This window comes from Bactrocera tryoni, chromosome 3 (genome assembly GCF_016617805.1).
Source record: "Bactrocera tryoni isolate S06 chromosome 3, CSIRO_BtryS06_freeze2, whole genome shotgun sequence".
Lineage (NCBI taxonomy): Eukaryota > Metazoa > Arthropoda > Insecta > Diptera > Tephritidae > Bactrocera > Bactrocera tryoni.
Window position 1 is genome coordinate 39,312,696 of NC_052501.1, and position 133,868 is coordinate 39,446,563.

The following is a 133,868-nucleotide window of genomic DNA, read 5'->3' on the forward strand; positions in this document are numbered from 1 at the left end:
TAATCAACAAAAACATTTTAGAAAGAATAAACAATATAACAGAAATTAGCAACTCAATAAAAAAGTCTCTAGGAAGTAGTAACGAATTTCAAACCGCCCTAATACTTAAATATAAATTTAAAATTGACATAATCAAAGATGAGTTAGAAAATATTAAAAGAGCAATTCATTTAACTAAAGTGAACATTATTAACTCAGTTATTATTAACAATCAAGAAGCGCATAGAATAAATAAAATTTTTATCGAAGAGAATCTGCAATTTGGTTCGTTAGAAGAATCTCTGAATTTTGCAGATGTTCAAATTGCTGTAAAACAAAACTTACTAATTTATATGATAAAAATACCGAAAAACTGGTAAAGAAATTTGCAAATCTATTATAATTAAGCCTTTAAGTAAAAACGAAACTATTTTAAAGATAAATTTTGAAAAAATACTGAAATTTAATGAAGAATATTATGGTATAGAAAAAGATTGTAAAGTAATAAATGAAATGTAAATTATGCAAACAAAACCCAAATTGTTAATTTGGAAAACGAAAATTGTATAAAAAATTTAATAAGGAATAAACCATATAAGTGCACCGTAACAAATACGGAACATGTTAAAAATATTGTAGAAATAAATAATGGATTAATACTTTTAAGTAATTTCGAAGGAAATATTACTGCAAATAATAATACTAGAAAATTAAGAGGATCATATTTGATAAGAATCTTTAATGAAACTATAAGAATAAATAACATGAATTTTACAACTTTAGAACAACATAGCTTGAGACCCCTGCCTGCTTTAATCCAACATTCAAACTCAAATTCAGAGTTCGAGGAAGTTCTATCCTTAAAACTTATGAAAGAGCTTAATATAAAAAACATTAAAAAAAAATAAGTTCTCTGAATCTTTTAGTGAAATCCAGTTTATTCACTCATTTTGGGCTATTAGCCCTAGTACTTACCATAATTGCAATTTTCAGATGCAAAAAGAAGCGTAAAGCCTGAAATAATTATTAGCAAACCGGAATCATTTCAAATGCCAGTAATTAAAAGGACGCAGCATAGAAGACTTAACGACATCCCATTTTTTTAATTAATCAAGCGGGGACGCTTGATATTTCGGAGGGAGGAGTTAGCGGCAATACAATATTTTATGAACTTCTACATAAATTCCATTCCCACATTATATGCTAGAAACATACAAGCTGTTTGCATACTTTGGAGTCCGCATTACAACCAAAAGTGCAACTGCGCTAAACGCGCATCCGCTAAATTCTTAAGTGAGCGAAACACGCGCAACCATGTCTTCTCCCCCAAAACCAAATAGCTGCAGGTGAGCGCTACACGCGCAAACCCTTTTAGCTGCTTGGTCTTTGGTCACGTAGGCCGGCTCAAGCATAGGTTAGATTATAAACCTTAAAGTTAAGTGTAGTCAGTTTTTTAATAAAGCTCAACAGAAGCACATAGTGCTGCTTATAAAAACGCATTGTTTTATTTTTTATGTCATATGTTGGTTATTTTAAACATGGTCCTTGGCTTTTTGAATTTCATATTTTCGTTTGCATTTAAGAAACCCCGATCGCTTTCTCATTTGAGAAAGGAAAACAAGAAGTAATTAGAAGCGGTGATACATTTCTGTAGAAGAGAAAATACATGATAGCTTGGAAATAATTCTCAATAATCTTTCACTGCCAAAACAAACGTACGACTTCTAAAAATACGTTGTATTAGCCAATATATCGAATATCGCTTTTTCAAACTAGAGAACTTGATAAATGTATAAAGTTTCTAGACAAAATGGTTTGCAGTCATTTGCCTTTAATCAGGCCGAACCAATTTATACTCTAGACAAAATAAAGAAACCAAGCCTTGAATATACATATATGCATAATATTGTGGATATAACAAATTTGCAAGAGTAAATATTTGGTATGCCTTGCGGTTCTTAACTCGGGTGAGGTCGCGAGTTCTCTCATCGTAATATTGTCAAGTTTGATGGACATACCAGAACTCCCCTGTACGTCAACTCTAGATTTTGATCCAATTTAGGAGAAGCCAACTAGAATTTCTAAAATCAAACGTCAACTACTTGTATATATGTTTTAATCTTATATATATTTCCATTAATTGAAACTTCCTGAGTTGCATAATCTGTAATTGAAGGCCTTATTTACGATATTCGGATTTTCATGTACTGAAATATTGCACACGGATATGCAACGGCGAATGCTGAAAATCCAGGACAGTGAATGCGTTTCGCTTCACAAAAACAACGATTGCGAGTAGACAAACTGCAATACAACAACAATCAGCGCAACATGCGAGTAATTGTCAGCAGCACGTCCGCAAATAATTCAACGGTGACGTGTGCAAATCTCAGACAGAAAATTGCAGCGTTACCCATTACAGTGACACTCGGAAACAGAGCAATAATGACAACATCAAAGTCGACGCCAACAGCAACGAAACAAAACAACCGCATGGTGTATGCACCGGCGTGATGATGTGGCTTTTACGAAACGTGCCGATAATCAAGACATTCTATGAGTGCCTACTAGTGCGTAGAAACGCAATGCAGTTGAGTCTATTGGCAAGTTTTCTGTGTTTCCCGAACTACAATAGTCCATTGGTTACTCTTGCAAAGGATGATCTTGACATTAAAGCTGCATTATTTACTTTGCAAGGATCACTTTCGCTAGCTAAATGAATTCAAAAACATTTGTTTCTATTGTGTATTCTTCCTTTCCATCCGCACATGCTTTTTTGGATTATTCCCGATATCTCACCAATCCAGCTATACATTTTCAATAAATCTGGTCATTAATTATTTCTCACAATTTTAATGAGATAATTTTTTATAGAGTTACTTTGGAGCAAATTACCTATTATACCTGTATATATTGGGTAGTCGAAAAAGTATTTTCGTATTTTGTCAATAGATGTCGTTGCATACTACCAATCACATTGTGCCATACCATATAGTGTTGGAAAGCTGAGATTTTAAGTTTCATTTAAACAAAAAAACAAAACGCAATCCATCAATGAAATTTGTGAAGTTTACGGAGACGATGCTGTATCAGTTCGTGTAGCACAACAATGGTTCGCCCGCTACCGTTCTGCAAATTTCGAAATTTCAGTTTACACTGATGAAAGGAATAATGCCTGTAGCGAAAAAATGGCAAAAAGTGGTCGACCAAAATGATTATTTATTTATTATTATAAATATGAAAAAAATATTTAAGTTGAAATTTCTTTATAAATACGAATAGACTTTTTCGACTACCAGTGTTATATTTCAGCCGTGATTGGGATGGTGAAGGAATATGGAAGTTGGACTGGTCATTAATGTACTTATTTATGTGGAAAATGTTTCAAAATTGTCAATCATTTTTCAATTTTTCCAATACTTTTATAAGAAGCAGAATTTATAAATTTGATTAAAATTCAGACGCATGTCTTATGATAAAACATACGAAAAGAAGCTATCACTTGACCTCAAAGAATACATTTACAGAAATAATAAGCTTGTTAGTAGTAAATGGAATGCCAGAATGCACTCCTCGACGTTGGCTAGATCGCAGCAGTAAAAAGTAAAACATGCATTGGCAGTATAAAATGTTAAGTGGCAGTTGAAATTCGCCAGAGAGCACCGAAATTAGGTAACAGATGACTGGAAGCCTCGAATCAAAGCAAAATTCAAAGCAATCATCCAAAATCTTGAAGGCTTGCCGAACTAAATTTCTTATTGACCCAGTGGCCAGCCCAAAGTCCTGATCCCAATCGAATTGAGAATTTATGGTCAATCGTCAAATGAAGGTTAGGACAACATAGAATTTGGTCGAAAGTATGCCAAACCTTGTACAAAGTAGTTTGTGTAATTAGGGATAGTGTATTTGCTACTATCTAAAAGTTTCTGTAAGGTGCAAAATTGAGTACGTATGAGTTGTTTTGCTTTTACTTGTTTTTTTCTTAGAATGGGATATATTATTTTTTTATATAAGTCTACAACTTTGCTTTCGCCGATTTTTTTTGTAAATTTAAGGCTTTATTGTATAAAAACGGTTACAAAAATGTTATTCAAAATATTGGCCGTCGCTAGCTACTACTTTTGACCATCCTTCTGGCCGCATCCGCATTGCGTGACGACTGAACTCCTTATCTTTCGAGTCGATCCAAGTATCAATTCAAGTTTTGACTTCTTCATAAGAACTGAAGTGCTCGTTAGCTAGACCGTGTGCCATCGATCGGGACAAGTGGTAGTCAGATGGAGTAACGTCTGGAGAATACGGCGGGTGGGGTAAGATCTCCCATTTCAGCGTCTCCAAATATTTTTTGACCACCTTTGCGACGTGAGGCCGAACATTGTCATGCTGGAGAATGACTTTATCGTGTCTTTCCTCGTACTGTGGCGTTCGGTATCGATCTCCTGTGATGGTTTCACTTGGTTTTAGCAGGTCATAATGTATCACCCCTAGCTGGTCCCACCAAATGCAGACATGACCTTGGCGCCGTGAATGTTCGATTTTGCCGTCGACGTGGAGGCATATCCAGGCTTTCCCCATGACATTCTTCGCTTAGGCTTATCGTAGTGGACCCATTTTTCGTCGCCAGTTACAATGCGATGTAAAAATCCCTTTCGGTTGTGCCTTTGAAGCAGCTGTTCACATGTAAAGAAGCGCCGTTCGACATCTCTTGGTTTCAAGTCGTAAGGAACCCAGTTTCTGAATCATCCGCTTGGTTTTAAGGCGTTTTGATACGGCTTGCTGTGTCACTTGCAACGATTCGGCCAATTCCTATTGGGTTTGAAACGCATCTTGGTCGAGTAATGCTTCCAATTCAGCATCTTCGAAAATCTTCTCCCTTCCACCACCATGCCGGTCTTCGACTTCACAATCACCATTCTTAAAACGTTGAAACCATTCGCAACATGTACTTTTGCCTAGGACAGCCTCACCGTACATATCCGAAAGCATTCGATGAGCCTCAGCCGCACTTTTCTTGGAATTAAAAAAGAAAAGCCAAATGTCCCGCAAATGTCGAGAATTCGGCTCAAAAAGTGTCATTTTCGGTTGAGAATAAATTTTGAATGCAAACAGATCTCTACAAATATTTTTTTGGGTTAGTGTTGACACAAATGTTCAAGATCGATATAAAACGATTTAGTCGATTTAATCGACCAGTGCTTGACCCTAGAGACATCTATTGGAAAACGGCGGAAGCAAAGTTGTAGACCAATATGTTTGCGAGTATGTTTTTGGTTCCAAAGTCTGTAGCTAGTAGGGAGCGCAGTTTCTCTAATTGAAACTTATCAAAACCTACCTGCCCTCTACAATGCGTCAAGAAAGACTGTCAGGCTTTTCAACATTATCAATTGAAATTGAAGTGATACAAACTTTTAGGAGCAAAATAGTTGCATCTGATTTCAAATTAAAAGTTAAAAAAATTTGAATAACTTTATCTTTCATTATCCTATATTTTTTATGGTATTTTTTTAATAATTGTGGCCCCTATTACGGTTTTCAATACCACTGTACTTTGGTTAAAGGCGGTATTATATACGCTATCAAAACGGTTGAACTACTACCTAGCAATTATAGTTGACCATTACTGCGTTTATTTAGCAAAAAGATTAATAGAAATCGGAAAATAAGTAAACAAAAATATTTTATTTATAATCTAAAACTAATATAATCAATTATTTTGTACAAATACATAGAAAGTGAAAAATTTATTCCGTCTCTGGAGAAAAATCCCGTAGCTGGACGAGGCAAGCTACAGTTTGGAAACAGCAAATATAACATTAAGATACTGTTGGAAGTGATTCGAACATAAAAAGTCGATACAATCTACTACTTTTGGAGTAAAATTAAATTTTTGAAGCGCTTTTCTCCTCTTCAATCATCTGTGTTTTTTCCACTACCCAAAAAACGCATAAAATTTAAAACCTTCTTAACAAACATAGATCATACGTAGAGCCAGCCCAAACCCAACATTTTTGTTATCGTAATACAAAAATCAAAACCAATGTCCCTTTAACTAATTATCCAACTTTTCGTGAGCAATAACTGAATTGAATTTTTCTTATTTTACATTTCAATTTTTTTTCAGTTTAATTATCTGTCTGTCAAATCAACAATTTTTGCGTTGGTAATGGAAATTTGTAATGCCAAAAACGAGTTGAGTTATCTGAAGTTTACCTTTCAACTGAGTAGAGCTGAGCCATTCTATTGGTATATGTTAAGTCTTTGGAATATGAGTATAGTTTTATAATTTGCAAACCGAATGTACTTGAAGGTATTTTCTTCATACTGGCAATTTGGGAAAGTATGAAATATTCGGTTTCATAAGCTTTGCCCTTCCTTACTTGTTAAAAATAATACTTTTATATTTTTTGTGTTTCAGCACACGCTCTTCTTTCCATTCCAATAAAACTGAAACCTCATTTAACTATTAATAATGCAGAAAAACTGAAGTCAGCCACCTGGAGCTAATTCCATAATTGCGTTTCGTGCATTCCTAGCGATTGTCACCTGCATGCGATATTTTATCAATTTGCAACATGATTCCTCGGCGAAGGACAAAGAATGTGCCACATGCGCTGACAACTAAAATTGATTTCGCTCTAAGGACAGACATGGAAATTATGCTTCTTCGATATCGGTAACAAAGTAAATGGCAAATTAATGACATGAAAAACGAGCGCATAAGTAGCCGCCGGCAGGACAACGCAGATAGCACATAGAAAAACTGCCAGACGCAGCAGCAGGCAGCCAAACAAAAAGCAAAAAATAAAAAATAAAAATCGAAAAAATTTACAAAGTGAGTAAATGTGGCGAAAAATAGGCTGGCGAAAATTTGACAGCGCCGTAGAAAAACTTCATGAAAATATAAACAGTTTGCTTATGAGTTGCGAGAAATTAAATAAATTGACAAAAACTCGGAGAGCACATGGCGAGCTGACGCCTGGCTGAGGTCTCCGGCTTTGCTGTGCTTCAACGAAATTGCAAAAACAAAATTAAATTCGCAAAGCGCGTAGTCAAAGTGTTGTAGCAAAGTAGGGAATTTGCTTATTGTCGTTTTGTTGTAATAATAATTATCTTTTTCGGTATTTTCGGTTCTTTCTTTATTTCGCTTCGTTAATTTTTTATACCCTAAAGTGCAGAGCAATTGCGGCTGTCATGCTGCACTCATCACTACTGACCGATGGCAGCAGGCAAAAAATCAAAAAACAAAACAACAACAAGAACAACTACTCATTATGTGAACAGCTGCCAAGGAGCAGTCAACCACAATAAGCATCTAATGCACTCGCAGGGCTAAACAAGAAAATCTATATAGGCAAGTATATTTGTGTGTGTGTGGAGCAACTGCCAACAATAACAGTAGCAGCTGTTGCTGGCAGCATTGACCACGCCGTCGGCAGGTGCAAATGTTTATATCACCGTCACCGCCAGCGCACCGCGTAGCACACACTCACACACACACACAGAAAACCATCTACCTGATTTAATCTTATGCTGCCAGAGCGCAACGCTCCTTCGCCTTCAAGTCTCTCACTCACCCGCCAACCACAGGGCGCAAGTCAAATGATGTGCTGCCCGTTCGTGCGCGCATTCGCTGTCCGCAGGCCCTTACACCGCCGCGCACACACACACATACGCACACCGTAGAAATCACGCACTCACGCGATGCCTTTGCTTTTTTGATGTTTTGGCATTGATGTTATCATTCAAGGTTGCTGCTGCCGCTGCTTAGCGCAAGCACACACTCTCACACATGCAACACACATACACATTCACAAAATATGCATGCTTGCTCACTTGCGCTGTTTATTCACTCCACTGGATTTCTGCGCTTCTTTTTTATTTGCTTTCGGGCGCTCCTTGATTTCTCTTTCGTTTATTTTGCATTCGTCGAAAATTGTTTAAAATGGATTTAAGTGGTCGCGTGCATGGACCTGCGGCATGTGGCACATCTTTTGTAGTTGCTTTTCGTACGTTTTATGCTCTTATTTGAAGTAGGGTTTTTGCAGTCTGATTTTATAGGCCTGTCCCCGCGGCGTTTCGACTGCTTGGCAAATAAGTCATGCAAAAAATGAACACCTGAGTTTACCCACGGCTGAGTGGCAGCTGTTTTGGCAATACACTCACACACCAATCCATACCGACAAACACATATCTTAAATTGTACATACATATAAACGTATGTGCAATATTTCGGAAGTCGTACAGTTTTAAAATTCTGCGGAGTGGGGGAACTGGTTTGCTGGCAAGCTTAAGTACGCTCGCTGGCAATCCTGCGCCTTCTTGTGGAAATCCAAAAGCAGATTAGCGAGCACTACAGAAATCAATAATTGTATCTGATATGCCTTGAAATACATCACTATGCGCAAAAATCAGAAGATATCCACTGCACAAGGTTGCCTAATAAAAATGATTAAATGATTTAAACGACTGTCACCAAGCGTCAAATAACTGTCAAATTTCTTCACTTCCATGTAATTTGTATTTCCATTTTATTTTAACGCCTTCCTTTTGATGGTGGATGCTTGGAACTAAAATGGGAAAGAAGTTAATGCAAATAAGAAGCCTATGTGCAAATGCTTGCATTTTGAGGCTGATCCCAGCAACAGTTAAAGGGACGAGTAGTTTTCAATAAAGCAATACTATTTTCGGAGTTGATCTTTTTGATAGCTACTACTTCATTTATACTCAGTTTTGCTTGCCATTTGATGAGCAGACTTACTTCGGAGCAAAGTCTTCAAAAATGAAGCCGGCTATAAAGTTACAGTCAATGGGGAACGCCATAAAGTCACAATCAAAGACTTGTTCGTGTCTGAATTGGAAGATATTGATGTGGGCGACCTTTGGTTCTAACAAAGTGGCGCTCCATGTCAAGCAGCCTATGAAAGCATCAATTTCTGGAAGAAGAATTTTGGTGAGCGCATTATTGTGGATGCGAAAATTCGACGAATTATTGCTGACACATGGCTCCAATTATAAAAAAATGGTCGAAACTCTGCACAAATATATCAAAGAAACACTTTTACCGATTCCAGCCAATTCGCTCATTTTCCCCAAAGCAATGACACGATATACATATGTCTCAATCTCTATTATTTTCACGATAAACGGCCTTACCCCTCTCCTCTGCTTCCACCGGCGGGTACTGAATCGAAAACTTTCAAGGCTGGAGTGCTCGCTTCCATCCGGACAATATGACCTAGCCAGCGCAGCCGCCGTCTCTTGATTCACTGAACTGTGACCATGGCGCCGTATTTATCGTACAGCTCATCGTTCTATCGACTGCGGTATTCGCCATTGCCAATACGCAAAGACCATAACTCTTGCGCAAAACCTTTCTTTAGAACACTCCTAAGACCGACTCATCAGATGATGTCATTGACAATGCCTCTGCAACTTAATTGGCGTAGACACTGCTTACGCCATTATAGCCGAGTTAACAACAGCGCGCCAGTCCTTTCTTCTTTTCGCTACGTGGCGCCAATTGGATATTCCAAGCGAAGCCAGGTCCTTCTCCGCTTGGTCCTTCCAACGGAGTGGAGGTCTTCCTCCTCCTCTGCTTCCCCCGGCGGGTACTGCGTCGAATACTTTCAGAGCTGGAGTGTTTTCGTCCATTCGGACAACATGTCCTAGCCAGCGTAGCCGCTGTCTTTTAATTCGCTGAACTATGTCAATGTCGTCGTATATCTCGTACAGCTCGAATGCGGTATTCGCCGTGGCTAACGCGCAAAGGACCATAAATCTTTCGCAGAACTTTTCTATCGAAAACTCGCAACGTCGACTCATCCGTTGTTGACATCGTCCAAGACTCTGCACCATATAGCAGGACGGGAATTATGAGTGACTTATAGAGTTTGTTTTTTGTCTGTCGAGAGAGGACTTTGCTCCTCAATTGCCTACCCAGTCCGAAGTAACACCTGTTGGCAAGAGTTATTCTGCGTTGGATTTCCAGGCTGACATTGTTGGTGGTGTTTACGCTGGTTCCAAGATAGACGAAATTATCTACAACTTTAAAGTTATGACTGTCAACAGTGACGTGAGTGCCAAGTCGCGAGTGCGACGACTGTTTGTTTGATGACAGGAGATATCTCGTCTTGCCCTCGTTCACTGCCAGACCCATTTGTTTTGCTTCCTTGTCCAGCCTGGAGAAAGCAGAACTAACGGCGCTGGTGTTGAAGCCGATGATATCAATATCATCGGCATACGCCAGCAGCTGTACACTTTTATAGAAGATGGTACCTTCTCTATTTAGTTCTGCTGCTCGAACTATTTTCTCCAGAAGAAGGTTGAAGAAATCGCACGATAGGGAATCACCTTGTCTGAAACCTCGTTTGGTATCGAACGGCTCGGAGAGGTCCTTTCTGATTCTGACGGAGCTTTTCGTGTTGCTTAACGTCAGCTTACACAGCCGTATTAGTTTTGCGGGGATACCAAATTCAGATATCGCGGCATAAAGGCAGCGGTTGTTGATTTGCCAGGTCTAAAGCCACACTGATAAGGTCCAATCAGTTTGTTGACGGTGGGCTTTAATCTTTCACACAATACACTCGATAGAATCTTATATGCGATATTGAGGAGGCTAATCCCACGGTAGTTGGCGCAGATTGTGGGTTCACCTTTATTATGGATTGGGCATAGCACACTTAAATTCCAATCGTTGGGCATGCCTTCGTCCGAGCATATTTTACAAAGAATCTGATGCATGCTCCTTATCAGTTCTTCGCCGCCGTGTTTGAATAGCTCGGCCGGCAATCCATCGGCCCCTGCCGCTTTGTTGATCTTCTGGCGGGTAATTGCTATTCGAACTTCTTCATGGTCGGGCAATGGAACGCCTTCTCCTGGCGTTGTGCGTTCACTGCCATTCAGCAGGCTGGAGAAGTGATCCCTTCATAATTTAAGTGTGCTCTGGGCATCGGTGACTAGATCACCTTTGGGAGTTCTACAAGAGTATGCTCCGGTCTTTAAACCTTCTGTAAGCCGCCGCATTTTTTCGTAGAATTTTCGAGCATTACCCCTGTCGGCCAGCTTATCAAGCTCTTCGTATTCACGCATTTCGGACTCTTTCTTTTTCTGTCTGCAAATGCGTCTCGCTTCCCTCTTCAAATCTCGGTATCTATCCCATCCCGCACGTGTTGTGGTCGATCGTAACGTTGCGAGGTAGGCAGTCTGCTTTCTCTCCGCTGCGACACGGCACTCCTCGTCGTACCAGCTGTTCTTTTGGACTTTCCGAAAGCCAGTGGTTTCGGTTGCAGCTGTACGTAAGGAGTTTGAAATGCCGTCCCACAGTTCCCTCTTCCGAGTTGTTGACGAGTGCTCTTAGAGAGCAGGAGTGCAAGCCGAGTAGAAAATCGTTCTGGTGTCTGTAGTGATTGCAGCTTCCCGACGTCGAACCTTCCTTGTCTTTGTTGGCGTGCGTTTTTTGCACGGCGGGTGCGAATCTTGGCTGCAACAAGATAGTGGTCCGAGTCGATGTTAGGACCTCGGAGCGCACGCACATCTAAAACACTGGAGACTTGTCTTCCGTCTATCACAACATGATCGATCTTGTTGGTAGTTTTTCGGTCCGGAGACAGCTAGGTAGCTTGATGAATCTTCTTATGTTGGAATATAGTACTATAGATAACCATATTTCGGGCCCCGGCGAAGTCGATCAGCCTCAACCCATTTGGGGATGTTTCATCGTGGAGGCTGAATTTACCGACCGTAGTGCCAAAGATACCTTCTTTGCCAAGCACGATTTTGACATTGTGGCGGGGGCAGCTCTCATAAGTGCGCTCCAAGCGCTCATAGAAGGCATCTTTGGTCACATCGTCCTTCTCTTCCGTCGGGGAGTGGGCGAAAATAAGCGATATGTTGAAGAACCTCGCTATGATGCGGATTGTGGCTAGACGTTCATTCACCGGAGTGAATGATAGTACTCGGCGACGGAGTCTCTCTCCCACCACGAATCCTACACCAAACTTGCGCTCCTTTATATGGCCACTGTAGTAAATGTCACAAGGACCTACTCGTCTCTGTTCCTTGTCCCATCCATCGCATTTCTTGGACGGCGGTGATGTCAGCCTTTATTTTCACGAGGACATCATCCAACTGGGCAGCGGCACCTTCCCAATTAAGGGACCGGACATTCCATGCCCTAATATCGTAGTGGTTATTTCGTTTGCCATGGTCGTCATCAAAAGAGGGGTTTCTCATCCGAGGCTGTTGGTAGTTTTTCATTGTTATAGTTTTTTTACGTGGCGGGTCCCAAACCCAGCGCACAACCCTATGTAGGGGATGTTTCGCCTTCTGTGACAATTGTAAATACCAGATTTTTAAAGAGACGGTATAAGTTTGTTCTTACTGTTCACTTTAGAGGGAAATATACTAAATATAGTATTGGAGTAACGTCTTTTTCTCTCTCCGGGCTCTTACTTGAGTAACATTTATTACAAATAAAAAAAATATTAAATTTGTCACTCCGACTAGTAAATAAATGATCTAAAGTCTACTAGTACCAGTTCAACTAACCAACGTTCATATATGGAATGTATGTATGCATGCAGACACATGTGTGAGTAGAAGCAACAGCTGCTGCTATTTGCATAGAAAAAGCGAATCATTTCGTTGCGGATCGTTGGACAGCCTTTGAAGTGTCATTGTAGTGTCGCACAGTCATTTACACTGGACACCAACACACACACACATGCTCGAGCACGTACAAAAATGCAGTCACAACACGACTGAAAGTGTCAATATGTATGAGTGTGCAACTATTTTTAGAACACCACTTGACTGGGCAGCTGCAAAAGACTGAGCGAGATTGAAAGTAATGAAACATGTAATCAAAGCAGTTCCCTGTGGCAGGTGTCATTTCAGAAATAGCTCGCCAATATTTCTGCATTTGTAAACTAACTATATTGACGGCATATTTTGTCACATAGCAACGAAAATGCGATACAAGAAAAAAATGCGGTTATTAACATTTTTATTGCAATATTATTGAAAGACAATAAAAAGCGTTAAGGTCTGTTGAGCCGAGGCTATTATGCCCTTCAGAAACATAGAAAAATTCATAAAAGAACTTGATTTCGATCGTTTAGTTTGTATGGCATGTATGTATATGCTACAGAGGTCCGATCTGATAAATTTCTTCGTAGTGCATCATTGTCTTTGGTAGTAACCCATGCCAAATTTCGTTAAGATATCTCGTCTAATAAAATATTTTTCCATTGAAGGACTTCATCTTGAGCGTTCACTTTGTAGGGCAGCTATATGTTATGGTGGTCCAATATCGCTGGTTCCGACAAATGAGCAGCTATTTGAAGACGTGTGCAAAAATCCAGACTGACATCTCAAAGACAGAGGGATTAGCTCGCTTATATGCAGACAGATGGACATGGCTAAATCGACTCAGTTGGCCACGCTGCTCATTTCTATATCTTTTACAGGGTCTCCGAAGTCTCCTAATGTGTGTTACAGACTTTGTGACAACTTTAATATGCCCTGTTCAGGGTATAAATATCAATTTGAAAATGCATGCATAAAAAAACCGTTGAAATACTCCGCTTTTTCTCCCTAACTTTTACATATATAAGTATTTTTAAAATACTATGCATATATACACATATACACACACCTGTAAGTGAGTACAGTTGTGCAAAAGCGTGTGTGATAAAAATTGCTCAGCGAGAAAAAAGACTAAGCACCGTATGACATCACCATTGTTAGCGTTCCACGCCATTAACCCCAAAGTATGAACTGACCATAATGCGACCGCCAGAAAAAAACCACCATACGCCGCTACCAAACCAAAAAGCGAGGCAAAAGCCGAAACAAAAAACAGTCGACAGAAGGTTAATAAAAATAAATGAAAAGGGAGAAAAGTTTGCTAAAAACAAAAAACAGCAAAAAAGTTCAATTTAAGCCATGACAAACTCACTCGTTTCATTGGCAATAAAAACAATAACAAATGCTAACGAAAAATCAACAACAGTCAATTGACAATAAAATTTAAATATGCAAATCTCATAAAGTGAAACCGAGCAGTACGAAGCGTCGAAGCTCACTAATAAAATGCAGTTTGTTAACTGAAATTCACCCCAAGCTAGTGAGCGAATGACAACAAAGCAACAAACACGGGTGCGCGGGAGCGGCAGGCGACTCTTGGCATTTGCAGTTGTAAATGGAATTTTATGCGTGAAGTGTGTTTTATTTTAAACCAGTTTATTAAACGTATGTACTTGAAGCCAGTAAGACTAGCGAATAATGCACTAAGCTGGGGTTGAATAGTGTTGAATAACAATTATTTCAGGACTTTCTAGAATTCTAACACTTAAATCCCTCAAAAGACTTGCCGCTTTCAATAATTAGGTAAGACAGAATGGAGTGATTCCACACTCGATCTACTACTGAGGGGCAGAACTATCGAATGGTAAACTGATGGCTCGTAAACAGCGGAAGGCATTGGAAAAGGCATCGCGGGCCCACATACCAAAGTATCCATACCAATGGATATCGCTATACTCAGTGATAGTCAAGCCGCACTAAAATCGATCTCAGCTTGTGAAGTCAAAGCGCTTTTAGTGGAAGAGTGTATAGGAAGGCTAAACGGTCTATCAGTTTACAACCGTGTACACCTGATCTGGGCATTAAGGGGTAACGTCCGGTGTGTTTTACGTGGGCACCTGCTGACGACAGCCTTACTCCACGGCGCTCAAAAGCACAGCAGATCAAATCAATGCGTTGATCAGCGCCCTGAGAATGCTAAGCATTTTCAGTACCAATTGGCAGTGTGGAATGGACACACTAACCACCTTCGTAGGGTTCGAGGAGGGGAATAAAGGGGTAGCCGGAAATAAGCTGGTAGACGATCTAGTCCGCTCTGCGGCATCGTCTAGGATGATGAAGCCAGAACCGTGTATTGTAGTGGGGCGCCACACCATAAAGGAATTGCTCCGCACGGAGAAGAGAGTGGGGAGAGAGCGACACTGGCAGCAGACAGCCGGAATGCGCCACGCCAAGTTACTACTTGGAAGGTACAAAATTGTAAGGTTTAGAGATATGATCAACCTCCCCCAGTCAAATTCCTTCTCCTTACCGTGCGCTATACAGGGCACTGCATGCTCAGGAAGCACTTATCCAACATGGGCATATTATCTTGCACCAGGAAACTCCAGAACACCCGATTCTAGATTGCCCAGCAATTTGTAGAAGCAGACTCAATGCCCTCGGTTCCATTTACGTGACAGGGATCATATCACCTCAGTTTCGTTTAGCAAGCTCCTTTAGAGTGCTGGACCTTTATGACCATATGGGATATAGAAGAGGGCACAATACGCTATAGGTCACAGTGCAAAGACTCAATTAATTTCCATTTATCTATGTATCTTATCTTTATTGAATAGAGTACTTAAGGGGGGAGCCTGCTTTAGGGGCTTAAAAATCGATTTTTTTGAGAATTTTTTTTTGGGAGGAAAAAAGTAATTGATCAAAGCGAAATTTCTAAGATTTATAGTTATATATTTGAACATCATCCGATTTTTTGGATACGAAATCTTTGATATCCTACCTTTGGAAAGCGATTGCCCGATGCATCTCCCATGTGCATTCGTCCGACGGCGGGCAGGATGCAGATCGCAATTTCTATCGGAAATAAACCATTCAAAGAGATTCACGTTTGCTAATAACGTATATTCTAGTTAAGCTAAGAAAATTCCAAAATAAAGTGGTTTTTGTCCAAAAAAATTGACTTTATGTTGTTCAAAAATATGTTCAAACTTGGCTTTTCTCAGTTTTTTTTTAGTTTAAATTGAAAATATTTATTTTAATGCCAAATATAATAAATTCTGCCCCAATTCCATACGACGTTTAGTTTTTTTTCTATCCTGCCCGCCAAATAAGAAAAATCGTAAAAATGAAAACGCAAGGAATCGCGCGTAAAAGTTTTCGCTTTCTGCCCAAGCGTTCATATATCTGTTAGATACTCTGTCACTATTTCCCTTCTAGCTTCGCCAATACATATATCAAATTCCAATCTATAACTTTGGGGGCATATTCTTAGATAATTTTTAAAGAGACTTAAGCAAACGAAAAAAAAATTGATTTTTTGAAGCTTCCAAAGCAGGCTCCCCCTAAAGACAAGTTTTCCTTCAGTAGTTAGTATCAAACATAAATATGTGTATATTTAGTTTTAATGAGACAAGACAAAATTCTAAAAACTGGATACCACTACCTGATCCAACGAGTCGCAGTTACATTCGGAACTAATGAAGATCGTTTTATGAGAGATCTAATAACAATTAAGATTATGTACGACCTTTTATTGAAGTTCTTTGCTTGGAAAAATAAAAGTTCATGATAGTTCTGACATTAATTTGCACTACATACCGCTTTATTAAGAGGAAGCCATTAAGCTAACCAGACCTAACCCATCCGGTTGTTGATTCATGAGACATAAAATTTAGAATAAACTGGTTCTGATATTAAAAACAAAAGATGGTTGAAAATCAATTTCGTGTAATAATGAGGTTATCCGGGCTCTGCGTCAGCCAAGCCATAACCTAAACTATATAAAGGCCATAGAACTGAGGATCATGTGCCAAGTGAATCTCAAAACGAAGCTGTTACGAAATAAAACATCAAAACTTCTAAGAAATAGTTTTCGATGAATATAAAACATAACCTTTTGGACTCACATTCTTTATGCATTAACTTTACTGTCTGGTGTTGTTAGGTACATCGCTGCCGCCCTGGGTTGAATTAGCGCTTCATGTACTATTTTAGTTAATTATGGTAGGACCTTATATTCCGTTATGCTACTTATATCCTTTATGCTTTTTGTGGACAGTCATTCCTGGTTGGGTGCCTGATGGGTTTCAAGTATTCTGTTTCTGGCTTGCACGTCATTTGGGCATTGACAGGGCAAGACCCATTTTTAGCGCATATTCTCCATAAGGCCAATGCCCCGTTATAGTAGCTGTAATTCTGTAAATATTATTACTAGAACTACCATCCTCCAACATCTCTACCGGGAATATCACGATTTCTTCAATCAAATTAGCATACAAACTTTAAACTTCATATTTTTGTGTTTACTTAGAGCCTTATGTAAGTCTTAGAAGTTAATTTAGGTAGAGCCGCTCTATCAGTTCAAGAACTGTGCCTCTATGTCTCTTGCCTTATTCACTTATATATCGAAGAATATGTAGGCTAAGAAGGAAAGTTTTCTAGTGGTGTTGTTCGTTACGAAAAAAGACTTGATAAAGCAGGAAAGTATTTACAAACACACACATATACTCATATATACATTTGTACAATTTTTAAAGGAACATACATACACACGCCTAACTCTATGAATAAAATGCCGGCATTGTGCGCAAGGGTCACTGTTGCAATTTGCGTGCTCTTTGCCAAGTAATGGAGGAAATCACTTAAATGAACAATGACTATGTGTGCGTGTATTAACTCGCTTTCACACGCATACACACATACACTCTATTGTTGGATTTTTGCAAACTGCTGCTCACTATATCGTGTGTAGGTACGCCACTACAAGGCTACGTCAAAGCATACAGGGATTAACTAACTGCGCATACTGAGTTGAGGTGAATTAAATACATAAATATGCACGTATGTTTGTATGTAATAATGTGACTTACAAAACAATAGTGCTAAAGTGCAAAATTACTAGAGCAAGCAGGAGAAGGTCAGCGTAAATAACTTTGTTGAGTAGAAACTTATATATGAGGGGGAAAGTGTATGAATGTATGAAAGTGTGAAATGCTAATTAAAGTGGAACTTAAGTCAGTAACTTAATTACCTTAATTGGTGTGGAGCTGAGTTAAGTTTAAAGATACATTTATATAATGTAATTTCCAAGGAACACAAGTTCCATTACAGGACTGCGAGGGAATTTCAATATCAATGGCGTAACTAACAAATAACAAAGCTACGAGAACCGATGAACCGCCGGTGATACGCACTCTTAAAATTGGGGCAAGACGTTGACAGGGTGTGTGGCATCATCTGATGAGTAGCTTGAGATCTTTACGTGACTTCGGCAATTCGAAAAAGATCATAAATTACGTGCTGGAAATGTTCTAGTTCCTATCGGGTCAAGTGTGAATAAGTTCAAAGTAAGTGACAATTTTTGTTGGAACATTAAGCTTAAGAATTCGGAACAATGTTGGAGATCGCAGGTACGTCTGGTAAGTCGTTAAAGCCGGTCTTCTTTTCAGTTATTTTTTTATTTTATGTGACCCACACAGTAATCCAATGTCAACCATCAAATCTAACTTTTCATTCATTTTCGAACAATTCTCAAACCTAACCAAAGTTGTAAAAAGTGTTTTAGTAGCATAAGGATCTTTAAATTGTTTAAGCCAACATTTAACAAAACTGAGAAAATCTTTTGCTTTCGAGACTACGATATCAATATGAAGAATAAATTAAGCTTAGAGACCATAGTAATTCACAAATCAACAAAGATAAAAACTTGATATAGTAAATAGTCTTTTATTATATAAGGATAGGGTTCTTTCCTTTCATCAATTGAAGTATATGATTAAAAAAGTTTTACGTTGCCGGCATATAATAAAATATTTGAGAATTCTATGACAGAAGAGATACTAAAACAGAATCGGACCAAGATGACTACCTTGCAGTACACCGAAAGAGACATTATTTAATTGAATCTAAAAAAGTATCCCCAAAATTTCACTGCTTGTGTTTTCTTATAAGGATTAGGAAGATACCCATTGAATGAATCTTAGTTGGAAGCCTAGAAAATCAATTTTATGCACGAGAATCGAAAGATTTACTTTATCGAAAGCTTTGCTAAAGTCTAAGCAACATCTGTATGCTTTTGCTCCCTTAAACACAATGATACATGATTTTTAAATTCAAGTAAATTTGTTAGAGTAGATTGCCCTTTACGAAATCCATTCTGAGAAGAAGAATTTAACGGAGAAATCGAAAAAGTTATATGGTCTGCAACGATATCAATACTATACACTTATAATTTTCATTGTTTGACTTAAATCCACTATTATGCAAAGGGTTTAATAATGACTGTTTCCATATTGAAGGAAATATACCTTGTTTAAGAGGAGAATTATAAATCTCAGGCAAGTAAAATCAAGGCAAGTAGAGATAACTGTCACTATATTTCACGAAGCATGAAGTTATCTTATCTGGGCCGTGATTAAAAGATGATTTAACTTATTTCAATTAAGTAAGACGTCTTCTTTAGAAGTAATTGGAGCGTTAATTGAAGTATTCGGACAGAGCATGTGCTGATAGGAAACATTTTATGACAATTAGTAGAGTAGACCTAAAAATTCTGCAAACATATTCGATATACATACAATTTTTAACTTATTTAAACAAATTGTAAAACTTTTTTTGTTTAGATCCAAATACCGTCTACGGAGTGCAAAATATTTATAATCGTAACATTTTTTAAAAATCTCAGGGATCAGAAAAACCAGTACTGAAATTGTAAACTGTCCGATATCAAAATTGGGGTACACTTACTATATGATTATTATATTGAAATTTTTAAAATAATTTATATTTTTAGTGTGGATAATAGAACTTTGCTAAAAGCAGAGTCCATTGATCTGTAAAACCCCTACACATCATTTTTTTACGGAAACATTGTACTTTGTTCTTACATAGGATATGTCTGCACACTTTAAGTCAGCAATATTTGGATTGTTGCAGGAAATCAGTTATTAAATACAATGACAAACCCCTTATCTTTGATATAAGCCAAATTCTCTTCCATAAAATAAATTAATATTTTTTTTCTTGAAAATGTATAAAATAACATTCTCTATATCAACTAATAAGACCCATTAGGTATGTAGGTGGACAAATAAAAAGTTTTATGTAAATTAGTTGGTTAACGGAATTTTAACTTTTTTGTCACATGAAATCTCATGTTAATTTCAGTATGTACTAGGGCCACTAAATGATAACATGAGAATGAAAGAATAAAAAAATTATAAGCGTCAGGTTTTCTTTTTTCTTAACAAGTAAAAATATTGGAGAAATTGCTGCTTAATATAGAAAAAGACACATGTTTTATGGGAATATAACTAAAAACAGCTAGCATTCCTGCTCTCCATTTCCCTTGATAGAGCCACTTCACTAAGAAAATGTTCTGATGGGATCTGTCGCCTTATTCGCATACATATGTATTTTAAAGAACACATTACACTCCAATGTTTTATATGCCATCATGAGTTCATTATTGCAATTTTTCAAACTGTCGTTTTCAAGAAAATTTTGGACAACATTGACAGAACATATTCACGCAATTTTTCTCGATAATTCAATTTTTCTTCTAAAGTCTTATCCTTTATCACCTGTAAGTGTCTTCAGATACTTCGTGTTGTTTAATTAGAACAAGTTCAGAAGTAGAGTTTTAATTTTCTGGCCGATTTGGAAGCTTTGTCATAGACAGTGCGGCCCAATATAGAATAAATCTGTTTATCGAAGACAAGCTTGGATACTGAGACCCAGACAGAAATAACAATCACTCACATGGTATAACAATTGGTGTTTGCCTGGGTTCTTATTTAGCACAAACCTAATAATAGTCTCATACACTTTACACAAAATTTATATTGAGATTGAATAGTTAATACTCCACACACATGCTTTTTGTTATTTGGCGCCAATTCGAGTTATCAAGTGCAGCCAGGTCTTTTTCCAGCTGATTTCTCCAATGGAGTGGAGATCTTCCTCTTGCGCTGCTTCCATCGCCAGGTGAAAAAATTGATCAGATCGAGCCCCTGTAGCATATAGCTGCCATATAAACTTTCGATGTATCAAACAACGTAGCTAGAAGGAATCAGTAAAACGTTGGCCGGTTACGATTACAGATTTAGATATAAATATAGTTGTTATTAAGAAAAGCCACTGAGAGTCGCTTTGGTGTAGTCAAAGTGAACTTTCTTCTTGTTACCAAAAACTTAAAAAATTATTTTGCTGTTATAAAGGCGAAAGTTTGTCAGTGTGCATGTTTGTTACTTCTTCACGACTAAACGACTTAAGCGATTTTAATACGATTTGATATGTAGTCAGCTGATAATTTAGGCTAACATATAGACTACATTAAAAAAAAATATCTTATTCGCATGAGGAAATGTATGAAAATGAATTCGCGGATAATGTATGGAGAACTTTGTACATAAGTTTTCATTTAGAACGCGACAATGCCTAAATCATACGTCCGCTCTTCGAAAAATATTGAAGAGTACAGTAGGCATGTTTCGGTTTCAACATCATTATCTTTACTCTTAATATACAATTTATACAATTTATTTTTCCTAACAAACCACGGGTAACACCGCAGGGCAAAGTTTATAACTAATAACTCGCCTTAACAAAGAATTTCAATTTAATAGCTATCTTACTAGACACTTTATAGATATACAGTGTATACGAATATTGTCTGCTTATAAAACAGAAACCGAAAACTTATTACATTTTAATTTTATTTGCCATAAAAAAACCCAAAATTTTGACTAGCCAAGCGTACTCGCTTAAACACGAATAGTGCTAGCCACAGATGTCAGTGCTGTTCGACACTGGCTGCAATAAAGTGCAGAAATTTGAATATATGTATATATTCCGATATCATTCTGCTGGACATATGAACAAGGACTTGTGCAACCAACTGTTTTGTATGGCCACTGTTGTGCACCCCATTTGTGAAGTGACACAGCGTGGAACGCCGGTAACAGTTAGCACGCATATGCCAACTATCAAATATACAAACACAACAACAACAACAAAAGTGGTAGGCAACGCGATTAACACCGGCAATAGGACTGGCGAATTTGGCAGCGGCACAAAAAGCGAGGGTGCATGCGAAATGCGGCGCAGCAACAACAAAAACAGGCAACAACGTCGCAAACAACAAAACAAGCAATAACAATAAGCGAGTTCATAAGCAAAAGCAGCAGCAGCAGTTGGAGGTTGGCAGAGAAAAATGAATTGCGAGCCGGCAGACAAAAGGCTTTCCGTTTCCACCAACACTCGCACCAATCTGCTTGTAAGCGTGTACCTGCTATTAATAAAAGCAAGCAGAAATGTAACAGTCAAAGGGAGGATCCATAAAGTAGTACAACAAAAGACCGGCTGTCGTGCGGGGGAGAGGGGAAGCGGGGCGAGAAGCGCTCACAACTGGCGAAATTTGCGAATAAGTTAAAAAACAAAATAACCACACTATAGTGGTTCTACATACATATGTATGTATATATGTGTGTATATATGCATATGTATATGTAAATGTGCGAGAGTGTGGAATGAGCGGCATTACTACAGTTTATAAATATTGCTGGTAAGCGTTGCAAATTAACAAACAAACAAGTGGGTAACACTTGCTACCAACTGCTGCTTGTGGCTGCGTCAGTTGTTGCTATTATTTCAGTTGCAAGTTGTTTTTGTTTGTACATCATGTCTTCTGCGCTGCTCCTTTGCTAACGTGAAGCCTTTAGAATTTCGAACATCTGTCGTCTTTCGTGCGAATTTCTCTCTTCTCTTGCTGGTGCTACCGTGAGCGAGCGCTCTTAAATTAGTGTCGGCGCCTTTTGAGAGAGTAAACAATATGAAATTCGTGGCACAGTGTAGCAACGAATTGACGCAATCGAAAAACAGAAATCTTGACTTTGCTTTCGAAATCTATAAACTTAAAGGCTTTGTTGAGTAGTTGTAGCGTCTTAAAAAAGAACATATTTTTGGGCAAATTTTATTTAATTATTGCTTACACTCGGCTGGATATTTGACAAAATCAGTTTTTCGCGACATTGAGTCGTAATTAAAAACGTATGGATTAAATTTTGCTTCAAAATGTTGCTTAGTCTCGATGATTGTCTGCTCATTATCGTTGAATTTCTATCCGAAAAGAAAGATCGATTCGGAGCCCGATTATTCAGTTCTCATTGCTTTACGATACGGTGAATTGGCTTGATGGTGCAGCACTCTTCTTCTATAAATGATAACGTTTTCGCCTCTTCAAAATAAAATAATACTCAATTTTTATAGTTAATCGAAAAAATCTGAATAATGGATATGTTTATTGGTTGAACATTTGCCACTTAAGACATAAATCTAAATTATTATTCCTTCTTTCAAAATTTTAACAGTTGTCTTACCGAAAAATGACTGTGTACTTCAGCGTAGGGTAATTATTTTTACCGATTAGAGAACATCCGAACCTATTTCTCAAATCGATAGTTGCTTTTGAATTTGGATATATTTATACTAAGTATGTAATTGAAATTGTCTAAAATGAAATAAAGGGCTTTTCCCTGAACGTCTTCTTTCAATAATTGGAATTATCGCATTCGTGGCTAAGGTTGTTCTTCCATTTATGGGTTTCGCCTCGCTATAATCTGACAATTATTTAAGTCGGATGTCTCTTGAAATTCTGCTTTTCTATTTTAAAAATATGTGCGGCCAACGTTCTTAAAGGATTTTAACGAAAAAAAAACGAAAAGGCTATGAATACGATGCATATATTTTTGCGACGCTACATCCGCATCAAAAGTCGTTAGACGTGCTTATGTCGACTACAGACTTCAGCAATTAACACTGTAGTTCATTTAACCAAGGGGTATGACCCTACATTTGATTTTGAATAGTTAATCAAGTTATCTGCATAATAATTCGAGTAAAAATGTAAAAAAAAAACACACCAAAAGAATCTTGTACCAAGAAGTGGTAGTGTTAAAGAAATGTACTCATCTATTTTTTTCGCAGACCAAAATTAGATTTGTACATACATAGTTTAGAACACGGAAATAAGTTTTGAGATTGAGAAATTAAATTAAACTAAGTTTGATGGAGAGATGTAGAAGGGAATTAAGTTGATGCAAACGACGCACACATATGTATATTATTCCCTTTTGACAGTTGGGCCGGTCGCAACAAGGAATTCGGAGTGGAACATGCCACAATAAATGCGCGAAATTAATGAAAAAGTCTTACTATTTTTTACGCAAAATTTATTTATTATATATATATATATTTAGCATATACCATATACATACATATATGTGAAGTTTCTTCAATGCAACATTTTCCAAATATTAACATAATAAGTAACATCTTTGCGCTCAAGTGTAAAAAAAACATATTAACCGAAATAACACGTTCAGTCTCTTTACAAACATTTGACTAATTTGACTGCAAATATTACTTTCAAAGCCACTGTGTCACTAAGCACGCTTTGCCCGAATCACATTTTAGTACAAGGAGAGCAAAAGAGAAACCACTCAAGGTAATTTGAGCGTGAGCGAACAACCTGTTTGCAAACACGTTAGCGCTCTTCGACGCTCTTCCAATTGGCAGCAACAACAACGGCTTGGTGCTGGCGAATGTCGGCAATTGGACAGCAGCACCGCAGCCATAGGACAGATGTCAATGCGAAGGTATAAAAGGACGCACCGAAACGCGCGTTATTCAGTTTTAGTCCTGACAGCCCTTGCGGTAGAACGTGTAAAGGGAACTTGAGAATACCGACAAACGCGTAGATGAACAAATTGGATATAGAAAGCAAATAGTGTTGGCTTAGCTGAGCATGTGCGACGGTGTGGCCACAAGTGTACTTCTATTAAGGAAGGTGCAAAACCATACAATAACAATAACAAACGAATATTGAAGTACAATAAATTATGCAAAAGCAAAGTTGACAGCGAAAAGTGTGTTAAAGTAACGGAAAATCGAAAATACGAAAATACTGTGCAAGTGCAAACAAGGAAAATTGGAAATATTTATATGAATTATATATTTGTGAATTGTGGCAAAGCATACTTTTGTGCGCCCAGCCGTATATACCTACGCGTGAGAGTGTGTGTTTGAGTGATTAAAGTGTGAAGAGTGACCGACAATCGCACGCATTTAACGCCAGCGGCTTAGTGGGCTCTTGATTTATACCCCATTGCTGCTTTTATTGTGCTTTTAACGGTTTTAATGGGCGTTGCGTGCGACGGCTCCGAAGAAAACCCAAAATAGAGTTGCGAGAAAAACACAAAAAACAAAGAATCACCGCATTTACGGCGGCAAAGTTAAAAAGTAGTAGAAACTGCAAAGCGTAAGGCGTCGCAAGCGAACTTACAAACTTGCAATCATACAACAACAGTGACAACAACAGTGTCGAATATGTTGCTTTTAACTCGCGCGTCGCTTTTTCGGCGCTCCGGCGCTTTCGTGTCGTTAATTGGCATAATCCTTGTTGCATGCCTCATGCAACTGCCCAACAGCGCGGCAAGTGTAGTGCACAGCACGCAACAACAACAAAAGGCGCAACAACAGCATCTTGGCAACATGTTGCGTGATGCCGCCTATAATAAAAACACTCCCAACGACCAAGTGCTTAGCGATAATGACGTTGCAACTGTCGACGAACTAGATGCCGACAATTATGTCGGCGATGATTTTGCTAACGACTTCGCCGCTGCTTCGGAGCGCTACGCGGCCAGTGATGAGTCCTCCAGTGTTGAGCTGCTGCGCTTTGTCGACGAGCGCGACGATGCAACCCTGATACATGCAACGACAACCGGTGCTGCCAGCGCCACCACTACTACCACCCCTAGCTCCGCAACAACCACCACAACGGCGGTGCCACCGCATGAGCAGAGCGCCGAGGCACTGCCGCTCGCCGAGCAGGTGCAATTACTTTCCAAACAATTAAACGCGCTGATGACGCGCCGCCGTGAGGACTACGAGCTGCTCGAGCATAATTTGCGCAAATCACTGAGAATCGACGCGACTGCGAACGATGCGTTGTCAGCCAACGCTGTCGATATGGATATGCGCACCGAGCTGCAGGATTTGCGGTAAGTAGCGGCATTTAATCGATCGATCTGCACGCACACGAATTTCACAGGATTCCGTGAAATTTGCGCCCAGTCACTAATTGGCGTTCGTGCGCCTGCTAAATAGGTCACTCGGATATCTATAAATAAACACACACTTCACTGGCGCAGACACCGGTCTTGCCACAATTGCCTTGTTGCAGCAGTCGTGTTTCCTCAGCGTTTGATCTTAGCTGTTTCCATTCTTGCACTTGCTTTGCCTGACCGACTTTATTGTGTTCCGCGTTGCAGCCACCGTTGCTGCCATAATTATTGCGCCCGTGGCTATCTTTGCGCTTTCTTCCTGTCTCTTGCTTCGCTTGCGCATCGAAGTTTCGCCCATTTTGTCGTTGCTGCTGTTTGATGTGCAAATTAGTTATTGAAATGTTAATTAGCCAGTTGCAGCGCAGTGCCTAGACTTTCTCACCTTCCGCTTCGCCTATAATTTCTGCTACACCTAGACTCTTATAGTTGTGTGCTAATTAATATGCCACAGTGTGAATTGAAAATGCTGAATATATTAGTTGCGTGAATGCGTAATTTATGGATTTTCTCCCTTTCTGCAGGTGTACGGCTTTTGCTTTAAAGCGCTGAAATATTGGTTTAAGTGTAGGAAGAAATGTTAAAAAGGGAAAATATTTTAGTGTTTGAAGCTAGAAAGCTTTAAATTATTAATTTTTATATAAGATTAAATATTTTAAAGATTTCTGCTTGTGACTTCAAAGGTAATTTTTTTTTGTGTACTCAAGCCTTACTAGTTTTTCTAAACAAAGAAAAATTTATAGAACGCTGTATTTTATTTCCAAGTAGAGCCAAGTAGCCTTTTAAATTTAAAAATTTGTAAAATAGTAAGAAAGTATAATTAATCTAACATTATTCAGTGAAAATATTCATTTCTAAAAAAATCACCACCTTTTTTATTAATTTTAAGTTTCAAACTTTCCGATGTGTGAATTTTAAGAAAACCTTCTCCAACTTATACTTTGAAAACAAAGCTATAATACCGTTCACAAATATAAAATAATAATATGTATATAAAAATTTACAGGAAGTTTGATCGTTTAGTTTTTATGGCAACTGTAGGCAATAATGGTCTATGGTCCAATCTAAAAAATTTCTTCTGAGATAGCATCGTTACCTTGGACAATAATTAATGCACAATTTCATGAAGATATTTGGTCACATATAAGATTTTTCCATGCAACGACTTGAAGCCGGTCGTTCAGTTTGCATTGGGAACTTTATGCAATAGTGGTCCAAATTAAGAATAATTTCTTCGGATATTACACCGTTGCTTTGGTCTAAAATTCAAACCAAATTTCGTGAAGATATCTCGTCAAATAAAGTTCAGTTTATATAACAGTCATATGCTACAGCTGTCCGATATCGACGAAAGTGGCAATTGAGAACCTTTCTTTGGGATAAATGGTCGTGTATAACATTTCAGGTCGATATTTAAACAAATGAGGGACGAGTTCGCGTATATAAAGACAGACGGACGGATTGCTATATCCACTCAGTTTATCTCTCTGATCAGTCATATAATGGTTTGTCAAAAAAGTCTTGCGGTATTTTTATTGATTTTTTTTTTATTGAAATTGAAATGAATTTTTGATGACTCTTGCCCAGCTCTTGACCTATGCTACGGCTGCTACTATGCCGGTCTCTTTCGACCAATTCAGCGATTTTATCGCAATGTTCGACGACAGGCCTTCCGGAGCGCGGCGCAACTTCGACTACCTCTACACCAGAACGAAAACGTTGAAACCATCGTTTTGCGGTGAAAATGGAAACTGTATCGGGTCCATAAACTGCACAAATTTTATTGGCGGCTTGAGATGCATTTTTGTCTTTATCGTAGTAGTACTGTGAAATATGCCGTACTTTCTCTTTATTTTGCTCCATTTTTGCGACGCTATAACTCACGAACGACTTAAAAGAAACGGCAATTAATCAAACACGTGTTAGCTCGTGAAATGAGCTTTCCAAAAAGGTTTAGCATGACCCGATGCGACGAATAAAACTAGAACTACGCGCTTTCAGTGCCAACTAGCGAAATTTTTTGACATCCTATTATATACATTTTATAGCGTACCCATTTCCCTCGGTATATTACAAACTTCGACCCTGATCAGCGTTTAAAAAATAATGTGCTTCAAAGAAAATCGCATATCGTGTTGGAACTTTAAAAGCTTTACCTCCTGGATAGGATCAAGTATATTAAAACATATTTTATTGTAAAAGATTTAGCGCTAGATTATAGCACCTTTTGCTCAGTTAAAAATAATATACTTTGGTGAATTTTGTCTCATGTTTTTACCATCGAATATTTCGACCATTTGGGTAATTTGGTTTTCATAAACCAATCGTGAGGTTCTAGTTAGCCAATCAGCTCCTTTTCACTTAGTTGTTTTTTATAAATAGTCGTATTCGTATTATTAGTAACAAAATAAGCTAAGTTTGATTTGGTGTAATATTTTGGGCAAAAAATAGTAAATCTTTTTAATTTAAATTTCAAAACTGAAATTTTCTTGCTTGTTTTTTACATCTAGTGAAGCTTTTTGTTTAATTCGTCAAACTCTTTCCTTGGCAATACGATAAGTTAAGGTCTTATACTAATGCCCTAAAAGCTATTGAGAAATTAAATACCATAAAATTTCCTCTCTACGAAAGTGAAACTATTGGCCATGCTGTTATAAAATATAAACCGTTTGGTAAATAACAGCCTTGTGATATCAGACACCAAATAAGTGGAATTGTATTGCAAGCAAGGATTCGCAAGATTCCCAACTTTTTAAAACGCATCGTAAAGTCATGAAATCATAAATGTTTAAATTGTTTAAAAAAATTGTTGTTGGATTGCATACAAAATTTAATTTATGAGACTACATGAAACCGCCAATTATTTATAAAAAGTGCAAAATGACATGCATAAGCCCTGAACTAGGGGTAAGCATTCGCATCAGCAGAGATTCCTTGGAAAAACATTTTCAGATAATAGCTGCAACGCTTCAAAGAGGCTTGTCGTTTCCAGGATTTTTCAATTCAGACAATTTTTAGTATCAATTCAATCAAGTTTTATGAAATTGTGAATAAATATAAAAGGTTTAGTGAAGTCTGGTTACTAGTCATTTTTAATTAAAAATATTTTGTGTGAACTCACTATTAAACTATACTCCGTCATATATTTTTAATTTAGATAGTTGTGGAATAAGGCGATTAAATTATGCTGGAAATAAGTAGGAGTAAATATTGAATACATTGAGGGACTAACAATGGGATATACAACAATTTCCGTTATTTTTATTTCATTCTGGTTAATACAAATAAATAAAAAGTCAAAAGTAGATACATCAAAAGTCACTGTTGTGAATAATAAAACTGGAACTTGAAAAAGAAAAGTTCTCAACAAATTTTTACTAAAGTTTTAAAATGTTTACGATGCCAGCTAATAAAATGGCGGCGTAAGTGTGTTAGTGACTGAGCTATTTATGGTAGAACCAGCCAGCGGCAGGCATCGTAAAGCAAATGTTGCTTTTTACGTTTTTCCACTACTTTATTGAAGCATAAAACATGCAAATCAATCACGAATGAAAAAGAAGACACTCAAAATTCGCTCCATATTACACAAAGATGCAGGCGAATAGCAGGAACGGCAACTGCCGCTAATAAAAAACATATATCGGCAATGCACAGCGGCAGACAATCAAAATCCCATGTAAGGAAAAATAATAGGCGTAATAAAAAAGCAGTTAGTGGAAGGTAGTTGCCAAAATTCCCTCAAACCAGGCGGCAACACATCAAACTGTGCCTGCGATTCAATGTGACTACGGAAGAGAGGGATCGCATGCACACATATTTAGTGTGTGTGGGTGTGTACATGTGTATTTTTGGTGTACATATAGAAGAGTATTGCGATGATATTGTATTATTGTATGTTGTCACAGCAGCATGTGGTAAAACATCAACGAAGTATGTAACTACAAGCCACGCATTCACACACACCCACACATGTTCAGCTGAATGTTCGAAAATGTATACGAAATTAAACGCAGAGTTGTCAGGCATAAAAGACTACGAAGAACTTCACCAACACAATTGCAAGCATACTTGTGTATGTGTGTGCGTGGCAGGTGTGTGTAGCAAGGATGCCCGCAGGACACACCTACAAATGTACGTGCCGCTCAGCAAAGCAAAATATATCATAAGAGCAAACAACTACACTCGCATATATATATCTGGCTGTGTGCTGGCACAAAAACAGTTACGGTGTGGCACGGAAGCGTGTGTGAAATCAAAAACCCGGCAGGCAACAAGATAAGCAGCATAGTAAACGTGGCTGCAGCAGCCGAAGCAGCAGCAGATGTTATGCAATAACAATAGCGCCAATATGAATGCGAAATAAAGCAGATTGTAGCGGCACATACATGCACACAAATACATACACTAACCGAGCTACGAAGCAACGCTAACACTGGCATAAATAGTCGAATAGTCTTGTAGTTGTGGTCTCTTACAAAAACAACAAGTAAGAATTCAACATAACCTGTTTATAACCGTACGTTCATGCTCACCTCACATACCCATACACATACACATAACCACACACGTACATACAGACGTTCGAGAATCCCTGCCGCATATGGCACATGTGTATGTTGCCTTGATTCTGGGTAAACAAATCCACATTTCTGTTGTTGCGCAATTTGTTAACGCCTGCGGCTGAATTTCTGAATTTGTCTGCTGTTTGCCGCATTTTCGATGCTGCAACATCTTTAGCTCTCTTTATTTATTTATTGTCTGCTCATTATGTTTACTTTGCGTTGATGCTCGCACAGCAGTTGCCAAAACACCGAACCGGAAAGCAAAACAAAGACATAAAATATCAGTTAATATTTCATAAGTATGCCTTAAAATTACCGTTATGTTGCTGAATTAATGCATTGGCATTAATATCATTTTAATTCGACGTTGTTTTGTATATGTTTTGACAACTGTTTCCGGTGCATGAAGCTGTGTGTAAGCGGAAAGTGAGCAATAACTAGCTGGAAGATGTGTTTTAACGCTTATTTGTCTTTAAAAAATTCTCTTTATATTTCAATGAACTTGTTTAATCAGGAACACTTTAAAAAAAAATTTTTAGCAGAACTTTCATCATAAATAACTTCCCTTGCTTGATTACTGAGCCAAAGCTTTTAAATATCAGAAAATACTTAAAAAATGTTTGAGGCATCACTTGAGAGTTCCTAGCTTCTAACAACTACTTTTGGAGTCTTACTTATCTTGCACTCTTCCCTTAAGATGTGGAAGAAGCTTCTTTAGTGGATCTCATGTAGGAAAAGGCATCTTAAGGCCAAACATACTTCTTTTATGGGTTCGCTATCTTTAAGAATTCACCTTGCATTACCAAAAAATTCACAATTTTTTAATGAAAATTGTCACATAGTAATGACTCTTACCTTTAAAGCAGTGCCTTGCTTATTGGTTTTGGTATCATCTGTAGAAATAGAGATGAAACCAGAAAAACACTTTTCACAAAACGCCCATTGACTGCAGAGGAAAGGAAAAGATTGTAGGATTGTAATAGGCAAAGTGTTATATATAAAATATAGATATAAAGACAGATAGATAGATTCAAAAACTTTTGGGCAGTAGTGAAAACATATAGAAAGTAGATGAGACGGTCAGGCAGAAAGTGCAATTCAGACGACATTCTCTGTATTTAAAGAGACTATGTTGCTTTGTTAATAGGATTACAGGGGTCGCGGCTTATTTTCATAGGCTAATTTAATTGTATATCATCTCTAGAATATTGTCTTAAATTCTCAAGTTGATCCGAGTAATAGTTTCAAGACCGTAACGCTGCGTTGTATAGTTCACCTACATACATACATATATAATCACTTAAAAGTTCAAACTCGATTTTCTCAAAAATGTGCTTTACAAAATAATATTGAAAACACATTGTGACAAAAAAGTACGCGTAAAAATATTTAATTATTCATCAATATTTATTTTGTCGCCTTCGAAGTAATACCCATCAGATGTAATATATTTATGAAAACGAGATTCCCAGTTCACGAAACACTTTTCACAAGCACTTTTTGCGATGACCTTCAGTTCCACGGAGCAGCAGTTTCAGTTTGGGGAACAAGAAAAAATCGCACAGAGCCAAATCTGGTTAATACGCTGGTTGATCTATGGTATCCATTGCGGTTTTGATCACAATTGTAATTTTTTGAAGAAACATTCAGCTTTATCGGGACGAGTCGAGCAAGAACGCGTTTCATACCCTAAATTTACACAAAAATCATTCGAACGGACTCGCGAGAAAAGTCACGCTCTCTTGCGATCTCTCTAACACTTGCCTGATAATTTTCAAGCACCATATCCTTTACCTTTTTAATATTTTTATCAGTTGAATAGGTCGAAGGTCGTCCAGAACGAGGCATGTCTTCAATGATCTCTCGATCGTCTTTGAAAATACATATTGCTGAAATATCATTTACACGGGGAGTTTAATTGCAATTTTGGGTGTTTTTTCGAGAAAAGTCATTTAACAGCTTAAGAAATTAAGTCTAATGTAAAACAACAATTATTTTTCTTTATTGCAGTTAGTTTAGGGACATAAGTAGTCTCAAAAATTTAATGAGTTGACTGATAAATTCATAAAAAGTTAAAATTTCATCTATTATTTAATAAAAATAATAATATTTCCCAAGTGATTTTAACTTGCTGCTACAGTTGTATTTTTGGAAATGAATTTATAGACATTCCTTTGAAATTGATTTTCTAATTGTACATATACTTGTATAAAGATTCATAAAAAGTTAAAGCTTTACATACTTTTCATTATGTATCAAAAAGTGTTAGTTGCAAGTCTACATAATTTTTGAGAATGTATGCGTGTTATTTTTCATAATTACTTCCATCTCTGAAATTTTTATTTTCAGCCAAAGCAAAGTTGCATGCCAGTCATCAATTTATGCCCTGCTTTCCATGTTATTATATGTTAATGCCTTGTAAATATTTTATTATTTACCATTAGAAGTATAAATTTTTGAATTTTGCTTGATAAAATTGTAAAAGAAAATTACAAGCATATCTATTTAAGTTGTATGTTCTTTCATACTCGTAAATGCATATATAAGTATGTAAGTATATAAGTATTCAAACGCCGACCTGCCGCAATGCGAACTGGCTGTGCCTGCTTCAATCCTGATTTTTGAAGCAACAATTTTTGTATTCACCACCGAGCCAAGGTTTCGAAGCCCTGCAAGCATGTTAATGAATACCTGTGCGTATGTAAATGCAAGACTGCGTATGCATAGATGTGTATGTGTGTGATACGCTGCAGAACAAAAGTGGGAGTATGCGTTCATAAATGCGCAAACAAAAGCATATTTACTTAAATGTTGATATCGGATATGCACGCAACAGGGGGAGACTCTGTTCATGCGAATTTCTACGTCGATACAGAAAAATGTACAAATATGTACATATACATGTGTGTGTGTGTGTATGCATGTACGCGCATTTATAACGGTATGTGCTTAAGGTAGAAAGTTTGCAAGTTTAAATAGCGTCGTTATTCTCACTGAAATGCGAGACACATTGGTTAAACATACACACATATGCACATATGGAGGGAAGCATAGATATAATTGAGGTTTTGTGTCAAAGTAAGTTGTCTGCTTGAGCAAATGTTATCGGCTTAAATATGTACTATGCATACTTTTCATACCCAATATGGCGCTTAAGAGTTTATATTGATATATTTTTTATAATATATTTTAATAATATTTATTAAGTCTCAGAAAATAATTGAATATGAGAGCCTACAAGCATATATGTATTAATATGTTTTGAATGTTTCCAGTTCATGCCTGCTTTAAAGCAAAATGAATTATAAAATTGAAATATATATTAAAAGACAATTTTTCTCAGTTTAGTGTGTATTTTACAAGGACAGTACCATATGACCTCATAAATATAATAAATGGTCACACACACTGCCATACTCTGCTGTTATATACTGGCTATGCTAGATTTATAACCCACATTATGTGGGCATAAAAGCGATGTTGATATTCAATACTTTCTTTGAATGCTTATCGATTGCTAATTCTGCTCTAAAGTGCGCTACAATGACAATCGATTTTTGTCTATTTTTAGGCGCTTTGACGTATGTGTGTACTGAATAGGTGGTGCTAACTGAACATATTGATTTCAAATTCAGCTAAGTTGGTAATTTTATATTTTTACTAAGTGAATCCAAAAAAACGAATCTGGCAGTGATACGAAATTCATTAGCGATATCTTCGATTTTCTATTAAACATTATTTGAAGCATACCTGCAGGCGACAAATTTTAACAATTTGACAGGAAAATGTTAATCACTAAATAAATTAGGCATTTGAAAAACAATGAACCCAATAGAAATAAAAGAAACATTTATATGTGAAATTAGTTCACTTGAATTGAAAGTTCCATTTTTTGCGCTCATGGGAAAATAAGATCCGTATATAATTTTCTCGTTCAATTGTGCTAAAATAAATGTAAAAGAAACTACACATTTAACAGCAGGATAATGTGTGACGGCTTGTTTTAAATTTTCTATATCGTCACATAAATTGCAAAATAACTTTACATCACTTTACATAACTTTACACGCGGCGGAAAATCATTAAAACAGAAACCACACATATTGAAAAAAATTTGAGTTTTGGTTATAAAATGGTTATATAGTGGTTATATCGTATAGTAAGCGATAAAAAAACTCAAGTTCGATTTTTGATGATACGTTGGTTAGCATTTTAGGTGACAGTATAAAGCCTAAAGCAATATTCAAAATATTCTGAGTATTTTGCTTGCAAAACAGAATGAATAACAAGAAAAGGTGTTAACTTTGGCGCACCGAAGCAATAAAACTTTCAATGGTGCATTTATTACGATATATTATATATAAAAGGCATAAGAACATCTTTATATTGATTATGTTCAGTAAGTTTGTAGCGAAGCAATAATAGTTTGATCTAAAGATCTGAAGATATCGCGTCAAAAAAAATGTTTTCCATACAAGTACTTGATACCTTGTACGGCAGCTATATGTTATACTGCTCTAATATTGGAAGTTCCACAATATGAGCAGCTTCTTGAGCAAAAAAGGAGCAAAAAAAATTTCAGCGCGATATCTGAAAAACTGAGGAAAGATTTCGCATGTATACAGACAGACAAACATGGCTAAATCAACTAAGCTCATCATGCTGATCATTTACATTTATACTTTAGACGGTCTCTGACTTTGTTTATGGGTGGTACTAACTACGTGTTTGGGGTATACGTACACCTTGAGAAGAACGCGTTTAAAAATAAGCTGATGAAGTTAATTGAAGAGAGTTACATCTTAGAAGGCTGTAGTACAAAAATTATTTGAGATATTAATATATGTAATATTTTCGTATTTAATTTTTAAGGGTATAGCCAATGGAAATATGAAAAAGTCCAAATCGATGAAAAATCGAAAAAAATCGAAATCGATTAAATATCGAAAAGATCGAAATTGATTAAATGTCTAAAAAATCGAAATCGATTAAATATCGAAAAAACTCGACGTCGATGAAATATCGAAAAAATCGAAATCGATTAAATATCTAAAAAATCGAAATCGATTAAATATCGAAAAAACGCCACATCGATTATATATCGAAAAAATCGAAATCCATGAAATACCGATTTTTATTATTTACATCCTCGTGCTCGTAAATCACTCCAAATGAATATTTAGTCATATTCGAATACCAGTAAACGCTCATTATGATTCCAATTGCGTTATTCATGGTCTTAGGTTTTTCTGCTTCAGATAATCATATGTGAATGTATAATTTTTGCTAAAAAACTAACGGCAAATTTTAATTATTTATATCCAAGCGCAACCAAACGCTTTTCAATTCATTAATTTGACCGCAAAAAACGCCCCGACAACAATTATACGCATATTTAATCACTTATAAAAAAGCTTCAACTTCACGAAGATACAATTTTAATATTTCACCACAAATTATAACACACGCGTACACGCTTACGCATGAGCTGCTAAATAAGCGGATTTATTTGCCAAAAAATGAACTTTGTGCTCTTAAATGTAATTAGCATTTCACACGCAGCCGCAAACCGCACACAAACACTCACCGCCATACCGCTTTTAAGCCGCCATAAATACGAATGAAAGCTAAATAAGTGCGGGGAATTTTAAAAATAATTTATTTATCAATAAAATCGTATTTCAAACATTTTTTTCTGGTTTCAATTCGCATATACAGAAAGTAGATATATACAAATGTAGCATGCGATTAACAAATTTAGCGGCAACAATGCCAATTTTTACGCAAATCCGTTATACATAGATAATAAAATACAATTTCCGCACCGTGCCACAAGTTGCCACTAAAAAGCAAAATCTGCGAAAGGTTGCTGACACAACACATATGTGCAGGCACTCGCCGGCAAATCAAATCTGCTCGCGATAAATCAAACGTGCGATAAATTAAGGCAGAACCGAAAAAATTTCGAGCACGGCCGCGATCGCACAACTAAAAAACAGAACAACAAAAAAAATTAAAAAAAAAAATATTATACAAAAAAATTAAATTCACCAAAAAACTACAAAAAATCTCAAAAAAAAATTACACACTGCAACAAACCCACAACACTGCGCTGAGGATTACCTAACGCTAAGTGCCCGAGAGGAATAATAATCCATGGCACCGCACATATATCAATTCATTCATTTATTTGCACAGTGATGCGTTCAGCCATTCATTCTAATAAATACACGTGGGTTAGGCACACAGCAACCGGTTTATATATTTAAGTGTGTATTTTATGGGAAAATCCTCATGAAAAAATTCTACACGAGCTTTCACACCATCAATGGCCGAGTGGCAGGGCGGCGGGAGCAAAGTGCGCACGCTGAAGAGGAAAATTCACAGATTTTGTCGTTGGCGTATATACATATATTCAAATATAAATATCTATCTATAACTGGCAGCAGCAGTCGCATTCGCAGCTGCAAAAGTATTTATTTTCAATATTTTCCACAAATAGATTTTCATATACACATACACAAATAAATGTATTTATGTATCCATATGTGTGCGGTGAAATTTTTATTTTTATCTTATTCATTTCCTATTCATGGCGCATCGACTGTCCCATTTTTGTTTCCTCTTCACTTCCGCTACACTTGCAAACAATATTCATTTAAATATCCGCTATGTGATCTAACGGATGAAAGTGATATCCTCCACACATACACATACTTGCAGGCCAATACCAATGCGTGTATGCGGTATGAATGTATGCTTTGTGTGAGTGTGTGTACGTGCTTATCGTGTGAGTGCAGAGTGCACGTGAATGCGAGTACATTCATTCTCATCAACCCAAATATGCATTCGCACATAGCCTTATCTATATTCTCGCTCCAATAATACCATTGAAAAATTTTGCTTCATAAAAAAAATGTTGAAAGACTGTTATGGATTAAAAGCGAAAACTAAACTATTTGCGGCTTAAAAATTTGTAGCAAAAATATATCTATTCAGTTGAAATCAAATTTGGACATAACAGAGCGAAAAAAACGCAACATTTTTATTCACATAAAATTTTTGAAAAAAAAATAATGCAAATTGTATATAAATAGTATATTTTTATAGTTATCAACATTTTAATTAAAAATCGTGTGAAATTTAAAATTATGCTATAATTATTTCTTAAAATGCTTTCATAATTACCTTTTCAACATTTTATCTTTCAACTAAAATACGAATGTTAATATTCTGCTCTTTGTAGAGAAAGCGACATCTGCCATCTCGTTGAGTAATCAATGAATAAATTGGAGAAAAAAATCATATTTTTCTGTTAGTTTTATATAATTTGGTTTTCCGCAATTTAATTGTGTTTGAATCAACATTTACCAAAGCAAAATTAGTTCTTTCTGTAACATTTTCCAATTTTTTCGCATATTTTGGGATAAATTTCCATGAGTTTAGCGCGATTATTTCCCGTCAATAGTGGGCTTGCTAGCGTACACTTTGCTTCTCCGATAGCAACAGACCAAAAATGAGATATCGAAAGTGAAAATCTGTCCAGCGAGTGTTTGACCGTTCTCTGAGGTAAAATTGACAGTATTATTTATGTTAAATGTATTAGTTAGATTTTTGTATGAAAAGAATACTACAAAAATTTTAAATCATACTTAAAAGCACGCCGGAGTATGGATTTATTGTGGATTAGCTTTGAAATTCTAAATTTTAAAATCCCCAAATATACTAATTTTTGCATAATTGGGATTCAGCTACGCTTTCAAAAATAGCCCTGGCCGATTCAACAGCGGGGTAGGATCAGTTCTTTCACTTAGAGCTAATTTCTGTGCTAAATGAGAAAGGTATTATCGAATGGTACCTGTTAGCCATTATACCATTGAAAACTTTCAACGTTTTATTTCAATACATTTCTATAACTATTTGGAACAATTCTGAAAAATTTTGTGTAGTTGGATGGCAACCTTCGCAAAATATGAAGCTCAAGTTGGCAATCATCTTTTTAAGCGAAGAAGTCTTTCACGAAATTCGCCAGCAGTAAGTGCGGATATAAGTTCTTGAAACGGGTTTTGACAAGGCTAAAGAAAAGGGCTGATTCTCAGTAAAGTGACTTTAGTTGCTCGATATTCTTACATAAGTTGTCGACTTTGTGAGAAATATTCGAGGAAATATATCTTCATTTGTTCATTTTTTTTGCCTTACAGAACACGTCATATATGACGTTGTTAGTTAAAGTGTTTTCTAGTATCTTCTTCTCCTACAAGTTTCTTGGTATAGTAGCCATTGAAAGCGCTGCATAAAATATTATTTTATTTTAATACCCTTCTCAGAGTAAATAAAATTTACTATAAGGAAACGTCAGACATCTTATAAAATACCATATATGTACATATATAAATGATCAGGGCGACGAGCTGCGTTGATTTTTTTTTTTTTGTTTATAGTAGAGGGAAGCATCGAAAGCCGAAGTGCGGAACTTTAATCCGCTAAACCTAACCTACTCCCAACTCAGGACTCTCCCACGGAACCACCAGCTAGGTATTACTTCGTAGGAGGGACAAGACATTTAAGTCTCCTCTATTGCGCGGACTGACGGACGCCTAGTCTGTTAAAAAGATCTCAGTTTGGTCATTATGAACGCTGACGCTTCGCTGACAGCTTTCCATTTATCAGTCGACTGACACATGAGTGTCGTCAAGTTATCGACCGTAAAACTACCACCGAGTGTGGTTTTTACTGCTCCCTTGCACTTATAAAGCGCGGGCAATGAAATAATACATGTTCAGAGTCTTCTATATACTCTGTACACGTCGGACAGTTCGGACTAATGTCATTGTGGAATCTGAAAAGGTAGCTTCTAAAGCATCCATGTCCACTAAGTATTTGGGTCAGATAGAAATCTAAGTCCCCATGTCGTCTGTCTATCCACGAGTGGATGTCCGGTATAAGTCGATGAGTCCAGCGCCCTTTGGATGAGGAATTCCACCGCTCCTGCCACATTTTAGTACTCTTGTTTCTTTCCTCTGTCCTTACCGATACTGTTTTAGGCGTTGATAATTGATATAAACGCTCGAGTTCATCTCCCTGGATGTCAATGGGCGGCTTGCATTCCCCTATGGTGAGCTCTGTTTGTTCTCTATCTTCCTAGTGCTTATCAGTAAAACTTCTGTTTTTTCCTCCGCCAGTTTCAGACTCATAGAAGAGAACCATTGGCGTAGATTATTTAAGCACTCATTACATTTATTTCTCAGGTCGGCTAGTGGTTTGGCGCCTGCTACCACCATGAGGTCGTCCGCATAAGCTACTAGTTTCACGTCTGTTGGTTGCTGTCTCCTTAGCACCCCGTCATACATAAGGTTCCATAATAGTGGTCCTAACACTGAGCCTTGTGGTACTCTACTTGAGATAGAGTAGCTCTTGGTGCCTTCGTCCGTCTCAAAAATCAGCTTTCTGTTTTTAAAATAGCTCGTTATTATGTTTATGAGGTATTCAGGGGCCCGTATTTCATCCAGGGCTTTAATTATGTCTGCTCATTTTGCTGAGTTGAACGCATTTTTGACATCTAGGGTAATCAGCGCACAATACTTTTTTGTGCCACCTTTCCATCTTTTGCCACTTACTGCACATTTCGCAATATCGACGACTTCTCGTAGTGCGTCAATAGTGGATCTCTTTTTTATGAAGCCGTATTGTCTCACTGATAATCCACCGGCTTTTTGAATTGCTAGTTCCAAGCGGTTTCTTACAATGCTTTCGTACACTTTCCCAATCGTGTCGAGCATGCAAAGAGGTCGATATGATGAGGGTTCTTCTGGTGGCTTTTTTGGCTTTGGGAGTAGAACCAGGCACTGAATCTTCATGCTGCGTTGATTTAGCCAAGGCGATCTGCATATACATGAGCTAGTCCTTAAGTTTTTGGGTATCGATTTGATATTTTGCACACGGCTTTTTTCAGAAGGGTATTACAGCTCCGGTGCAATTTCTTATTGAGCAACTAAGCTAGTTTCTCCACTAAATCGAGTTAACTAATGTCCTCGCCTTCCATACCTTAAATAACATCCTACTTTCCACTGACCCAAGCACGTTTCAAAATTTCTATACTATTCAATACAATTCCCTACACTTACTTATTAATTTTGCTGTATTTTTTCGTATCATTCATTTCCTTCATTCATATTTCATTATATATATTTTTCACATTTTCCCACATTCATCAAATTTTCTCAGCTTTATTTTTAAATCTCTGACGCACCGAGGTAACTTCCTGAAAATACGCATAGCCAAGCAAATTTTTTTCGCCGTACTTTCATTACATAACCGCAGTGAAGAATATTCATTACACAGCGACAGCTCTGTGACCACATTAACGCCACCACCAGCAGCACACCACTACACACGTGTACGCATGTGTGGCTATTCGTTGCGCTGATGGACACGCACAAACAAGCCAACAAAAAACAATCCACACGTCAGTTTTTTGACGTTGCCGCTTTTGATAGAGAAAAGCGCTGAGTCATGAAATTTCGAGCAAAAATTTTGTCAGACTGCTGACGTAGGCACAAATACAGTGCGTGCGAATTCTATACATACAAATACATATGTATATGTGTGTGCGCAAAAATCGAATTTTTCGGTGCAGCGAGTATATGGTGCCATGTTTGGGGGTCAGATGAAAATGTGTTAGCTATAAATATATATAAAACGAATAAAATAAGAAATTTTAAGGAATCTTTATGGAAAATAATAATACAAAAATTAAAACTTAAGCAATTTTAGTGTATAAAAGAAACAAAAGACTAAGCTAAAATAAACATGATTAACATCACCAGACTAAATCAGCAATAATCAATATGCCTTTCAACCAAAAAAATTTCCCATCATTGGCTTACTTGCTTTTAATTACAACAAACACATATAAGCCAATAACTGTTTAGTTATATAAGCACGAAAATCAAACAGAAACTCAGTTATATAAACACATTTGTATGTACGGAACTTTTGTACCTAAAATCCAATATTTTTGCTGAAAAAGACAAACATCAACTGCTAAAACCACCTGCAGTTATTAACAGTTATAAAATCAACTTTCAACAAGCAACCAGTAAGCCAGCAAACAAAATAGCAATTGCAATGAAAACTACATGAAACCGCGAACAGCAACAATAAAAACAACAACTACTTGTATTTTGTAATATCGTGGCATTTGTGCAGAGGGTTTGCGTTCGCCGGTTGAAATGCCATTAAAAAGTTACTCATACGCATTGTAGTGCTCTATACGTTTGCCGTTAAATACAAGTGTAGCTGGGAATTTTCAAAGACATGTGCGTTACTGCAAAACACCTGCCATATAGCGAGCACAGTAATAGTAAAATAGTGAAAGCGATAAAAAAAGTTGAGTGTTGTGGTGGTCTTGCTTGCGGTCTCGGTGGTAATGCAACCACGATTTATGCCAATGACGCTACGAGAGGTGTGGTATTGGAGTGAAGATCGCATTATTAAACAGCGAATCTGCTGTTGGAACTATTAAGATTCTGTTTGCAATAATTTTAAATTAATTAACACCGCGTTGAATTTCTGACAGAAAAATAGCGTAAATTTGGAGAATTACTTTAATTCGATGAAGCTTGCAAGCAATCGTTAGCACTATTCACGCTTTTAATGATGTTAAATTAAAACATTATTTATTTTGTATTCTATTAAAGAATAGCTGTCGCTACTATTTATACTATACGCAGGTTATATTCTATTTTAGCTTAGTTTACATCTACAGGTCATTTGTAATGCAAGATGAAGGCTTATTATTAATACGAAGTTGAAGTCTGTGCTGTGCAGAACGTCAACGCGTTTTGCCTAGTAATAATCGAGACTTTATATCTAGTTCTGACACTGCATTCCGTCCCTTTATATTCTATTTTAAGTTCTTTACAAACCATACCTACTACGCCTACTAATGCTCGTACTGCTTTACATAGCCAATTATATTATTTATAGACACTTTACTGCTGAATAGCCGGTTGATTCACTGAAATGTCAATCAAAAGTCAGTCAATGTCAATTAGATTTAGAACAACAATTGTACACGCATATATTATTAACTCCCATATGTGCTACTTATAGTCGTTTAGCCTTCAAATCGTATGAGCGACCAAATTTAGAAGTGCAAATTTTGATTTAGCTCGATTTCCTCGCTTACAGAGTATTCATTTTTGTTTGTATTAAGAACCCAGTAGGAACAACTGATCGTTAGACGCATAAAATTCGAATGAGAATCGATTATATTTTGTTCTTTTTTAAAGGAACTGAAGTCGTACAAATATATCAAAAAAAATATTTTTAAGGCTTCTCTAGGCGTCTCCTATACACTATTTTATAAAAGGTACCAGCAGATGTTGTACTATGCTTTTATGCATTTTCAAATGTATCATTTTGATATACAAGTATATTAATTTTACATATAGAGCGCCCTCTTCATTCTCTTTTTATCATACTACATATTGTGCCACTAAATTTCACTCAAAATATCGATTAAAGTGTGTGGAAAGAATTGAGCGCCCCCATTCTTGGCATATTCAATTGTTGGCATCATTTCGAAAGGAAAATAATTGAAACTTGCATTATTCATGGCCGCCCATTTAGCATAAATAAGCTAGTTCCCTATATATGCGCTCAGTGTATATAGTATGTACATACATGTGTGCATGTCAGCAGGGTGAGCACACACACGGTCATTGCCAACGAGCGCTGCCAACAAATGTTATGCGAAATGTCAAAGCAATTTAAAATGTAAATGAAATTGACTTTAGAATCACGCGGCCAAGCACAGAGGGCAGAAAATAGATAAAGTTTGACGGAGAGAGAGTAAAAAAGAAATATTAGGTAATGACACTATTTTTCGCAATGCGTGAAATTCGTGGAAAGGAAATGAAGGCTAATGCACAGCTTAAATAATTGACAGTTTCAATGTACGAGTCCAGAAACACAAAAAGCAAAAAAAAAAAAAACAAACAGTATGAAATATTAAAAAAAACAAAAAAGGAAAAACCTTAACTTCGATTGCAAAGAAGCCATAAAGCATATGAAGGTATAAAAAGCTATGACAGCTATGTGCTATACTTGCTCGATCTGAACAATTTTTTGGAAATTTGCATCTTTGCCTTGAGCAACAATATGTGCCGAATGTCGTGATGATATGTCGTCGAATGCAAAACTTTTCCATACAAGGTCTGGTTTTCGAACGATCAGTTTATATGACAGCTATATGTCATACTGCTCCGATCTGAAAAATTTGTTCGGATATTATTTTCCTATCTTAGATAATAATCTGTGCCAAATTTCTTGAAGATATCTCATCAAACAACAGACTTTACCACACAATGGCATGCAATTGATCGGGATCGGTCAGTCGTATGACAGCTATATGTCATAGTGGCCAGACATTAGCCATTCCGACAAATGAATAGCTCCTTGAGAAAAAAAATGGCATGTGCCAAATTTCAAAACGAGATCTCAAAAATTTAGAGACAGACGAACAAAGAGGCGGATAAGCCTAAATCGACTCGGCTCATCACCCTCATTACTTATTTGAATATTTCAAGGGGCTGTTAAGTTTCTTTCTACTCGAATATACTCTGTTCTTATAAAAAGCCATACAAAAAAATTACTCGCGTATAACACTGAGTTTATATACTCCTTTTCAATTATTACAATTGTTGTTGTTGTGTTACGCAAGTTAAGTCAACATTGAAGTTACGAGAAAACCATCGGTATACCAAACAAATTCCTCTTTAAATACCAAACAAACTATGCTAATATTGCATAATTTCACAAATATATTATATATTTCCTCCACTTATATACTGCAAGTACATAAATTTATATAACAACTAAAGTATATTTGTTTAAATAAGCATTTGTGGCCACATGATACTGGTTAACGGTACTTAAGTGAAAGCCACTTTCCGTAATCACATTCACACACACTTAAACAGCTATGTGTGCCTGCACTGACACACTTTATTGCAGGCGAGCACTCTTCGCAAATCCACTTATTTGCGTGCACTTAGTTGGCGCCAGGTGTGCGCGAGTAATGAGGCGTCAAATGGCATTGTGATAGAATTGCCGCGCGCTGAAAATGAAGTGGAAAATTATATGCAAAGTGTCACTTATGGCAATCGATATACACTACTTTTTCAATATCAATAAATCGATTAATGTTTTCTGACCTTATAATAATTGCAATTCAGATTGTGAAGGTTCCAAGACTCGCAAGCAATTTAAGTGTGAGCAATATTTTTGAGAGTGATTTCGAGTAAGCATAGAAAACACATGACTCGCATGAACTGATGTTGATTTAGATCAGTAGAATAATTATGTCATATAATATATATAATAATATATAATATAATAAAAATTTGTGTTTGCTTTAGAGCATACTTTTCTAACTAAGCTCTATTAGAAGTCTAACCTTTCAGATAGTTTTCGAAACTTTGAACTTGATCTTAAATTTACAGAAACATTCTCAATTGAAAAATTGATTGTTCATAAACAAAAACAAATAAACACTATACCAGTGGTCGGCATGAGAGGATCTGTCACTGTGTTGGTGAGCACGAAAAAAAAGTAGCCCAGTGAGAAATTGGAATTAAAATTAAGTATCTAATCTAAATAATTAATAGTATAATGAAAATTAACAAAATGTCTTTTAAGGATATATTGCCCATTATCTTTAAAAAACTTGGAACATAAAAGGCATTGCATGGCACCAAAGGCATTTAGAATCGTAAAATATTTCTCGCAGGGCATATTTGGTTTTGCGGTATAGTTCTGCGTGATGTTAATTCGTTGCTGGCTCGACAACGACTGAACGATAGAGCGTAAGCGTACGTGTGAAGTTAGTTTGCACAATTGTGCTAAAAAATGCCGACCGCTGCACTATACCATGCCATATATTTATAAGGAGAGACCAGAGATATAAAGAGAGAAAGAGAAGAAGAGAATTTAAGCTAGAGGAGAGAGCTAGTTTGAAAATATAGCCTTCTTTAGTTAGGCCTGTCTAGAGCTTTCAAAACAGGGCTAATTTTTACAATTTTTACTGAGAGCGGGGCCTACGCCAATAAAGAGAATAAAGAGAAAAAATAAGATTTGTGTAATAGTATGTTATGGATGTCTTCGGGTATAAAAAATTGAATACATGCTAACAAGTTCTAACAAAATGGACTAGGTAAGACCATTCAAAGGGGTCTCTGCTTGCGACGATGCTGTTAGGGACTCGTGCCAACCTTTTTCGAATTACACATTCATTATACTATGTAATGCTTTAAAACCCTAAAGTGCACAGTACGTCTTAGGAAAAAAGTATTCTTACATTTTATAAATGATACGAAGTTTGTTCGAGACCTTCTAAAGATATGTATAAATGATGACCAGGACGAGTTGACTCTGTCAGTCTGTATATACGCGAACTAGTCCCTCAATTTTTCTGATATCGATCTGAAGTTTTGCATACGTCCTTTTCTCCTCAATATGCTGTTCATTCGCTGAAACCGCCGATGTGGGATCACTATAGCGTATAGCTGTCATACAAACTGAACGATCAAAATCCAGTCAGTGTATGGAAAACTCTTTTACTGGACAAGATATACTTACGATATTTGGCATGAATTGCATTATGAGTAATAATAAAAGAGTACAATCTTCAAAACAAAATTTTTCTGGTCGGACAACTATAGTACATAATTTCCATGTTTTAGAAGTTTTTTAATGGAGTCTTTTGTATATGTGAAGAATATATTAACTTCAGTGCAAACTTTTCTTGTTGCTTCAACATGTCGGAACAGTGAGGAGGTTTAGTATTATTAATGATTTTTTGAACTTATTTACTAACTTTCAGCTTGTTGTAAATTTGTAGAACTGCACACTTTATTTTGGTCTAATTTCACCGCACTATTAACAAAATACATACAAATTGGCTTTAATGCCCTTACCAATAAAAATTTAGTACGAATCATAAATATTGTAAATGGACACACACTTAAATTTCCCATTCTAACTTCATGATTAGAAATCTATTATTTTAATTGTTTAACCTTTGTGACGCACAAAAACCTATCACTTTCCAGCCCTTGCTAATTTTGCGACAATGAGAGGCACCTAAAAATCATGATTTATTTTCCATGCCAGTTTGTAAATTAAATCCAATTACTTACTCCACACCAGGAGAAATTGCACCTATAGACTGCTGACCACACCACACTGTGCCTAAGATCCATTACTTCTCGTCTCGACTGTAAGTCACCGCTCCACCAGCTCGCCTGTCTGGTTGGGACAAAATTGTCATAGTGTTTTACAAATTACTTATCTTAATCGAATTTTAATTGCTTTGCGGCGAGCTAAGGACAGTGACACTGTCCCATACAACAACAACAACAACTCTAGCAACCACTACGAAAGCAAATTAAGCAAAAGCAACATGCATTACAAACTGCCTCAGTGATTTTTATTTTATTTTCACTTTTTACTTTTTGATTTGATTTTGTTTTTGTTTCTATTGTAAGTTGAAATTTAATATTTGTGCGCTCAGCTGGCGGCGTGGCACAATGCGATTATAAAGACATTTTCGCAATGGCCAAAAATGCAAATACACCAAAAACGAAAATACTTAGGTATGAAGGTGAAACATAAATATAAATTGACACAAAAGAGCAGAAAGCTTAAAATTGCTTTACGCGGCGCCGCACAAACTTTAGGCAGGCGGATTTATGACAACAACAGCAACAATAACACCACCAGCAAATGTATACATAAATAACGAACTTAAGTCCAAGCTAAATTTAACAAACAATAACGGCGTTTGCCATAAAGCAAACGAAAAACGACCAAAACACGAAGTCGAGTAAGCAGAACGAGCAGGGCGACAGCTGAGTAGCCCGAAAAGCAATTATGAGTGGCCAAAGTCAAAGTAAACAAATCACGCACACACACACTAACACACACACATGGTTTACATAACTCTAGAGCTCGTGTGCTTGGGCAGAGGGCAAGGACACACCGAAGGCAACCAAGCAAGCGAGCAAGAAAAAGCTATAGAAAACACATTTCCGAACATTACAGCAAGATATGAAAAAGTAAAGTTTACCTCGAGTAAACAGTATGGAAATGACAGATTGAATACCACTCGGTTGAGAGTACAAACACGCGTTGGCGCAGCAGTTGGAGACACAATGGAATCAATGAGCGAATGCACAGTGTGTTGATTCTGTTAGGTAGTAGTATTTAGGAAAATGTGTACTCACACTGACCTCATTTCAATTAAGTAGATACTGTAATTTTATAAAAAATCTTTAGTTTATGATGTATAAATACTAATAACTTACTACAAAATACTAAATACTTTATAGTGTAAATAAAAAATATTTCAAGACTTCTGAGACTTTAAAAATAATTTTCCTTTGTTAAAATGTCTTTTATAGCGAAATTACCTACCAATGTAGGATGATGTGTCAGCTGATGCGACGTCGTTGTCACAGCGTTGAGCAGTACAGAGTCAGCTGCCTCCTTCATTTTTCATTACCATATTTATATCACATTATTAATTTACAAAATATATATTAGGGAATAAAATATCAATTAGTAATCTATTCAATCACACCCAAGGCGACTCAATATTTATATAGAACTAATGTGGAGGTTGTTATTTTCGCTTAATTACAAGTAATATACTTCTTCATAGACATATACAAGTCCTCAGTAACGGGGTTTTCAATAGAGACCCTATGTATAAAAGTCGATCGATAGGGTCAGCAAACGACGCCAAATTTTTACCCGCTCTTTTGATATTCCTCTGCTGTAAGGTTTGCCATTTCATCATGGAAAGATATACGATCCAACAACGAGTCGAAATTATTAAAATTTACAACCGAATTTCAGAGTCACTAGCCTCAACATTAAGAGCGCTGTGTCCAATTTAAGGTCATCATAATCGTCCTGTCAGAAAAACAATTGAACGTCTGGTGAAAAAATTTGAATCCACATTCACAGTGCAGAGTGTTCTCGAGTCAGTGGGACAAAGAAGTGCCCGTAGTTTCGAGAATATTGCTGCCGCTAGCGCATCAATTGAGGAATACTCAAATCAGTCTCTCACACGTCGTTCTCAAACGTTGGGCATATCTTTGAGATCGTTGCGGCGAATTTTACGAAAATATCTTGGCCTACATCCTTATATGATCAATGTGACGAAAGAACTGAAGCCGCTTGGCCACTAGAATCGTCATATGTTCGGGAAATGCGCTGAGCAACAACATGAAAATTATCCGAATTTTCATAGAAAAATTATTTTTAGCGATGAGACTCACTTCTGGCTGAATGGCTTCGCCAATAAGCAAAATATGCGTTATTGGTCAGGAAGCAATCACCACGTACGTATACTTCGTGAGTCGCCTTTGCATCCCGAAAAAAATAAAATAAAATCATTGGGCCGTATTTCTTTGGTTTCTACAAGCGCGCTCGTGGTGGCCATGCAAAAGAATTCGACTTCTAGAGATAATGGCGTTGAATGTACTTTCTCAGGAATAAAGAGTTTCATTTTTTATTTGAGAAACCCGTTACAATTTCATTGACTAAATGATAAGAAGACTTATTAATTTTGAGATTAATATTTAGCTAATTGAGGCAAGTTAAATATAGTTGGAATAAAGCGAATCAGTCCGGGCTTCAAGAGTCGCAAAAAGACCTGCGAAGCGCAAGTTAATGTCCATCTTTCAAATTCAGAATTTTTATGCAAATTGTAAATAAATATACGAAACATAAAATATGGTTTCAAATTGGTACAAAATACACTTACTATAATTTCTTGGAACTAACTGTAATTCTGAATTTTTTTTATTCATTTTTTTGCTCCACTTGCACCATAGCCAATAATCACTAATTTATTTCCAATGTATATTCAGTGTGACACAGGCTTTGCAAATTACCTGTGCTGCCACCCGCTTGTCGCTCTTCTTGTTTGTCAAGGCTTTGGCCACTTAGTTGTGCCGGATTTTGTTTTGCTGTTTTGTTATGCACATTTTTTCTTCGTACTGTTTGCCAGTGGACGCCACCAATTTGGTTGGGTGCAAATTCAAAGTAAACACTCAACTGTGTAAACAACAACGCCCTCCAACGAGTTCCAGATGAGTGTGTGGTGTGATCCAACTGATTGCAATTGTTGTTGTGGTTCTTATTGTTGCAATTGTTGGTTAGATATCGGGCTTGGCTGAGAGCGTGGCTGCTGGCAGAGGCATAGGCTGCTGCTGGGCTTTACACTCAATTTGATGATGGCCGGCTAAGGGCAAGTAATTTTTTTGCTGAGAACGGCACTTTTTCACACACTACAAACACACTTAGGCACCCTAGCTACAGCTTGTGTTGTCCGCATGGAACAATAAAAGCGCTGAGCCGACAAAATCGTTGTTTGTTTAAGCCAACCATATCAGTGTTTGTGAGCATGATTGGTTGTTTGTGCGCGTGTATGTGTTTGCACGTGTTTGATTTGCATAAAGACTCGACGATCTGCGAAATAGCAAAATAATATGATATTTTATTAAAAAAGATTAACGCAAACAAAGCAAAGCAAACGCCAAAGACAAACAGCACACTGCGGCAGTGGGCAGCAGTGAAAAATGCCATTATAAAGTGTAAACAGACGACTTTCAAATATCCCATTTACATTTTTTACGCTCTTCCATTACACTTTTCCACAGCAACATTTCCTTCGTGATTTCCTTTTGCAAAAAGCTAACTAACTTCTCTCCTTCCACTCTTGCCTTGCAGCCGCGAAGTCGCCGCCTTGCGTGATGGTCACCTCGGCGGCAACAAGGAGCGCCTCACCGTCGAGTGGCTACAGCAATCGATCGCCGAGATACGCAAACAACTCGTCGAACTGCAGGGGCTCGCCAGCGAAGCCAGCAAAAGCATTAGCCATCGCACGCAGAGCTACGAGGACATGGCGACGGTGCGCAACGACTTCACACAGCTGAAATTGGAGGTGGCCGCGCTGCGGGAGCGCCAGCAGCAGAGCGAGGTATTCGTGCAGGAGCTGCGCGAGGAAGCGCTACAGCAGGAGGAAGACTATAAGCGTTTGCTCTTGCGCGCCACGCCGTCGCCGACGGTCGTCAAGGGCACGCCAGCGAAGCCGGCATTGGTGTTGGAGGAGCAGCAAACGCAACAACAACTACAGCAAACAGTGCAGTCGAGCGAAGTCGATTCGGAGAATAACGAGGTGAGTGTGTTGCATGCAAATGATTTTTATAATGTGAAAAGTGCTTATATTTTATTTAAATAATATATTAACAGCCAAATTGCCATTTTGATGAGAATTAAGCTGGCTGCAAATAAGCTGACAAGTGTTTGCAATTCATTGTGAATAAGTAAAACTTTGCTGTCCAATCACATGTTTTTGTGGAAATTTTTTGATAAGGCAACACATTATTATTTTTTTATGGATTTTTTGTGTTCTCTGAGATTAAGAAATTCACAAGAATTCATGACAAAAAACTATATGAAGACAAGTTTCCATTCAAAAACTCTATTTCGATCAATCAGTTTGTATGACTTTAGGGAGAATTTGTATCTAATTTCGTTAAAACACTTAGTCAAATAAAAAAAAATTCCATATAAGGACATGAATTTGATCCTTCAGCTCGTAAGGCGTCTAGATGATATAGTGATCAAATCTAACAAAATTCTTGGAGTAGTTTAGCGTTTCTTAAAAAAAAAAATCGTGCCAAATTTCTTGAAGATATCTTGTCAAACAAAAAAGTTTTCCATACAAATACTTGATTTTCATCGACCACGTTTTACGACAGCTATATGCGGTAGTGCTCCGATATCCGTGGTTCCGAAAAATGAGCAGCTTTTTGGAGAGCAAAGAACGTGTGCAAAATTTAAGGTTGATATCTCAAAAACTACCACTATTATGTATGGATAGTAAAGAATTGCAAGGCAACCGTATGACTAAGTGCGGAGTATGCAGGACAACCAGCTACTGATCATAGACGACTGAGAGACTAGACCATATTTTTGGTATGTTAAAATAGTATTTCTATTATATTTTAATGTAGCGTACGAAGAAGAAATATTATTTGGTTTTGAAGAACACGAAGTACAGAAACCATGTGCAACTACAGTCGCCTCATATATAGTAATAGGGCTTTTTTAAAAAAAGTTCTCACTCAATTGAAATATGTAAATTTAGTTTAGTAAAACCAAGACTATTTTTATTTCCCTTCAAATATCCCCTACCTCACTTTATATGAACTTAATTCCGTCTACGCCAAATAGCTTCACTCGTAACATATAAGAGATACTGTACCCCTCATTTGGCTGACAATTTGCACGAAAACATATGTAAATAGTCGCATCCGACGTACACACACCTGCACACAACCTGACGTGCCCTAATCAATGTTCTAATCTATCACTATTTCCCTAATAACCATTAAGTGACACCCCCAAAGCGCCAGTCACGCAAATAGTTTACTAAATTGCATTCACGCGCTTATTGGCATGACTCGCCAAAAGCAAGCGGCGCTGCCCGACAGTGGATTAAATGTGAAAACTCAACAATCTGCCAATCAATTTAATGCCGCCAAGTGCTTTATGGGCCAATGCAATGTCATATCCAATTCCTGCCTCTCAGCGGAGTAATGTACTCCCATTCATCATTACACGCAACTATGCGACTAAATGTGTGTAGGTGAGTGCTTGTGACGGCGCTGCCTGCCTACTAATTCACACGTTTAGCCTACACACAGGCGCTGCTCAACTAACCGAAAAATGTAGCACTTAGCGGCACATGGGGGAATTGTTAGCTGTAAGCTGAATTAAGGCTGCTTTGCTGCAATTTTGTATACGACAGGTTTGTGCTGAATATGTATATATGCTTGCTCTTATATAAAAAAAAATAAATAAACATACATTTAGACTTGAATTTAGACACCATTTATCGTACATTAAGACACAGTACTTTAAATAGAGTATACATTTTATAAAGATATTAAGCATTATCTTATTTTCTAGCTTAATAGTACCATATACTCATTGTCTTCTGTTTGCGATGAAGCTTTATAATTATATGCATTATGCGTAAGCTTGAATTCTCCGCTGGCAAGCATTCAAATTACATCAGCAACTTTGGTCGATTCCCAAAAGCACCTTTTGGTTTCATATTAATGCTCGTAAGCTTGCGAATAAATGCCAAATTACTTAAGTGTACACTTAAGTACGTATGCATGTGTATGTGGAAAGACGTATGTCGCTGCTTAGTTTAAAGCACTCTGGAGGCAGTTTAAGCATTGAAAATGCTATTGTGAGCAATAAAATAATTAATTTTACTAAATAGTTTTAAATTTTAAAGAAGAAGAACGCAGATTGAAGCTGTGGCGCAAAGTTTATCGCTCCCATGACAACTTGCTCTTTTTTAAATTGAGTGTTAAAGGTATCGAGTGCGTATATGTGTATGATAGAATTCCTAAATATTATTGACTTGGATTGGAGAATAGAGTAGACAATATTTATTGCGAAGAGAAGTTGTTTAAGACGCTCCCTCTTATCCCTGTGCTTTCAAATCATGATAATTGAACAAGAGATCTAGCGAACTTCATGGGATCGTATATCCAGCGCCTCGTCTCTCCCTTCCCCTCTCCTTTAAATCCATAATCGTAGTACAAGAGACGTTGAAACCGTCACGGCAACATTTAAATTAAATTTTATATAAATAATATCCTACAAGATATTGTATTCTAAACCTAAGAAAATCAGAATACTTCTTAAAAGAAAATATTAAGTTCATATAGCAACGTCATCCATGCAGCAGTTGATGTTGAGACTTACGTTTAGACCCACTGAGTTCCAATGTAAGCCGTACGACGCCCGCTCTTTAACTGGTGTCCAGAAAATCCAGGTATCTTACACACACCAGTCGACATATAGATGGCTCCACCAGGGGGTGCTAGTTTCAAAAGTCCTGTTTACTTCCACTGAATCCACCATGTATATATATTTCATAGAGTCGTTCAGGGTATAATTACCTAAGCCATGCGGTTATTGAACTGCAAAGTAGCAAAACCCTTGCAGCAAAGCACAAGTATGGCAAACACATTCAAAGCCGCCTCATTCAGCTGTTATTTCTATGGCAAGCCTGCCACTTGACTTCGTGCGCCATACCGACCGAAGTGTATTATCTCAGCACTTCATCCGTTGCCTGCCGCTGAAGTGCATCGCGGGAGCCAATGAAAGTAAACGCTTGCAACTCGCTGTTGTACAGTTTATAACGATTGTTGCTGAGTTTTCAATAAACTTCGCGTTACGACGATCGACTCTTGCGCCAACATTGTATCATTCAGAGGTTCTTTTCTGCAATTTGCCAACTCCATTGTGCGTCGTAACTCTGCTTCAAGGTATGCCGTTAAACCATTGGAATGGTGAGTACACAAACGCTGTTGAGCTTCAACGTAACAGTAATTTTCTACAGAAAATTATATACTTCTCAGTAAGCTTTGAGTGTTGAAAAATCTATTCCAAATTCAGTATGTCAAGTAAAGTACTCAACTCTTGCTACCTTTCCGCATATCGAAATTCCAAACCATTACCTCTTTCGCGCCCCTGCCACACCCTGTATGTTATGCCTAAACATGCTCTGCACTTTAACATTCCTCCTTTATACACCTATTGTCCTATTTCTCTTTTTTCATCAGTTGCTGTAGTTTATTTTTCGCCTTTTTGTTTGCTTGTTCGCATTGTTGCTTTCGTTTTCTCAGGCCGCCGCCTTGTGCTGTTAACTTGTTGTTTACTGCAACACTTCGACTACATTCTTGCAACGCTCTCACATTCTACTGCGATAAAGAAATCATTAGTAATAACAATAGAATTTGATGGGCAATACTTGGTTGCCAACACTCGTTCGTTGTGAAAGTCATCAATGCTTTGGCCAGTCAGTCAATGCGTCAGTCGGTTTGACGATCAAATGTTTAGTGAGCGCTGTTGAGCCGCAGCAGTGGCGTAACAGTAGATAGAAATCGACGGGTTGGTCTAAAGACTACTTTTTCCCAAACCTCGTGTATAGTGATGCCTATAAGTGCAAACTTCTCACTTTCCACTGAGCTCAGTAACTTTTTATGTAGTATCCTTAGTGCCCTACAGTATTTCCATCGTTTCTGGGTTAATCCAAAGAAGCGGAATTATTTAATTATCCGAAATCCTTACCTCATTTTAGTATATATTTTTCATCAGAGAGTCATTCACATTTCTCTAAAATTTTGGATCCAATCTATTTTTGAGAACTTACAATTTGCATTTCGTGCCATTCGCTCGCAGCTCTCCATTTAAGTTAAAGATATGACCTAACTACTCTACGTGGACAACAGTACATTTCTGCTTCGAAGTCGACCGAATAGGTCATCTCTTTCGGGTTTCCTTAGATCTTATAGCATAGCTACATATATGGCTCTACTTCCTGCTAAGATCAGTATAAACCCATATCTTCTTTTTCCCAACTTTTGCAAGTACATTTCACCATTTTGTTTCCTGAAAAATCCGAATTACAAATTCCGTGTTAAAGATTGTAAAAAGATTGATCTTGAAAGCTTTGTAAATTTTCAACGAAGATTTTTCTCTAGGCTTGTATTGATGCTTTGAAAAATGGAAGGTTCTACTATCTTTATGCACGAAAAAGCCTCGTGTTATTTACAACTGCTTCTAAGAAAATAATGCTGACATTGTTCAGTATACTTCTGTTGGAGATATAAACACCGCTTTGAGTTTGATATACCTGAACGCGTAATTCTCTGTGTGCACTATTGACTGCAGATATATTCACCGTTATTTATTACCCACCCTTCACTCAAAACCTTAAGTCATAAGGAAGTTACCAACAAAAACTGCGTGGATGTGTTTTCGTGGAAACCGAAATTCGCAGAATAATAGGAAAAACGAGGAACGACAACAAAAATAGTCTGATTATGTTGGCGCGAAGGCATTTACCTTTTTGTGTTTACTTGGAATCGCTTAATATCTAATTTAAAATTAAAGTTACATCAGCTGCATTGTTGAACACCTCGAAGTCATTTGATGTGCACAGGCGATGACTTTATTGTTTACTTCTTCATATGAACATTAGTACATATAGTATACATATATATATTCATATATACAATATATATAACTTTTTCAATGCAACAATTTGCCGTGTTCACTTGTGCAACTGCATTTGCCATTCACCACTGTCACTGCACACTTTTAAGCCACATTCGCTCGTTAGCCGAAGTATACTCTGCTGATTGCTAAGTGTTCTTATAAATTATTTAATTCCACTTTATGGCTGCTGACCTGGGCAGTTGAGCAAAACGTCAGTGGCGTATTTATTTCTTAGCAATCAGTGCTGATGCTTTTCATTTGCCAGATTACTTGTGGTGTTTTCAAGTTTTCACAGAAATACGAGTTTGATTTTCAATTGTTTATTTTCAGTATCACGAACTCGATTTTATTGATTGCGAATTTCCAGTTCAAAGCGAAATGCAATCATTATATTCCATTTCACTTTGAAGAATCATAATGCTTATGAAAATGCTCACATATACAAACATACTCGTATATGAGCGTAAATAATTGATGAGTATTTCTTTAAATTCTTGATCCGACTCAAGTGAGACTTATTCTTTCATAAAAAGTGAATTTGAAAAACAAAAATGGTTTGTGTATACATATATATATATAGTATATTTATATATATTTTATTGTGTGCAATGATTACTGATAATTGTGGTTCAATTGGTTGTTGGTCAAAAAAAGTATTGTCATACTCTTGATTATATTTGGTCACAAATCTTAAATTTTGCACATGTTCTTTTCTCTGCAAGAAGCTGCTTATTTGTCGAAACCATCGATGTTGGACTATTGCAGGATTTAGTTGCCGTACAAACTGAACGATCAAAATCAAGGTTTTGTATAGAAAAGTATTTTATTTGGGGAGATATACTGACGAAATTTGGTACTGATTATTGCTGAAAGTAGCGGTACAATCCACCAAAAACTTGTTCATATCGGACCACCATAGCATGTAGCTGTCTTAAAACTGATCGATCAAAATCAAGTCCCTCTATGGTAAACTATTTTATTTGAGTAGATATACTAACGAAATTTGGCATGGATTATTGTCCAAAGCTGTACTACAATATCCAAATAAATTGTTCAAATTGGACCACTAAAGCATATAGCTGACCAACCAAAGTCAAATTTTTGTACTGAAAGTACAATTTTTTGGACAAATTATCTTCACGAAATCTTGGATAATAAAACAACGATATAATCGATCGAACATATTTATTTATTTATTTATTTATTTATTTATTTATTTATTTATTTAGTAAAGTCTATGAACAATGATTCTTACAGACTAATGAAAAACTAGGATGCATATTAGAATTCTAAAATAATTAAATTACAATAACATGAGTAGATAACTTAAACTAAAAAACAGAATTGAGGGTATTAATGAAGGATACCCTAGAGTGAGAAAAATCAAGTAGAACTTTCTCGGAAATCGAGTTAAACTCCCGCATAGCCCTCTTGAGGGGAGCATATTCAGCAAAATTAGTACTTTCCTTTTTGTAATAAAATGGCAAACTGGATCTGAGACAACGCTGGGGAGTATTGAAGTTAAGTTTCCCTAATAAGTAGGGACAGTCAATTTCTCCGTTAATTATATTGTAGACAAATGAAAGTGAGAGAACGGACCTTCGATTTTCCAGTGATTTAAGATGTATAAGCAATAAACGCGATGTATACGATGGTGTTGGATCAACAAACTTTAAGGAGCGGAGAGCATATTTAAGAAAGATCTTTTGAACACGCTCGATCCTGTTAATTGACGATATGCAATATGGTCTCCAAATAAACACTGCATACTCCAAAATGGACCGCACAAAACATGTGTACAGTAATTTTAACGTGTAGGGGTCGGAAAAATTTGTAGAATTTCGACGGACAAAGCCAAGTACAGAAAAAGATTTTGAAGTTATATAGTTGATGTGATTACTGAAAGAAAATCTGTGGTCAAAGATTACCCCAAGATCTTTGATTTCAGTAACGCATTTTAGGACGCAATTAGAAATACTGTAGCTAGAAGATAAGATGTTGCGTCCCCTGCTATAGGAGATCTGTGAGCATTTATCTACATTCAGAAAAAGTTTCGATTTCAGGCACCAATTATGAAAAGTACCCAAGACGCTTCCTTGTGGGACTCCCGAAGATGCAATGAATGAATCAGATGACACTCCATCGACAGTGACTACGCATCGTCTAATCCACTTCAAGAAGGCCGAGTGAAATCCTAGAGATGATAATTTTTTAATTAGAATACTGTGTGATACTTTATCAAAGGCTTTAGAGAAATCTGTGTAGACACAATCTACCTGAAATCCAGCGGAGAATGCAGACATACAATAATCGCTAAAAACTGCTAAGTTTGACACAGTGGAGCGCCCAGGGACAAACCCATGCTGATTGACGTTAATTATTGATTTTACTGCAAAAAATAGTTTATTTTAACAGAACACTTAAAAATTTTCGAAATAGTAGAAAGTTTAGAAATAGGCCTATAATTGAAGACATCATCCTTTCTACCACCTTTATGAATAGGGGTTATGCGTGTCAATTTCCAGTCAGAAATAAAATCCCCGGTGGCGAGAGACTTATTGAAGATAAGCATGAGAGGATATAATAAGGCAGTACAATTTTTTATAAATACGGGCGGAAGCCCGTCCAAATCCAGTTTGGACGAAGACTTAATGTCACAAATAGCCTTGGCAATATCGTCCTGTGAAAGACACAGTGAGCCAAAATTTATGGATGGGAAGTTATCAGCTGAAAAAGTGGAACTAGTACCAGGATCATCTTGAACATAGTTCGATTTGAAAAATTCAGCGAACAAATTGGAGATTTCGACCGGAGTGCATGCCGACTTATCACCCCAGCGTAAAGCAGAGGGAATGGCCGAACACGCTCTTTTAGATTTTTCAAAGTTCCAAAAGAACTTAGGGTTCGACTTAATTGTAGTCTCCGTATTATTAATAAACCTTTTATAGAGGAACTTATCCAATTCTTTTAAACAGTTTTGTGTAGTGCTGATATTGAACAAAGGAAACATGAGATTTAGTTGAAGAGAATTTTCTATAATATTTATTTCTAAAATTTTTAGACGTTTAAGGTCCTTAGTGTACCAAGGCAACTTATATGGTTGTAAACGTTTGAGCGGGATATTATAATGACAAAATTCCTGGATAGATTTCTTAAAAATGGAGAAACTATTAGCTGTATCAAGTCCCGATAGTAAATCGTCCCATTTTATTTCAAAGAGCTGATTGTTGAGTCGTTCAAAGTCACAAAATGCAAAATTAAAACCAAGCCCATCAATTGGTTTAACAGGAGCGAAAAGATAAGTATCCACTTCAAACGCTAGCGGTGAATGATGGATGGTGGCTGGAGTAATTGTAGAGAATCCATCAAGGAACCTAAATTTTAAATTATCGCTGAGAAAGACTAAGTCAAGAAATCGATCGAGACTATTTGAATATGAGTTGATTTGAATTAGATTGAGATCAAGCAAGCTATCAATGAGAAATAACTCCGGTGAAGACGAAAAATTTGAAGGAATAAGAGCAGGACTATAGGAACAACCAGACCAGACGATATTACTCAGATTAAAGTCACCCAAAACACAAATATTATTATCTTTCACCTTGTTTAATACCAGCGAGGAAATATTATTTGCGTGGAACTTGTACACTATTAACATATCGCTTAGATCGGTCCAGTAAAGCACATACATAGCTGCAATTCAAATTAGCCGATTATGCTTTAAAAATGCACCATTGAAGAGTATTGTAACTTTGTTGCAAGTAAAGCTAAAATTTTATTTGTTTTATTTGACCAACCGATTGTTACCCCAAACAATTCAAATGTGTCCGTCAGATCGAGCTAGTATTAAATAATTTCACGTCTGAAGTAAATTTCACTTCATAAATTAATTCGAAAGAAATATTTTGAGTGCAAAGCCAATGAATCTATTAGTCATATCTTATGCAAATCGTGATATTGAAAATGTACATACAAATATTGTCTAAGGGAATATTTAAAATATCTAGACTTATTTCTTGTTTAATTAAAATGCTTTTGATGCTTAGTGGGCAGTTATGAGTAATAGCAAATATAGAAAATGTTGTTACAAAACTGCTATCTATAATAAATCAAATGTTTCTACGAATGATTTTTCAATTTGCTAATATTTTAATACGATTGGAAAATATAGCTTACTTTAATAGAAATTTTCTAAATTTTTACATCATCAATAAAGCAATTAAAAGCAACTGTAATCTTATTATAATATATTTATATTAAATGGTAAATAAAATACGCATCGAAAAATACTGAAAACCTTTCTAGTTATGTACCATACATGCGCTCAAGTAGCAAGCCCCTCGAAAACTAAATATAAGCGCTAACACCATATAGATGCACATATGTATGTGTACTTATATTCTATATAAATTAGCATATTTTCTAACATTACTCATACGCCATGTACGACTTCGTAATTTATTAAAATATGGTTGTGGAAGAAAATGTAGCTCGTAAATTAAAATAAAGCCCTGCGCTGCATTCAACAGTTATAGCAGTAATGGAAAATTTCCTAACGCAGTGCTGTACAGTTATAGCGCAGCTTTATATATTCGTATGTATGTGCGCGCCTCCATTTTGTTTGCGAAAATAGATTAAATGGCAAACTTGTTTTGAATTAAATATTTAAATTGCAAATTTTAAGCTGCTGAAACAATGAGACTTCATTGAATTATACTCATTTTAAAAGTTTGACAAAATTTTGCCAAAGTCTCATTAAATTTTTACAACTACTTAAAATAAAAACGAACCAAAACAAATATACAACAATAAATGAAAAAATTAAAAAAATGTAAATTAACTAAAACTTTTATAACAAAAAATATTTACTGGAAAAAGCAAAAAATTCCACTCGTACATAACTAATAAATAAATTAAATTAATTTAAAATTTCTTACTAGTTTACTTTACTTTACACGCAATTGGAGTTAAAACATTTTGACATTTGAGGGCACCGTAAATATTACAAAGTTTTAATTTAATTTTTCGTTCTATAAAATGTTTTTTAAACTAACACAGTCCGAATATAAAGAATTCTTTTTTTTTTCAAAACAATTGCCGACATTTGGGCGGACCGCAAATAATACTAAATTTTTTTATGCAATTTCTTGTTCAATATTTTTCAATATTTTTAAACTATCAGGGTCTGAAAGCTGAAGTTTACTTTCTAAAATAGTTGCCTACATTTGGGCGCACATACACTGAAATAATGAGTAAAACGCCGTAAAAATTTATGTTATATACTAATTTATTAATTTAAACGTGAACCAGCAGCTGCTTCCACACACCTACGCCCACTCAGCGCAGCATGCGTTTATAATCATATTATAATTATTAAGAAATTCTTCAGGGATAATTTTAGCAAATTTTATGTGGAAAAGTTTGATAATTTGCTGCATATTTCACACATTTAATGAAATTTTGAATACAACGAGCGCTCTGTGCCTGCGGGTAATTTTTAAAAGAAATTAATAAGTTTTAATTGCTGCCTGCATAATTTCGGCAGTAAAGCGCCAAATAACCGTAATTCGAAAATTGTGCTTGCGAATTAGAGTAATTAAGCCACTATGACAGACATTTAAAAAACTACTCTTCATACTTATTATGAGCAAAGAACGCGCTAGTTCTCTAAATACCGTTATTGTAGCAGCGCTGCTGAGCGGGGTTTACGCTAAAGCCAAGCCTAAGAGTTACGTAAAACAATTTCAAATGCTGAAACCGCAACAGCTTTGCAGTGTCATAGAAAAAAGACGTGCTAAACATTTTTAAGTGAACGTTGGAACAATTTTGCATAATAAAGCAACAACAACAACGCATAGCTGTTAGGTAGTAGTGGCGGCAAGCGCACAAAATCAGCTTTGTAACAGTTTTCGAAATTTAATATTTTGCATTTTACCTGCTCATATTCCCATGTCAGCACGTCCCTTGAGCGCGCACTACACCCACACACACACACATGCACGAGTACGTGTAAACATGTCTGCATTAAATATTCGCTTGTCATATTAGTTGGCAATATTGAATAACGACGATTCTTTTTGCATTGCCGAAAACTGGCAAAATGCCTTTCAACCAAATTGAACATAGCACACACACACACACACACATGCATGTGCGCGCGCCTACAACAAAAACCGCGTCAATCCCAACACGCACGCCCGAGCAGCTCGTTAGAATGCTGTAGCGTTTTCGTAATTTCGTTTTCTAGTCAAGGCCCATTGCATGCGCACAATGGCGCACACACACACATGCATGCATACGCGCTCTCAGGCACGCTCACTGGCATTCACTCACTTGTGTCGGCGTTTCGAATAAGTGAAGCGGCAAAGCAGTCAGCACCTTTTTGGGTCGACCGCACACCAAACACACCGAAGATTTCCTGAATTTCCTAGATTTTCCACATTTTCCGCATTCTTCACCGGATTTCGGCTTCTAAATAGAACTGCAATGCACCGACAAAGCGCCTGTTGTGAATTCCTAAATAGGCGGCGCTTTTAAACGCCTGCAAAGATGTGCAAAGGCTCTCACAAGCACACACACTAACACATATTTGCCTAGTTGCCACTCCTCCCTCACGCTCGTTCTTCTCCTTCCGTGCTGTTGATGATGACTTGTCTGCTCAAGGCGTTTGGCTGAGCTGAGACTGCTTACGGTTGCTATTTACATGACACACACACACGAATACATGTATGCTTGTGTTGTTATTGTTGTAATTTATGTAGCAGCAACACATTTTCTCGTCATTTTAACAAGTCTTACACAAATAACTATCAGCATACCTGACAACAAGCAAGCAGTAATAACTACAAGTTCTGCTTAGAGTGGGTACATGGCGTATACGTAACGGCAGGCCGGCAATACAATGACTTGTGCATAAATTTCTGCATATGCGTATATGTGTGTGTAGGACAATTTTCGCACAATCATGCAGCTAAGAAACTTAGTTTGCAAATATTACTTTGCTATGTCAGCTTGAAGCGCAAATAATTCAAAATCGCATGGAAATTATTTTCTCCAGCACAACAATGAAAGCAACACAAACAAGGCATCACTACTACGTAGCTACTCTGTTTATATGTAGTGCTACTCTGAATGACAGAGTTAGTTGTTAGCAAATTCTTACTGCAAGGCGAACGAGTCTTTGCGTGCCTGGCTGACTGGCTCGGCAATGGAAATGCCAAGTGCCATAACTCAATATATTGTATAACACATATACATACAAATACTTGTGTTATCTTAACTGTGTCTTCAGTGTACCTTTGGCTACTGCTAATCCCTCTGTGGCATTACGTATTTGCATGATAGCGCAAATTTCACCTGGATTTATGGTTAATTTTTCGAATATGTATTACATCTACATACATATATATATTATTACCTCGTTGTGTTGATTTATGCGCAAAATTATTACATTGTGGTCAAGAAATGAACAAAAATTTAATTAAGTCAGCAAATTAATTGCAAACTGTTAAATAAGTGCAATAAATTAATTTTGATTATATAAACTGCTTTCAGCACATTTTACTAAGCAAAGAGGTATTGTTCCGTGATGATTTTAATTATTTAATTTACAAGCGAGTGAAAGAGAAATTAGTTAAATATCACAAAATAACATTATTTTGGAAAAGTACCATAATTGCTTTGTGTATGGAATATGAAGCTTTACCATTTATGGTGGCTTAGATCACATATAATATTATTTAATGAAGCGAAATATGTTTGCTGTTTGGTTGAAAGGATACTAGACCGTAAGTGACCGCTATCAGTTCCTTACTAAGCTCATCACGATCCCAGATGAGTTCCAACCAAAAGATAACAATTTAAAGTTTCCTCATACACTTCACATGCTATTTTTTTTATCAACAATAAATTCTTTATTTTTCCCTCAATGTAAACCGTGTCCAATAAAACGCACTTTTGCCAAGGCTTCTTCCAGTCAAAATAATAATTTTTCTATATGGTCGTGGAGGCCGTCTTATAATCGGTTTTCATCTCCTCAATGTGTCAAAACGCCGTTCACATCGTTGAGTTTTTGTGTATGCTGAATAGCCAGATGTGGCACGGCGCCAAAGTAGGCGAATACTGTGGATGCGACACAATTAGGGTCGAGTTTTTGGCAAAATATTCACAAAGAACCAATGCGGTTGTAGACTCGAGTTTTCGCCCACAATCACGGCCGTTTCCACCGAATGTCTTGACAGCAATTTTAATTTTTCGGGCCGACGGAAGGAATTAATAGTGCACCATACCACGATGATCACCTCACATTACTTTCTGATCACAATTATGCACTCCACCGATACTAGATTTCATAGCTCCTAAAGGCAGGATATCGGGATTGAGTTATAGGACCTACAAACAGCTCAATCTTTGAGAAGTACTTGTTCCAAATCTACTTTGCCAGTAAAATAAAATTAAATAATAATTATATTTATATTGAAAACAATTCTGGAGTTCCCACACATTGTCAGTTATGTATCCATGAGATGTGGTGCTATTTAAATTTATTCTTGTGGATTAAACCTCTCTATCAATATATTTAGAACAATTGGTATAACATACTGCCCTTGGTAATATCTCCTACATGATTGAACGTTTTTTTTTGCTTGAAAATTACGATAATAAAATATCAGATACAACTGCCATCAGTTGTACGTATATTGGGACCTTTACCTATTTAATTTGCACGCGTTCAGTTGAGTTTCAAATTTCAATATAATATTATAATATATATTAATCAAAACAATTTCGAAGCATCAATTGAAATTTTCACTGCATAATCATCGTTGGATCGTCTCTGGATACCAAAGTTTAATGGGAAATAATTTTTTGTCACTCCGCTGGAAATTATATCAAACATGATCGCAAGTAGAAACATTCGAATTAAATTACAAACAATGGAACTCCTAAAGGTCTAGCTGCGCCGCGAGACATCCGTCCCTACAAACTAATTTCTAATTGAAATCTTTTTTTCATCGAAATATTATTTTTTTATGAATATAGGAAAATCTGTTATTTTGCATCTAAAAAGCCGTATTTAAATAAATTTTAATCCGAGATAAACATTTGTAATATACCAAGCCTTAAAGTCAGCATGAAGATCATAGTGAGTAGGAAGGTTTCCAATTCAATCATAAATGGTAGCATTGCACAGGTGGTTACTTTCAATATTTGCTTCCAACAGTTGATCATACCATTCGGCAATCTTTCTAAATGGATGATTTTATGATTCTGCTGGTCTACTCTGTCTCTAATCGTTATTTTAGAGATTTAGCTGGATTTCCTAACCGTGAATAGAGTTTTTTATGCCTTGAATCTATATTTAAGTCTATACATATTTTGCCACAACTTAATCGAAATCCTATGAGGTCGGAAGTATTGCGTATGGAAAAGCAAAATTAAAAAAAAAAAATTGTTTTTAAGAAATGATCATTTCGATTCCACTTCCATACATTTCTGTTGCTTTGAAAGCGAACAGAGCAACTGTTAAGTAATTATGATTAATTAATAACACAATCCTATTGTAGGCAGTATTTTAGCTGTTATTAGTTATTCACTAATGCACAAAAGTAACTAACTATGCAATAAAATTCTAAATTTGTGATTAATATGGATTAGAATCTTTAAACCCAGTGGACCTCAGAAATGAAAATGTGAAATGACATAATAGAAATTTGCCTAAATTTATGCTTGTTATTACAGTCATACAAAAATAATTTTCTATAATCAAACTCCAAATTAAAACATTTTAATTGAAAATAGATATAAGAAAAGTGTTTGTTGCAAAACCAAGTTTACTAAAGCACACACATCACCATTCGAAAACTATAATTCTTTAACCCCACGCATTTGCCTCAATAAAATATGCAAATAATACTAAAAATTCACTTATATACAGCCGCTCGAAAACTCAATGAACTTCATTGCGCATATTAAATGTGCGTTTAAGGCCGGCAGTTACCGATTTTCGTACGTGAAAGCATTAACCAATCAATGGACAGATGTATAAGTAGGAACATATGCATTTATATATAATATAAACACATATTTTTGTGCTATAATTCGCCAGTTGTTCAGCGGGTTTTATTATTTTTAATATTTCATTAAACCGCTTCGATTGAATGCGCCGCAAGGCGTGTCTGCGCTGAGTGTGGCAAGTCGTAACATCAAACGCCAGCACCACAGCTGCATATAACTGTAATAAAATCAGCATTTAGATATCTTCAAAAAGTGTGTGTTAAGAGTATATTATTTACACTTAAGCTTATAAGCGCACATGTGCGAGTGAAAGCTCAAGAGCCATGCAAGAAAAAGCACCACGCGAAATTTGAAATAATTTCGAAAAAAAAAAAACCAAAATAAATTAAATATGGAGAATGAGCGGAGTTAATTAGTGACTTTGAGTAAAGAAAATATGTATATATATATTAAAAAATATATAATATATATACATATATATTATTTTAATAATTTATTATTAATATTGTCCAGGTAGGAAATGCAACTTTAGCAAAAGGTATTTCAAATTTTTAATTTTATTTTATAAAAGCATCACTTTACAACAAAATAAAATTTTTTTTAACAGTCTGTTGCTCGGGAAAATACCGCTATTTGTAATGGCATTAATTAAATCGTTAAATCTTCTCAAAAGATCTGTTCAGTTGGGTTTTAATACAAATCTAACCATGTCACAGTACTGTAATAGTTATCAGAGGAACGCTTTTGAAAATCGCAGAACCTTTTTCATTCTCTCCAACTAATTTCAATAGCTTTTTGTAATAGCGTTCGCATCGGCAGATCAAAATAACACTCTACTATATATTTGCCATGAAACAAATGTGAAATAAATAAAACAATTTTCAGTCAGTTGAAAACTCCCATTTCCAGTTATCTCTTGTATGGAATATCACCAAAAGGCATAATAAAAGTGCAAAGAAGAATCACCCTAACCAAAACTGCATCAACTCTTCTACAACAAAGTCTTGGCAATAACCTAACGTAGAGAATGTGTGCCGTATTCTAGTTTTAAACTTAGTACTTTGACACCTAAGAAGTTATTCGAGAGAAAACTTTTTCCTACTAGACCAACACATACCATACAACAGAACAACCATAAGCACATCCAAACACAAATAATAATAATACAGAATTCAGCAAACATATCCAACAAAATAATCACAACCGAAAACAAATGAATTTCGAGTGAAAGTAGAAGGTCATTTCGACAATTCTAAGCAAATTCGCAAACACACACACCCCCATACTTGGTAAGCCTTCCACACGTACGCCCAGGGTCTGGCATTGAGCAATTTTAAAACTCATAAACTTTTATGCGCCATATTGTGTCATTTGCCGTTATAAAAAAATTACATTCTATAGAAATGGAAAATGGCAAATAAGAGGCGAGAAAGGGATTGGAAATTTGAGCACAGTAAGCAAATCCACTGCGAAGTTGTGTGTCTACTGTTCAAGCTTATAAAAATGCCAGAAAAATATGCCGAGAAAGAGGCAGCAAATGGAAGAGATTACACCCTATATTTGGAAGATAATCAAATTTTACGATTTTGTTGCTAAAAACAAAGGAAATACAAAGGAAGCGCTTAATGATACATACTGTATGCTGCATTCCACGCATACTTCTATGGCTTGCATATGTGTATGTGTGCGCATAAATGTACGCCATTTGGCCATAAAAGCGAAATAACAGTGAAAACTTTTCACACGTGCGTTGACAGATTTTAACCAAAAGCAAGCGATGCGCATCCTTTTACCTGCCTTTGGTGCCAGGGTGCCGCGTACTGCGCATATCGGGCCGTGTATGCGTGCGATAGTGAAAAAGCCTACGCTTTCGAGACAGGTGCCACATGAGTGAAATGCTGGCGCTAAAAGCACGTAGCTGGTGGCACGCTTACTTGCCACTTGCAACGACGCACCTCGTCACCGCGGTTTTGAGTTCTGCAGTAAAAACAAAATTTCGAGATTTTCGTGACATAAAATGTTAGTAAAGAAATATTTTGTATTTACTTATTATTTAGTGTGTGGCAATAGCGTAGTTCAGTTTATTTGGTGCAAAGCTATCTCGTACCTGTATATATAAGAGCAAGTGAATAGTTACTATTAAAAATAAAAATTCTTTCCAAGATAAAAAAGTCCTATTTCGAGTTATCTCATTTATGGGATATCACCAAAGCGCACACTAAGAGTACCAGCTGGAATTAACCTCATTAAAAAAGGCCCAAGGTGAACAATTTATTCTGAGAGTAAGAAAAAATGCTCGAGAGGGTTCAACTCATCAGCATTCAAGTCTCCACCAACCGAAGAATTTAATGCCATTTTAGGTTTTTTAATAAACAAGCGCCTTTACATTCCTAAAACCTTCATACTCGACGTTTTGAATCATAGAGCCGCCGAACCAAACGGTAGTGGCTTTTCTCTGCACCTACGAGGGTGTTCTGGGTGGGTTGAAGCCGTTAGAAGCGAAGTCCAGTGAGCTTCTTTACGGTAAGTACGGTAAGCTTGTGGGAAAGATTGGTGGGAGGACGTATTGTCAGGAACTCCCCATCAACTTCAGTTTAAGACTTCCTAAATATAGTAGCGTTTCCAAGTCGTGCTTGCTGCTATTAAGTTAACGGTAGACTTATTTCTCCAGAGTGTAGCTTTTTCAGAAAAGTGCCTATCTGATATCGGGCGGCGATACAAGCCTTAAGCTCACTAACCGTGCGTTAAAAGTTGATTAAAGAATGCCTAACCTCGTTATCATTAGCTTCGAATCACTTTATGATAAAACAAGTATGGATGCCAGACATAGCTGGATCACAGGTAATTGTAAAGCGTACGAGCTAGCAAGGAAGCTAGCAATCATTACAACGGGAAAAGGTTGGAGCTCTACTGAGCTCACGCGCTCTACTCAAGTACTGATGTGCTTCACGGGAGCTTGGCCAGCCCTGGACTACCATCGGTTCATGCGTTGTTGCAAAATCATTATAGCTGACGATCGATCATAAGAGATACAGTGAGTACTCTGCTCTCAGTAAAGCTGACCTCTCTTAGACAACGCTTGCGCGGTTATAGTCGATTTACCTCTTGCAAGTCGTGGGAATTCTAACAGGCAATTACCAGCTGCAGAAGCTGGAGCATGGAAATCATAATACTTCCGTCTTGATTGTCCTTTATATAAAATTTCTCACTTTATTCGAGTCATTGAAAGATGCTAAAATAATATATTAAAGATTACCAAACTATAAATTTCGTAGTATTAAAAAAATGCAGAAATACTTTTCTTAAAAACAATGAAAATGCGATTCACACTGCTGTAACCTGAATGCTTCAGTGCTTCATCTTCAACATCTGCATTAAAAATTAATCAAAAGTGGGTCTAAGTAACTAATGAAGTCGTTTACTGTACCAACTAACTAATGGAAGACTTTTATTTTTTAGTACATACTTACATACTGCACTAAATATTTAATTTATTGGAAAATTAATTGGCAACATAAAAATTTACTTGAAGTTACGAAAACGGTAAAGGTCTCATAGTGTCGGCATATAATTATTTTCGCTGTTGAAAAGCATGTAAATCTTCCATACAACAAGATTGTCTGCATACCGCTGATAAGAATCGCTCTATATCATAAACTTAAGATGCTGAAATTTCATTAAAAAAAAATACAAAAAGGCGAAAAAACAATTTCGAAACAATAGCCTTCGAAAACTTTACTGTTACACACATAACCCTTGGCAGCCGACTCCAAACAGAGTAGTTGGGATGCCCTGCGGAGCCTGCGTTCATGAACCGACAAACACTTGAGTGTAATGTTGCAGCTGCTTTCGCGCAAAAACTGCCGAAATTTCAATTTTTAAACATTGAAAGTGCTGCGAACAAAAACACAGTTATTTTTTCGCCCAACTCATCACTCATTGAAGCCTCCGTTTCAACCTGCAATTCGCACATCCCATAAAAAGCCCGCGGGCATATTGCCAAAAAAAAACACGAAAAATTAAAAGCGTTAAAAGATGTGAGTGCAGCGTGTTGTTCTTGTTGCTTTTTTTCGCCAACAAACAACAGCTCTTTAACCAGCAACAACTGGGATGCTACCTGCCTTGACGATGACGATAAGAGGCGCAGTAAAAGGAATTATTTTAAAACGAAGTTCGCACAGCTTCCACAAAGAGCTCGCCTGCAGCTGCGAGATACTCCATGTATTTGTATATGTCTGTATATTTATTTGTATAAGTGTGTATATGTAGATATGGAGCGTACTCACCCGAAAATGTCCAGTAGCCACAAGTAGTTGTTGCGTCTGCGGCTTAAAGTCTTTCCAATACACGCACATTTACAGCACCAAAAAACATTGGGGCAGCATAGAAGGTCGCACTTACGAGTGGAAAGCGCAGTGTCCGTAAGCCCAAGCATCACAGTGAGCTACGGTAAACAAACACGCACTCAGGTAGTCTGGTAAATCATTGGTAAATGGTGTGCCTCAAAGTGTTTGTTTGTCTACACGCCGAAACGTATTTATTTAAATAAAATTCACTTAATTCCATGTCAAACAATTCTTTTCAACACATTGGAGACATTTTTTATGGGTTTGGAAGTTATTATATACAACCAGTACTGTTCGAGAAAACGGATGGGAAAAAATCAATGAACAGTCATAATTACTGACTGATCGATGAACTACATATTTTTGCATTTCTCACCAAAAATTTCGTGTTCAGAATCATTACGAATGTTGGGAAAGGCTTACGGTGATTTAGTTTTATCAAAAACACAAACCAAATCCACGACTGGTATAAAGCTTTCAAAGCCGGTCGAGAGATCGTGGAAGATATGCCTCATTCTGGACGACCTTCGACATCTTGAACCGATGAAAATATTAAAAAATTAATGATATGGTGCTTGAAAATCGTCGGGCAAGTGTTAGAGGAATGGCAAGAAAGCTCGACATCTCTCGCAAGGTCATTCCAAAGAGTTTAGTGGATATTTTGGGTAGGAAATCCGTTTTTGCTTGACTCTTTCCGATAAAGATGAATTATTTTCAATAAGAGTACCGTAAACAGGTCACTTTGAACATGCGCGATCGTGCGAATCCATATCCGACATTCGTGAAGGGCATTATACTGCCGATGAAGAGCAGTTTCTTTAAGTGAAGTGAAACTAACTTCACTTTTTTTCTTGTATTCGCGATAACTTGCGAACGTAAACAGCGAGAGCACGCTTCCTTAGAGTAGAGAGAAGCTCGTTAGCCGAGGTGTGGAGCCTTAATCCGCTGTGTCTAATCCACTTCTAAATGTAGACATTGTCAGGGAACCTCAGGATTATATATGGCTTCGTCGGGATGACAAGACTTCTTTGTGGTATGAGTAGACTACCGCCTAATCTGCTGCGAACTTCCCAATTTATACAAATTTAAAATGAGCGCAGCGAGGTTTGCCTCGCAAAGTTATCACTTACTGTGGTTTCGAGCTTTTAGTTTATGCTTAAGAAACGAGGATATCTAAAACACAGTGCTTAGGACTTTCAATGTATACTTGTGAAACTGATTGTAAGGCGTACAGCTGCAATGAACTTTATAGAGTCTGCTTCTAAAGCCATTCTGCTCACTAAGTATTTTAGACAGATAGAAATTCAAGTCTCTCTTTAATCTTTCAATTCATATATGGGTGCCAGTATTAGTCTGTGAATCCACCTTTTTTCGGATGAAGTTTTCACCGTTGATGACTGTTGGGTCTCCTCCAATTTTTGGTTCTTGTAGGTGGTACTGATGAAAAATACGCTAGCTCATATTCTTGTGTATCAAAGGATCAAAAGTCCATGATTTAAACTCTTCCTTTTAGAGAGAGCGCGAGAGAGATACATCTTTCAAATTAAGTTTTCTATAATGTCTAGTCCGAACAAAAAACTTTCTACTCATCTATCATATCCTAAGTACTACCTAAAACTTGTATGTGGATCCGTTCACATGTACATATATATTACACTTAAATTGTTGGCAATACTTTAGTCATTAAATTTATGCAAACCCAATTCCGCGCATGGTGCCTCGCCTCCGTGCCACTTGTCGATAAGCTGAGGCCACAGCTGTGCTTAGATAACATTTTTATTGCGTTAATTATGTTGATAGAGAAGAGGTCAACCATCAAAATGTGGCAACAACAAAAGGCATGCTCTGCAAATGTTGAGGTTAACATTGACTAAGCGCCACCAAATGAGCAACAGCCGCCATCAATTGAGATAAAAACCAAACAATTTGCGGCCAACCAGCCAGACTGAGTGCGGACGAACTGAGAATGACTAAAGGGTAGTGGCAGCAGGTAGGTTAAAGCACAAAAAACACCGTTGCGCCCAAATCACTACACAGCGCGCTGTTATTGGCTACGAGCGATGCTGCAAAGTGCTTAGCGCCAGAATGACTTTCGCCTCTGAATGCGGCACTAAAAAATAAATAAGAGCAGAGATGCTACAGACAAGCAAGAAAAGGTGCGCCAACCAGCTGCGAGTCCAACACTAACGATAAAGAAGCTATGCGCCACTTTCAGCTGCAGCGATTAACCGTTATCACGGCAAAAGTTTTATTTCGCTCATTTCACCAAAGAAAAAATGGGTTATTTCCAGCTGATTGCGCGCGACAGGTGTGCACGGCGAGCGAAGCGGAAAAGAGTTGTTTACAAACTGTAGAGAATTGAATGAGCAAAAACAACAAAAAAAACCGGGATAAATGTGCCGCGTTGCAGCTAAAGATCGTATTGATGCGCTCGAAGGCTGGCCGCAAACATGCTGATGAAAAAACGGCAACTTAAAGCACGCAGAAGTGTTGCGGATGAGAGAAGGCAGACAAAGTAAACGAAAATACTTTCAATAAACTCACACACACACACACACACACACATGCATGTTTATTACACAAGCTTTGCTTGGCTTGTTTGCGCACCGTTTGTTTGCTATTTTTACTTAATGAAATTTTAATTTCTACACCACATTTGTTCGTTGTTGTTGTTGTTGTGTGTGCAAACATTTTTTTGAGCTCACCAGATGGATTTAATTAAAAATCAAATACACGCATTTGTATTGGCCCACCCAGCATGTTTGCAAAAAAGAAAAGGCGCCGGTAACAAAAACAACAAAGCAACAACAAAAACACAAAATAAAATAGCTGAAAGAAAATTAAAATGGCATGGAAATGTATTTTAAATAAAATTGACTCAATTGTGGCAAAATCTCACACACATGCGCATACAACAAATACCACAAATACAAATGCAAACGCACATAAACACACACGCGCGTGCTACGGCAGCATTCTAAATGGCGCGCTGAGCGTGAGCTGGTGGTTTTTAATTGAATTTGCGTAAAGAAAGGTCGGACTGAGCTATTATTTACGTCTAACAACAGCTTCCCTGTGTGTGCACGAAATTAAATTTGCTACGAAATGGCTGCACACACACACGCACACAACGCAGTTGCATGCTTGATTTATTTGCTTATTCGTTTTTAATTGTTTGCCTTGTTTAAGGTGAGCGTTTTAATTGAAATTTACCCTTTCATGTCAACGATTTCCATGTGATTTTCTACAGCTCAGCTCGAATTTCGTTTGCGTATCGCTTTTGTGCGTCTGCAGAGTCGTTAGTGGCAGGCAGCAAGTGCACAGTTATTCAAAAATACCAGGCAAAGCACTAACTAGCAAGTTTAAAAACAAAAACAAACAACTTTAAATTTTAACTTTTAGGAATGGTGTTTCTTTAGAACTTTCAAAAATAGTGGATTCTGGGGCTCGTCTTTATACTTCCCTACCAGTTCTGGCTGTCTGGTCAACTTATCGATTCAGTAGAGTAAGCTGGTGTAAAAATATGTTTACCTGCACTCGTTAAACATCATTTGGTACTCACTTGGTAGAAGAAGTTCTCTCTCTGAGAAGAACGCACACTTTTTAATACATATGATAACTATAATAGACTTATACAGGGTGAGCTATCATTTTTATTGGTATATAAAAACTGAAGTCCTAATTAACAAGAAACAAGGTTAGCTTCGTTTGAGCCGATCTATAATAAATAAATTCATATAAACACTTAATTTTGATTATTCAGTTTGTATGGCAGCTACATGCTATAGTAAGCCGGTCGAGACAATTCGTTCGGAGATTGTGCAGTTGTCTGAGACAATAATTATCCAAATTTCGTGTAGATGTTTTGTTAAATGAAAATTTGTACTTACAGAAACATTATTTCGATATTTTAGTATGCATAGTTGTCCATACTAAATCAAAACTTGATTCCGAAAGTTCAGTTTGTATGGCAGCTGTGCTAAGACACTTATATGCGTACGTTGACCGATATTGACGGATCCAAGAAATAAGCAGCTTCTTGGGGAGAAAAGAATGTGCTCAAAATCTCAAAGTGGTATCTCAAAAACTGAGGACCCAGGTCACATATATTCAGACAGCAAAATTTGCTCTACCAGCAGGGTTTACTATTACCATTCCATTGAAGTCTCGAATGGTTTGCCAATGACATAGGATAGAATGTTTTTTCATAAGTTACATTAGGATTCAGCAAAACTGAAGTTCTGGATGACCGTTAAAAGTAAACGCTTCTTGACAACTATGGTTCAGGGAATTTAGTTACTGAAACTAAATTACCTGTCGAGATTCAAGTTTTTGCGAGAAGACATGATGTACCACCTTCATATAGTATGTAAACTATAGCTTGTGCAAGAACTGAATCCGCTCTTGGGCTCTTGAAAAGTTCCAAGAAGATTGAATTTATGATTCAATGGTATGTAAACAAGCAAAATCGCCGAAGTCGAATTGGGACGAAGAGCAACTTGAAGAGATTCAAGATCTGTGATTTTTTCTTGAAAAAGTAACGGTTTATTGTATGGCCGTGGGAATTATCGGTACATATTTCTTCAAAAATGGTGCCGGTGAGAACGTAACCGCCAATGGCGACCGAAATCGCGCTATGATAATCACCTATTTGATGCCTGAAATTGAAACTCGTGATCACAGCTGCATTTGGTTTCAACAAGAGGGCCCCACCTACCATTCATCACTTCAATGAATTTATTTATTTAAATAAAACTTCAGTAAGTAGGTAATTTCACGTTTTGGGTCGGTCGATTGGCCAACAAGACCGTGTCACCTTTCTTTACCAGTCGAAATGGATACGCCATCTGAGGCTTGTTGCGGCCAACATTTGAAAGAGATAATCTTCAAAAAATTAATGCCAAAGAATGTTCTTTCGATGATAAGCATTCCCCATTAAATTTTAAGTTTCGGTGTTTGTTCTTTAAAGGAGTATGTTTTACCCTATGTTCATTACAACATACTGTATGAGAAAGAGTTCACATTTCAATATGAAAGTATTTTCCACAGCTATAGTCCTATGGGAAAGTTAGAGCTCCGCAGAGGCTTTGTGATCCTTGCTTACCGAAGCTTAGGTATAATGTGTATTCAACCATACGAATATCTTGCATCGTGCAGCAAAATCCTCAAAGTTTTGGCTTCTAAAGACAAAGCGACAGATCTAAGAAAGAGAGTTAACCGCAAAAACTAAGCGTTATCCAACTAATTTAATTTATAAATTTTTCATAATCTCAAGCCGAAGGCTCTTATAAACAGGATAAAGCAGGATTATGCATTCCAATGCACTACCAGACAGTAAAAGTAGAGAGAAATGTTTTTATAAATAAATTTATTCATGTGAGCATACGCGGCGATATCTTGCAAGTCCATATCACATTTTACACTGTCTTCACGCTCTTTGATGCGCCTCGTCGCGCCACACTTTAGCCGCTAATCCACTCACTCGAGCTAAACACACAGCCACATTACATCGCGTATGTATGTAGATGCTTATGTGTGAGTATTATTCATTCTAATTATGTCACATTTCATTTGCTTTCAACACAGCTGCTACCCAAATGCCACAGCTAAATCCAATTGCCGCTGCCGCGATGCGAACATGCTGCGCATATTTATCAAGGCTATAAGCAAGCGCGACACCCAAGCGAACGCCAGGCGAAGCAAACCCAGCGCGTAAAAGAGAAATTCAAATAAAAACGCATAAAATTTTTTTAATCATGCAATAACGACGGCTTTGACAAACGCATATAAATGCGAGGCATATGCAAAGAATGGCGCAGGTTATGTGATAAAACGCTACAAAAACAATAAGAACACAACAACAAGCGCTGAGAAAGAAACGGATGTGGCGACACGGCGGCACAGCTGTTGCTGTTGGCACATTTTTCTCCGTTTTTGTTTCGCATTCATGCGATACACGCTTTGCCACCGCCAACCTACAGGCTTTGTTTGTTGTTATTGCAGGCACCGCTTTCGCCTTTGCGGCTCTTGATGTTGCTGTTTGTGTTGCGAATTTTCGCTGATTAACCGAGCAACAGAAACAACGTCGCCGCTCTTGTTGCGCGCCTCTGCAGTGGCAATTTTGTACGCAAATACCTGAGGGTGTTGGTTTGAGCGTGGATGAAGTCAAATGTACAATGGCGGAACCGAAGGGATGGTAGTGGAATACCGTGGCTCCTGCTTCGAAAGGCAGTATGTAACGAGAAGAAGTACTAGCTCGCAAGCGTGGTAGTTTGAAATATTTTTCTCCGAATATACAAACAATAAGTATTCCATTGAAAGCAAAAATAACTGTTGTTTGATTTCATTTCTGAACGAATTCGGAATTTCATCTAATACGGAAGAAATTAAATCCACTGGAATAACCCAAAATCAGATCTATAAATGCTAAATTTTAAATTATAAAGATAATCCCATTTTATATTGGAAAAAGTATTGTTTTCAATTCCAATGATTTCAGTCTTAGAATGAGATATCACTTTAAAATATTGAAAAAAGTTCGAAAGTTTCTCTTTTCCAAAAACCAATTTTTCTGTGTTGACAAATATTAAATCTACAGGCTTTTCAAAGTTAAAATTTGTAGTTTGTAGGCCATCGGCCGGATACACTAGGCTTTCGAAAATCATTTCATCACTTTTATAAGGAAGGAGATCTACGTTCGTTTTTTTCACAATGTCAAATCTGGAATGTAACGGAATTAGAACCAACCAAGCTAAAAGTGAAGGTCGCTTACTCGATCAACTCAGTTATGTTAGCCTTGGCTACTGAACACAAAATAAGCTGCGAGTTTGCCATCTACCTTATTTACCCAAGGCAGTTAGTCTCTCACAATCTTAATCATTACTCGATTTACTTTAAAGACTCGTCGTTACTTGAAACACTCGTCGTTTAACCCAACGGCGATGCGACTTATAGTTGGGAAGTATGCTGCGGTTACTATAAAGTGTAAACGCTGTCATATGTAGATATGATATTCTGGCAAGAAGATAGGTAGGTGGGATGTGTGTGGACATTTTCCATAAGGACGCAAAAGACTCCGCTGAGGGCTGCATTCTTGTAGTAGTTGATATCCATGCTGGTATGAACCCATTCTCTATACTCAACAAAAATTATTCTCTTTGACGCTTCTCGCACGAAAATATTTCTTTCTAAAACTCAAGCGCTTCTACTAACTTTAAACGACAAGGCTGTCCTTGTAAAACTTTATAATATGAGTTTGTAATCAGGAAGCTGAGAGCTGTGCAATCGATACGGCGCCATTTCTGACAATTTTCTCCAACTATTGTGTATTCTGTGAAAAGCGACCCTCGAAACACTGCAGTCAATCAACATGCATTTGAAGTGGCTTTAGAAATAGCAAAGTCTTCAAATAAAAGGGCAACTTATACTAAGCACCAAGTAGAGGAGGGACCAAGGAAACAAAGCGACTGACATGTGAAGAAGAATGCTGCGAACAGCAAATATATTACAACAACAACAAGCATCAGCATATAATTTGTGCAGAACAAAGGAGCCAACATTAGCCAACATCCGCTTTCCGCTTCCGCTCACGACTCAACGCGTCTCACCGACCCACCGCCACGACGAATAAGCTGAGCATATTTCAGAGCTATCAAACGGTTTGCTTATGCAACTCAACTCTTTGAAATATTTTACTTTGCTGCTTAAAAATGTTGCTGTAAAATTTTATTATTTCCAACAAAGCAGATAACATAAAAGCGCGAAAAAGTTGAATGGGGGCAAAGGAATGTAAAAATTCGCCGAAGCTGTTGTTACTCAAAGGTTTTACTCGCATTTAAGCATGTTCGAGCTATTGCTGTTGTTATTGTAGCTGTTGGCATTGCTAAGATGTTTGTTGCTGCCATTATTTTTGCCTTCTCAGTTGTTGGCGCTGTTATTGCTTATGATTGCGAGCGATGCCGTTACACAGGTGATGCTAAAGAGCAGATAATACCCACTTTGAATGATGCGCGCGGCGAGCGATACGAGCATATTGCTGCAGGATATTAAATTCGATGATGGCGAAAGCATAAAAGAATGGCGAATGCACAGGTAAAAGGCGTAGGAGGAGCAGTTGTATGTGGGTGTGAGTGTGATGTACATCAGCATACATAAAGCGTGTAAGAGTGTGCGGGTCGAGCGCTCGTTGCGGAGATGAGCTGCGCAAATGAGTTGGATATTTTACTTTTTATTACAAGCAATTTAAAATCCCGAAATTTATTAGCATACGGTGCGCCTTTGTGTGTAAAAATTCATTTGGGAAATTCAACAGCGCAAAGAAAATGTAATGAATGACGTAATCTTGGCTGTTAACAGCAGCATTCGCGGCGATTAAATGGGAAATATTTCACATGCACGAAATTTAATGACGAAATACAGAAAAATGAAACCGAAAAATTTATATTACATGCAGTTATGCATAATTTATGGTTGCACACAAATATTTTTTGTGGAAACTATAACGCAAAATATCCTTGAAAAAATTTCAAAAAATATTAAAAGGTTAGACCACACTAGTATTTTCAAAATATTTAATTTTTTGGCTTAAACAAATAATTTTTTATACAAGTTGGAACTAAAAATATCCTTGACAAATTATTTAGAAATATTTAAGTTTTAGGCCACCCCAGTACTTTCGAAAGGGTTAAATTTTTTTGTTTAAATAAATAATATTTTATACAAGTTGTAAATTAAAATATTCTGATTTTTTTCAAATTTTAATAGGTAAGACCACCTTAGTATTTTCGAAAGTTGTATTTGTTGGCTTAAATAAATACTTTTATATAATTTGTAACTTAAAACATCCCTGAAAAAATTTCAAAAAATATTAAAAGTTTAGACCACCCTAGTATTTTCAAAATACATAATTTTTTGGCTTAAATAAATAATTTTCTATACAAGTGTTTACTAAAAATATCCTTGAAAAATTAAAAAAAATATATATTGAAAGGTTAGACCACCTAAGAATTTCCGCCATTTTGCGCAAAATTTATGAAACTTAAAAGCATGCGCACTTTACTAGCAAGCCCAATGTATGTTCAGACCATCTTTCTAATTTTTTTCCACCTGAGACCAGTTCTTTGAATCGCCGCCGTCGAAGCGCTCTTACAAAAGTGAAAAGTGGTGCAGGAGCCGCCATTTTGTATTAAACTGTCAATATAATTTCTTTTGATCATTCAAATATATGCTCAATTTAGAGATATTCGGTTAATTTTTCCTTATTCCAACAATAATTTTCCAAATCTAAATATTTTTAGGCTCTGGACAGCCTAAACCCTCAATATTTCAGTAGCAAGTTCATTGGCATGCCGACCAGATCACCGAAAAGTACTTTCGAAAAAGCTACTTACACGCAAACTACCTGCACAACCCCAATTCTGTGCAAATTTTCGTAATTTTCTACAATATTTATATAACCGAAATTACATGTCTATACGAGTACAATAAATATATGTATATGTATGTGTGCACACTTCCGCTTACAAACGCGATTTTATTTTGCACCGCCAACACTTTTGCATGCAGCCAACTGCAATTGCTTTTAGGCCACACACACATGCGCATACCCTGTATGCTCATACTTGTATATTTTAAAGCATAAGTACAGTGCGGTGCGCAGCAGTGGCAGCTCATTGACAGCTCTTTACCAGCAAGCAACCGTAAGCCTAACCTCGGTGATAAACTCGCAACCCAGCACACAAACACTACTACACATTACCTTACTATACCTTTGCTCACAGGTGTATACACATACACACATACAATGTTTGGGCGAGTGAAGTGAGCATGCAACCGGCTGCTGCTTGCCACTCTTCGTGTGGCTCGACAAATGGCATGGCACTTTACGCTGCCGCAGACATGCTGCGAAATGCAAACTTTCCCACAAATGCTCACATGTTAAAACTCGGATGTGGGTGTGTGTGTGTCTACTAGAGTGCAAAAAAATATATTACCCAACAAAGTTTTACTAGCTAACATCGCAACTGCGGTTAGAGTAACTATCAGCACCATTATACAAATACATATGCATGTGTCGCGTGTCAGTATTTGTATGAGTGTATATGTGTGTGTGTGTGATAGCTAAGTTACTGTTGCAGCACTCGCATTTCATGGTTATGTGCCATTGTTCAACACTGCACCGTATTTTTATGCTTGCTTTCATTTCATTTTATTTTATTTATTTTTACCTTTTTGATCATTTTGTTTCGGGCAACTTTGTATTTTGTTAATATTTACAGTGTGGAAATATCCGCAAGCACGCATAAATACATAATGCCATATGAAACGTTGCTAAAATCCTCATGGAAAATGTACCTAAATCGAGCCTTCTGTTAGTGAGAAGACATAGAAAACTTATACCAGAGTTGGGTGCAACTATAACCTGAACTTTAAACTATCATCTGAACTTTAACCTAAACTTTCACCTAAACTTAACTCCTTCCAAATGCTATTCCTTTCGAAAAATTTTTGTACAAGTTCCTTTATCAACGATCCTACAAGATTCGGTTAGCCCTCACACCTTTTATACTAAACAATAAATACTTGCTTCCGCTAAAGATAAGACTTTTTTCTCCACCGTTTTCAAATTTACTATTTTCAAACCTAACAAAATGCTATGTATTTATGTTCTTTCTTCGCGCTCCACTTTTTAATTTTGCGGCCTTACTTTCTTCTCTCCCAAAAACCACAATAAACCTTCACAAGCGGTTTGATATTTTACTAGAGTTTCCTACTTATTGTTTTCTATATTTTAAAATCTAGATTTTAAACATGCCCCAGATCTAAAGATGTTGCACACAAAACGCACTTCATTCTAAAATTTATTCTGCAGATATCTCTAACAACTTAGTGAGTAGGAAATTAGTATTGTTGAGAGAATCTATTGTACTTCTAATATTACAATTCTGCCAATATGGCCAATATAGTCTAATGCTTTCATCGCGATTCCTCTTCTGGCAACATTTTCATCTAGTATGTGCTATTTTATGGTTAGCCTAACAGTATACTGCACTAAATGGATAAGTTTACTACGGTAGGATCCCCTGTTCACCTGGCTAGGTGAAAGCCTTAATCCCGCAATGGAGGAACAATCACTTATAAGATCGTGAGATAAATATACCTTATTTTGGCCCAAAAAACTTTTACATTGAGGATCTGATAAGGATTTTCAACATAGCACATGGATTTTGGAATACTTTACTCATTTATTTCTTATGTAGCCACTATGATTTAAGTATATTCAACAGTTCTTGGTCAAAAGATCCGAATTAAAGTCTGCGGGTAACGAGCAAAGCGTAGTTCCAAACCTGTTAACTGGTTCTAGTGTGAGCTACTATTAGAGACTAGAACCATTTCTCCTTTTGAGCAACGTGCTGGTGCGGAACTAAAGAAAAGTATTCGTGTAACGCCAAAAAATTCCTCAGTATATCTTCTTCAGCGAAAATATCATATCGAAGAAGTAGTGCTAAATCAGCTCAGAGTTCTAGCGCTTTTCCTCACAGGGCTTGGCAGAACACATCTCTTTACAATCGCATCGCACATGTGCAGCCTTACCGGTGTGGCAACCCACAGTGCCACAGTTGAAATTTCGTGCGTTTTTGGTGCAATGAAATTGGAAAATAAAAATAAAAGGAAAACACAAAATGAAACATTTAAATACCGGCTTTCATTGGCTAATGCTGTGCTCAACTCCTTTATTTCCAGTTTGAACACATTTCGTTTTTGCTTCGCTTTTGTTGTGAAGTTTTATTCAAATTCACTTGCTTTCTTTATATTTTTCGCTTTTGCTTACAACCATAGCAGCGCAACTCGACTGCCGAGGTAAAAAATTCGGTGCCGAAACTATTTCAGCGCTAAAAGCCAAACTTTTGCTTCGCCGCTGACTGCAGTCACCGCTTGGCGCTGCGCTAAATTGCAATTTTTTAATTAAAATTTAAGTTAATTTTTCGCTCGCGTTAATTTCTTTTGAATTGAAAAATAACGGTTGTTAAAATAGTGAAAATCATGTGACTTAATTGTTGTTGTAGGAGTTGCTAATTATATTTTACCGTTGCACTCAGTTGAAAACTTTTGGCTGAGACAGTTTGGAAACCATCGGATGGGGGGCATTCGGATAAAACGAGTGAAATCGGGGGAAAGCACGGTTTTTTCAAAGCTCGTGTCATTGTTTTTCTTTTCTATTTGAATCTTTCGAACTCGTTGTTTGTTTAAAATAATTATTGTAAATTTTGGTAAAAATGTTGATTAAAATCAGCCTCAGTTATGCAGAAAAATATATCACAGAAAAATGTATAACTGAATGTAAAAACCATAATTACCAATGATCGCTTAACTTATAAATACATAAAAACGTTATCGGAAAAGCAAAAGCGACATACGTGGAAACATGTTTCGGAATCAATTTAAGCCCTTGCATTATTTCATTAAAGTTCTATTTAAATATTCTCCCCGTAATATCCCTACAGCAATCTACGAAATTAAACAGCAAATGTTTCCAATGTAAAAAGCAACAAAAAAACATCAAATTTTAAAGTCTTCAAAAGCACAAAAAATTGCTTATTAGCGTTTCTGCGAACGGAAGTCATAATAAAAATAAATCAAGTGTTGACAAAAGATTATTTTCACCGCAACGACACAACAATAACAACCAAAGCAACAAATCAAAATAATCGGCTTAGCAAAATTAAGCATAAATCCCTAGCTGACAGATACGAAACAAGCAAAATAACTGCATGTCAAGCGAAATTTTAATCACTCAATTTGACAATAACAGCGCACATACAAATAATTGCAATCGAACACCCACGCGCACAAACAAAAACAATAAGCACACAGGAAGAAAGTGATTACACGAAAATTTGGAGTACTATTTTGGAAGTAGGCAGTTTTGTATTAGAAGACTTTTCGATTTCGGCAAGTTTCGGTAATGAGAGAATTTTTGGATAATTGCCCTAAAAGTAGTTACATTTGTACCAGTTAGTTGGATGAGTTGCAGATGCAAGCTGAAGAAAGTCTTTTCAATTCAAAAACTTTAAGTAATGATAGCATAGCGGCTATAAAGCTGTACGATCAATAAAATGTTCATATTTATTACAGCCAGGTTAGGACAGGTAAGATCCTATCTCAAATCTCCTTGCATGTTTTAGATCTGACTCTGGTATTTCACTTTGATGCCTAAAAGTAAGAGACTCGATGCCTAAAATAAAGCGGGATTTTCGAGGAGAAAGTGTTGAGATAATTCTTACATAAATCCTTCTAAACTTGAAATGCAGCTTATTTTCGGTTAGGTATTCAGTCTTACTGAAAAATTCCGATCGAACAGTGTTCAGTTTGACACAGGTGAACCATGCTGAGAATGAAGAGTTCACTAGACCTCTTATAGCCTTTAATTGAGAAACCAGTTTTTGCTTTTCGTACAGCGGGCTCGATTAAATATGATGAATGAATGACGATGAATGAAAGGCTAGATGAAATATCAGCTGTTATAATTGTTTGTGTTCTTCAACTTGCATTTTTTCTAGTTATTAAAATTCTTCAGTTGATTACTAATTTATCAATGCACAGAACCAAATTTGCAGCCTGGACAACAACCGGCATAGTTAAAAACAGCCAACAGTGTGGATCACAATCAGTCGAGTTGCATTCTAGTTTCAATTCAATTTCAATTCGATTAAGAATAAATGTAAGAAAATAAGATTTTTTGGTATATCGATTTAAATTAGCGCTTTAATCGAGCAAAAGCCAGTTAGCATATCAATTAACTCCTCTTCGAAAAGGCAATTACAATTTACCCAGAGGCAGAAGGAAGAGAGGGAAGTCGACCAATCCTCGCTGATTTGGTTTGAGATGCAACAGACCAGTAGTTTATTATAGCTGACATTTGGACTTAGTTTGCCGACAAATAAGTTTTTATGAACTTAGTTCCAATTCTAATCCGGTTAAATATTTGCAAATAATTAGTAAAAGGAAGAGCAAGAATATTATCGATATATAAAATTCAGAAGTCATAAAATAATGAAACAAAATTTTGCCAAATTCTTATGGCGGTACAATAGGAGCGCCCGTTCTTATACGAAATACAGCAGATTTTCGAAATTCGAAGAAAGGCAGATTTTCAACATTTGAAAAGTACTACACAGATTTGTCAAAGAGATTTCTTTATATATTTTTGAACTTAAAAGAACTAATTTCCGCATTAGAGTGCTGGTAGTAGGCCGAAATACACTAGTTACTGACTAGTTCGAAAGTTGTATATCCCTAGAGGGCTTATATTATGTTGATGTGGCAGAAGTTTTGGTATTTGTTACGCCCAATTATTTCACTCAACGTTTGTATGCGTAGCATTTGACTAATAGCAGACAATCAGGCGACTGTCAGCCGGCAACTGATGTCTACAATTATACCGGAATCATAATGACAAGTACACGTACAAGTACAATACCAACAACAACAGCAATATTATATGTGGAACATATGTGTATTTGCTTGGACAGACTTGCAAAGCTTCAAAACAAACATATTAAAATTGCTATATCAAAATAAATAATGGCAAATAACAACAATAACAACGCAGCATTGCCTGATGACAAGCTGTCACAACTACAGCTCTGCGTGTGTGTGTGTGTGTGTAATCGGATGCAATAAACACTGCTGCAGCGACAGATATGTGTGCGGAATTTTGGTATTCCATAGATTTACGGTTATGTTTATCACAACAACAACACACACACGGATATAATTACTGGTTGTTGACATCAAATCAACAAATTAATTAAAAATCTGCAGTCAGTGCAATGTTGTCCTAACTGACTGATTTATGCAAATTGCCAACACATATGTGTGTGTGTGTGTGTATGTGTGTATTTGCGCTGGCAGCCTAAATATAGGCAACGGCCAGTGTTTTCTCGGTGCCCACAGCTTATTTAAGATGTCATAGGTGGTTTATTTGCTTTGCTCCTGATCCATGTGCAATGCTACAACGTGTTTCGGACAGTTCGAGTCAACACAGGGTGTCAGAAGATAATTGTTATGCAATGACTTCGATTGTAATTGGTTTGACAGCTGTGTTGTGATTTCAGCTTGTTGTTAAGCTTAATTTGAATTATGTAAAATTTAGACAATTATTTAGTTATCGCCGCTTGTCATATTAATAACAGTGTTATATAAACACATAATAATGGCAGTCAACATGTCGGTGAGGTGTTAATCACTGTTATGTTATATAATGAGTTCTGGGATTTGCCTCAATTAAATGCGTGTTGCTCACTTGCTGCTGTCGAATGCATAAGTATATTAAACTTAAATTAACTTGATTTTAATGAAGATGAAAATTTCGATAATTTAGCGTGCACACAGATAAAGCGATTCATATGGTCTTTAGTGCTGTGTGAAATGGGAATTTATATTAGGTTATGTTCTTCTGGCTGTTTTGAGCAGACGTGCTTTATATTGCCAAGTAGAAACACAGCGACGGGATACGATCAGCCTTTGTAAGTGTCTTTTCTGCAAGTAGGCACTATAAAGACACTATTTGAAAAGTACTTCAAAGGCGAGGTACATTATCTCAAATAATCACTACTCGAAACTAGCTCTTTTCTTGCTTTAGTTAAAATACATTATAGCTTACTGACGCAACGATATTTAGAAGAGTGCAAAAAATCCATGAATTACATAAAAATAATTTATCAGGGCGTTGTTGAAACGATGAGACTACTCAGACTGATCACCGAATGGTGAAAAAAAAAACAAGAGAAAACGTTAGCATCGGCTGTATGGTAGCTATGATACCTTTCACAGGTGCATTTTTATAGCATAAAAGGATATAAAGACTTCGTTACACCGATTGTGATCTGTCTGCTTAAATAGCAAATACATATATGCTATAGTGGTTCAATCTAAATAATACGTTCGAAGATTGTATTAAAAAGGAATATTCTGTCAATAAATCCATTCATTGATGCGATGCCGGTGAAGTGGCGCCGTCTTGTTGAAACCAAATGTCGCCAAGATCACAAGCTTCTATTTCAGGCATCAAATAGTCGGTTACAATGGCGCGGCAACGGTCAACATTGACGGCACGTTCTCACCGGCATCATTTTTGAAGAAATATGGACCGATGATACCACCATCCACAAACCACACCAAATCGTTGTTGTTTTGGAAGAAATGGCAGCTCTTGAATCTCTTCAGGTTGCTCTTCGTCACAAATGCGGCAATGATTGATTTGATTTTTTACACAGCCATTGAGCCAGAAATGTACTTCATCGCTGAACAAAATTTGGTTCGAAAAAATCGGATCTTCGTGGAGCATCCGTTAGTTCAGTTTGTATGACAGCTTTCTGCTACAATTGTCCGATATCTGCGGTGCCGACAAAGAAGCAGATTTTTGTTGAAAAAATAACACTTGTAAAATTTCACGTCGATATCTCAAAACCTGTAAGTCTAGTACGCTTACATATAAACAAATGGATATCGAACCTAATATAATCTACTTAAAGTATAACAGAAAAGAAAAACTGAATTTTATTCCTAATCTCTAAAGGTTCCTTTGATTTAAAATGTAGAACCAGTCATGCCACTTTTGAAGAACAATTGAATGCTTTCTCTCGCTTCCCATTCAGTCCCTCAATTACTTAAAAACTAGTATCCGACATTCGAGATGTCGACATTTGAGATACTGACATTTCGCGAGGAGTTATCAAAGTGTTCGTCTAATTGGGGCAATCCTAATAGTTTAGTAACATATCGAGGAATAATTAACTAATCTATACTTCGAACAGCGTTTTTATTTAAAAGGGTTCTAATAGAGTAAAAATATTTGTGAGTCTAATATACCCATATAATATTGCAAGAACTCACGAACGGCCAAAAAATTGTTTCCTTCTGTATATGGATAAAATCTGTAGTGATCACTTGATAACTAGGAATACTGTTGCGAAACCAATTTTGAAAAATTTTTAAGGTTAAATGTAAAAAGTCTGTCCATGTACTTCAAAATACGCTTAATATATTATTCAACGAAAGTGAATACTGGGAACATTTCCTACAGGGTTACGGCAGCATATTATTATTTCGCTTTTCTTTGATCCGTATTGATTAACGTTGCTCCTCTGGGAAGTTGCGTTTCCAATTACACTTCACCTCTTTAAATACGCTTTTGTGTCTGTTAATTTTTTCAATCATCAAAATCATTTAAGTGTTTTGGCCTTTGGGGAATTTTAATCATACACGCAAATGTCTTCACTTATTCAAGCATTCAAAGTCATGACTACACTTTAGATTGTACATACACAAAATTTTTATTGATTACAGAAAAATCGACAAAGGCAAGAGTGCAAAAGAGGGGTCTCTATAGCTCAATATTTATTCGACTGTGCGTATGTTGGGAGTTGAAGTGGAGGCTGCGGTTGCCATGATTGCGTTGAGGACGCATGAACCGTTGGCTGCTTATTAGTCAATAAGATTGATTGAGTGATAGACATTGTCACCGATGCGCTTGTCAATTAAAAGGCTTTTATTGCACACTTAAGAGCTTTGCGGTGGGCATATGGTTGTATATGTATGTGCATATAAAAGTATATATGAACATATATATTTTATCTTTACTTATATACCTATAATTTCGTGTAGCTGGCGTTGAAAAGAATAAATTACAATTACATCTGTTTCAGAGTTTTTTCAGTTTCTTCTCATTTTCCTGCGTTGCCAAAGTAATATTCACAGGTATATATATACTAGGGTGTCCAATATTTCTTAAGTCAAAGGCCCACTTAGGTTCCATTTTTGCCTTAAGATATGGATACAACGCGGACAAGCTCTTTTATCAAATGAAACCGTGCCTTTCTGCTTTCATTCTCACATATATAACATGGGATTTTGGATATTTTGCATTATGAAAATAAATTTACAACTTTGAGAAGGTAATATTCTAAAACAAAATTTTTTACCCTAAAAAAGGTTTCAGTGCCTTTTTTCATAAAACTCTTCATTTAATCCTAGTAGTTATAAACAGTTAATCTTACACGACAAAAGACCAGAGCGTTCATTCATTTATACAAACTGTGTTGCTCATACGACACGGTGTACTACATATGTATGCGGTTGCAGTACGCTTTCGTAGTACGGGAAATTTTTTTTATTGTAAGACAAAGCCTGAACTTCAAGGGCGTTAAAAAGAACATGAAAAATAGCGAACACCCTAATATACATATAGTATTAAGGTGATCACCTAATTAAATTTAGTGGGAAAAGTTTCAACGCAGATTTCCTAAACTCAAAAAATACTTGCCTACATTTCTCTTACACCCTCAGTACGCATATAATGTATATACATACACATATATATTTGTAAATATATATATTTTACACAACATTATACTTTTTAGCTATCTTCGCTTCCACTTTCGCTCTCCCACTTCCACCCTTCAACCGCCGCAGCGGTTTGATTGCAATTTGAGCGCACTTACACTTAACAGTCTGAAGCACTTGAAAATTTTCACTTTGACCAAGTTCACAGAAACCAGTCATTGAACACCGCTCACTGGAACTCAGCCATCACGTTCGCTCTTTCTCACTAATTCGCATTGAGTGCACTACAACTTAAACATACCTATAACTGCCGCTATACAGCGATACATATAGGTGGATGTATGTATGTAAGGATGTGATTGGGTAAGTGCTTAAGCGGTCTAGCGCACTTAAGTAAGTAGCTGCAATTAAAAATTCAACAAGCGGTTTGTAGGCGTGGTTCAAAGTTTGTGGTGAAACTGAGGCAAGGTTGTCGCAATCAATGGCGACATAAAATGCTAACAACAACAACATAAAATACTGTTATTGTATTTCTAGTGCGTAGAAAGAGAGATCCCGCAAGTAGAGTATGAATATGCTTAGCGTAAGCACATAGTGCTGCTGAAAATAAGAAGGTTTCAGAATGTGCGAAAAGTAGTCAGTTAATAAATGTCCTTGATATATTTGGTAGCCGAAAAAGTCGTTTGTATTTTGTCAATGGATGTCGTTGCAGTCGTACATCTCCAGTGCTACCAATCACATTGTGTCATACCATGAGATTTTAAGCTTCATTTATAGTTATTTTTCTTGCACTCCGCTATTTTTTCGACGAGATATTGGGTAATATTTACATCAACTTTGACGAACATCCAACAGTTCGTAGAAGTGTAGAAGTGCAGAAATAAGGATATACTGCAGTTTCATTAAAGAAGTGTTGAGATTGTCATTCGGTCCTGCCAGCAGAGCGTGACCACAAAGGAAGTAGAACCGTTGCCAGCTATAAAACATAAGTATCAATAATCGGTTTTTAAGAAGGCTTACTCCTGAAATTTTTTAAAAAAGTTGCCAACTGCTTGTAATAATTACTTATCTTGCTTAGTTTTTTTTTGTTAATTTCAAGAGGACTGATAAAGTAAACACTTAAAAATATATTTTACAAAGATTTACATTCATTTATTTTATGGTTGCCACCTATTCACAATTTTTAATTAAAAAAAATTTACCATGAACTAAAAAAAATTAATATCAAACAAATTTTATGAATGCTTACTCCTGAAATTTTTTTTTAAAAAGTTGTCAGCAAATGAAAAATTAGTAAATTCTAAACATTGACAAGTTACTACATCCTAGATATCTTCGAAAAGATATGGTAAGTTCACCAAAATTAATAAAAATAGATGTATTGTCACAATGGAGGTATCCAACTAAAGAACTATTACTAATTTCAGTTTAAAATATTATTTAAAGAACACGCTAACTGAATAAAAAATTGTAAGTAACCGATTTATAAAATTAGTATTACAATATGGGTATAAAACTAAAACACTAGAAAAGAGAGAGAAAAACAAAATATTGAAAACATTTTTTTGAAGAGTTGCCACCTGTTAAAAATTTAAGTTTTGTTATAATTGATACGGCAAATTAATTATAACAGTATGGCTATATTCTAAAGATGTGTTAAGTTAACGTAGCTTAAAATAAGTTTTGAGCCAGATTGCCACCTAATTAATTTTAAATAAATTAATGTTGTAATTAATCAAAGTAAAAACAATACAACCTGAACAGTAATCTAAGCACGTGTAAGATGGATTTCTTTCGAACATATTTTTGAGTAGGGTTGCCACCTTTTCAAAATATTACATTCTTATCTGTAAATAATAATGAACAATTTACATTACTAGTATTAAAATGTGAATAAAATATTCATGGACAAAATAATAATTACTTGATATACACTATTTGATATCGCTATTGCCGAAGTGTTCCGACCTAAGCTAACATACATATTGCCGAATAATTCGTCACAAAACCAATGAAAAGTGAAACATTCATGTGAAGGCCGCTTTCTTCCTTAAGAAAATTAAACACGCATTATTGTAATAAAAATAATTTTTTTCTCTTCGGAACCTTGAATACTACACTGATTACACTAAAGTAAGAAAATTTTCCATTCACGATTTCCTAACCACGACTTTCACACCGTCGTGTCTTTTCTTTCTTTTTTTTTTTGGGATTATGCACATTCCAGTATGTGATAATGTATACAAAATAATATATATGAACTCGATCACTTTTTGCGAACATTTTCAAAACAAAACATCCGAGTCTCGTGAGCATTGCACAGCGATAAATCGAAATAAAAAATGTGGACAACAAGAAAAGAGAGGAAGCAAAACAATAGCGGATCAAAAATCACTTGAAACGCTAACGATATTTGGCACCGAGATGTAAGAATAAAAAACCAGCCAAGAAAAATATTGTGGCATGGGAAAATAAAAAAAAAAAAGAAGCATAAAGAAAACAGTTGAAAATTGAACAACAACAAACACTTTACGCTAGTATTATATTGCTAAAATAAAAGTGCGCCGTTACAATATTGAATACGCTCGAGGATTATAGCGAGTACAAGGGTGTGGCTGGAGGGACTGCTGCATTAAACAAGAATGAAAGATAAATACGGTTGCATCGAAGCTGTAATACCCCACACATATACAAAACTTTCCATATAAGAACTTGATTTTGATCGGTCAGTTTGTATGGCAGCTATATGTTATAGTGGTGCTATATTGTCGGTTTGGACAAATGACCAGTTTCTTGGAGAGATAAGAACGTGTGCAAAGTTTCAGAGCGATATCTCAAAAACTTAGGGAGCAATCGACACAGCGCATACATATTTATATATGCATCCTATCTATTTTATAGGGTCTCCGACGCTTCTTTTTAGGTGTTACAAACATCATGGAAAACTTCATATACTATGTGCAGGGTATAAAATTGACGGTTGAGCGAAACCCAGAGGAGATGTAAACAGGAGAATATATTGTAAAGTAAAAACTGAAAGCGCCAAATTGACAGTGAGTTTATTTACATATCTGTGTATATGTGTAGTATTCATAGGCAAGTGAAGTAGTAGTAACAACAAGAACTACAACAACAAAATCCACTGAAATATTGGCAACCGAGCAAAGTGAGCCTCGGCACCCCTGCCAAACCGCAATTCTAAGCAAACTAAATCTAAAGCAAACTGCATTTCGAGAAGAGCGCTTGCAGATACACTGCGAGCGAAAAGTCTGTGTACACTCGCGACTGGCAAAAAAAAAATTCTAAAAATCATTTTCTTACTTCCTGTAAATTGTCTTACCGCATTCACTACCGTTATATACATTTTACTTTCAGTCAACTCTGGCTGGGCACTACTTGTAGAAGTGCTGTGTCTTTTTTATGTTTTCCCCGGTTTCTTTTGCTTTCTTTTACCATTTCTCGCATGCACCTCTCTGTCTTACCGCCATTGTTCGTGCATTACTTATTTATTTGCGCTTACAATGCAAGCAATTTGCACAGCATGTTCGCCATATTTCCTCTTCGGGGAGTAGGTGCAATGGCAATCAGTTTGGTGGAAAGACATGTTGTGGCAACCTTAAGATCGAACAGCAATGCTGTGTGGTTTCTTGTCGGTTTACATTCACCACTTCACGTTCATCTCACGGCACATGCATGTAGTTGTTTTTATTGTTGTTAGTGCCTTTGTGCATGTGTGGGTATCATTACCGTTGTCGCTTTCGTACAAATAGCTGCGTCTCCATTTACATGAGTCCATGAGTCCGTACAAATTGGCATTTATTGTATATTTACTTTGTCGTGTGTGTGCGCCAATGCGAGTCGTTCATTGATATTTATTGATTGTTATTGCAAATATCCTGTTGTTCCATCTTCGTATAATACAAATATTTTCAATTCAAATGAAAAGACGTGGTTTGGTGAATTATTTGGATGAGTCCAGAGGCTTGTAAGAAGATTGATGAAAGTACTAGACAACTAACAGTAACTTCAAGTATATTATTATTATGCTTGAATGATGCTAAATTGATTAGGAGACGACCTGTTGCATCCCGTTACACCTACCGAGCAAGTTGTTCTGCTAAGAAACGAGCCTTTTGAAATATTTTAAACATTATTTTGTTAACCAGAAATTTAAATCAAATAGTTAAAGTAAAACACAGAGAACCTGAAAAGGTCTTTCAAGAGTTTTTTTATACTTTTGTTGAGAAAAGGGAGAGCTATCTCACTATATAAGTTTACAGTTATGTTTTTTCGAATGAGGCTATTTATGACGTTTCTTAAAATTATCAAAAGGTGAGGATATGCTACAAGTGCCAAGTTCTAATGAATTTTGGGAAATTATCGGTAGAAAAAAATCGAAAATTTTGCTACTCAAAAGAAATTTATTGAAATACTCTGTGCCCAAAAATATGGTTACATTGTATTTATTTTGAAAATTCTTTACTTATTCTCATTCCAAATCAATTTCATCCCCTTCAAAGTAATCCCCCCCCCCCCGATGCAATGCACTTATGCCAACGGATTTTCCAATCTTCGAAACACTGGTTGCAGTCACTTTCCGGGATGGCCTTCAGTTTCGACTTCGCTGCGGCTTGAATCTCCTCTATCGTATAAAAACGATGTCCCCGGAGCGGTCTTTTGAGCTTGGTGAACAGCCAGAAGTCGCACGGCGCCAGATCAGGTAAATACGGTGGTTGCGGAACGATATGGGTTGAGTTTTGGCGAAGTGATCACGAATTACGAGGGCAGTATGGGATGGTGCATTATCGTGGTGTAAAAACCAAGAATTGTCTTTCTACAATTCCGGCCTTTTTAGGAGGATAGCGTTACGCAAACGACGCATAACGTATAAATAATATTCCTTGTTGACTGTTTGACCGGTTGGAAGGAATTCATAATGCGCAAGACCACGATAATCGAAGAAAACCGTCAACTTGACTTTGATTTTTGAGCGACTTTGGCGCGATTTTTTTGGTCTCGGCTCTCTTTTGGCACGATATTTGCTCGATTGATCGGTTGTTTCGGGATCGTAAGCATAGATCCAAGTCTCGTCGTCAGTTATAATGCGTTTCATGACACCCTGGTAGTCGAAAAGCATCGTTTCACATACTTCAACGCGACGCCTTTTTTCCAAAAAATTCTATGTTTTCGGTACCAGTGGAGGTTTGACGCGCTTGAGGCCCAAAACATCCTTCAAAATGGTATTGGCTGAGCCTATCGATATGCCAACTTCATCAGCAAGGTCTCTAATTATTAATCGACGGTTTTTCAACACCAAATCTTAGATTTGTTGAACGTGAGCTTCGTCGGTTGAGGTTGATGGTCGCCCTGGACGCTCTTCGTCTTCGACACGTGCACGGCCGGCTTGGAACTAACTATACCACTTGTAAACATTTTTTTTAGACATAGCCTCATCACCAAAGGCTTTCTGCACCATACTCAACGTATCCGCAGCAGAAAATTGATTCCGTAAACAAAATTTAATGCAAATCCTTTGCTCAACAAATTTCGACATCGCAAAAAACGAAAAACTCACTTTTAGCAGCTCACAAAACGACACGTATCTCAAACACTAATGAATATTTTGACATGACATTTGACATAAATGTGACTGACAGTACTACCAACCTAAAAAAAATAATTCTCAAAATCTTTCGACGCGCACCCTTATTTTTTGGGCACAGTAGTATATAAAAAGTCTAAAAAAAAAGTGATTTTAGATCAAAGAGAAACCTTATAAGTAGTTCAACAATCTCCCATTTCATTTACTACACGTAATAATTGTATCAGAGACTATTACCAAAGTATAGCTAAAGAAGAATTCACTAACCTTTCTTACTCAACACCAAAAGCACGCAATCTCGTAACCTTTATCGTGTCATTGTCCCGTTTTTCATATTGAAATCTTAAAAGTTATTGTTTATTAAAATTTTCGGAAAAACAAAAAAAAAAAAATAATTAATTCAAATGTTAAGTCAATTCAATTTTTAATGCATTATTTACAAGCCTGTTTGTTACTAGCACTGAGTGTACATTTCCTTTGAACTAGTACCAAAAATTTATTGGGAATACCTATTCTCCTATTGATACGGATACAAAAATAACATAAATGTTTGTTTATACAAATTTTATTTATTTTTAAACTTACTATGTATAAATATGCAGTAACAGTTTCCTTTGTAATACAAATAGTATGTAAATATATAAATATTTTTCTCGTAAAACAACATATTTTCGCCAATACAGAACAGCCAATAAATTCCTTAAAATAAAACTTCCTGAACTCATATGCATTTACATGTTCCAATTTATATATACATATATATATATATATATATATGTATACCAATCGCTCAAAAAGAAATGTGCTCTGTGCAAAATATGTTAGAAATAAATACAAAAGGTTTATAAGCATTCTTGTCGCTAACAGGTAGATATTAAATATTTCAACGATAGAAACATTTTTTTTATCGATTTATATCTCAAAAGCTATGAATGTGCTGACAATAAATCAAATAAGTATTGCTATATATAGTATACCTATGTGCATACATGTATATGGCATTTACATTGGAAAGAATGACTGTGACACACAAGAAATTTGTTAAGAGCTTTGTTGCAACTTTCAAACAATTTCTGATTTCTGTGCGCGTTCTTTTGACTATTTGCTCCCTCAACCCCCATTCTACTAGTTTACTAACTGTGTTCAAGTCGAGGGTCACTCGATATTTTGATTGAAAATTTGTTTGGTGATATTTAGTAACTGTGTTTATACATATCTGTAATAACGGTGGCGTTGAAGAAAAATATACTTATATTTATTATATTTGTGCATATGCGAAGTAAAATATGTTTTTTATGCCAACCATAGCAGAGGTAATACAGCGTGCCTATTGTTGATATATACCTGTTTTTATTCATATACACATGTAGTGTGATATAAATTTGTTGCATAAACTTGCTTTGAAATATATAAGCTGTATATCAAATTTGCCTTTTCAAATATCTAAATTGGTGTGCAGTTATTTCTACACGACACAATTAATATCTGTATACCTATGTACAAATGTGTATATAGAAAAATGTATTATATATTTGTAGTTATGTGAAAACTAAAATTAAAGCTAAATAATACAATGACCAAATATAAATGAGATTTGTATGGACATATGTACATTTTTACTAATTTCAATTATGTGGTTTTTTCACATTTCGAGAGAAACTTTTTCTGAAATTAAAAATTACTTGAAATATGGTAAATGCTCTAGTAATAATTTTGTTAAAAAAATAAATACTTTATATTGACGGGAATATTTAGGAATCACTAAATTTTGTGAAAGATTTTGTTTTGTTAAAAAAATGAAAAAACTCAAAAGCTTGAGTATTTAAATATTTGCACATAAATTTTAAAGTTGTTTGGGGAAGGTGTTGGTACAGTTGTTGTAGATCTTTTCATTACCTACAACTTTGTCTTATAATTTTCTTCCAGAGGAGTGATAGTTTCGCCGGAAATCAAAGTAAACCGTTTTTACCCTTAAAAGTTTAATTACGTCCCTCTCTTTCCGCGTCCTGACTTCAGATCGTTTGTAAACTATTTATCCTCTAATTTTTGTTATTTTATTTTTCGCTTTTAATGGGTCTCATGCTACTATAATTTTTTTCTTTCAAAAGTTACCTACCCTGGTCTAGTAGCAACTCTCTTTAAGAAAGTTCTAGAACATGCTTAGAGACTGTCTATTTCTACGATACGACCACTACAGTCGGGTCTATGTAACTAGAACGGACCCCGATTTTTATCCCAACAAGAACTGTGAACTCAACAGAAATCCATCAAATTACTTCAGGAATATTTTCCCTAATTACAACAACAATAACAAGATTAAAGACACATCACTAAAAGTTTAATTCGTAACCTTAAATGCAAAACAACTTATCAACAAAAATCTTCACATACATCTTCATATATATATACAAAATCTGCTATCATATACATATCACTAATTTGCAACCAAATTTCCATTTTTTTTCTCAGTAAGAAGATTTTCTGTTTTATAGCGACTTTTTCTTCTCCTAAAAACTTGTGAAAAGTAAAGTTACGTTATTTTGCATTTTAGGCAACGCTTTGTATTTGTATGACATTTTAATTCGATTATTAAAGACCATTCTTTTGAGCAGTATATTTCCTACGAACCTGCGATTTTTACAATATAAAATATTTTTGTCTATTGAGTTATAGAGTTCATAAAAATGATAATTTGTCCTAAAATAATCACATTTCAACCGTTAATACCTTTCAAACGATTAGGTTTACGAAAAAATTGCAAAAAAATGTTTCATAGACTCTTCAATTTCCAACAAAATCTTGGAAACAAGAAATTTTTTTAAATAGTTGGAAGCAAGATTTGAATTTTTCAACTTGATAGTAAAAAAAATAGACTGCTTTAAGGATGACCGTCAAGTTACAATTATCGGGACTTGGAGATATTTTAGTATAAATGCCTGAAACTATTTTTCAGTATATCAAGTATAATAAAATATTCGCTTTGTGTTTCCTAATGCATTGTGTATTAGAGCTGTCTTCGCAAGTCAAACAAACCATGCCAGGTGCACAAAAATGGGGACAGCAGTTGTGAAACAACCCTGCTTTAACATGCCTTCTGACGGGTAAGAAATAGAGTTATGATTCTTCCTCAGTAAAGAAGTACTTTAAAAAGTGTTTTTTCGGGTTAAAAAAAGTTTGTTTAAGTTTTAATCTTTGAAAGTAAGAGAAAAATATGGATTTTAGTTTGTCATTGGAACCACAAAACAACTTGGTAGCAATGCCTATTCTCTTCTAAGAGTTCAACTCGTTAACTTTGCTGCTGCTGTTAAATGTAACTTTTTTGACAAGAGAGCAGAACCTAGAGAGTAATTGCGAATCGAAGGCAGTTTATATGTCACAATGAAACAAATATTATTATTATGTATTGCTATGCTCTCCTGTGTTGAATTCATCTCGATCTACGTCTTTTTTATATGGAAACTTTTCGACAAGAGAGCGACGCCCAAAGATAGGGAGCAGGAAATGAAGAATCGAAGATGGCTGTGCTGCTTTTCTTCATTGTTTTATAGCCATCAATAAATTTGAGACACTTATCAAAAAGGTTTCAATAAGAAAAGGAGCATATTTGAACAAATTTTATTTTATGTAGGTAAGGGATAATCCTTTCAAGGACATAAATTATTATTTTTTTCTGATTTAAGTACTTTATATCACACACCCAAAAAATATTTAAAGTAAGATTTGAAATGCAAATCCTTGTATAATGAGCAGTTTTAAATACATATAATTTCTTTATATTTTTCTCCACATACAGATATACACACCTACATACATAATGTTTTAAGCTTTGTGAACTTTTATTAGTAACCAAGCAACCGATTATCCACAGAGAAAAAATTATAAATACTAATTCCAAGTAAGACAGATATCCCCAACTTAAGCCAATTAGTAATATACAAAAAAAAGATTTTAAGTATGAGTTCCTTGTAATTACTACATTATATCATAAAATAAGCCTTCTGACAAAAGTGAAACGAAAACAAAAACGTTAAAAAAACAGTAACTAAGAACTTTGAAAAAAAATGTGCTGCCTGTAAAACTATAAGCTCAGAACGGCAATGGAGGCAGGGAAAGTTCTAAATTCAAACAGTTATTATTTATGAATAATTATATAACACTAAAATAATAAAGGCAAAAAATGCGCAACCCAAAAATAAAAATGAAACCATAAAGAAAGGAAGTAGAACACATGTTTGTATGTCGCTTAACACATAAACCCACTTAATGCCCATATAAGGCACATAATGTAAACGTCAAGGCCAGCACGAGCACGGCGTGTCAGACGACTTACGCTGAAATCCATATGCATTTACTTATACATCCTTTTTATACACCTGAGGTCACATGCCTTTTATATGCGAATACAATGAACACACAAACGCTGAATTAATTTTATTGCATAGATACAGGCGCGCTTCGTACGCTTTTGCCCGCACATGCCGAAGAGACAAAGGTAGATGATATTTAACAAGCGCGACGCAAAATGGCGCACAGAATGGCTGTGAGTTGAAGTTTACTAAGTGAGCAGGCTAGCAGGACAGCCAACCGAGTTAACGAGGGTCATAAATATAAGTTTACATGTATATATATGTATGTATTTATAATTGTAGAGGCTTCAAAAGGACTCTGAGTAACATGTCATTCGCATAAAGCGCAACAACAAGACAACAAATGGCGACAAGCATCCACCATTAATGATGGCTGCTGAAGGATGTCGAAATTACAGCGTAGACTTAAGTAAAACGTATAAAGTCAGCAGAACAAATATGCGAATTTTTATGGTTGCATGCTTTTGTTGTTGTAAATATGTTCAATTCCACCTTTGTAAAAGGAGCTGACTGTCTCACGTGTCTCTGCGAATGTTCATGTGTGCCCTTACGGCGAGCAATTTTTATTTTAATGAGAAAATCTTTATGTATCCTGTTACACTTTGCTGCAATCGTGGGAGTGGATTATTGCAACTGATTGCAATCAACTGATATTGCAATTTCAGGGCTTTCTGCGTGCATTTATGCACATATACATACAAACGCATTCTTGGAATTGTGTAAAACTGGAGCGAATATAAAGTGGAAAAATGTAGAGCGCTAGAGTGGGAGAATGCAATTTTTGTTGTCAATAAAGTAATAAAATTTAAGGATGACATATCATACGTCCATAAAAAACGTAATAAACATGTATATATATTTATGTGTGCATACCTTGTGGACTGTAATATTTACCTCCATTTGTATTCGGCACTCCTACAGCTCATAAAAGGAAGGGTTGATAGAGTTATGTTTCAGTTTATATAAGATTATGACTGAAGCACAGATAAAGATTGCGAAATAACAATAGGATTTCTCATATATGTAATAAATTATTTAAATTGGTGACCCTATAACATTTATATAGAGATAACCAGCGTGACGAGCTAATTCGCTTAGCCCTGTATGTTTGTTCGACAATCTTTCTCGAGATATCGATTTGAAATCTGAATTTTCACACGTCTTTTTCTCTCTAAGATGTTGTTGTTTGTCGAAAGTACCGATATCGGATTACTATAGCATATAGCTATAGTGCAAACTGAGCAAAAAAATCATTGGAAAAAATGTTTATTTCACAAAAATATTTTCACAACATTTGGCATGAATTAATATCCAAGATAACTTTTATTTTATTTTATTTCATTTTATTTTATTTTATTTTATTTTATTTTATTTTATTTTATTTTATTTTATTTTATTTTATTTTATTTTATTTTATTTTATTTTATTTATTTTATTTTATTTTATTTTATTTTATTTTATTTTATTTTATTTTATTTTATTTTATTTTATTTTATTTTATTTTATTTTATTTTTATTTTATTTTATTTATTTTATTTTTTTTATTTTTATTTTATTTTATTTGTTCTCTATGCAACTTATATTAGTCTATTTATTTTCGCAATATTATTTTAACTTTTTTCCCTTTCCAATACTCGACACACGCAAACACCCGCCGTCCACATCAAATAAGCAAACCGAAAGCAAAAAAAAAGAGAAACAACGATAAACAGTCTGGCACTATGCCACGCACGAGTTTGTAGACAGCAGACGCTCTTAAGCGCAGTGACTCACATAACCTATAAAGTTGTTTGCAGACGCTGAAAACTGTCAAATGCAGCAGTAAATGAGTCTGTCGTGCCAACGTGTCACAAAAAAGCACATAAAAACGAAAATATATGGTGTCGATAGCAGACATTTATGTCAATCATACGCCATGGCGTTCAAACTTCCAAAGCGAAATGTTCCCTCTTTTCGCTGAAATTGAACTTTTTTCACACATACTTAAAGCCAGAGGCTAAAATACTGTCAACAAGTTCGGCAGAAAATAAATAAATTAACACATATAAATAAATATATTTGCCTTTTATGTACACATATACATATGTATGTACATACAATATTTGTATGTTGGTAAATAAATATGGGCAGAGCTTAAACAAATTGGCACACGTTTGAAAAACTCTTACGCACTGCTCGTTTTTTTGCTTATATATACCATTATGCACATGCAAATGTTTGTATATATGCATACACACATACTAACACACACTTTTATTAGCACCTACAGCCATTTGCACGCACTTGCACCCGAATGCCCTCGCCGTAGGCAGCTATTTTTGCGGCACTTTTAATGAAATTTTCGCTCTGATCCTTAATGTAGGTAGTTAGCCCAGCAGACGCGAAACTTTTCGTCACTATCCTCGCCATTCTTTCTGCAATAAAACGTACGCACAGCTCGTGCTTTCTTAATTGTCACCACTACACTCACAAGTAACACTAAGTCTCCGTTTTTTTCACACCGTCGCTGCCACTACTATTCGCACAGTTGCACAGTTTATCACCGGCTGCTGCAGATGACTTTTCTTCGCTTCTTCGGAAATTTACGTCCCCTGCTCGCCACCTTAACGCCGACAGTAGCAAAGTTTCTGCGTCACTGTTGGCTGCTCGGTTGGCCACCATTTCATTTGTGTTCACCGCTACTTAATTAGCTGGATGTGGCTAAATACAAATGCAAGCGTCAACTGTGTGCATATGTGATTGTGTGTGTAATGATATATTATTCTACAAACTTGGCAAAGCGACTCAGACGCACACACACATTTGCAGCAGTAATGGCATACAGAGCACATGTGTTGCCGAATTTATGCTCGTTTGTCTCTGCTTATGAATGAAATTGACTTTCAATGTTCCGCTATCAGCCGTCTCTGGCTTTGGCTCTGACGCGTGTGTGGCGCCATTTGTCAAATATGTGTGTATGCGTGTTGTTGTGCGTATGCGTATAATTAACTTAAGTAACAGTGTGCCAACTTTGATGGATGTTGAGCCTTTGACTTCCGCTCATGGCTACTTAAATGATTTGCGCAATAATATTAATTTATAGGCAACTAATTAATATGCATTTTACTATTTATTTATGCCGCTTGTTTACATCGTTGTTGGTATAACTAGAGAGTGAGAATAGCTGAAGAGCTATGCATGTATAAAGAACATTAGAAGAAAGAACAATATTGAAATGGTGATGAAGTTGAAACGTTAAAATAATGTTTGCGTTTTCTCTGTCAAGAAAAATTTAATATATTTACACAGAATTTTATTCATATCGCTAGCTGGAACTGTTTTAAAAAAGGAGCAGTTGCAAGAGTACTTTTAAAGCTCTAAAGCTGTTTCGTAGGCAAAACTATAATATTTTGAACATGACTGAACCACTTTAAAATTATCCTTGAGAATACAAGTGGTATCTATGGTTCAAATATGTTGAGAAAGACAATTTAAGACCAAGTTTCATCTACCGATGACTATAAATACTTGAAGTAGAGACATATTTTAGCTCATTCTCCGTTAAAAAAAGTGATCCTTTAAGATCACTTTATCATTATATCAACATTAGGATTAGCTTTGTCAAACCACGATTTTCTGCATTCTCTTGAAAAACAAAACAATTGTTTCAATTGTTTCAATGGAACAGTATACAATGATTAAACTTCTTGATTTTTATGCACCGTACACATTTTAGACTGTGGAAAATAACCTCAAAACTTCGTGAGATCACTGAATTCATACTGCCTATTCCCAAAATTTATTCCAAATCAGTTATATGATAAAATAGTCCTGCTTCTTTCTGGATTCATGGAATTTCTAACTTATTTGAAAACGAACACACCTCGAGAAGGAGTGCGTAGAGCCATATTCCCCACGTGGCAGCCTGAAAAAATTACACATCAGGAAGAAGAATATAATGGGTTGTCAAAAAAGTCTTGCGGTATTTTTATTGATTTTTTTTTTTTTTGAAATTGAAATGAATTTTTGATGACTCATGCCCAGCTCTTGACCGATGCTACAGCTACTACTATGCCGGTCTCTTTCGACCAATTCAGCGATTTTATCGCAATGTTCGACGACAGACATTCCGGAGCGCGGCGCATCTTCGACCACCTCTACACCAGAACAAAAACGTTGAAACCATCGTTGTGCGGTGGAAATGGAAACTGTATCGGGTCCATTAACTGCACAAATTTTATTGGCGGCTTGAGATGCATTTTTGCCTTTATCGTAGTAGTACTGTAAAATATGCCGTATTTTCTCTTTATTTTGCTCCATGTTTGCGACGCTATAACTCACGAACGACTTAAAAGAAACGACAATCAATCAAACACGTGTTAGCGCGTGAAATGAGCTTTCCAAAAAGGTATAGCATGACCCGATGCGACGAACAAAACTAGAACTACGCGCTTTCAGCGCCAACTAGCGAAAATACCGCAGGACTTTTTTGACAACCGATTATTAATATTTTCGAACTTCTGTTTGAATTTATAACATATATATTGATCGAGATGTTAGATGTTATACTTGAATTAACAGAGATATTTATCAACTTAAAGACTGCTTGCTTATTATCTCATAGTTCGCACTTACACTGTCATGAATGCTTACTTAAGCTATACGAAATATCTTTAGCTTTCCTATTGCCGATAATCAATAAACTTCTTGATATGTCAACGTAAATACAAAAAAACAGTAGCAAATGGTGAAAATGTTGATTTTCTTTATTCAATGTATAATTTACTTTAAATTAACAAGAAAAGATCAACCATTAGGTGCACAAAGGAAAAAAGCGAAAATACCCCCTATGTCCTCATTTATGTCCCTTTGACATTTTAATTTTCTTATCTGCAAACAAGAATGTTAGACTGAATTGTATTATACTATTAACATCCGGTCCATAAACCATTAATTCTTATTACACTTTCCATACGTTGTGGCATACTTTCAATAGGATTTTCCAAAACTTCTTTGGGTATAAAGCGCCACTCCTCAAGCACCGTTTGGCATAAATTTTCGAGGCTTGATGGAGCTGATTGATATTTTGCCAATCGTATTTTAATTATTTACCACAAATATTTCATTGGGTTGAGGTCAGGGCTTTGAGCCGGCCACTTCGTCAAATGGAAATTTAGCCATTTCTGCACGACTTTTGCAGTGTGCTTCGGGTCTCCATCCTACTGAAACACTATTTCAGCTTCGTTGTAAGCACAGCGATCAATGAAATCGCGAAGATGGTCCTTTAATATATTTAGATATTGCTCTTTGTTCATTATAACTTTTATTTTGTGCAATTTTGGTTCAATGTTCCACCAGGTGAAATAGCTCCAAGCCATTACATTGCCTCCACAGTGTCCAGCAATGTTTTTTTTTCATCTGACTGAAATCTATTGAATTTTGTTTCTTCTGACCAAGTTATCCGCTTCCAGTTATCTATGGTCTAATTCAGCAAAGTTGAAGAAGTATTTGTATAAATATAAGAGTAAATATAAAAATGTAAATTTTTCTCCAACGGTTTTACAGCAGAAATATCAATTTTTGAAAAAAAAATTGTGATTCAATATTTATTTATATAGTATATTATGCACATTATTGTGAGCAAGTTACTTGAACTTTAAGCCCGAAGCGCTAAATTTTAATTAACTTTATGTTTTTTGTGTTTTTCTTGCCGACTTTGAAGCATATTTTTTCTCAGCAATCAATTTTACAATTATAACTTGAGCATTTACTAGGAAAAGCCACAGTATTTTGCCTGCTTGTGCGCATTCTATTTAAATAAATAAGAAAAAGCATGGCCAACGGCAATGCTATTCACTTCCAGCTTACAGTAGTAGCATAGTAGCGGGTCAGGGATTAAATATTTTTCGATAGAACATAAATAACCGCCGGCCAATTTCCAGCAACTGAGCGTGGCCAATTTCAAAGAACTTGCAGAGGAATAGAGGAAAAGCAGAAGAATGGCATTAGACAACATTGAAATGTCTTAATAAGCCAAAAGGAAGCAAAACAGCGCAGCGTAGTGATAAAGAAGCGCAGGGCGAAAGGCAGAGAGATTGCTAATAACAGCGTAGAACATCCTGTTGCCGGCATTTTCTACATTTGAAAAATAAAATTATTGCATAGAAATGAAAATATGAAAAGTATAAAGTTAAGCAAACGACTAAAGGCTGCATGTAACGAATTACGCCACTGGACATGAGTTGCACAGCAAAGAGCTGCAGCAACTTACCTCACATACACACACACCCCACAACGGTTACTAGCCAGTAAAAACAAAAAACTAGACACTTCGCATTTCTACAAAGAAGCAAAATGAATGGGCTGAAACTTTGCAGCGACAGCCTATCACTTAGTATTTAGCTGCAATGTTGCATGCAACATTAGCTGGCAGGACAAGGTAGCCTTACTATCCTTTCCAATTTTTTTGCTATTGTTTTTTTTTCTATTTTTGTTGAATGCAATTTTCCAACAATTCCCTTTCGATTGTCCGCTGCAACTTTGCTTGCAAGTAAAAATCATTGCATACAACTTGCCAGCTTTTGCATTGTTTTTGCAACTTCTCGCTGCCAAAGCTTTTGTGCTGCTGCCCGTCAGTGCTTGCTCCTTCTATTTTTCTGTTTCTTACTCTTTGTGTCTGCTGCATTCATTATTAACGCTGTTGTCATGACCAAGTTGACAATTTTATTGCCCTCACGCGCGCCAACTTCAACGCAGCGCCGGCTGGTCGTCGCCTGCTTTTTTTGTTTTCCAAAACTTTTCTTGCTGCTTTTACTTTCTCACAGATTTCAATCCTCTTTGCTTCATACACTGCCGTTGCACTTTTCTCGCGCTTCACTCGCTGCCGCTCACTGCGATCTACTTACTTGCGAGTGTATGCAGTCAGCGGCCACCTTTGTCCTGCGTTTCGCAACTTTTTCGCCGCTCGGCTGTCGCCTTAATAACATAATAAAGTGTTTTAGTGCAAACTTTCTTGAAGATTTTATCTCTGTCTCAGCGCTAATACTTTGTTTACAGCGGCATCAGCAGCACTAGCAGCTTGTGCGGCGTGCTGTCTGTCTGGCCACCTCAGTTTCGCAGCTGGCTACCATGCGCGCCTTAGGCTGCGTACACAGTGGCGTGCAGTGTGTTGGCAATGCAGCGGCAAGCAAACAGTGAAGTGAAAAGTCATCGTATAAGCTCTTCACTCTTCCCTCCAATTTCCATAATGCCTTCATTTCTCGCTTCGCTCTGTCCCCAGCCTCACGTGCGCTGGTATCACACGCCTGCCTTCGTGGCAGTTGCAGCGAGTGCCGCTCTTCCTTTTGCTGTTATGTGTGCATACTTTCATTAACATAATTAACGAGTTGATCCAACGACAGTTTCATTACATTTTTTCTTATCAACTTCCATATTATGTCATGTCCTTAATTGTTTTTTGTTTTATGCCAATCTTCTTGTCAATTAAGTCGCGCTTAGATCTAAATTACAGTAAACAAAGTGCAAGATGTCAGTGCAGTTGAGTCTGATATTTTCAGCAGCAAGTAACTACCTTTTTTAATTACTCGCTTAATATTGTATGTAATTAAAAAAAATAATTTGTACAAGAGCGGAAAGTTTATTTTTATGCGCATATACTATGTCACCTGATTGATTTTTATTGTTACAACCGTCTTGTTAAAACGCTTCTCTGAATCAGAGTGTTTCTTCGACAAGGACTCAATGTACTCGTATGGTAGATATAAACGTACCACTTCGTGTAACTCGCTCAGAATCTAATTTTTAAATAATTCCTTTTTTGTAGCAAAATTTCTTATTCTCTGAAAATGTTATCTTTCTCGAACTATTTAATTGTCGGAAATATGTGAAATTCAAACCCGCGGCTTTTGAATGTTAGGTCTAATTGTAACATATCTAAAAAAAATATTTAAATTAATGAAAAACTCCAGTCCCTCATAGAAGGTTTACTAACTTTTTTGCCAGTAAATTTCATCGCATTTGCTCAGCCTTCGCAAGACGAGGTTGCAACATCTCGGCAGTCGAAGTATTTGCAAACCAGGAGACATAACTGGAACTGATGTTAATCCTCTCAGAAAATGTGTGATAGGCTCAAGGGTGATTTTAAAGTGAGATCAAGTATATTATACTTTCAGGCCCTACAATGGACTGGCGTTTTGAACTGTTCAAGTGAGAACCCTTTTAGCATAAAAAGTGATGTTACGATATAGATCAAAGCAATGTATTTGTGTTACCGTTAGGACAACAAAACAAATCTTGAATTCAGCCAGCAAAATTCCACCATAGCACAAACAAATGAGTGATTTCGAAACCTAAAACTACATACCGATTTCTTAAGTATGTAGCTACAGCAAACTTATCTTTTGTACCGTTATCAACTGCAGTGTTAAATAGAATCATTGATACATTCCATCCTCACTCTGATAATGAAAGTTGCTGCAACAGAAGTACACTTCGAAGCCATTAATGGCTGAATACTAAAACATATAAACAGAGAAATTGCGAATCGACAAGGCCTAATATTGTTCGGGATGGCTCAAGAGGTGCGTGTTTACGAACTGGACCTAGTAACTAAACTCCAACTGGTATCGCAAAGGGCCAAAACTGGTCTATGCGCGTCTCATTGGTCTACCAGAGTAACCTGACTTAACCTAATGTAAATATTTGCTTATTGAAGACACAGTAAGAGTAATACTTCCATTTATGTACATGTATCTTTCACTTGTTTCACACTCACTACCACTAATACAAATGCAAATCTGCTGATTATCCCCAGCGGTAGTAAAGAGTGACCCATTTAAGGGCGTGCAACAGTTGTTATAACATTAAATAAGTAATAACGCCGCTAACGGGCTGTGCAATATGTTACTTTATAACTGTAAAGGGGATACTTTAACGCAGTTAACTGTATGTGCGCGCTGCTCAAAACGAAGACAAGCAACGCAAGCAGCAAGGAGAGCATCTCCATCGCCAGACTGGCGCATGAGTATACCGTTAAGCGCTGGTTTGTGTGCTAATTAGCCAAGTTTCTAAGCAAACAAACGAGTTTAGCAGCACATATTTACACTAACATATGTATATAAACTAGTATATATGTGTAGGTGTGTGCTGCCAAAGCATGCTCTGATATAATTTGCCAACATTTTTCCGTTTTTTTTCTCATATTTGATATGCATGCAATAAAACGAAATGAATTCGTAATGTACCGTTAAGTATGCTTATTCTGCTAGAAGTCATGCCAGTGTACAGACAGACATGCACACATACGTACATACAGTTTCTTAAGTGTTCTACATGCGTTTATGCTTTTTGAAAATGTTGAGTAAGGCTACAAAAGCGAAATGCACTAATGACTGCTAAAATATGCATTAGACATTAGCCGTTTTCATAAACTGTTAACTGTTATTTTGCAGCAATGGTTGATTAAAGCGTTCTTTTGAAAAATAAGTCACATAATTGTAGGCGCACTAGCAATGTGAAGGTATTTGTTTTAAAGCTGATAAACTGCAAAAATATTAGACTTGCCAAAAACATTGGAAAGCAGTATTATTAAACACTTAAGGGATATCAAAAGAGATTGAGATTATTGAACGGACTTAAGGCGGGAGTTTACCTCTTCTCGAGTTTTTAGATTTCTAGTCAAATGGAGCAAACTTGAGAAAGTTATAAGTATTTTAATACCTGGCTTATGAACTATTTACAACAGCTTTCAAAACTTTAAAGCCTTTTTCCCACAACTCATGTTTTTAAGATCGGTTTTTCTCATAACTTCAGAACTACTAAACAGTTTCCTTTGAAAACATTGCCACCATCGACGTATTTTTCAATAATTCTTCATACAAAATGTAAAATACTAGCTTTAATAACATAAACATTAAGGGGGGAGCCTGCTTTAGGAGGCCTAAAAAAGGCAGTTTTTCGTGATTTTTTTTAGGATAGAAAAAAACAAGCAAATGTAATGAAATTTTTACATCATTTTATTACATATTTAAACTTACAAAAAATATTTTTTAAAATTTAAAATATCGAAATACAGCCCACTTTCATATACTTTTGTGCACCACCGCGCAATTGAAGTGTCCAATTGGCGGGCAAAATGTAGGTCACAATTTTTGTCTGAAACAAAAAAATCAAATCGATAATTAATTTTCATTAGTCCTTCTTCTATGTGAACCTAAAAAAACCCGAAAAAAACGCGAAAATCAAAGTTTTTTTAGATTTGAAAAAAAGTTGCATTTTTCCCCAAAAAACCTAACTTCAATTTACTGAAAAAATAGTTTAGAATTTTGTTTTCAAGAACTTTTTAGGTTCACAGAGGAGGTAATAAGATACTGAATCTAATAAGCTTTGGTTTTATACGATTGGTTGAATACTTTTTTTGTAATTTTGCCCGCCAATTAAGAAAAATCGTAAAAATGAAAAACCGAGAAATCGCGCGTCAAAGTTTTCGCTTTCTGCCCAAGCGCTAATATATCTGCTAGACACTCGGTCACTATTTCCTTTCTAGCTCCGAAAATATTTCGAATTCCCATATAAAACTTTGGAGACATATTCTTAGATTTTTTTTAAAGAGATTTAAGCTAAAAAAAAATCGATTTTTTAAGCTTCTAAAGCAGGCTCCCCCCTTAAACGTCTCGTTAAACAAATTCCCAAAAATTCCAAAAGTAACGTACAGACTAAAGGAAGGTAAGTTTTGATCATGAGCGGCTTAAAACATTTTTGCTAAATCTAATTCGGTACACATTTTCAGCTGAAGTAAGAATGCGGTGTTTGAGTTTTGCTAAAAATTAAGCATTTTAAATACTCAAGCCGAAAATAACGGCTCTAATTACAAAATATATATTAAATGTTGCCTACATTTAGGCGCATAGCTAAATTACAACACAAGCTTCCTTACAATTTTAAAATTATGCATTTGGTATTTGAAAAGGCATAGAAATTACATCAAAAGTCGATTGAAATGTCTACTAAAGCTTACGATTACAATTTCATTACGTCTAAGCACTCTTCTTCTCCACTACCAATTACATGATTTTAACAAAAATATCACACAAAGCTAAAAAGAAATGTTCTGAATAACAAATCAAAATATCGAAACATTGCAAAATGTGTCAAAATCGTTAGCAATTAACAGAGTGATTTTAATAATTCCTGGATTAGTATGTCAGAAATAAAAAAAAAATATTTACTTTTATATTAAAGTTCACTTTGTGTATGTTTGCTTTATCCATCTTGTTTATATATGAAAATTCACCTCAAATGCAGATATTAATAATATATGAGCACATACCATATATAGTTAACTTCAATAAACCAACACACAAAATAAATAAAAGAAACCGCCACAAAGCCGATTGTGTTATTTTGAGATTATTCATAAAGTAATTATATATATTATTGAAATACACAGTATACTTATAGTAAACATATACTGTATTCTCTGCATTTATTTATGCAACATTTGACTGCAATCAAGTGTTGTTGTTCCACAGTCGCCTTGTGTGAAATTCGCTTATAAATTTCAATTTGCAAACATGACTCGAGTAAAATCCGCACAGCAAGCAACCACGCCAGACGAAAGTGCCAAGAATTGCTCAAAGCTGCATTGCAGACTTGCGATTGGACTTCAGTGTATGTGTGTGTGTGCATATTGTTTCTGAAAATCCTGTGTGTTTTACAGCAAAATTGTATGCGCAAGAAATTTACTTCTTAGAGCTGTATGTATATTAGGGTGTCCGGTAATCCTCAATTAAATTTTTTTTTGCAAGCGCTGCCAAAAGTGTCTGTTCTTGCGCCAAAAAAAACTTCCCAAAACAAGTGCTTCATTTTTAATTTAAGCCCTGCCTATCTCAATTTAGTTTTCCTAAATACTTTATGTGTAGTTTTTTTAATTATTTCCAATAAGTTTTTTATCTCCCATGGAGATCACAATACAACTTTAAGAGAGTGATATTCCAATACAAAATTTTTTACTCTATACAAACGTCCTATTGATTTTTTTCATATAAACATTGCTTTACAAGTTATACGCAGTTAAATTTATACCTCAAATATATTATATGCATATAGTGCACCGTGTCGTATGAGCAACAGAGTTTGCCTCAACCACTTGTTGGAATGCTCAGTTCATTTGATGCGTAATTTTGACGGCGCCTAACTTTTACAGGAACATTTTTATGGAAAAAATTATGAGGCCATTTTTTGTAGAGCGAAGAATTTGGTATTAAAATATGATTTTCAAAGTTGTGGATTTACTTGCTTAAGCAAAACATCAAAAAATCACATGTCAAATATTTGAGAAAATAACAAAGCATTTTGATTTAGACACGGTTTAAATTGAAAACAAAGACTTGTTTACGTTGTGTTCTTTTTTATAGAGCTAAACCTGCAACTTTAGGGAGCGTTTACAAAAAAACAACCAATTTGTAAAATAACGAATACCCTAATGTATAGGAAAATGTAACTTAAAACGCAAAGCTAGAATTTGTGTGCTGAGCAAACTGGTTACAGATGCATACGAGTATTATTAATATATGTAACAATAATATATGTATAAATATATATTTTAACTGTTGTAAACACTTCCAGTTCACAAATTTTGCTGACGGTGTAAATGCGGCTTTGAATTTGTTGCTTGCAATTGAAAGTAAAATCGTAGACAAAGCTGATTTTTGATATTTAACACATGAAAGAAAACAACTGAAGAGATTTTAAAATTGTTATATATAAGTACCATTTAAATAATACAAAACTCAAAGGTATATTTCTGCTTATTTCACCGTCTTTTAATTTAATCTGGTTAAGGCGTCTGAGTGAAATAACTTTAAGTCAATACAACTTGTGTTTAGCAGTTAGTATTAATACTAAGAAATTGCTGCATATTAAAAAACAAGAAGACAAGTAAGCGTTATTGTCAAAAGAACTTTGTCAGTTATTGTTCCAACGAACTTAAAATTTTCTGAACTCCTTAAGAAATCTATTTCTACGAAAGCCGCTAGCAATATTCAGTTCAAATATGCTTCTATAGAGATCAAATAAAACTTATAACTTGTCTGCCCACATATTCTTAAAATTTTTCTCAATTTCTCCAATTTCCAGTGGTGTTCCACATTTTGTGCGGTTTTCGGTTAGCGTTACATATCCATAGCTACAGTAAATATATGTATATCTATAGTATATACATATACATATACATATGTATATAGCATTTTCCTTAAGTCCGTTTGCAGGGTAAGGCCAAATGTTTGTAAAAGACTGAAATTTGTGAATGAAAATTCGCCACTAGTCTGTGGGGTACCACAATTTCTCGCAGCCTCCGGTGACCGCGCAGCTGGCAGTGTGCTTGCAACATTCATGCATGTGTCTTCAAAATTCATCTTTCATTCATGGACTCTGGTCGTTGATATACATATGTATACTGTGTTTGGTTGTATTTTACACATACAGTTATATTTTTATATTTCATTTATAGTTTCCACATTTCACCATTGAAACTTTAACAGAATTGCTCAGACTATTTATGAATATTTTATAAAGAAATAAAATTGCTATTTTGGTAAATTGGTAAATACCAAACTCGAATTTCAAACCACTAGAAAGTGACTCGTTGCATTTGAGCTATAGTTTCAGAGTATATATGATGTGGGAACTCTGTAGTCTAAAATCTAGTGTATTAATGTCTCTGAAATGGATATGAACAGTATAGCGAAAGTTAAGTCAAATGAAAGCTCTATTTTTGATGATTATGTAATACTAGCAAGCCAACGTCCGTTGTCTTACCTTACTTTGGTAACTCTAGTCAACACTATGAGCACATTAGAACATGCTCAAAGTATTTCCCAGAAGCGATAGAGTTTTTAAACGCTTGACTTTTGACACACCTTTGGCTAGAATTTGCTCAAACACTTTTTCCTCGAGTGATGGCAACTCTGTTCTCAAATACCGAGAGAAAAACAAGAACTTACGAATGATTTAAAGATAACTTTTTCAGAAACCTTCTCAGGCTGATAAAAAAAATTTTCAAAAAAGTGACAACTCCATCCTTAAGCCCGCTTTTCAGAGCATAAAACCAGTCTTTGTGTTACAATAAGGTGCGCAATCTACTCATGAATATATGTAAAATAAAATGTACCTGAAAAGATTATAAAAAGTTGTGTTTTTTCGTTTGGTCGATAGGTGGATACTCTATGCCCAAAATATGCTGTAAGACTGCTATAAGTGTTAGGCAAACACAGCTGAGATCTTATTCCCTATGTTGATCTTAATCCTCCTCCGTACCGTTTATATAGACCCGACTGTCCTTAAAACAAAGTGCTAAAACATCACCAACGGCAATCTGATTGATATCACTACCACTTTTCCTTACAAAGAAGTCTATTAATTTCGCATTAACTACATCAACGAGCGACACTAACCGATATTCTCTATTCTACTCCACTTGCAGCTAATCAACGACCCACTAACCGCCGATCACAAGCGCCGCCACTGCCGTTTCCAGCGACAACAAATCCTTGAACTCCAACTGGCACAGCGCTCACTCAAATCCCAATTGAACGAACTGAAGTATCATCGCATTGGCGAACGTGTACGCAACTTGGAAATCGAACAGCATCGCATGGCCGATGCCAATTTCAATTTGAGTCGACAAATTGCCTCGTTCGATAAATTGCACACTTCAATGCTGGAGCTGCTCGAAGATGTCGAGAGTTTGCAAACGAAAATGGATAAAAGCCTGCCCGAGTTGAGGCATGAAATTTCTAAATTAGAATTCACCAGCGCACAACTTACCGCGGAGGAGAGTCTGCTGCGTGAGGAGGGCAAAAATGTGGCGCGTTCGGTGCAGGCGATGGCGGTGAGCGTCAGCACGTTGCAAGATGAGCGCGATGCTAATAAACAAATGCAGGTGGCGGTGGCGCAGCTGCGGGGCAAGTTGGACCGCCTGGAGAGCGTGTCACAGGACATGCAACGTGCAGTGATGCAACAGCAGAAACAGCATAGTGCGGAACACAAGGTGAGTGGTATATATGTATGTATGTATGTCTTGTATTCGGTGCGTGCATTTAAAGGAGCCTTGGGGCGAATTAATTGAGTTGTTTTGCGAGACTCGGGTTTTCCACTTCAGTTCTGTTGCTAGTTGGGCGATGTTTGCTTAAAGAAAATTACGCAATTAAATGGATAGTTGAGATTAACTCGAAGAAATAACTGTTTGTCTATTAAATAGATAACTGAATCCGATATAGTTAAAAAAAGACTTTGACATGTAAGTTGGCCTATTCTGATCAAGTGCTCACTTTTATTTCGATTTCACAAAGTCTTAGAATATCGGACGGCATCACCAGGATTTTAGCAAAAATATTTGTATCGAGATTGCCATATAGTCAGTCACTTTACTCGCAAAGCCCCAAACAATATCAAATAGTCAAACCGAGAGATCCCTATGACCCGTTTTTACATGATACCTCTGGCACTTGAGAGAATACATATGTATATATAATATACATATATGTAACAGCTTCATCCAATACCACCATGTACCATTAAAATTATTTAATTATTCTTCAATAGTTGCCAACCTCTACAAAAATACATTCGAAAACAATCAAATCTTAGAACCTTCATATTTGGCAGAGGACTTCTGCTTCTTAGCATTCATTTTGATTACAGATTATTATTATTAACTCTCAAATCTCAAAACTCTTTTCAACCGTTTGTTTTCTTAAAGCTTTAGTTTGATATGTGGGCTACATATATACAATATTGTTGTAATTCTTATTTCAATAATTTTGTTTTCAATTAGGTGGCAACGCCATTCAAAAATTAATTCGACAAAAATTTAACAAGTGCTTACTGTATATTTTAGTTCTCGATGAAGTCAATTTATTTTAACAATTTTTATAAATTAAAATAATCCTTAAGAGGTGGCAACCCTTTTAGAAATTTTTTCAACCGTTTGCTAATTTAAGGCTTAAATAGATTTGATTTACATACTTACATATTGTTATAATTCCCAATTAAATAATTTTCTCTTCGAATAGGTGGCAACGCCATTCAAAAATTAATTCGACAAAATTCTAACAAGGGCTAACTGTTAATTTTAATTAATTTATTTAAAAAAATTTTGTAAATTAAAAAATAATTATTATTAGGTGGCAACCCTTTTAGGAGTTTTTTCAACCGTCTGCCTACATGTTGTTATAATTCACAATTTAATAATGATTTCCAAATAGGTGGCAACGCTATTCAAAAACTATTTTGACAAAGATCTAGCATGTGCTAACTGCTTATCTAAAAAGTGTTAACTGTTTATTTCAGTTCTCGATAAAATTAATTTATTCAAAATTTTTTATAAATTGAAAAACAGTTGGCAACCTTTTTTGGAATTTTTATCTTAATTCCCTTTAAATGTAATATATTTTAACAATTTACATAGATTAAAAATACTTTAACTGCTGGCAACCATTTTCGAAAATATTTGCAACCATATGTATTTTAAATCTCTTTGTACATTATTTTAGCATCGAATAAGTTTGTTTTCAAATTTTTGGCACCCAAGCCTACCCCTTACCCAGTGGATCCGCCACAGCAACCGTCTAATTTCCTGCCTTCAAACCTGCTGATTGCACCAATCAGTGAAAATATATGAAATAAATTTATTTAATAAAATGGTACTCTGTTTATGTCGATCGAGGAACTCAACTATTCAACACTTTTGCTGCAGTCAAATTAAATTAATTTCGCGATTCCTAGAAATCTTTGATTGTTTTGCAGCAGCGCTTTGTTTGCATTTCGCATACCACTCTTCGGTCATCAAAATTTTCCTCGTGCGACAATGCATTTTCATTCATTCAATAATTTCCAAATTGCCAGCGCAGTATTATGTAAATTTCCGTTATGGCAGCAAGCAGCTTAAACGAAAAGCGAGCCAAACATTACAAATTCATTGCTGGCAACCACGAGGCAATCAGTCCGTGTCAACATATGCAAGGCCATCGTGTTAATGACCGGAAACACTTTGCTCTATTCATTTCCTGTGCAATTTTTTTTCCGACCGTTTCTGAGCACAACTCATTTTTAAGCAATTTTCTATTATACTTTGGCAAAGTGCTGAAATAATAAAGCGAATTTAAAATTGCGAAAAATGAGAGGAAGCTCAACGAAAATGGTGTGCATGGTCCGGGGTGAATGGTGAGGGCGGAAAGCAAATCACATAACGAGCGCAAATCTGCAGCATACGAGCTTAAATGGCAGCAATTTAGTGTGGCCAACAACGCGTGACTGTTTTGAAACTTTTAACCCCCCCCCACCCGTGTGCATGGAGCGTTGTTGCTCTGGTTGCCAGCACATTTTGTTTTCACTTCGCAGAGCACGCTGCTCGCATTACGCAGTTACAGGCGTGCAAACATTTCTTGCCGCCAACCTCTGATTTTTCTTCATTATTGTGAGCGTCCCTCGCTTTGTTCTCGGCCGCACGCCCAGCCACGCCAACATCCGTGCGTTCTAGCATCCGTTTCCGTTAGCGTGCTGTGCGTGTTGTTGCTCTCTTTCTCTCCCTTCTTCTTTCGTTGCTTTTGTTACTGTGACATCCGTTCGGCGTTGCTTTTGTCACTAATATGTACTACTTACTAGTATACGGCGTTTCCTACGTCTATATTGTTGTTGGTGTTTTTCTATTATTTTCCTTTTTTCTCAAATTTATACTTTCCGGCAGCCAGTATGCGAGTTTGTCACATTTCGTTCGCATGTTGACAACAGTCCACTCATTTCACTAGCACAACCTCTCACATCCCCACTCTCCCTGTCGGCCAGACTTTGACAGTCACTCGCTCAGTCACGCAGAACTGAACAATCAAAGCGCACTCGCACTTCCGTCTACTCGCCGCCTTCTCTGCCAACACGATTAGATATTTGCACTCATCTCCAATATACATATACTTCCATCATATGCCCTACCATTCCCGGTTCTTTTAGCTGCCGTTAGAATCCGCGTGGTCACCCGCTAACTGCCCGCCACTCAAGCACTCTTAAATTTCACTTTGTTGACACGTTCTTTTCAAGCGTACCACACTTAAATTGTATTTCCGGCATAAAGACGACACAAAATGATTTCCGACGTGCTCCTGACATACTCTATTCGCTATCACTTCCCTTTACTATGCACTTCGCTGCTGATTTCACTGCCTGAAATCGGAAAGGACGTGATATCAGAGTGCAATTGTAATGTGAGTATGGAGGTAAAAGATGAACAGCATATTCTTACTGGTGAACTTTTGAAACGAAGCAAGTGGAAGACCTCTGACAAGTAACAGTCTACCTGTTTTTGTAGAAACTGTGAAGCGCGCGAAAAGTAGCAGCATCTTCCCGAGAACTTTTTATGCCCTCTGTTGAGTTTAGTAGGTGGTTAGGTTGGGAACTGAGGCTCCGACAATTTATATTTGGGTCGGTCTTTTGTGCTACCAGGAATACTTCCACGTATGAATCAAGAGTCTCGCGGATCGACGAGGCGCGTTGATATTATTACCATTATTTTTGAATTTGGCAAATTTACTCCGTCGTCTGAATATGTGACATTCTAGACATTTCAAACTCAATCTGAGAGAGCTATAGAGTCTAATAGATCTCGTCGAGATAAATGTTGCACGTTTTCTTCCAGACAAATTGACGTTTGGCAAAGTCATCGATGATCAATGCACAGCTAGAAGCCCAACAACTTGGACCGTAAGATGATGTGCTAGTTTAAAAACTCGCAGGGATTTCAATTCCTTGATTCCTGGCGTCTTCATAATGATTTTTAGACTTTATCGTGCTTCTTTTGAAGCTCAATGGCTTTACATTTTTCAAAGATTATGTTATAACTAGACGCCAATACATCCAGAGGACTGAAACTATAGTCTATAGAAAATGCCCTATTAAAATCTTCGACGCCTACATTCCCTTTGAGTTTCCTCAAGCTCACTGCACCACATATTCAGCGGCATCGACTGAACAGCATATCTTTCACAGATCTGAGCGCTTAAGAGTGAACTCTACCAAACATAACTTAAATTTTACAAAATGCTCCAAACAAAGATTTCTGTAGCATGGCTGAAGTTTAGATTTCCCACAAAAATTGCTGGCACATTGCCAACGTCAGTAGCCCACACAAGTCCCGAATTATGAAAAGACAAAATGTTAGACATTAAAGTACTAACATTTGTGCAGTAATCTTTTATTGTAATCCATATTCAGACGGACGCTAACAGATATATGTATAGTATACTTCAGCGTTTCAATCTTCGTTGACAAGAACTAAATATATATGTAGAGCCACGAGGCACATTATGTATGTATATATAACATATGGGTCACTCAACTTTGAACTCCCAGGAACCTAAAGCATTATGAGTACTTTTATCACAGACGTGTCCTTTTTAATCTCATTGCAGTTACACCACACTCACCAGAAGCATCACAATCACCAACATCGAGACACCAGCAACAAGAATAACAAAGACGACAACAGCATGGCAACAGCAGAGGCACATGGTGCCGAGTCGCTTGTCGCCAAACTAGAAAATGTCGAAGAACAATACGAGTCCATTATACAGAATCTCCCACAGGACTGCAGCGAAGCGCCGACTGGCAGTGATGCCGGCCTCTTCATGATTTCACCAGCCGGTCAGCAACGACCACGCATGGTGCATTGCAGCGCAGACGGTTGGACCACCATACAGCGACGTTACGACGGCAGCGCCGACTTCAATCGGTCTTGGGCTGATTACGCTGCCGGTTTCGGACAACCAGCCGGCGAATACTGGATTGGTAACGAACAGCTACATCATTTGACGCGTAATAATTGCACTCAACTGCGCATACTCATGCAGGATATCTACGATAATGTTTGGCTAGCACAGTATGATCGCTTTTATATTTCATCGCGAGCCGATGGTTATCGCCTGAATACCGCCGGCTACAGCGGCAATGCCTCCGATGCGCTCGACTATCAACAGGGCATGCAGTTCTCGGCGATCGATGTCGATCGTGACATCTCACAGACGCACTGCGCCGCCAACTATGAGGGTGGCTGGTGGTTCTCGCATTGTCAGCACGCCAATCTGAATGGACGCTACAATCTGGGTTTGACTTGGTTCGATGCGGCGCGCAATGAATGGATTGCCGTCAAATCTAGCCAAATGCTAATTAAACGCCAAACGGCGGCTAAGTGCAGCGCCGAATCGACAGCTGCGGAAGCGACGACGACAACATGGCAGACAGCGTCGGCGTTAACGTCGTCGTCGTCACCATCATCGCTGCCGGCAGCGCTTGCGACTGGCCAACAGCTCGTGACGGACGAAGTGCACTCGGAGGCAATGCCTGTGGCGGCGGCGCCAGCCGCAGTGAGTAGCGCGACGCAACGGCCAGTGCGCTCGCCGGCAACGATAGCGTTGTATGCTTCCGCGGCGCGTCTGTAAAGTGCTCTCTGAAATTGCTCGCACAACACCGCCAACTAATATGTAGATGATGATGTGCGCGCCACCACAGTCATGCCTGCGGCAGTTCACGTGTGCAGTGCGTGTGTTGATACGTGTGTAAATATGGTTAGATCGGCGCGACATATACGCATATATATGTACATATGTATGTGTTTGTGTAGGTAAATGTATGCCGAGAACTGATTTGATTTTCCGTTTTATGCGTGTGGGTATGCAAAACAATTGCGCTGCAGTGTACTTATTTACTCCAAAGTTACTAATTGATTTAAGTTTTTGTGCGTGTGTTTGAGTGTGAGTTTAGGATCTAGGATTATGAAAATTTTATTATTATATACATATATAATGATAAGTAAACTAGTGACAAGTAGTTGCTTTTTTAAAGTAATATGTATGCGCTCGGCAACGAGTAAGGAAATGATTGAGGAAATTGAGGGCTTGTCAAATGATTTTATATATCCGCTACCTTTTCACTACTTTAAGCTTAGACTAAAGTTTAGTATATACCTACTAAAAATATTTTTTTTTACTATTTTATATTTTATAATTCAAAATTTTAATTAAGTAATTCATATAAATATTTTATACATATTTGATTACATTATTTTTTCTTCGAGACGCCTTCCAAAGGTAAAATATCGAGAATGAAAGGAAAAATAATTTACGGGCCCTCTAAAGTCGGGAAGAGTAAAGGGTGGCACGCCGTAGAATTTTTAAAGATTAAAAACGGTTTATTTCGACTTCGGATACAACTACGGGTCCTATAAAAAAAGTCATAGGGCAAAGTTGTAGGTGACGATAAGATCAATAAATCTTGTGTCGGCACTTTTTTCACATAATCTCAAAATGTATACGAAAATTTCAAAGATACAAGTTTTTGGGTTTTTTTTTATAATTTGTACAAACAAGTTTTTTCTTTCGGGAAGTCACGAAATTTGGCTTATACACACTTTCTTAGGTCCCAAATACACTGTATTCATCTTTTTAAATATTAAGAAAGGAACGTTATTTCGAAAAAAATGGAAAAAACCCTAGCAAGAATTTATTCAACTATGAATTTTTTTTTTTCAAAATTATCGACCCTGTTCTAGTAGTATTGATGAAAAACATTATTTGAAAAACATATTTTTTATGCAAGCAATTTCAATTTTTTAAGAAATTGATATTTTTAATTTTGATTTCAAGAAATCAATATATTTTCATCAACGTGTAGGGAAAATATTATTGGCAAAAGTAAGTTTATTTCTTATAAAATTTTAAAAGTAAAATCATAATTTCTTCCAAAATATGTAAGTAAAAAATAAAATAAGAATTCACCAATCCAAAAAATACAAAAATCAACCATAAAAACATTCTTTTTGAAGCCAATACATATTTCAAACAACGCACAGTTTTACATATCAATTAACAACATTTCGAGGCAACTGCTGCAATGCTTTGGCATATTAGCAACATGAGTTTCTACTGAACCCATTACTACTCCAAATATGCTTTCAGCGGAATTATTTTCATGTCTGCTTTGAGGAAACAGCTTTTAATTAATGACTTTTCCTAACTAGTGAACATTTATTATATTTAGCCATGTTCCAAACCATCCACAATGTTAGTTAAGCATGCAACCCACCTTTACACGCTTTTCTATGATACCGTTAGAGCATGTACCAAATTCAAAAAACAAAATAAAAACGTACAGAATATAAAACTCAATGCGTCCACGAATTACAAGAACAATGTTACAAATATTTATACAATTACAGAACACATAATAGATTAAAAATTCGCAGCAGATAAAATTGTTTGCAATTTTTTCAATAATATTTCTTCTCCAATTATTCCACCTAAGTTACTAGAGTGCGCTTTCATTGCATTTACAATTTCAATAAAATATTTTCCTTCTCAATTAATTCGCATAATTCACTTTTGATTGTACAAAGAGCAATAGAAATTCCCATAAAAATAAATGAAATTACGGTAAATAAATTTCTAAGAAAACAGACAAGCAAAAAATTATATTTAATTTCCATTCACCCACTTAAAAGCTACTCAGTGTTTGAGCGAAAATAAAAGCTTTGGTGTGTGTTCACTGCATTAGGGTCGTTGCTGCTTTGCAAATGGATGAAGAAAAGTTGTTCGTAATGGTTGGGAAAGAGAATAAATTTGATTGCCTGTAAACAGTTGAAATGGTATATACGGAATATTTTTGAATATGAAAATTTCAAAGCTTAAATTTGTTTGCTAACATTATGATTATTATAATAGAAACTTCAAATTATTTTCCTTTATTTAATAAAATTCTTGGGAAATAAAATTTTTCAACATCATAGTTTAAAAGAAATATTAGTTTACCACAAAAGGCACTATTTTCCACATACTGTTTATATATACTTAGGATTTTTTAACGCCTCTTTCGGCTTACAACTCAACTCACTTGAGTTAAAATTGAAACAACTCAACTTAGTTAAGTTAAAATTAAAACAACTCAACTTGTTAAAAACGTTTACTTTTTCGTTGACAAACTTCAACTAATATCAGTTCAAATTGTATTTTTACTGTAAACCCAAAAGTTGAAACATGCGATGGTTAGTAAAACTTCTAACTATTTTCAACGTAGAATTAAAACCAAACAATATACTTAATAGTCATTAAAATGTTATGTTTTGCTACAAAACACAAAATAACAAAATGTATAGCAACATTTGAATGACGAATTAAACTCTGAATAATATACCTTCAGTTTGACACGAAATTTGTAATTCCCAGAAGTAAAAGTCAGAGGCCTTATAAGATATATATGCATATATGATTAGCGTGACCAACTGAGTTAATTTGTAGTTTGTCTGTATGTACATATATACGCGCACTAACATATTAGTTTTTGAGATATCGAACAGAAATTTGAGGAATTCCGTCCTTTTCTTCCAAAAAAGTTGCTCTCTTCAACTGAAGTGGAGTTTAGCTAAAGACAACTTCACTAACACAAGGTTGTAAAAATTAACACCACAAAAAATGTTGTATATGATGTCAATTTAATTTAAATTTTTTGTTAGCCAAAAGATTTGAAATTTCAACTGAAGTGGAGTTGAGTTGAAAACAACTGCAGCCACAAAAACATGGGTAAACCGACGACAACTTAATTTAATTTTTTAAAAGTAAAATGTTTTTAAATTTCAACTGAAGTGGAGTTGTGTTATAAACAACCCACCTTGTGCTAGGTTGTAAACGGCAATACCACAAAAAATGTTAAAGATGATGACAACTCAATTGAAATTTTTTTATAGCAAAAAGTTTTAAGATTTCAACTGAAGGTGAGTTGAGTTGTAAACAACTCCATTAGCACAAGGTTGTAAACGGTAACACAACAATTTCATATAAACGGTAACACAACAAAAAATGCATTCGACGATGACAACTTAATTTACTGATAATACCAAAATATAAAATTTCAACTTAAGTGGAGGTGAGTTGTAAGCCCCAAGCCAATTCATATAAACTGAATATATAAGAAATCTATGTCTAGATTTTTTTCAGTGATATATAATATCGAATGTCTGAAAATTAAAACAATCAAAAGCTGTAAGACGAAGATCTATACTTAAATATAGTCTATAAGTTGCTATCTCAAATGCAAATTATACAATTTTATTTTATAAAATTTCCATACGCAGACATTCTTATTAGATCATTTCCAATGCAAGTACGCGCTCGCTTAATGCCCCGCACAATTGCTAAAAGAAAATACATGGTACCACATTAATGTACAGAAATACATATACAGTTTCAATTTGCTGACATTTTAAAATCAAATACACATTGAGTATGTGTAGTCATATAAGGGCTGTTGTATGCTGAAAGATTAATTGCGTTTAATTGAATATTAATGTGCACACTTCACATTCAAACGGACGGGAAACATACACGAAGAGAGAGCAGTAGGGGGAAAGAAAACGAACAGCGAATCAATAAATTGCATTCTCAGTTATGCTTTTAATTTTAAATTATTGCTTCAACACAAACATGACAAAGCAAAACATTTACCATATAAATTATTTATATAATTTAAATTAGCTCATTTTTGTTGTGGTTGGAAATCGTGCAGAGGAATTTTAGAATTCAGCTAATAGTAGGGGGTAAATGGCTTCATTACATGTAGTACGTCATGCCAAACGTTGTTTCAATTGAATCATTTGAAGTAAATGCTCAGTGTCAAAAGCCTTGCAGAGACCAAAAACTCACTGGTTCTCTTGTAATTTACATTGAGCCTGAAGAATCTTGAGAGTGCAAAAATACAAATCGTTGATCAGCGCTATCCGAACAGGGGTGAGACCCAACTGGCCAGTAGTCAAAGTCAATAAGAAGACAGATCCGACTTGTTGCTTTTTTACCAAGAGCAAGGCTGATACGCCTTAACTTTGAAATTTTCTTTATACAACTAAAATATTTATAATTTGAGAGATGATTCAAAGCGGCTTAGCTGATGTCCAGCGATGGGGTGAATATGATTAGACTCAACATATATAAAATCATCGGCCTCAGAGAAAATTTCAGTATCTCGCTTTAAAACTCTTAGACATAGTTCTTTTATATCCCGAATAGGGTATACTAAGTTTACCACGGTGTTTATAATACCCAGAAGGAAACATCAGAGATCCTATAATATATATAAATATAAATCATCAGTATGACTAGCTGAGTCGATTTAGCAATGTCCGTCCGTGCATAAGTATATATGTTCCTAGTTTTAGGGATATCGGTCTCAAATTTTGCAAAAATCTTTTTCGCACAAGATGCTGCTTATTTGTCGGAACCGCCGATATCGGAACACTACAGCATATGGCTGGCATACAAACTGAACGATCAAAATTAAGGCCTTATATAGAAAATTTTTTTATTTGACAAAACATCACCACGAAATTTGGCATGATTGCCTTATATGGAACACTTTTTATTTGTGAAGGGTATTTTCGCACTTAACAATTTTTCTTGTTCTTAAGAAAACCTGCCTTTAACGATTCTAGTTTAAACTCAAAAATTATCTAAACCATATCAACCACGAGGTAATAACAGTGAAGCAGCAGCACTCTCGCTTAGTGCTTACTTCACGCTTATTGAGAGTAGAGAGCCGCACAAGTGATTAATTATTTCACACGTTAATCGGTAAGCAACAGCGCCAAAAACGCTGACGTATCAAAACAGGCATGAAAATTCAACTTCAACTGCTGTGCTGAGCATGCTTTGGCGGCTCACTTACTTTACTATATAATCTATATCGTCACCTAAAATGCAAAACAACGTATCATCAAAAAATCGAAATTGAGCTTTTTATGGCCCACGATTCACTGCAAATTGCAGACATATATATAGCATAAACTTTTCAACTCCCGCCGTCAGATATATATAAACATAATATTAGCAAAACTCATTTTTTTCAATATGTGTGGTTTCTATTACAACGTTTTTCCGTCGCTTGTAAACATATGAAAAGTGATCTTACGTTATTTTGCATTTTAGGTGACGATGTAGGGAGTGAGATTTGCATATCTAGCGCGCTGCAACGGCAACAACAGCCAACAGCTGCGAAGCATACGCGTTTATTTTGTGCATAACCGTGAAGGCAAATATTTTGCCAAGCACACACACACATACACACAATCACAATGCGTCTACATACCAATTACTTACTAGCCGACGAATTCGCACAAAACCAAACCAGACATTTTAGCCATATAATTCAACAAATTGTCGAATCCACACACATTGAATGCCCAGCAGCCATTCACGCCGGCGCTGCCGCACTCACTTCCCACCGCTGACCTACTTCCGGCGCACTCGCAGCACGTTGGGCTTCGGCATACAATTCAAACTAGACTTGAAAATTGTAACTGGCTGCACCGCAACGGTATTCGTGTGCGCCACGCAGCAACCAGCAACCAACAACCTGCGCAACCGGCGTGCAACGGAGCAGCCTCCGCAACCAACAAATTAATCTAAAACAATTGCTGCGCAAGCATTTCGAGAAAATAAACAAAAGTCGCACATTTACAGGCGCACTTCGCTGTGTGTGCTGTGTGGGCATGCAATTCGGGTTTTCTAATATTTCCACGCAGAAATAATCCATTTCCATTTGCATTCGCAAACTCTCAATGCGATTGCTCGGCGTGTGCGGCAATATGTCTAGTGGGGATTTAATAGAAACTGACCGAATGCCGAATTTATGTTTCTTATTTTTATTTCTTTACTTTATGTTGCATGCTGCAGTTTTGTGTGTGCCATTCATTCAGCGAAATTAAATTTTTTATCATTGCACTTTCTTATTTAGATTTGCCTGAAATGCAAGGCTACACAAAAGACACGCTGAAGATTAAATGAATTGGACCTGCGGCAAATGGAAAAAATATTCACATACAATACATTCATGAGAATGTTTATTCATACCTGAAATACACAAATACAAATATTCATTCATTCGCTGCACTACTTCCTTAAGCCGTACTCGGTTCGTCCTATTAGTTGAGCGTTATTACTATTTTTGTAGAGCGCCACTTTTTTATTATTGCCACCATTCTTTTTATTTTTAACAGATTTCCATTAAACCATGTTCATGCCATGCTTTTCCATTTCTGTCTTTTAGTCAGTATGTTTCGTTTTCATTTCCCCCATTTTTTTAACCAAATTGGGTTCGTAAAATCATTTCGCTTGCCACAGATTTACGTTGACATTAGCTTTGCGAATTCTGTGGATTATCGGTGTTTTTCTCTTTTTTCTTCACAATTTGAATAAATAGTTTAGGAATGGTAAAATAACGAGTTTAAAGTGCGCAAGTGCTATTTTTTCTTTTCTCTTTTTTACCGGAATTATTTTGCTTAAGGGGTTAGGGGTAGTCAGAGGAAAGAAAAAATTGGAATTTTCAGTATTTTTTTTTTTGCATTAAATCGTGTTATTTTACAAAAGTAGTAATGTGGCATTATTATAGAATGTGTTGACGTGAAGTCACGAAAATTTCAAAAAAAAAAATATTTCCAAAGTTATAGTTGTTTGTGTTGACCCTGTTCCAAAAAAAGGTACAACAAGGTGACAACCATAAGTCCCCCTTGGAGGTTCATCTAAAATCAATCGGACAAAAAAAGTTAGTTTTATAAATAGATAAACTCGGGCCTGCTCGAAGGACTTTTTTGGTTTTCAAAAATTAATAAAATGGCGGCCTCAGGAAATTTTTGTCTAAATTTTTGGGAAAAAATCAACAGTTAATTGGTCTTAAAAAATCGAAATTTTTGAAAAAAAAATCCTTCGATCAGGCCCGAGTTTATTATGTACTCTAAAAGCTGCATAAATTTCATTAAAATCTATTGAGCGGTTTTCGAGTTGCAGTTGTCACCGGTTCAAAAAACATCGTTTTGAGAAAAACGCGTTTAAAGTTTCACCCGAGCGCTTTGAGGTGACCGAGCTCTCTTTGTTATTTGTCGAATTACTCAAAAACTAATTATCGGATCAACGTGAAATTTTCAAGAAATATTTTTAAAAATTAATTTCTTTAAAATTCTGACTACCCCTAACCCCTTAATGAACAAGTATAAAATATTTGCAAAGATATATATTATTTCCGAGTTATTTTCGCTAATATGGAGAGATCTAAGCTACTATTGTCATTTTCAGTTTCTTGAAACTTGCATCGAGCATCAAGTTTGGATGCCAAGTTTCCGAAGAAGTTCAAAATTACGTTCACAATACTTTTTTATTCTCTGAACGGAGTTTATTAAGTTTGTCACCAAGTTTTTAACACCCAAAAAGAACCTTCGGAGACCTTATAAGATATATATACTTGCATAAATATACTATTACTTTGAGGGCGGACGATGTAGATTTGGAAGGATAAATTAGGAATTTTAAACTTATGAACAAAGTCTTACTAACATAGTAAGCTCTTAGTTTGTATGCATGCTCAGAATGATAACCTAAGTCGATTTAGCCTTGTTCATCTATCTGTATATACGCGACTTAGTGACTCAGTTTCTGACATTTCTCTCAAATTTCTCCAAAATTTCGCATACGTCCTTTTCTCCTCCCGGAACTGCTTATTTGAGAATTTCAAAATCATGCTTCGTCTGGAAAACTGTCTTAATTGACGAGAAATTTTCACGAAATTTGATATGAATTATTGTCTAAAGGAACGCTCAAATTTCTACAGAAATTGTTTGACAGTTTTTCTATGGAAACTTTTGTATTTGTGAATAGTACAATCTCCCTTATTACACTCTTGTATATAATCTATATTCAAATATACGAATATGTTAAAGACAATAAAAAATACGGAAATTTAGTTCTCAGCATGCTGAATGTACATCAAAAGTGTGATCTCACGAAGAAATAAGTATGAATTTAACGCCTCACAGTGCGATTATCATGCAATCCGTTGAAATGTTGAACTACAATATCAGCGAAATAGTTAATTTTTATACAATCAACCCAATAAACCGCACATAAAACCAATTTGCTTATAATTTCCCATGCAGCCTTTAAGCGATTAGCTACATAAAGCAGACAAATATATTAAATTTTCTGAAACGTGGAGGTCCGCTTAAAAACTATAGCCTTAAATTGAAATATTTTTTAATCAAATATGCGCACCAAATATGTAAATATTCAATGAGAATATTCTGCCGGTGGCAGCAATCACTTTGGCATACATGAAAATGTTACTCATACGGCATGTCGACCCTCAACACTACTGCATAAGATTTGAATTTAATGAGTTGGATATCGCGTATAGAAAATTGGAATTGACAACTAAAACATAATATAATATTTTATAATATTCCCCATTAAAGAGATTATTCACAATAGCCCTTGAAGTCCGAAACAGCCAAAGGTCAATCATTTTATTTATATATAAATATTTATACTCGTCTAAGGAATTGAGTTAATTTAATTTCGAACTCAACGAACTGAGTTTTATAGAAGATAGACTAAACAGCATGATTTGAAGTCTTATGTACTAAGCAGTTCTGAGTGATTGCTTCAATTTCCTTTAACTATTTTTTGAATAAAATTTATTTATATTTACTCAAAAGTACTAGACATTGGGCATTGGCTTTGAAAATGGCAAAAAGTTAAAGAAATTAACGGACGATCTAAGGTTGGAAAGAAGATGGGGAGCATCGTGCTTGAATTTTTAAGCGTTAAAACGGTTTATACCATTTCCCGTAAAACTACGTGTCTTATGGGAAAAAGTTGTAGAACAAAGTTGAAGATAATGAAAAAAGCAACAAGTTTTGTATTGATACCTTTTTCAGGTTTTTTATGAGAAAAACTTAAATACCAATGTTTTTTTTGTAATTTCGACTATTTTTTATTTTTTTTTTTTTTGAATCTAGCTTTTTGTTTAATTTTATTAATCTCGACTTTTCTTTATTTTTTAAATGTTCATGTTTTTTTTTTAATTTTAATCTTTTACCAAGAAAAATCTTTGTTTTGCCACTTTATACTATATATTTCCTCAAAATGTGTGTTTTCTTGTAAGAAAAATTCAAATATGGAACTGCAGCTTCATGGAATTACATACAACTTATTCATTGTTATGTGTGTACTGTGGTTTGGTGAATGTGGAGTATGTATGTATCTAATATAAAACATAATTTGAAAAATTCGATTTTGTTCTAAATTCATGCTTTCTCTGTGAGCTTTTATTTTCACTTTTTATTCTCAAATGAAAATTTTCTTTTACATTTCAAACTAATTTCTACGCAATCGTACCCTTATCAACAATAAAACAGCATATCAATACGAGAAAAAAATCATGTATTTTAAGAAAAACTAGTTTAATATCAATTTATGTAAGTGTAAAAACATAAGAATAATAGCTTCTAAGAAATTGAGACAAATAATAAAAATATAGCGGAAATGTAGACAAAAGAAATATTTGAAAAAAGAAAAAACATATTACTTTTGTAGCTCAAAAACTGTATTTAAGTAAAACATGTAATGTTTAGTAAAACAAAAGATTGTTTATGTCGCCATATCAGTAGTGCTAACTGAGAGCGTTTTAGTTTTTAGAGCAAATTTAATATGAATTCACATACACACATATTTGTATATTGCTGTATAAGTAACTAATACATATTGTTATCATTACTATTGTATGTGTGTGCGTGCATATGTGTGTATTGAATATTATTAAGCAAATCTATAACGATAAGAATATTGAAAAAGCGTATTTTCAAGAAATATTAGTGTATTGAAGCATAAAAATTAAGATAGTAAAAATAATATTTGTATGTTATAGTGTAAAAACTCTGTATAAAATGACATTGTATGCATCACAACCCCTCCAAATGGAAGCAGGCATTTTTTATGACTCCAATAGCAGCTAATAAAAAAAGAGAAAAAAATATCATATGAACGTAAAGTGAGAAATGACTGTAAAAAACTCTAGTAATAATGCCAAAGAGTAAACGACACAAACAAGAAACAGAAAGTAATGAAAATATCAAAAACCGAAAATAAGAGAAAAAGCTCAGTTATAAGCATAAGCATTAGACATACATACATATTTCAAGTGGCAAACGATCTCTACCAAAAATTATTTGTACGCAAGAAAACAAAAATAACTAAAGAAAATAAGGATATTGACGCAGCAATTTGTTGGCGATATGCGCGAAAAGCTTTCAAAACTTGCAAAAGCGAAACCGGTGCGCGCCAACACTTTGCCGCCAGACAGGACACACTTGACAACCCAGCTATATATGTAAACTTAGCATGTACTACATATAATTATATATTTGTATGTGTATATATAACCATATATGCGAGTATACAAGCATATACACACAAATATATATAAAAACATGCATATATACATACATTAAGTTCTTGTAATTGTAATTGTTGCTAAGCTTAAGTATAAGTATTATAACTGTAAACCACTCTTGAGCTAATATATATTTATGCATGTGTGTGTACATGTACAATGTGCTGAGAAAGAAAAAAAATATATATAATGGAAATTAATTAATAAAAATGTATGAATAAGTCCTCAAATTGCAACTGAGTTTTAATTTCATTAACTTAATTATTTTGTATTTTAAATTTTCAATTTCTTAATTTTTTCCATATGTCGTCTACAATTGAAGTTTAAAATTGCTTGACCGCAGCAACATTAATGATGGCCACTTATTTCTCACAATTGCTCATCAACATAAATATTTAATTATACGCAATTAATGCAATCGCTGGCACATATGTGTCTGCAGCGGCGCTTGTAAACACCTGTGCTAGGCGCGTTATGTAAATGTAGGCATGCATGCCCTGCAGCGAATGCGCTTTTGTGCTTCTCAACGCCGGCGGCTAGAACAGTTCTTAATTATGCTTTTATTTACAAAGGATGTTGCTCTCATAATTTGATATTCAGTATTTGTTGAGCTTTTCCACGAGCTTTCACTTGCGTTTTTCAGTCATTAAAACAAAACAAGCAGCAAGCAGTTGTTAAGGCTACTGCCACAAAGCAAACAATAATGCCTTTGGGAACTTGAGTGGAATTTCGATCAAAAGTGAGTACATCGACTGATTTCCTTTCACGTCTCTACCACTTTTATTACTATATAAATAAATATTAGAGTTATTCCGACTTCCCAAATACTATTTTTGCAGCCCATTTCGAATAAATTAACTTCATATTAATCAAGAAGCTCCTTTCAGTACAGAAAAGCAATATTCGATTGATCTTTTCTCTAGTCGCTATATTTGAATTCCTTAATTAAAAAATCAGAAAAAAAGTTAACTTCGGCTGCACCGAAGCTAATATACCCTTCACTGGTGCATTTCTTTTAATAACTATGTGTTCAGTTTGCATGGAAGCTATATGCTATAGTAATCCGATCGGAACAATTTTTTCGGAGATTATGTTATTACCTTAAGCAGTAATCCATGTCAAATTTCGTGAAGATACCACGCCAAATGTGAAAGTTTTCCATATAAGAACTTAATTCCGATCGTTCAGTTTGTATGGCAGCTATATGCTATAGTTAACCGATGTGAACAATTTCTTTGGAGATTACATTGCTGCTTTAGAAAATAACGTATACCAAATTTCGTTAATAAATCTTGTCAAATGTGAAAGTTGTCCATACAAGAACTTGATTCCGATCGTTCAGTTTGTATGGCAGCTACATGTTATAGTGGTCCAATATCGGCTGTTCTGACAAATGAGCAGCTTCTTGAAGAGCAAATGACTTTTGCGAAATTTCAGAACGATATTTTAAAAACTGAGGGACTAGTTCGTATATATACAGACAGACAGACGGACATGGCTAAATCGAATCAGCTCAACGTACTGATCATTTATATGCAGGGTGGGCCAAAAGATTTAATTTTTTTTATTTTTTCTTCTCTTGTATTATATAATATACGAAAAGGAAATTTTTCTACACTAAGTATGAAAAATGATGTCTCTTTTTAGAGCATTTTCCATAACATCTTTCAAAACTTGTGGCTGTAGCGTTCGAATTTCTGCACCAATGTTTGCCTTGAGTTCAAGGATTGTCTCTGGCTTGTTCACATACACTCGCTCCTTCAAATAACCCCAAAGAAAATAGTCGGGTGCTGTCAAATCTTGCGATCACGCTGGCCAAATAATTTCCGAATTTCTGGAAACTATTGGCCCTCCAAAAATTTGACTTTAAAGTGCCATTGTGTTTCGGGCAGTATAGGCAGTAGCTACGTCCTGCTGAAACCACATACCAGGTCTGTTTTCAAGGTCAGGAAGTAAAAAATTTTCTATCATAAACCCATACCGCTCTCCATTTAATTTCAATAAACAAAATTAAAAAACGAAAAAGTTATTAAACTTTTCCACCCTTTGGTGTCTTTTGGCCCACCCTGTATATACCTTATAGGGTCTTCGATGCTTCCTTCTGGGTGTTACAAACTTCCTGACAAACTTAATATACCCTGTTCAGGGTATAAAAAAAACCTATGTAACTCCGTTATATATGCTGTTTTGCTTTTCCGATTTTTTTAACAAATCCAAGACACTCAAACAGAATTATTAATCAACGCTAACTGAAATTAAAGGTAAATAGTTATGAGATAAAATGCTCATAAAGTTTTTTTCAGACATTCAAGCCCCTACATTAGTTTACAACTCAACTCAACGTCAGTTGAAACTTAACTATACTTTATTATCAACACAATTCTTCTGAAAATGTTGAGCAAAAGAAGTATTTCATCTCTTTTTTGTTTTTTGACACAAAGTTTGTCACACCCAGATGTAAACGTCAAGGAAATTATTAAGTATAAATAAAAATGAAATGAGTTCATGGCGCCATATTTATCTGTCTGTATATACAAAAAGAAGTCCCTGAATTTTCGAGGTATCGATCTGAAAATTTGCACACGTGTTCTTTTTCTTCTATACTTGCGTAGAAACGGCTTAGGTGGTTATAGCCGAGTTAACAACAGTGCGCCAGTCGTTTTTTACTTTTTACACTGTGGAGCCAATTGAATATTCCAAGTCAGGTCCTTATCCACCTAGTTTTTCCAACGGAGTGGAGGTCTGAGTCTTCCCCTGCTACCCCCGGAGGGTGCTGCGTTGAAAACTTTCAAAGCTGGAGTGCTTTCGTCCATTCGGATGACAGCGTAAGCGCTGTCTTTTAATTCGCTGAACTATATTAATAATAAAACTATAGGTGCTGCCGAGCTTAATGTGTTTTTCCGTTTTTAGCGCTGTTGGAACATGTTTTTATGCTTTCGTGAACCGTAAGTGGATGAGATTGTTTTAATTTTTGGAGTTTTAATTATCTATAGAACCGCTGGTTTTAGATTAGAAACATCAATTTAACTCTAACTGAAACTAGTTGTAATTTGAAATGCTCAAACAAACTTAAGTAATATTCAATTGTGTTGCTTAAGTTTCATTTAAACTTAGTCAAGTTGTAAACCACAATAGCGCAGATGGAAAAAAAAAATTTAGAAGAGTCCGTTAGAAAATTTAATTTGTATGCCAAAAAACACAACTAAACTGTTTGCTTAGAAATTTTTCATAAGGATTAGATCGGTCTTGACCAGTAATAGCAATTTCTGGGATAATATATTTATATTTAAATGATTTTTTTCTGATTTGCTCCACAATACCTCGCCTTCTAAGCCTAAAAGATTGCTAAGCTAAGACGATTTTTTTTACATTTTCCTAGAGGGTTCACACTGTATGCACACGCACCCTTTCATTACAATTCACACTGCATAAATGTATTGCAAATTTCATAAATAATGCAACACTGCTCATTAACAACGCTCATTCATTTATACAAGTATTTTTAATTACATTTTGCTGTGCGGAATTAATAATTAAGCCAAAACATTTGGGCTTTTTATCGTTTTGCGTCAAACATCGCGCGTCCGACATTTATCACTCCTGAATATAATGTTTTAATGTCAAATTTGATATAATACTATATAATACTCGGCAAACATCAAATAGGCAGCGAATGTGACTCAAGTGTTTATCCGTATCTTCATTAAAGTTCTACGTATTCCACGTCTTAAATTGGATAAATCTGAAAGGTGGTGTAAATATATGTTTATAGATTTATTTTTAAACTTTTGACTTACTATAGTTCAAAGTATTTAGGTAAGTGGATTTAAACCGCGGGGCAAGAAGTGTTAGACCAGCGTATAGAAGGGAACATACAAACCGAATGCTTGAATCATGTGGGAACTCTCTTTTATATGTCAAACTCAAATCTTGTAAAGTAGAAATTTAGTCATGCTAACTGATTGGATTAAATGAAAAACTAAATGCATTTTTGAATATGTCTTTTTCAAAGTCAAGCTATGAGTTTAAGTTTCATGTACTTGAAAATTGAAGACTACCATTTCTTCACTACATTGGAGAAGCCGGCATCACCTGACAGCGTCGATCATGTTTGATATAGAGTACACTCCCTCCTATTGCTCTGAATTACGTAATATAAGTACTTAATGTTAAGCGCCTAGACTACTGTTGCAATCTGTATGTAACCAAAAAAATCATTAATTTCGGCTACACCAAGGCTATTTTTTTCTTTTGATTTTAATCGGTCATTTTGTCGA

General features: G+C 36.0%; 1 protein-coding gene across 1 annotated transcript; it reads left to right on the forward strand.

Annotated features, from left to right (window-relative positions):
- Positions 1–25,170: 25,170 nt before the first annotated feature.
- Positions 25,171–119,220, forward strand: LOC120773006 (protein scabrous). The gene is made up of 4 exons (XM_040101927.1): positions 25,171–25,847; positions 50,273–50,720; positions 112,769–113,335; positions 117,747–119,220. The coding sequence occupies exons 1-4, from the start codon at positions 25,171–25,173 to the stop codon at positions 118,770–118,772; spliced, it is 2,718 nt and encodes a 905-aa protein (XP_039957861.1). The 3' UTR covers positions 118,773–119,220.
- Positions 119,221–133,868: the final 14,648 nt, after the last annotated feature.

Coding starts and splice junctions, on each gene's coding strand:
- LOC120773006 (XM_040101927.1), top strand. CDS start 25,171: ATGTTGCTTTTAACTCGCGCGTCGCTTTTTCGGCGCTCCGGCGCTTTC. Junction 25,848..50,272: donor ACCGAGCTGCAGGATTTGCG/GTAAGTAGCGGC, acceptor CTTGCCTTGCAG/CCGCGAAGTCGCCGCCTTGC. Junction 50,721..112,768: donor TCGATTCGGAGAATAACGAG/GTGAGTGTGTTG, acceptor CTCCACTTGCAG/CTAATCAACGACCCACTAAC.